The sequence below is a fragment of the Dermacentor variabilis genome, chromosome 10 (assembly GCF_050947875.1).
Source record: "Dermacentor variabilis isolate Ectoservices chromosome 10, ASM5094787v1, whole genome shotgun sequence".
NCBI classification, from domain to species: Eukaryota; Metazoa; Arthropoda; class Arachnida; order Ixodida; family Ixodidae; genus Dermacentor; species Dermacentor variabilis.
This window is the reverse complement of record NC_134577.1, coordinates 87,706,281-87,834,795: the sequence shown is the minus strand read 5'-3', so window position 1 is coordinate 87,834,795 and position 128,515 is coordinate 87,706,281. Positions and strand designations below refer to the sequence as shown.

The 128,515-nt window shown below is 48.4% G+C and overlaps 3 protein-coding genes and 1 pseudogene across 5 annotated transcripts; 2 read left to right on the top strand and 2 right to left on the bottom strand.

The window, feature by feature from the left end:
• Window positions 1-8,382: 8,382 nt before the first annotated feature.
• Window positions 8,383-24,196, bottom strand: LOC142559643 (tetraspanin-33-like). Its single transcript, XM_075671211.1, has 3 exons — window positions 23,632-24,196; window positions 16,620-16,819; window positions 8,383-8,751 (listed from the first exon to the last, which is right to left on the bottom strand). Exons 1-3 carry the CDS (start codon window positions 24,193-24,195, stop codon window positions 8,598-8,600), a joined length of 918 nt encoding a protein of 305 aa, XP_075527326.1. The 5' UTR covers window position 24,196; the 3' UTR covers window positions 8,383-8,597.
• Window positions 23,904-64,664, top strand: LOC142559644 (ATP-binding cassette sub-family A member 17-like). Of its 2 annotated transcripts, none has more exons than XM_075671212.1 (3): window positions 23,904-24,424; window positions 55,177-55,389; window positions 64,367-64,664. In XM_075671212.1, exons 1-3 carry the CDS (start codon window positions 24,380-24,382, stop codon window positions 64,547-64,549), a joined length of 441 nt encoding a protein of 146 aa, XP_075527327.1. In that variant the 5' UTR covers window positions 23,904-24,379; the 3' UTR covers window positions 64,550-64,664. The 2 variants fall into 2 exon arrangements, with proteins under 2 accessions (XP_075527327.1, XP_075527328.1); XM_075671213.1 differs by lacking the exon at window positions 23,904-24,424 and adding an exon at window positions 41,409-41,522.
• Window positions 34,715-35,278, top strand: LOC142559642 (succinate dehydrogenase cytochrome b560 subunit, mitochondrial-like; annotated as a pseudogene).
• Window positions 64,665-77,746: 13,082 nt separating the features above from the next.
• LOC142560768 (phospholipid-transporting ATPase ABCA3-like) lies at window positions 77,747-118,790 on the bottom strand. 2 transcript variants are annotated; one of them, XM_075673097.1, is made up of 5 exons: window positions 118,603-118,790; window positions 118,202-118,389; window positions 114,466-114,639; window positions 93,636-93,849; window positions 77,747-78,075 (listed from the first exon to the last, which is right to left on the bottom strand). In XM_075673097.1, the coding sequence occupies exons 1-5, from the start codon at window positions 118,624-118,626 to the stop codon at window positions 77,893-77,895; spliced, it is 783 nt and encodes a 260-aa protein (XP_075529212.1). In that variant the 5' UTR covers window positions 118,627-118,790; the 3' UTR covers window positions 77,747-77,892. The 2 variants fall into 2 exon arrangements, 1 of the variants encoding a protein (XP_075529212.1); XR_012823426.1 differs by lacking the exons at window positions 93,636-93,849; window positions 114,466-114,639; window positions 118,202-118,389; window positions 118,603-118,790 and adding an exon at window positions 82,933-83,768 and having other exon boundaries at window positions 77,988-78,075.
• Window positions 118,791-128,515: the final 9,725 nt, after the last annotated feature.

Below are 128,515 nucleotides of genomic sequence, written 5' to 3'. Positions count from 1 at the left end.
CGGCATCGCGGCCGTAAACCCCATGAATACTTATGGGAATAGCTTTTTTTAAACTCCCTGATCGCCCTCAGAAACGAGGGTGCACTGAAGATGTCTTTCAGTTTTTCGGACGCGAAGTTCACAACTTCCCTCGTTTCCATGTAATTCACTCGGAAAAACCAGACAAACCAGTGCGAACCATTTCACAGTTCCTTGTTTCCAAGTATTCTACTGAAGTTTTTGGTACAGGATACAAGGCGTCGAGGATGACAAGCGGTAATCTCCTCTTGGAGATCCGCGATCAGAAGCAATATGAGAAACTGCTGAAAGTAGTGTCATTTGGGGAGACCCAAGTAACAGTACTGTGAACACCACCCGCGGCGTTGTGTCGGACGATGACTTGCTGGAGCTCACTGAGACTGAACTCTTGGAGGGCTTCAGTGAACAGAATGTCATAAATGTTAAACGAATTAAAATGAGGCGTGATGGCAAAGAGATCCAGACGAAGCAACTGATACTCACCTTCGGCTCAAGTGTCCTTCCCGAGTCCATCGAGGCCGGTTATAACAAACTCCGTGTTAGGCCACGTGCCCAATCCTCTCAGATGCTTTAAGTGCCAAAGGGTTCGGCCACAGTTCACAGAACTGTTGAGGCCGGCTGACATGTGCCAAAAGTAGTGAGGAGGAGGAGGAGAAACATTTATTAAAAAGAAAGGACAAGCAGGTGTCTTTCTACTTGTGCGGGAGGCGCCCTTAGTCCAGGGCTCCAGCGGCTCTTGCTGTCTCCCGGGCCCGCCGCACCAGTTGCTGCTGGTTACGAGGGTCCGAACTAGTCAGCACGGCCTCCCACTGCTCGGGTGTGGGGTTGGGTATTTGCGGGGCCGCCTTCACGTTGGGGCACGCCCATGTGGTGTGATATAGGGAGGCGTAATCATTACAAAGGGGACATTTGTATGAATATAGTGTAGGGTGTATTGCGTGTAGTCTGCTTAGATGGGGGTATGTGTTGGTTTGTAGTTGTCGCCATATTACGGCGTCTTCACGTGAGAGGGTCTTGTGTGGAGGCGGGTATTGTCGTCTGTTCAATCTGTGGTGTTGTAGAATGGCGTTGTATTGTAAAGGTACGGGCTCCATGGAGGCGGCCGTATCCCTCTCTTGTGGCGCCCGGGAGGCATGAGCTCGGGCTACAGCGTGCGCACGCTGATTTCCACGGAGGGACTCGTGTCCTGGAGTCCACACTATTTCAACGTCCGGCAATTGGGAGGCTTGTTTGAGGAGTCGGTGGGCTATTGAAGATATTCTGCCTCTCGCGTAGCTACGGCAAGCTGCCTGGGAGTCAGTAATGATTGTGACGTACTCGTTGGTCTGACTAGAGGTGATGGCCAAGGCGATGGCTGTCTCCTCCGCTACGAGGGCGCTGGCAGTGCGGACCGTCATCGAGACCACCTCTTGTAGGTTACAGTCGACAACGCTGGCCGTCATGGCTGCCTTTTGGGGGTACTGCGCGGCATCTGTGTATAGTGTGGTGGGGAGACTGCCATATTTTGTCTGTAGAGTTTTTGCGCGAGCTTGGCGACGATCGGCATGATGTTCCGGGTGCATGCTTCTGGGAATAGGGGCTACCTTGATGTGTTCCCGGAAGTTGGGGGCCAGATGAATTGCTTGTTCGTGGCCTTTGCCGTGTGTGGGGTAGCCTAGGCGCGCTAGGACTGTCCTTCCTGTTGGTGTGAGGGCTAGTCGTTCTCGTTGGCTTGTGAGGTGGGCGTCTATAATTTCTCTTATAGTATTATGGACTCCTAGGGCTTCAAGCTTGAGTGTCGCTGTTCCTGGTGGTAGGCCGAGCGCGTGCTTGTAGGCTTTCCGAAGAAGTACGTCTAATTGATCAAGTTCCTTGGGAGTGAGGGGCAAGTACGGGGCAGCGTAGGCAATGCGGCTGATTATCAGGGCCCGGACGAGCTGTATTATGTCGTCTTCTTTCTCCTCTTTCTCCTCGACTTGTGCGATTTATGTCGGTTTTGCTGATTCCGCGAGAATCATCGGTTCAGAACGTTCCGAAGATGATGGCATTGAGGGTGCGGTCATTAGTGTGGAATGCTGAGTGGCAGTACGAGTGGCGTATAGTTCTGCAATCTGCGTGCGAAGTTTGTTGTTTTCTTCATGAAGGCGTTTGTTTTCTTCTCTGATGGCCTTTAGCTCAGCTAGAATTTGCAGTTGAACGTCAGTATTGTTTATGGGTGAAGAATTGTGTAGGGTGGGTGCTGTGTGTAGACGCGATGACAGGGTGTTGTCTTGGTGGGTTGTGTGAGAGGGGAAAAGCCGTGCTGACCAGCTCACCGCTTGTGATCCCGGTACAGCAGTTCCGTTGAGGTTCCGGGTCCCTCCTTGTTGGTTCCGCGAGCAGGAGCGAGACCTGGAGCGGGAACGCCTCCGTTGCTGGTCTGTACGTGACTGAGACTTCGACCTTGAGTAGTCCCGGCGGCTGGTCCTTCGGGATGCTGAAGATGCCTTCTTCAGTCGATCAGGGCACTCCTTGGAAGCCGTAGGATGAGGCCCCTGGCATAAGGCGCACCGGGGGTGACAGGGGTAGTGACAATGAACATTCATCTGAAACGTGCAAGAACACTTCACATTGTGTCATCTGTGATGGCGAGCATGGCGCATACTCGCGGTTCTGCGCGTCTTGGAAAAAGAAAAAGAAATTGTCACAATCAAAGTCAAAGAAAATATATCTTTCAAGAAGACACGTAGGCGGGTGCCTCACCTGCCTAAGAGCAGCTTTGACGACGTGGCGCGTAAGGGGGCAGAGCCACAACGGCCTCCGACCACTGTCCGGCTCCAATGCAGTGAGCCGGAGGTGACGCCATCCGGCCCTCAGGCGGCTACAGCTTGTGCTGTTCCGCCACCCCAGAAGAAGGGACCATCGACCCACGGGCAGGTGGCCTCAAAGGACTCGTCCAACGTGTCGAGACCTTCACGTCAAATACAGCGCTCAGAAGAGCGCGTGTCAAGCGCCTCGCAAGAAGCAATGGACACAACAACCAGCCTGACGGCGCCACTAGCGCCTAAGGAGCGGCGAGGCTATCTCGATCGCTTCAAAAAACACAAAACTCGCGTCATGGCGCCTCCAAAGGGACCGTGAGCCAATTCTCGTCTCTTAAACACAAAACAACTAACACATTTACCATAATGGAGACACAAATACTACAATCAGATGTTAGAGGACTCATTCGCAACCTAGACGACACTACAGAACTTCTACACAAGCATCATCCAAAGCTGCTCTGTGTTCAAGAGACACATCTGAAACCCACACACACAAGCTTTATTTGTCAGTACATAATCTATCGTAAATACCGCAACGAGGCTAATGCCCCCGGCGGTGTTGCAATAGTTGCGGACAAGTCTGTAGATTGTCAACAGATCGCTCTCCAGACGCGCCTTGAGGCAGTGTTAGCTCAGGCAACCCTTTTTAACTGGTGACTGTGTGTTCTATATACATGCCTCCCAACTATCATCTTAGAAAAAACGATTTCTATAGCCCAATTAATCAGCTTACTAACCCGTACATACTCGAGGGTGATTTTAATGCCCACAACACGATGTGGGGAGATTGGCGACGCGACGCGAGGGGTCGACTGATTAAAAATTTTCATCTGACCTCTAGTGCCTGCCTGTTTAAGAAGAAGGAACCGACGTATTATAGTGTCCAACATAACAAGTATTCAGCAATAGATCAAGCAATTGGTTCTTCTCTTCTGCCTCACCTAGAATGGTCCGTCATCAATAAATTGTATGGAAGTGACCACTTTGTTGTAACTTTAAAGCTGATAACTGTGCTTGAGAACCCTCCGCATATTCCTCGATGGAAGTTAGCATCGGCGGATTGGGAGCATTTTAAATAATCCTCTTATTTACCACTAGATTTTATAAATGATTTTCCTGTAGATGATGCTGTTACATATTTCACCGCTTTTATTATTGATGCAGCCGAAAAGTTTACCCCGCAGGCGAATGGTGGTTCGCATAGAAGACGTGTTCCCTGGTGGAATGAAGACTGCAGAGAGGCGCAAAAGAGACAGAACAAGACATGGGGCGTATTGCGCAGATCGCATACTGCCGAAAATCTAATTCAGGTTTAACTAATTAAATCACAGGGAAGGCGGACACGACGTCAGGCAAAGAGCGAAAGCTGGGTGAGCTTCCTCTGTGGCAATAATTCATACACTCAGGAGGCAAAAGTGTGGAATGGCTTAAGAAAGGTAAAAGGGCAACAAATCCATGCGTTGTACATTCTGAACGACAAAGGGAATACCTTGCAAAACCAGGCAGACTCTCTTGAGGAGCACTTTGAGCGTGTGTCGAGCTCAATCCACTATTTTCGATCTTTCCTTAAATACAAAGAAATAGAAGAACTTAAGCCATTCGTACGTAAATGCAGTCACGAGGAAGCGTATAACCGGCCATTCAGTATTGCAGAGTTGAGAGCCGCCTTGATCTCATGCAAGAGCACTGCACCGGGACTTGACCGAGTCATGTATGACATGATCGAAAACTTACATACTGACACACAAGTTACACAACTCGCACTTTTCCACGCTATTTGGGCTGCGTGATACCTTTCATCCACATAGAATGAAGTAGTTGTGGTCCCTGTTTTGAAGCAGGAGAACGACCCTTCCACGGTGGCAAGTTATCGCCCGATAGCTCTTACGAGCTGCCTGTGTAAGCTTTCTGAAAAAAAAAGGTTAATCGCAGACTCATAAATTTCTCTGAACTCAACAATATACTTGATCCCTATCAGTGTGGCTTCACAGAAGGGCGGTCGACAACTGATCACCTTGTGCGCATTGAAGGATATATCCGCGATGCATTTGTGCATAAACAGTTTTTCTTATCGATATCCCTCGATATGGAGAAGGCGTATGACACAACATGGCGTTACGGGACCTTGCGGGACTTGTCGGGAATTGGCATCTGTGGAAATATGCTGTACGTAATTGAAAGCTGTTTGTTGAATCGTCTCTTCCGCGTGAAAATTGGCAACGTATTGTCGCGACCTTTTACAAAAGAAACTGGTGTACGCCCGGGAGACGTGCTTAGTTGCACGCTCTTTATTGTGAAGATGAACATGGTTCGTACTTCATTACCACCTGCCATTTTTTATTCCGTCTACGTGGACGATATTCAAATCGGCTTCAAATTCTAATTCAAATTCAAATTCTTTATTTATTCTTGAAAACACAATAAAGGTGTGTCCAGTACTGTTTGGACTCGTAGCCATAGGCTAGTTATGGGTCCAAGAAATGAAATTGTATAAGGCAGACACTTCTTCACATGCACAATAAAAACTTGGAAGAGCGAAGAGGGGGATGTATACATAATACAAATGACAAAAAGAAAGCAGAACAATTCAAAAACATAATGTTATATTACAATAATAAGTGGGATGGGAACAGCAGATGGATGTTTTTTAACATGTTTAATGCATGCGCTGAAAGAGTTTTTTAGCTGTAAGTGCAAAACTTTGCGCGTATTTTATTTCTTCTGGAAGAGTATTCCATATCTGAACGCCAATGAAAGAGAGCCGTCGTCCTCCGTAAACGTTGTGCGTGGGCGGTGGATTAAAATTGCCTAATAATACATTTCTGGTAGTACGCGATGATGTCGGGAAGAGGGAGATGTGGAAGGGGTGGTTGTTTCTTACGGTATTGTTTACGACAGTTGCTGTTTTTAGGAGGCGTAGTGAATCGTAGGGTAATATCCGTAGGTAGTGGAATAATGGATTATGAATAATGAATAATGAATGAATAATGAATGAATAATAATGAATAATCAGTGATAATGGACGTCGAAGGACCTTGTAGGGTCTGAAATAGCGTCAGACGACCCCGGCGCTAGTTCTCTACAGCCTGCATAGCACGTCACTTCCTGCGACTGGTCATGGCGGCGTTTATTTTTTCGGTTTTGGTATGAAGAACAAATTTTTGCCAGCATGCTGTGAACTGCCCACTCGCATTTCAAGCATAATGTTTTCCACAGAGGCTACTGTATGTCTAGATTATCTGAAACGGGGCTTTGTACGCGGTTTATAATTTCGTTACAGTTGACCTTTAGCGTTATCGCAATTAAAAGCCAACGTACCACAAACACAACGAGTCCAGCGCGACAATACCCATCATCACTGGAAACTTAAACCTATAATATACCGGGTGTCCTACGTAACTTGAGCCATACTTTAAAGATGTGCAATTGCTACGTAGCTGGCCAGAACCAAGGTAACGCTGTTTGCCGTCGCTTGGGCTGGAGACACATTATAGTGAAAATCACCTGCTGCTTACTCGAATTTTATTTTTAAGCAATAACTTTCCGTAAGCGTTCATGCTCGCTTTCATTTAAACCCCAACTGCAATCACTTTATTACCTGAAAAAAAGAATGAAAAGAACTGACACGATGCCAATGAATATTTAGGCGGGAAGTTACTGTATGAGAACATGTTTTGCCTTAGAAATTTTAAAATGCGCTGAGGTCAACGCAGGCAAAAGAGAAAGCTCGACACAGGCGCGCTTTTCCTTCGCACAGGCACTTTGTCTTTCATGACTTGCTCCGCGCGATGAAGTAACGACGCAGAGCTAGCGGTGCTTTCGCGACGTTAGAACGGTGAATATAATTGTTTGAGATAGTTATAGCAAGTTCCATCCGGAAGTCTTCAAAGCCCCGTGCAGATTCTGCAAAAAAAGTAGCGATGCCGGCCTACATGGCGCGTACGTGCGAAGCGACACACGACAGCCCAAACACGACAGAATCCTGAGAGGCCCTACTACGCAACCCGGACAGCAAGACTCGACGAGAAATAATCAGCCAAGCTTTAGCTTTCGCCGAGTCCTTCGGGATCCCCTGCCGATGGATAGAGGCGCTGTGGAGGAAGACCATCTTCTGCGGCGTTAATCGACTGTCGGAGATGAGTGTTTTTTCTCTCTCGAGATAATTGTCTGACCAGATGGTCCAGGTGCCCTTCGACACGCGGCGCTTGCGGCAAAGAATCTCCGCAAAGTTTACGCCCGCCGTCCAGCGTATGCAGAAAAGTGGTGCTTCCACAGAGCAGCGAAACGCAAGAGGGTCGCGCGCAACATCCCCGGCCGCTGGAAGTTTCTTTTTTTTTTCGCTGTAACTGTAGCCACAGAACACCCACGTGGTGTTGAAGTTGCATATGGGTCTGTTAACGTGGTGCCATTATGGCACAGTGCAGGACAGAACTTCTGTGGAATGTCGTCTGCTTCCTGTCTGCTGAATTGTGCACGAGTGATGCATTTCTCAAGTGAACGGTGCTGTGACAAATAACCTGAAAAATACCAAAGCGAAGTCATAAAAATTTGACTTTAACGATGCATACAGGAGCATATGAGCTGGGTTAAAAAGAAAAAAAAAGACTTGACGGGAAAGACGGTACGCTAAGTAATAGGATGACTTAGTTTCCCGCTTTCCACTGCGAACTTACGTGCACAATGCAAGGCCACGATCTTCGAATTTGGACATACATCACCGCACTTACACGCAAAAAAGTATAATTGTATAAAAACTGAAAGTTCTCTAACCTGAGCCTAGGCGAGTTTTTTTTTTTCCAGTTGCATGTGCCGTTGTGATTGCAGATGCTCTCCGATTCCCATGGCGCCCTTGTCATCGTTAAGATTGGTGAACAGCCAAACAAACTTCCAACTAAGTGTTCCCCCCGCTCCCCTTACGTTGGATGACGATTATTGACAATCTGGGAATTCCTTGACCTAATAGCTTGGAAGCTTTCGTTTCCTTCCCATTTCTAGGTCTTTCTTGCACACAAAAGTTTCTCCGACAAGTGCCCTGATTTCGCGAAGTAGACAATAGTATAGGCAGTATTCGCATGAGAGCATTGCACGGCGATGACACACCATAGAATCAGAAGTCTGTGCTGTAAAAAAAAAAAAAAATGAAACAGAAACCTTCTGTGCTGAAGGTGCCGGTAATGGAAGGCAAGGCCACAACAGCACGTCTCATCCCATCCAAGGGGCCCTCTGACTCCGTTTTTCAACTTTTGCGGGCTGGTGCCGCTTCCCTGCTTGAAAAAGTCAATTCCGGTTCTTTTTCCCGGTCGTTGTGGTAAGGATACAACCGAATCGTAAAAAAATTCACCTGTGGATGTTTTTCGGCCTTTGTCCCTTTAAGTCAAAAGCACGGAAACCGAATACCATCACCACAAAGCGGAGACCGAGGAAAATATTTGAATTTTTCGGGAGCATCGCTATAAGAGACGTCGCGCCAAACATATATGGTGCAGCCAACAAACTATCTCGTACCAATAAAAGACGGTGACACCTGTGGAATCGATTTCACGTTTAGCGCATTGGGAGAAGCTTGGAAACAGTGCCAAGTCTCACCGTGGAGCATAGTTTCAAGGAAGTGGCAATCTTGGGCCTTCACAAAAGAAAGTTCTAAAAAAAAAGGCAACCAAAATCAAGCACGTAATAGTACAAGGTACGTCTTCAAGCTGTGCGAAATTCTCCAGTGAAGCTATGCGTGCGTGAATGGGACGCATTCACGGGCCGAGACAATAAGAAAATACAGGGCCCGTCGTCCGTGGTATGACGTCATTTGGCGCCGAATGGCTTCCAGAAGCGCTGCCCGAATCGCTGCCAGAAGGTCCTCGGTAGTTTTTCCGCACGATCCTGGCACCGTTCCCGGGCTTCACGCAGGGCGGATGTGTTACGGGCCACCATGACCTCTTGGCCTTCCTCCAGGTGCCTGCATTGAAAGATGCTGTCAAGCAGCGCACTTCCTGTGCTGCAGGAGAAATTGCTCCCCTGCAATTGAGAACAGCTCGATGGCGCGTAATTTTCGCAAAAACAAGATGAAAACGATCAATCGATGCCTTTCGCGTACATTCGGGCACAATATTCTTTGGACTGCGCTGACGCAGAAAACGCTGCACTTTGCCGCATTCTGCTTTCTCAAACAGGAACTGAGCGGGGCTCTATATGATTGTCGAGCGAGGAGCTTTAGTCGGCCGTTGCCAGTCAGAAGTTGCATGTATAGGCCATGGAGGAAATTAGCGTTTCCTTTGTGGGCACGGTCTGCAAACTTTCGTCTAGTGTTACCCTAGCCAATTTCTCGCCTGATTTAGTGACGTTTCGCTCGGTTTAGCTACTGGCGACTTCTTTCTTTAGCGACATGAGAGAACAAATTGGCGTCGGTTTAGTGACTTTATACTAAAGAAGTTGTTTCAAAAGTGGCTTTCTAGAAAACAACTTTACAATTCAAAAGTTACAAGCAGACGACTAAAATGCACTGTGTGGTGCGTGGGCTCTGTGACCTTGATGAAGCAACGGCGGTTTCCCCTCACGGAGGCTGTACATTGCGGGTAATTGCTCCGATAAAAACAGGCATCACAGTGGCGCTCGCTAAACGCCCACCTTTTTAGAGTGCAGCTCTTATGCGCCCGTTCCTGAGTCGTTGTTGGTGGTGGTAGAAACATGTTATTGAAGAAGTTAAGAGAGTTGCTTGTTGTGCACCTGAGTAACAGCCACTAGTCCGGGACGCCATTAGAGATGGCCGCTGCCTAGTCGCGCGCCACGAAGGAACGTGAAGCTTCCAAGGTGGAGCAGCCGAGCAGGTACTCCTCCCGAACCTCTCTAGTAGGGATGGGGAAAGGGGATGAGAAGGAAAGTAGAGTGGCGAAGCTCGAAGCCACAACGTGAAAGGTATCGGCAAGGACGTGACAGGTCGGGCACGTGCCTGAGAGTCCCGGCGTGAAGTGCCGGGATACCGCTGGACTAAGGAAAGTATTGGCCTGCAGGTGGTGTAGGAGTCGTTCGTCCGCTTTCGCCAAACCGCGTGCCGGGTCAGGGTAGAGTCGGCGCGAAGTGCGACAATAATTCAGAACATCGCTGTAGTGTGTGAGGCTCGAGTTGCCAGGATCCGACTCAGGACATGAAGGTGCAGCGGCCCGGAGGAAAGAAGCGCGGGCAGTGATATTCGCCGCCTGCTTGCCGGGAAGACCTGTGTGGCCTCGGGTCCAGACTCTTCTGATGGAGTGAGGGTTGAAGCGCCAGCAGGCGGCCCGAAAGAGACTAGCCGCCAGCGGGGTGATGGAACCCTGGATATATCGAGAACAGGCTGAGCGCGAATCTGTCAACGTAGTGCGAGTGGTGGGATAGGAGGCGGCCAAAGCGATGGCAACATCCTCTGCATGAGTTACTGTGTCGGCTCTGAACGAGAGGCCATCGACGTGGTGACCCTCGGTGGTCATAGCGGCCGTGAAGTGACCTGATGGGGAAGGGCCCGAGACGTTGAGCGTCGCCGTCCCTCGACGTAACCGCGCGAACGCGCTCATGCCACTGCTCGCGCGTTCCTCGCCGTCTTCTTCCTGAACTGGCTCCGATGTCGCTCATCATGCCAGCGTTCCCATACTGCCCCTACCTAAGCGAAGGCGCTGACGGCATGGGCCCCACTGGCAGGCGAAACAGTGACGACACATACTAGGGCAACGTCGGCGAAGTTGGCTACAGTAGACCCTTCCGGCAATAGTAGTGGCTCAGGCGTAGTGTTACAGGCGGTGAGGCTGGCATAGCCGCGCGAGAACGGGACCAAGCAAGAGGGATGGCGAGTCCTCGAGAAATGCAGCACTGAGAAGGTATATAACCAATGCGTCTAGTAGAGAATGAATTGTTGAGGTAGGTCGGGAGGCAATGTTCGCATAACTGGGTGTGCGAAATGGTCCAGTGGATTTGTCAAGTTCGGCGCTTGTCATCGACGCCAGTTCACCCTTGATGTCATGCAATCCTGAAGGAGCCTGGCGAACGGTTGCAAGTGTCGCAGGTACAGAAAGATGTCCTCGAAATTCCTCCCTGATGAAGGTACGTATCAGCGCTCACAACTCGGCGTCGCCATTGAAACGAGTTTCGCAAGAGGCAGGTGGAAGGGGAATGGACTGGAGCGTGTCAAGACGTAGGCATGCGGTGACAATACCAGGAATGCTGTTTGTGCTCTGAATGACTAGATAATGAGGGAGAATGAGTTGACGCCCTTACGCACGTGGCGAACGCGGTCAGCTTCCGCCATGTCACTCTGTGCGCGGTAGCAGAGAGCGAGGACGTCCTCAGCTGTAGGATGTATAGGATTCGTCCGGTACTTGTATGCGCGTTGCCAGCTTCTGTTTCGCGACCTCAGAGCGTCCAGAAGACATGCCGAATATCTGGCGAAATTGGTGGGTCAATGTTGACCACTCCGAAAAGTCACATTTGTGGTTAAAGAAGCAGGTCTTGGCAACTTTGGTGAGGTAAAAACAACATAGCGTAGTTTGCGCGTGCCGTCTCAGTGGTTGGCGTCACATGTTCTGTTGTAGTGCTCGAGCCAATCTTCCACGTCGTCGGCGCAGAGGTCGGCAAAAACGGGAAGGTCTCGTTGTTTGGCGTTCAATGTCCAGGTAGGCCTAGCTGTCTGGGCAGAGGTGGTCGTAGTACTAGTGGATGGGTTGTTTTCTGTGGTCACTGCGTTTGGCGTGAGCAAACGACGACCCGATCGGAGCTCCAGGGATATCGGAATAGCAAGAGGACGTGGGAATCGAAGCAGCCTACACAACTTGTGAGACGTCGACCAATGCGATGCTTTTATTTCAGAGCAGCCGCCCTAGAGAGCCGAAGCACCATACGAGCCAAAAGAGGATGATGAATAGTAGGTCGTATGTACAGAGGACGACGACGACATGCGCAAATAGCGCTCATGATTATATATATATATATATATATATATATATATATATATATATATATATATATATAGTTATGTGTAGCTGGATCCCAATACTATAAACAATTTATTTACAGGGAAGCTAACGGAAGGCCAAAATGGCGACGCTATATCAAGCGGGGCCCACGTCGTCTTCTTCCTCCTCAGTGCAGTCTCACTGTGGCGGCTGTTCCGTAGCGTCACCTCCGGCTGTAGAAGCACCGTCCCGGTGCTTAATCTACACATCCGCGGTGAAAGGTGTCTGGTATGGCTTTGGTCTCGCCACGTGAACGATGTCACTTGCAGCCGACGATGACGCTGACAGGTCGGCGGGGATGACTTCATACGTGACATCGGTCACTTGTCGCACCACACGGTATGGGCCAGTGTAGCGCGACGGCAGCTTTTCGGAAAGGCCCACACGTTGAATGGGTGACCAGAGAAGCACCAGAGAACCCGGAGTAAAGTGCACGTCGCGATGGTGGCAATCATAGAGGCGTCTCTGATGCCCCTGTGAGGCCTCGAGGCGGGTGCGGGCGTGCGGACGTCGTGAAGTTGTTGGAGGACAGTCGAACGCAGGTGTGATGGAATTACGAGCAGAAGGTCAAGGCCGTGTGGATCGAGATTGCGGTGGAATAATGTCCCCTCCTTAAGGAGAAACATCCGGAGAGAGGCGTCGCCAGGCGTTGACTCCAGATGGTCGATGAGGGCTCGTAATGAAGGATCGCGGCGTCGCTCGTTGCTGATTTCAAGCAACTGGGAGACAGAGAAAACGCAAGCGATGGCGTCCACATCAATCGGTTCGTCGACAGGGTAGCGGGACAAACAATCGGCATCCTGGTGCAAGCGTCCCGTCTTATATACCACGGAGAAGATATATTCTTGCAGGCGTAACGCCCAGCGACCGAGTCGTCCCGTGGGGTCCTTGAGCGAGGATAGCCAGCAGAGCGCGAAGGTGATCAGTGATGACACAGAAGGGGCGTCGGTACAATGACGGATGAAACTTCGCAACAGCCCACACAAGAGCGACGCACTCGCGCTCTGTGATTGAATAATTGCGCTCGGCGGGTGATAGAAGTCGGCTGGCATAGGCTATAACGCGATCATGTCCACGCTGGCCTTGTGCTAACGCTGCTGCTATGCCGTGACCACTGGCATCAATTCGAACTTCCTTTGAGGCAGACGGGTCAAAGTGGGCCAGAATCGGAGGAGTGGTAAGGAGAGTAGTGAGCTGCGAAAAAGATGCAGCATGGTCAGGTCCCCAAGAAAATGGGGCGTCTTTCTTCAAGAGGTCGGTAAGAGGACGTGCGATGGTCGCAAAATCCTTCAAAAAGCGTCTGAAATAAGAGCACAGCCCTACGAAACTACGAATGTCCTTGGTATACTTCGGAACAGGAAAGTTCGTAACGGCGCGAATTTTGTCCGGATCAGGTCGCACGCCTCTGGCGTACACGAGGTGTCCAAGGACGGTGATTTGGCGGCGAGCAAAGTGACATTTTGACGAATTCAACTGGAGACCGGTGCGGCGGAACATGTCAAGAATCGCTGAAAGACGGTCTAGATGCGCGCCAAATGTGGGCGAATAAACGATGACGTCGTCTAGATAGCACAAACAGGTGGACAACTTGAACGCCTGAAGGAAAGAGTCCATCATTCGCGTTACAGAGACCGAAAGGCATCACGTTGAACTGATAAAGGCCGTCAGGGGTAATAAATGCAGTCTTCTCTCGGTCCATGTCGTCGACGGATAGCTGCCAGTAGCCGGACCGTAAGTCGATAGAAGAAAAATAGGTGGCACCGTACAAGCAGTCTAGAGCGTCATCAATACGTGGCAAAGGGTAGACGATCTTCTTTGTGATTTTGTTCAGGTGGCGATAATCTACATAAAAACGCCACGTTCCATCCTTCTTTTTAACAAGTACGACGGGAGAAGCCCTGGGACTACAGGAAGGCTCGATAATGTCCTTTGCAAGCACCTTTCTTTTTGACTTCCTGCTGGATAACAGCTCGTTCGGACGCAGAAACACGATATGGACGTCGGTAAATAGGGTTCGCATCGCCAGTGTTCATGCGATGGGTCATGACGGACGTTTGACCTAAGGGTCGATCGTCAAAGTAAAAAATGTCGCGATAGCCGTCAAGAACGCGGCAAAGGGCTTCAGCTTGAACAGGTGTAAGGTCAGAGGAAACCATCTTCTCAATGTCGACGTCAGTACAGTGCGATGATGTCACTGTATGGGCTGAGCTGTGACGATCTTCCACTGTGACTGGCTCGAGCTCATCATCCTGTAAAGCGCTGATTATAGCCAATGAAATCCCTTGAGGCAGAACTTGCGTGGTTAGCGGGAAATTGACAAGGGGAAGGCAGGTGCGGTTGCCAGTAATTGTCAGCACAGTGGGCGGCACGGTAACACCATGCGTAAGTATAACTGCCGGAATTGGTGCGACCACGTAATTACCGTCAGGTACAGCTGGTGAGGACAAGTCGACGTGCGTTACAGATTGAGGCTGTAGGCGAATAAAATCCATGCAGCTCACGCGGCTTGGAGGCGGGTCCAAGGGTCGGCAAGAAGAGGCAAGCCAAGGCGAAGTGAGCCGGCCAAACAGTCAATGAGGGCCGATTGATTGGCAAGGAAATCCAGACCAAGAATGAGTTCGTGAGGGCAATGCTCGATGACGGTGAAGAGAACGATGGTTTGTCTCTCAGCAATGGTGAGTCGGGCATAGCACATGCCAACAATAGCGACAGTCCCTCCGTCGGCGACTTGTGCAAATCGGTTCGGGGCGGGCGTCAGAACTTTCTTGAGCCGACGGCGAAGAGCAGCACTCATAATGGACACATGCGCCCAGGTGTCAATCAACGCACACACAGGAACATCGTCGACGAGAACGTCCAAAAGATTCTTGTTCGTGGGTAATGTGAAGCGAGGATTTTGAGCCAATGTCGTCTTTGCAGCTTCACCTCCAGAAGCTGCACTGTCTGGTTTTCCGGTCGGGGGTGCGGCGAGTAGGTCGGAGAAGGAGCACGGCGTGACGTGGGCGAACGAGATTGACCATGGGAGGGAGAAGGCGAGCGGGAGTAGCGGGGTAGTGTCAAAGGTGTCGCAGGGTCAGATGATGGAGCGGGCAAAGAAGGGGCGAAGGAAAAGGACGCGCTAGAGGGGCGAGGGTGGTAATCAGCAGAATAGCGTATCGGAGAAGTCCAGCGGCTGTGTAAGTGGCGAGCGACATGTCCAATGCGTCGGCAGTTAAAACAGATCGGCTTGTCGTCCACGGTTCGCCATTCGGACGGGTTGCGCTGTCCGTAAGAGGAGTAAGAAGAACGCGGTGGGAACGTGCGGGAGAAATAGGTTCCGAGCGTATGGAACGAATGGATCGCAGGCCGACGTTGGACAACTCTTGACGGACGACGGCCTGGATCAAGCAGATTGTCACCGGAGAATGATCAGGTGACGTGAATGAAGGGGCCGCCGGTTGTGCCGCTTCGACCTCACGACGAATGATGCGGGTCAAGTTGTCACATCGTGACGGCTGGTGGAAGAGGTCGTCACAGGATGACGTAGCAGCTGTGTTGGGAAGTCGCGTGATGTGCTGGGATACCCGGCGGCTTTTAGCATGCTCGAGACGGCGGCACTCCTTGAGGATCGTATCGATGCTCGTGACGTTCGTAAACACCAGTAAATAGAAGGCGACGTCAGCAATGCCTTTGAGGACGTGGTTAACCTTATCGCCCTCAGACATGGTCGGGTCAGCCTTGGCCCAAAGGGTCAAGACGTCGAGAATGTACGACACGTAGGACTCGGTCGACGTCTGTACACGTATGGCAAGGGCTTTCTTGGCATTGTTTTGGCGACCGAACGTATTGCCAAAAAGGTCGCGGAGCTTCTCTTTGAAGAGATCCCAGCTCGAGATATCCTCTTCGTGAGTCTGGAACCATGCAAGTGGAGCTCCGTCGAGGTAGAAAAGAACGTTCGCAAGCATAATAGTCGGATCCCACCTGTGTCTGGTGCTGACACGTTCGTATAAGCGGAGCCAGTCGTCAACATCAGGACTGCCGACTCCGTTGAAAACACCAGGATCACGAGGGGGGGGGGAGACGGCGACGTAGGTCGGGGCTGCAGGCGGAGGCGGTTGCGTAGATGAAGTGCCGCCGGCCGGAGCCGAAGTTGCACTGTCGCCGTTGCGACCTCTGCGAAGCTCCATGACGGGTACGGGGAATGTCCACCTCCACCAAATTAATGTTGCGTGTAGCTGGAGCCCAATACTGTATACAATTTACTTACAGGGAAGCTAACGGAAGGCCAAAATGGCGACGCTATATCAAGCGGGGCCCACGTCGTCTTCTTCCTCCTCAGTGCAGCCTCACTTTGGCGGCTGTTCCGTAGCAACACACACACACACACACACACACACACACACACACACACACACACACACACACACACACACACACACACACACACACACACACACACACACACACACACACACACACACACACACACACACACACACACACACACACACACACACACACACACACACACACACACACACACAGACACACACACACACATATATATATATATATATATATATATATATATATATGTATATCATGAGCGCTATTTGCGCATGTGCACACACGAGGTTTCACTCTCACAAAGACCTTTAGGGTCCAGCCCTTATAGCAAAACGAAGCTTCACGCCGATGAAAAGTTTTCTATGCCGATCGAATAGGAGAAGACAAGGCTGGTCCCTGTAGGGTAGCGCGCTGTGTCTTTTCTACCGAGGAACGCGAAGCAGCCTGACTTCGATACGCTCCTGAATTGCCGCGCTCGAGCAACGCCACCAAATGACGAACGCAGATCGCTGTGCGCACAGACCTGTAGTAAACGTTGTAGATGGCGGACAGCTCCTGCACTTGGTCTCGCGTGGCGACGGCCAGCGCCACTAAGAGGAGGGTGGCAAGGCACAGTGCCAGCAGCATCATGGCGGCTGGGAAGGCGTGGTCGCGCATCCGGCTGGACAAGGCGTCGGCGCAGCTTCGCGTGTTCACGCGGGCCCAAGCCGCCTGGTCTGACACCTGCAACGCCGTCGGGCCACGTGTGTGGATAACGTGTAGGAGTGCACTCGTTGCCCCGTCGTAAGCAGCGCAAAAGAAGACGATAACCGGCAAGAAGTAGCACAGTACGAGCATTGTCTATGATCTGAAAGTTTCATCAGAAGAAAATTGCATATATATATATATATATATATATATATATATATATATATATATATATATATATATATATATATATATATATATATATATATATATATATATATATATATATATATATATATAGCAGGTAGCGAATCAATAAAAATTCGGCAGGTGTTACACTCATGCAACAAAAGAAGGTTAAAGGCTGCTGCACATTTGGTAATACATGAATTTATACGATAGGGGCTAGACTTCTTGGATCGTTTAACGAGCCGCAACGGGAAGTAAACGCGTGGCACTAAGGCGACCTCCTCACTAATGCGCAAGTGGCGTACTTGCGGGGCCGTCCTCGCGAGCTGCGAGAGCGTGCACGCTCCTCCATCGTTCGCCACCGACAAGCGCCGCCACCGCTCAGACTGTGACGTCAATGCGGCGAGCGCGCCCGCAGGTTTTGTGCGCAACAACACCTATAGCGACAGCAATTACTAAACTTAATACGCGGCAGACACTTGAGGCTGCTTGCGCGCGGGGATGCGAAAGCATTACGCCGATTCTAGATCTCGAAACGCCGTGAACGCGCTCGTTTTATACACTATTGACGTGGCGCCACCTCCTCTCCACCGTCACGTGCGCCGCCCAATGACGCACGCGCTAGTCAGCGAGATGGCTGCGACATGACGTGTACAGTCAGGCACGCACTAGGCACACATTCCGTAAGGCAGAACCGTGGAGCAGCGGTTGCTTCAGGGAAGCGTGCTCGTCTCGCCGCCTCGCAGTGCCGAGTTCCGTCCCCACCGAGACCGAAATGTAACATTCTTTGAAAGCCACTAATTTACTGGGGTTACAGGAGTCTCCATGAGAAATGTGATGCCAATCCGAGCATTTCTTGACGTGGTTTTACTCTTCGCGGCGTTGGCCATCTTTCGTCACGGTGCAGTTTCGCCAAGGTCACCGCCAACGCAGACACCTAAGGCGTTTGCCATAAAAGTTGCTTAATTACACGCGTAAAAAAGTGCCATGAATAACGAACAAAATCGTTTTCGTTCTTTTATTGCGTTAGCATTCTTTGGGTACTTCACGCACTTTTGTGCAGCCATCTATCTACCCATTTTGTATATTTGTGTCTAACCGTTTTCCCGCTTACCTTGGTCGCTGTGTACTCAATGACCCAATGAGTAGCGTATCGAGCTGCTGTGGTGAGGTAACAGGGTTAGAAACTAACCCTTGGACCAACTTGGGTCAATGAGTATGCGGCAATGCGTACATACGTGCCGCTCTTTAACAAGCCTCATTGGCGACGACATCGTTCACTGTAGACGCGGGACAGGTTCGGTACTGCCGTAAGGCGATATCGTTAAGGGCGCCGTGTCGCAGAAAAATCCGATGCCGGTGGCAGCGTCGGCGGAGTTGTCTGTGAGCGAAATTTTTCCTATATATTTTGGTACAGTCTTGGTCAAAAGTTCCGAATCCGCAGCAACCGTGCTTGGAGCAGGCACACTGCGCTATCGCAGCGCTGCCATTAACGGCGCTCGCAGACCCTCGCTGGTTGCAGGGATAAAAGCGAGCGAGAAGGAACACCACTCTCGCTTTATCGCTGTCGTACGCTTAGTGATCGTAAGTGGCCCGCAAGCTAGTGTGGCATAAAGCTGCGTTGTTACGTCAGGGGTAGCACACTCTCAAGTTCAACAAATGGCCACAGAGGGCGAAAAAATCGACCGCGCGCCGCTGCTAACAAAACCAGCGTAGTAGAATCACTTCGGGATACTAACGTTAGTTCCAACATTTCCCGGCAGAGGCGTCGTAGTAAGCGCAATTTTATCTTACAAACTTTCTCTTGCAATTACCGAAGCATTTTTTTTACATTAGAAACATGGCAAAATTATCATTGCTAATTAGATATTGTACTCTTTGCTGGTAAGTTTATTGTTTCTTCGTCATTATAAACGCAAATAGCATTCAGCATCATCGATCTTTCACGTGACCTCTGGCCTGGATTTAAAAATTTTACCGGTATTTTCGAGTGCGCGGCGGCACGGATTCATTCGTTCGTAAACTCAGACTGGTTGCTTCTTTGTTTCTAAAGCTAGTTTCTTGCGCTTCGATGTCTCGCGTTATTTAACTTGGGGTGAAGTTACGTGTTTGCAAGCGGAGATGTAAGCCTAGAAGTTGGGTTTCGCTCGTGAGCCATTCGGAACACGTCTGCATCGAAACGGGAGCTGGATTTTGCTGCGGCTGACAACGGCAATAACGGTGAGTCGTGTAACACCGCTGCTTGAATCGTTATATAATATCCGTCTCATTACCTTCCAGGCGGGCACAAGTTAACGAACTAGATCCTGCATTACATATGGGCAGTCAGGATCTCAGTTGCTGCTTCCTAAATAAACCTTTATTTGCGAGGATGTCGTTTACACACACAACCAGGAAAGAAAGAGCGACATCGGAACGCGCGTCTCATTTTTCATCTTATTGTAGCCGTGGTCGTAGGTGACTGAGTAGCCTTATCAATATACATATTAAACTTTTTTTTTTCGAGTCCGCCGGCAATGTCTTTCGTCCACAAAACCGAATAATCCTTTGGTAAAATGAAGTGAAAGTACAGAATTTAATGTATTAAACAGTTGCAAGCATGAAAATTCACCCATATTTCGTACTTGTTGGTTCCAAATGTTCTTGCTGTTCAGTTTGGTTTACCGTAGGGCATTTATTTTTGCAGTAGTGAAGCGGTGCACCACGTTCGTGCAGAAAAATAATGGATCAGTTCTAATTGCTTCATGACTTTCATGCATTTGTTGTGGAACCAGTAGTGTGATCTCTTCTAGTGTATAAATGAACTCACAAATGTTCTCATTTGTGATCTTAACAATACTTAAGCTGTTGACATGCATTGTAGTTAGGCAGACATCAATCTCATGGACAATAGCAATATTTATCTAACATGCTGCTTAAGCACCCTAGAACAGACAGTGCACATTTGCATGTGTTCTGTAGTCGCAAATCATAACATATTTGTCAGACCTTTATGCATTTCATATTGCAAAACTTTGCTTTTTCAATTTCTGATTCAGTCAAAATTTCTGTTCCAGACATACAGTAATGAGGACGGCACCAGTATAAAAGCAACACACTCCACGCACTAAACAGAAGCTGCTGCCTGCTACAACAAGGTCATTGTGTGGACGTTGGCTACTACTACAAGGTAAACAACACATGGTTCAGAAATAAATATGTTTGATATATGCTGTATTGTCTTGCTGTTTGCAGCAGATATGAATGTTTGTTCATATTTATGCTTCAGTATGATTGGTTCAAACATAAAAGAAAACACACATAAGTTTGGCTAATCCGTGCTGTATCTCATGTGTCACCGTTTTGCCCCAACAGAGTCTACGCCAAGCACATATTGGTCATCACAGGAGCTCCTATCTGCGCCAACAGGAAGGGGCTGGAGCCGAATTTGCAAGGCTTTTACACCAAGAACAAAGAAGCGCATGCAGAAGAATATGGATGGGATATAAAGTCTGCAGAGGACTGTGTCAAGACTGAAAGGAGCTTCAGCCACCATTCCACCAGCACGGACATTTGGCTGAGTCATCCAGGTAACTCAAAAAGGACTTTCTAGAAATTCTTAGTCTTCAGATGCACCTGCAACATCTGACCAAGCACGGACGACGCTGGCCAAAAGATTGAGTTCCGTCAGTTTGCCCTTAACCAGCTTCCTAGCCATGTCAATTCCGTTTGTGCCAAGTGTAATTTTTCTTCTATAAATGCAAGCTTTCTCATTGCCCATTTTTGTTAGAGATCATTCATCCTCATCCAAACATAAAGGTCAACCGATTCTTCGCTGATACTTAATATCAGTCACCGTCTAGTAGCCTGACATATCTGTAGCAGTATCTTCTAGTGTATGTTGTCATGCGCAATTCGTCTCCTGAAATAGATAATGCAGCATTGGCACGTGTCTTGCATTAACCTATGCACATGTGCTGTGCACCATTTTACTTTTCTTGATGTTTTTAGCCTTCAGCGATTGCAGAGCAGAGTGGCTTCTCTCTTGAATGCAAGCTTTCTCATTTTCCATATTCCTAGTCTCGTTGATGATTGCTCCTCTTCCTTGATAGCCTGGGTCTTTGTGCAAGCTACACTGAAGTGATTGGCTGCAGAATCTGGTTTTGCTGCCCCACTTGGTTGTGGTAACTGTGTTACGTTCCTCGGATGTGGGGGCCTGGTCAGTTGCATCGGTAAGCAGTCCCTCGAGGTAAGCATTTGCTCTTGCAGTCCGCTAAGCGACATAGACTCCCAGTATACACACACCGCAACTGGTGCGCCCCGTTCGTTCTGGCCTGCTGCAGCCATGGGCAAATTGTGCTTGTGGCATACCTCGGCCATGATTTGCTCAAAACGGAGACCAGCATATGTGCTTACATGGTTCGAAGTGTACGAAGTTGATAGCCGTATGGGTGGAAAGGCCCGCAAGAATGGCTGCAGAAGGTGATGTCCACAAAAGTGACTTGTCCACGTTGCGACAAAGTGGGACACAAAGTGTGAGCCACACATAGCGGCCCTCAAAAGAAAATAAATGTGCAGGTTGGAAAGGAGTTAACGCTAAAATTCCGGGTAGTCCATGTCGCTGTGTTGGTTGCGGCAGCAGATGCCTGCGTCACCTGATTGCTTCGCAATGGAAGTTGCTCATCTTCAACGGCAACTGTTGGTTCAAACAGGTGCGAGGCTCTGTCCAATCTGTTTGTACCGCTGGTTGTCGCTCTTTACCAGACCACCACATGCAACAAGGACAAGCATTATGCCTGTAAGATGGTTCGTAGCCAATGTATAATGTATTGTCTGAACCTCATGCGGTGACTGATTGCTGTTTAATTTTGCTGTTATGTCACTTGGTTACGGTTGCAGTGTTATGTTTTTCGAATATTGCGGCCTGGTCGGTTGCACTGGGAAGCAGTCTCTCGAAGTACGCATTTGCTCCTGCAGTCTGCACAGCGACATAGACTCCCAATTTACACACACCGTGATTCGTGCTCCTCGTTCACCCTTTCCTGCTGCAGCCATGAGCAAATTGTGCCTCTGGCCTTTCTCGGCCGCGATTAGGCATGAACGGAGACCAGCATACGTGCTTACATGGTCGGACGTGTATGAAGTTGTGGGTGGAAAGGCCCGCAAAAGTGGCTTGTGAAGGTGATGCCCACGAAAGCGACTTGTCCATATTGAGACAATGTGAGACACCAAGTGTGAGCCACACATTAGCGGCCCCCGAAAGAAAAGAAACGTGCAGGTTGGAAAGGAGTGAGTTGCTAAAATCCGGGGTAGCCCATGTCGCTGTGTAGGCTGCGGCAGCAGATGCCTGCGTCACCCGATTGCTTCGCAATGCAATTTGGGCATTTTTAACGGCGACTGCCGCTGCAAACAGGCGGGACACTCTGTCTAATCTGCTTCCGCCGCTGGTTGTCGCTCGTTACTATAGACCACCACGTGCGACGACGACGGTGAGCCGTTTACGAGCTCGCGTCAATGATTCCAGCGTATCTCGACATGCAAATTTTATTTCTGCTATTGCACGAGAATGTACACTCCTTGTCTTCTGCTAATAAAGTTGCGCGTTCTGTTCACTCACTTGTGGCTTGTTTGTATGGGTGTCAGTATAGGATCTTGGCAATTAGAACGCACCAGCTACGCGGCCGCGAAGGCATTGAGGCATGCCGCATAGCCTACAGCGCAAGCACGGCGCGTACCAGCGTACGCGACCGGCAAAAAGCGGCCATATTGGATCTTGCTCTAAAAAAAATGTGCACTTCCGCTTCCGGATTGAGCAACGTCATCTGGCGTCCACCTAAGTAAGTTCCATGCGCTGCCGCTGCTTATTTTCGAACCACTGCGGACGGTACAGTTTCCCTTCTCTAAGTTGGTTCTTTATTCTATGGTTACGTTTCGTGCTTTCGCCGCGCGAATGGGCTGCGTACAAGAGCTGCCGCCAAGGCGATGACGCGATGCTCCGTAGCCTACCCTTTGGTTGCGCGAAGCTTAACCGCACGACCGGGTTTTTCTGGCGAGATAAAGTCTCGGGTTTAAAACGCGATAGCAGTTTTGTAATGGGAACCAGCCTCAGCGCTTCCCCAACCACAGAGCAAAGATTTTGAAGTCAATATAGCTGCATGTTATGATGTAGCTCTTCGATTTTTCGAGCTTTTTAAAAAACATTGTATGCATAAAAGCCAAACCCAAGACGTGTGCTTGGCGAGACGGCACAACTGGTGCGGAAAAACTTGGGAGCGCTCCGTCGGGAGCACAAAAGTATCGAGGAAACGCTCCTGGCGAAGCGCCACATCCCCAGACGAGACGTTCATTTGAGGGATCGCCAGCGCGAGTAAGAGCGGGCGCGAGAGAGAAAATCTGGGGGCTTTTGCTTCTTGAATATATGACTCTGCCTAGGCACCACGGAGGGGGTTTCTTAGCGCGCGTTGCAGGCGTTTGTCCCTAGGCGTGCTGTCAAATGCGCACGCACACACTCATCCACCAAGAAGTCTTATAATTGTCGACAGCTTTCCGCTTCTACAGCCAGATCAGCTGCTGCATAGTTTAGCTGGTGTCCGAGCGACAGTCGATGGGAACTTGCTCGAAAGGGCCAATAATATCGATAGCATCTCGAAGTACAACGAGCGCCATCGCTGCCACCTCACCTGCAACACGTTCTGTCCGCACTTGATGTCCGGCGGCCGGATGGCGGACGTCTCATTTCTGCGGCAGCACGACGCCGGCACGTAGCATCGCTCGCGGCTCGGGTTGCTCAAGTTGCAGGCGAAATACGGGTTGTGGTTCCAGTCGCGGAACCCCTCGGACGAGACGCCGCAGCAGCGGTACTCCAGCTGCATCCAGTCGACGAATCCCTGCAGCTCGGCGCTGTCGCGGTACGCGGCGATCATGTCACGTGACACCGAGCGTTCGGCGTAGCTACGCGCCGCGGACGGCAGGAAGAACACAAGCACCGCGAATAGAACGAGAAGCGCGGCCAGTGTGGTCAGCATGTGAACGTAAACGGTGAGCAGGGTGACGTTCTCGCGCAGGGCACCGAGGAAGCCGAACGAGGCGGTCACGAGCGCCACACTGGACAGGAACAGCGCGGGAATCTCGGGCCGCTCGAAGAGCACCACGACAAAGTTCCGAGCCGGCGCGCCGGGAGGCGCGGAGGAGTGCGTCAGCAGCGTGTACAGGGAGCTCCAGAAGCCGAGCAGGCTGAGCAGCATGACCACCATGTTGACGAAGACTAGGGGCAGGCGGACGTAGCCTCTCACGTCCTCAACGACGGTGGAGGAGAGCGACTCAGCGTCGACGACTTTCCCGCCTGACACTTGGTCGCACGACAGCGGTGCGTCGCCCATCTGCGGCTCCATAGCGGCGCCGGCTGGCGGGCCAGGTCCCAGTTTTGCCATGTTTGTTTCTTCTTTGTCTTCAACTTCGGCTGCTTCCTCTACGGTGAGTCGCTCAGGGATGGTGACGTCGACACTGTCAGGTTGCATCATATCACCGGGTTCGCCGTCTTCTCAGTAATGACTGGCTCCCAGGGCAGCTACACCCTTTCTTGTTGGCTGAAAATACTAACACGGAAGAATTTTAGTATTCCTACATAGCATCCCAGGTGTGTCTGAAATTGAGTGTTGCAAAGGGGCCTGACCACGAGAAAGAAAAGAAATCCAATAGAAAGGTAAACGCAGTTCAATAACTATTGCTCGTTGACAAAAAACACAGCAAAGCGATGAATAAACTGAAACTAGAAATTTTACCCATGGAGAGAGAGACACATAGAAATATTGAAAGAAGGTTTAATTGTGTTACGCAAAAAACCGCCGGGATGAGCTAACTGTAACTACTTTAGAAGAAAAAAAGCGCCAACTAACTAAACGCGATATCTCAAGTTGTTCCTGTGCCTTACAATTCTTTGGATAGTCTATTAAAGTTTATAGAAATGTGTCTACAAAGTGCATAGACTTATTGTAGACTGCTTCTCGACTAGGTTATAAACAGTCTATGAACTTAGTGCCTTACACATTTTAGATGACTTTGCAAAATGTCTATGTGTATATACTGTCTATAGGTCGTCTACAGAGATGGTAATTCAAACTTTCAGTGGGCTACTACCCGAAAAATGTCTATAGGCTGGTTATAGATTATTTCTATAGACTATGGAATGTTTCTACTCTATAGAATGTTTATGGAGTTATGACTTTACACTTGTGCAGCCTATGGTCTATAGGCTGACTATAGATATTTCTTGTAAACCACTCTGTAGATATTCTACAGTCTATGAACCGATAACCTTACATCTTTTGTCAACTATTGTGTATTACCAAGCTTGTAAGGAAGTTTATTGGGCGAGTCCAACAAACGGGCGGTAGCTCGGAACAGTGAGCAGGGAGAACAAGATGGTGGTGTTCGCGTGCCGGTCTCGTGCCCTCCACTCTTGATGATGATCGGTATGTCATTCTCTTCCTTTCTTCATTACAATTGCCCCCGTCGAGAAAGGTGGAGCCATCCTGGCGATCTAACAGATGGGGACAGAGGGTCGAAGTACGGCTTGAAGCGGTATACGTGAACAACATCACGTCCACGTCCACGACGGTCGCCTTGCAGCGAAAGAGGTTCAATGACATAGTTTACGGGGGAAGTACGCTCGACGATGCGGTAGGGACCATGATAATTTGGGAGCAGTTTGGACGACAAGCCAGGGTTGCAGGGTGGTACAAGCAGCCAGACAAGTGCTCCAGGAGCGAATGTTGCGGCAGGAGAGTGATCATCGCGGGCGTTTTTCTGGCGTTGTTGGTCGGCTGTAATAAAGCGCTTGGCTAGTTGTCGGCAATCTTCAGCGTAACGGGCCGCTGCTGACACGGGCGTGCACTCTGAGGCATCTGGTGCGTATGGCAGCAACGTGTCGATAGTGTGCGTCGGCTGGCGACCGTACAAAAGGAAGAAGGGGGAAAACCCGGTTGTCACTTGCGTAGCGGTGTTATACGCGTATGTCGCAAATGGAAGAACCAGATCCCAGTTTGATTGATCAGATGCAACATGTGTCGCAAGCATGTCGCCCAGAGTCCGATTAAACCGCTCAGTGAGACCGTTAGTCTGCGGGTGGTAGGCAGTACACGTCCGATGTACAATGTTGCACTGGTGTAGAAGTGCTTGAATTACATCGGAGAGAAATACGCGGCCACGGTCACTGAGGAGTTCGCGAGGAGGACCGTGCCGAAGCACAAAACGCTTGAGGATGAAAGAGGCGACGTTGTGTGCTGTCGCCGTGGGAAGAGCAGTGGTTTCGGCGTATCGTGTAAGGTGGTCGACAGCAATGATAGCCCATCGGTTTCCCGCCGCGGTCAAAGGTAAAGGTTCATAAAGGTCAATTCCAACGCGGTCGAATGGGCGGTCTGGGCACGGGAGGGGCTGCAATGAACCTGCGGCGGGATGCGGTGGTTTTTTTCGTCGCTGACACTCGTGGCAGCCGCGAATGAACTTGCGGACAAAGCGAAGCATTCCGCGCCAGTAGTACCTTTTCCGTAAGCGTTCATAGGTCTTGAAGGCACCGCCGTGGGCACACTGCGGGTCGGAGTGAAAGGAAGCGCAGATTGTAGAGCGCAGCGTTCGGGGGATAACTAGGAGCCACTTCCTACCGAAGGTACGGGGATCGATACCCCGCACCTCCGCCAAATGTAAGGAAGCTTATTGGGCGAGTCCAACAAACGGGCGGTAGCTCGGAACAGTGAGCAGGGAGAACAAGATGGTGGTGTTCGAGCGCCGGTCTCGTGCCCTCCGCTCTTGATGATGATCGGTATGTCATTCTCTTCCTTTCTTCATTACAAGCTATACAAAATTTGTAAGTACTGGTCAATGGACATTCCTTAGACTTGTGGTCTTTCACATCATGCAAGCTATCTGGGTAGATATACCGGTTATACGAACACTCGCTGCTGGAGGTTTAAATAAAATATACATTTTTTGTATGTTTCGTCTTCATGCTATATACAGCTATAACTACGAATAGCATATAGGAACTGGACACATAAAAGCACCCAATGCAGACGGAAGCCGTCAAAACATGTAAAATGCATGAAATCAGGGAATTCCATCATAAATTCCATAAAGAAATGAAGCATAACGACGTCGCCTTGATGTTCCATATAAATTGCAAGTGTGATAAGATCGTGGTCGCGCGTAGTATGATGGAGGTGCGAGCGAGACCTACCGAGGTTGAGCCATGAAGGATAGGAACTTGATGTGGTGATTTCTTCTCGTGCTCGCAAGGGAGGAGGGAGAGGAGGGTGGGCGCCGTCTTCTTACGCATGCAGAGGGGAGATGTGCGCGCGCTAGGAATGGGAAGAAAATGGGGCAGGTTAGTGCGTACCTTCTCTTCTGCTCCAGCTGCGGCGGCTCAGCGCGGCCACGCGCATCCTATCTTGGAGGCAATCTGCGCAGAGTTGGAAGTCTAGTGAACCTGAGATAGCTGACGGCTTCGTGTACGCTGTGTTCTTGAGCGCCTAGTTCGCGTGGAAGTGATAGGTAGAACAAACGGGAATTGGCTCGCCGCTTGCGCTGCTCTTCATCACGCCAGCTTTCTGTCAGCGAGTCTCTGCGGTCATCGATCGAGATCTCTTCGTATTTTTCTGCGCGCGCGTGACAACGTGCTTGTTAATCCAGTTAGAAAGGAATGCACACAGCAGTTTGTACAGCAGATAAAAGAACCGACGTTACTTCGTATAGCTGTCTAATAAGTTGCTCCCCGCAGGCCCCTCTGCATCAGCAGCGTTTGATATGTTGCGACACGTACCTGAGTACACGCGAGCGGTGGACCCTACCGCGTGTAGCCGTGCGTAGCTTAGCCGTGTCTGGGGAAAGGAGGTTCCTGGGGGTATAGCCGATGCCGGTTGTGCGGACCGTTAAGGCCCGCCGGCGGAGGCAACACACCTCTTTGGCTTCTGCTTCACCTAAAGATTGGCCCTCCTGGAGAAAATCGGCAGTCGCCTTTTCCTATACTCCTCTGTAATCTTCGGCTTGCTTCCTCGCGTTTTCATCTTTCCTGTCTTCTTCTCACTTCTTCTCACTTTCATATTGTTACCGTTCCTCGTATCCCTAGCAAACACGATTGGACCTGGCTACGAAGCCTCAAAGATGGCAAGCGAAGAGCTCCTCCTCGAACTGACAAAGAAAGATCAAGTCGAAAAGCTCGCTGGACTAATCAATATCGGTGATATTACCGTGACGATTTCTCCACATCGCTCGCTCAACGCAATCATAGGAGTAATATCAGAAGACTTCCTTTACCTCAGTGACGAAGAGCCCCTTGAATGATTTTAGCAACAAAACGTAATTAAGGTGCAAACAATCACACTACGACGAAGTGACCAACAGATTCCCACGAAAGATGTTAATACTGACATTTGGTACCAGTACTGTGCCCACTTCACTTGACGCTGGATATCTGAAAATCAGCATCAGACTATAGTAACCGAACCCTAGGCGTGGCTTCAAGTGCCGGTGGTTTGGGCATGCATCACAATCATGCAGGGGAAAAGAAACATGTGCGTAGAGTAGTGCCAACGACCAACCATCTGACAATTGCAATGCTCCTGCACAATGTGTTAATTGCAAGGGTGATCATCCAGCTTAGTCACGGAGCTGCCCTTGTTGGAAAAGAGAAAAAGAAATAATCGCAATCACTGTAAAGGAAAAGAGCTCATTCTATTGAGTGAGGAAAAGCCTAGGGCACTTAGCTCAAGTAAGCTGTGCGGCGCGACAGGGGGCCGCGCCACACCGGTTTAAGTAGTCCGCAGGGTCAACGTCTGGTATTCTTGTAGAAACTTTATCCGCCCTCTAGGTGGCTGCAGCCAGTGCTGCTCCATGGTCATCGAAGACGGGAAGACCGCAGTGCCGCACTTCTTGTAAGGGCACCGAAAAATGGTTACCACCCTTTATTAGAGTAGTGATTCTTTCATTGCATTTCGCCTATCACTATGGAGCTCACACACACATAAGTGAAGTTTTCATCATCCATTGGAATGGCAAAGACCTGATCCATAATCTAGGTGGCATCGAAGACATAATAATTTCTCGCCAGTGGTCTTCTCTCTTCAAGAAACGAACCTAGGTAGGGCCAAAGAAAAGTCAAATTCCTAAAGGTTTTACCGTTGTCCGAAGGGACCGCGAACACTCTAGCCGTTCGTCAGGAGGAGTCGCCATATAGTCATGAGCGGTGGAGCAGAGCGGGACGCACCTCACATCGGCTCCGTAAATGCTTCACCGAGATGGCGGATATTTCACCGTAAATGGCTTGAAACCGGTCCCCAAAGGTCAGTGAAGGTGCCCGGCAACCGTCCTCACCTTTTTTCGGAACTGTCCCGCGGGATCTCGTGCGCGAGAAGCGCTTTTCTATCGGATGCGGCGGCTGCCGCGCTATAGGCCTACTTTACGCCTAAGGCAACGAGCGTCTCGCCACGACAGCCGGTTAGGTCTTGGCCTACCGGCGTCTGTTCCGACCCCGTTCAGCGTCCTGGAGCCGTCCTTGGAGATGGCTTACTGTGTCGAGGGAGAAAATATCACACCAGAAGAGTTCGCAAGTGACCCAAGGTGGCAGAGGGCCTTTGAAGCCCAGAAGGTTGCCTACCCGAAGCTCCAACACATTGTGCCGAGACCGCTCCTGGCGCCATCGGCCGGCTCTACCAGCAGTGCTTCTAGTTCAACCACCCCACCGACCGCTCAGCTGACTTCCGGCAACCCAAAAAGGCACGCTCCTCGACCTAAGCTACCCAAAACGGACCTCAATACCATTATCTGACCCGGCGGTGGACTGTGCGTACGACAGTGCAACGGCGGAGTGCTTCTCCCACTCGTGTGCGTGACCGCCCGCATTGACTATAACGCAGCCCGGCAGCGGGACAAACTTCGCCTGAACGCATTCAACAACTCATTCATGGTCAGTACCTCTGCCGAGGACCAAGCGAAGAGGTATGTGGCTCTGGACTGTTTGATACTAGACACCGTGCGATGTCCGCTCCGCGCTTACGTGGCCGCCCCTGACGACGCGTTACGTGGCATCATTTACAATGCGCTGTAGAATTAAACTCCAGAAGAAATCCTCCAAGATTTGGTAGCCATGAATAAGAGTTTTCTTGATCTCCCTGTGGACAGATAGGAAAGGTTACGGGTGGTGGAAGGCATATGTCCGACCGAGAACGGATCTGGTATACCAAAGGTCGTTGAGACGATGATCGTCTATCATCCAGTGGCGTTATACGGTAGCTAAAGAGCAGTTTAGCCAATCTCTCAGACAAGTCACCTGACCTAACCTTCTGGAGGCCATCTTTCAGCATCCGCAAGGCGCGTTCAGCAAGCCCGTTCGATTGGGGGTGATATGGTGCCGTACGAAAGTGCTTTATGTTATTTCCCGTAAGAAACTTCGTGAAAGTCTCTGACGTGAACTGAGTTCCGTTGTCTGTCACAAGGATTTTTGGTATGCCCAGCCTGCTGAAGATTTCACGCAAGGGTGTAACTGTCCATTGTGCTGTGGCATGGCGCACTGGAATTGCTTCGATCCATTTTGAATGTAAATCTATGGCCACTAGGATCATGGTGTTATTCACTGGACCAGCATAATCCAAATGGACACGTGACCAAATCTCGTGCGTTAGTGGCCAGCATACTGGTATTTTCGCCGGTGGCATTGCACTTCCTAGTATGCATGTAGTACAATTCCGGATCCGGATCATGAGACTGAAATAATCAGAAGATTAAGAATGGGCTGGGGTGCTTTGGCAGGCATTCTCAGATCATGAACAGCAGGTTGCCATTATCTCTCAAGAGAAAAGTATATAACAGCTGTGTCTTACCAGTACTCACGTACGGGGCAGAAACCTGGAGGCTTACGAAAAGGGTTCTACTTAAATTGAGGATGACGCAACGAGCTATGGAAAGAAGAATGATAGGTGTAACGTTAAGGGATAAGAAAAGAGCAGATTGGGTGAGGGAACAAACGCGAGTTATCGATATCTTAGTTGAAATCAAGAAAAAGAAATCGGCATGGGCTGGACATGTAATGAGGAGGGAAGATAACCGATGGTCATTAAGGGTTACGGACTGGATTCCAAGGGAAGGGAAGCGTAGCAGAGGGCGGCAGAAAGTTAGGTGGGCGGATGAGATTAAGAAGTATGAAGGGACAACATGGCCACAATTAGTACATGACCGGGGTAGTTGGAGAAGTATCGGAGAGGCCTTTGCCCTGCAGTGGGCGTAATCAGGCTGATTATGATGATGATGAATCTCTTTCCTCACACAATGATTAGCTTCCGCGGGCATCTATCCACGCAAGACGTCATTCTTCAGCTCCCTGAAGAAGCCCTGCACCCCCGGCATGCCAAACGCACAAGAGCCATACTAGCACTCGACCTCACCAAGGCCTTTAACAATGAGGAACATACCGCAGTGCTGAACGCCTTATCCGATCTACACCCAGGCGCGAGAACTCATGCCTATGTCAAAGCTTTCGTACAGGGCAGGAGTGTGGTCCTTACTGTGGGAGAACTGACAACAAACAAGCTACCACTGGGTAGCAGAGGTACACCGCAAGGGTCAGTGCTCTCGCCACTCCTCTTCAACCTTACTCTCATTCCTATGGCCATACACCTGGCAAATATTCCCAACCTCGCGCACTCCCTGTATGCAGATGATGTTACCTTGTGGACCACTACAGGCAGCATAGGCGACATGGAGGCGACCTTACAAGCAGGGGCCGATGCAGCAGGGTGGAGCGGGCTACGGAAATATGCCTCGCGTGCTCCCCCACCAAGTCGGAACTTCTTGTTCTCCACCCCTCTAGCATCCGTATCCACATGAAGACGTACTCCATTCCAGAGGTCATACAGCTACGAGTGATTGGAATAGTCATGCAGAACAACGGGAGACGCACGCGACCATGAACAAACTCCCCACCACAGTACGCCACACTATGCACCTGATTAAGCGGATAGCCAATAGACACTATGGGATGAGAGAGCATGACTTGAGAAAGTTAGTGCAGGCCTTTGTCATGAGCAGAACAGTACACTCGCTTCCATACCTACATCTCAACCGGGCGGAAACGGAAAAAGTGGATGCCCTTATACGTCAAGCGTATAAGACAGCACTTAACCTTCCCAGGCACACGCCAAATGAGCGTCTCCTTCGCATGGGGGTACATGAAACACTTGATGAGTTCACGGAAGCCCATAGCACAGCCCAAATTGAGCAGCTGTCCTCTCCCACCACAGGTCGGCACATTCTGGGCAAACTAGGAGTAATCCCGCCTTCCAAAGCCAATCAGATATGCCCCTTACCATCAGACATACCAAACTGCATCACTATTCTCCCCCTGCTTAAAAACATGCACCCCGTGCAACACAAGGCGCGCAGGCAGGCCAGGGCAAAAGCCCTCTACAAACAACACCAGCACGACCACGTTACTGTGTGTGTCGACGCCGCTAGCTACCCACAGAAACCGGCCTATTCCGTAAGCCTAGCGTCGCATCAACTTGGTTACACCACAGCTGCCACAATACAGGCGCGGCTTCCTAGAGGTGGAGGAGGCTGCCATAGCCCTGGCCATCTCAACAACCGCTGCCGAGGTTCTTCTTAGCGACTATAAAACTGCAATCCGCAACTACTCTAAAGGCTGAGTCCGGGAACCGGCACGGAAAATTCTCAATCATCAGACCCCCTTCAGACAAATTAAGCTCATCCGAGTGCCCGCGCACGCAGGCCATCCAGGCAACGAGATGGCCCATTCTATCACTCGAGTGGCCGTCATCTAGCCACGCCGTCCGATGACCTGGATAACGCCAGAGACCGATTGGTAGAATATCATGAGAACACCCTCCACTACCGCGAAATGCGGTTGAGATATCCTCCCCCACATAAATCCTTAACGAAATTCCAGCAAACTACCTGGCACATCTTAAGGCACAAACCTTCTTTTCTCCAGCTTTTCTCGCCCTGGTTCATCCAGGCCTATATCGACAGCAATGTACGCTCTGCGGCGCGCCTAGAGCCAACTTCCATCACATAATGTTCTTATGGCTCGAGCTCTAGCCATCCTCTGATTGGCAATTCACCGACGTCGAGGGATGGGAGACTAGTGTCTAGCGCCAACCCAGCCGACCAAACACGGCTGGTGGACTGGGCTTTGAGGGTCGTCGAGGGTCACAAAGTCCCGGACACCCTACATGCTCCTGAGCCCCCTCACAAATAATGTTGTAAAAAGGCTCAAGTAATAAATGTTTACCACCACCACCACCACCCATAGCCATTGAGTGCGACACTCCTACCTAAAATGTTCAGTTGAATACTTCTTTAGAGGCAGTTGCCGTCTCACGTTCTATCGCATAAAACCATCACCATTTGTTCACTGTACATCCCATCCTATACTTATTTTACTACTATACACCTGGACAATCTAAAGCACCAGTTGCCGGAGCCTGTTCTCGCAGATTTTATTGCCCATTGTACCATTTGGGGAAGCGATGGAACCGACCAAAGAGGGCAAGTCATTGAAGGTTTTATTTTGTCAACCACCCTATTTCATTTAACTCAGGTTCGCCAACGTATTTTTCACCAAGCTCACGGAAATCTAGTTGTCTCGGTTTAGCCTTCTGTTCACCATCTGTTCTTGCCGATTTTAAGTGGGAAGTCCTCGACGCTTCATGTGGAAGTGATCACTTGCCGGCAGTCATCAAACTACCATCCACAGTACCTACCATGAACTCTAAGCCGCGCCGCTGGCTTTTATTAATGGCGATCACAAAACTCGAAGGTCTCCTTTCACCAGAACTCAACATGGATGAAATGAATGAAAAAAAAAACTCACAGCAGTTCAATAGCAGCAGCAAAAAAGGCAATACTCCAATTATCGATCATTGTGCGAAAAAAGCTAAACCCGTGGTGGACACTAGAGCGTACAAAAAAAAAAAACAGAGCAAGATAAGGCTTGGGGTAATCATAGCAGGTATCCCACTTATAAAAACCTTATAAATTTCATACAGGCTATAGCGAAAGCGCGATATGTGCGGAGGTATGCGGAAAAATCATGTACTTGAGGGCTAATTGATCCATACTTGAAGGAAGGCTAAAACTGGGCAAAAAAAAAACGAGGACATTCGTAAGGAACACACAAAACACCACGAGCGCAAAACGTCATCATCGAAAAGTCATCATGGCAATAATATGTGCCTTGAAATAATAGTTAAGTCACATGCAGAAAGTTGTGGGATCAGCTCAGGAAGTTCAGGGCAGACAATTCATCATGTAAAATATTTTTACTCACAGCTCCAGGCATTCAGACAACATTGCGAGAACAAGACGACATACTGGGTGAACAATTTTTTACTGTTTATAACTCAGCGAACTACTTTGATGCATTCCTAAAGTACAAACAGTCTGCAGAGAAACAGAGATTGCACATTACATGGACATGAAAGTAGTAGTAGCCATCGTGGCTACCGTGGATGAGTAGTTCAGCCAGCTCAGCCACGAGTTCGATGGTTCAAAGCGGGACAAAAAGCGCCTCTAGTGAATGCGGTGTTGCCTTAGAAACGTGCCGTAGAAGGTTATGTTGCGGTGTATATCGGTAATTATGAGCTCGTAACTCGTTACATGTATTCTACGGGAGCCAGCCGTTTGGTTTCTCGCGCCCTCGCCTCTCTTCAAGGGTACACCTTTGATACTTCATTTATTTCTGATCTGTGTCGTTTCATTATGGCGTACGCAATGAGATTTGCCAACAGGGCAGGTGCTCTGTCGCTTCTGAGACCAGTGACAGCCTCACCCGCTGCATGCTTTGCACCATTGTGACAGGACACTTCTTGAAAAAGAACAAGTCACTCAAGAGGCCTTTGTCACCTCACCTGAGCATTTATGCCTGGATATCTTCCCCCGGCCTGCTTTCCTCCTCTGACCTTGCTTTCGAAAGACAACTGCAAATGACATCAATGCTTTCACTGACACACAGGGCAACTGGCTGTGGCATGGCAGTGTGCCTATATAGAATGGGTTGATGCCATTTGTGTGCTCGCACCAGCTCCCGCACTATGTGGAGGCCTTGCAGGCCATGCAAATCTCACCCATCCTCACTTTCTCAGTGAAGCTTGGCCTGACCTTTGCTCTCTACTAACCCACTTTCAATGGCATGCGCCACCTGGCCTGGGATTTGGGCCTTGGCTGTGGCCTCACGGAACTCTACACGACAGGCTTTTTTGTTCTTGGTCTCAGTGTTGTGTCGGCATCAGTGTTGGCCTTCAAATAGACCACCCTATACCTTGCCTGCAGTGCCCCAGGTCAAGGTGGCAAGCCTGCCCTCTGACATGCAGAGTCCCTTCTTTAGGGGTTTGCATAGACAGGAAAAAAAGGTACAACACTCTCTTGATATGCTGAGTCAGGGTATCTGTGATTGTTAATAAAAAATATCTGCGACAGCTGTGCATCTAAAAAAAACACTCGTGGCTGAGTGGTAGCGTTTCCGTCTCACACTCCGGAGACCCTGGACACCGGCTTTTCTGCGACACGAGCTTCTTAATGCTGTCGCGTTAAAAGATAGAGATAGCTGCGTTCGCTTGCCGCATAGTTGTGCGCATGCGACAAAGCGGCCGATACGACAAACGATAAGATCGCTCGTCTGTTGCTTCCAAGAAACAGCGGCGAAGGAAAGACATTGCTTGTCATTGCCCCCTTTTAGAAGCCATCGTTTCGATGTTTAAACCAAATTGTAAGCACATGTTTACAAAAATATTGCGAGAACTAACGAAAACAAAGAAACAAACAACTAACCAACCAAACACGCAAGCAAAGAAAGGAAGAAAGAAAGAGAAAGAATCAAACAAAGATTCACCGACGATTACGACACTCCCTAACGCGAAATTCAAGCGCTGCTCTGTACGTGCTTTCATTTCGCGTTTCAATATTTTGTATTATGATTATATAGGGGCAGGGTTTATATTAGGAAGAAAACACTGTGAGTGGGTAGCTGGCGCATTGCAAACGAAGGGAAATGTGGCGCGACTGCATCGCTAATCAGGAGATCGCGAGAGGCAGCCCATGGGTGAAGCATTGGCGCGATTCACAGCAGCTACCGCAGACTTCCACTCATGCAGGACTTTGTTTCCATACTGACGACGCACTCTAATTTGGCGCCTTATCGTAGTCGTGGTCGCCGCCCAGCCCGTCTTGCGCGCCACTACGCTTTTCTTCTCATGATTTCGTTCCACTAACGACAACAGCGGCCCTTCGCCACAGGAAAATCGTACCACCACTGTCAGCGGCGACAACACCCAAGAGAGCGTATCATCGAGCCTCACTTGTAGCCGCTCACCATCTCCCCTTGCAGGGGCATTGACAACGGTCACACATGCTGGTACCGTGGGCTGACCTGAGCAGCTGACGCCGCGGACGACCGTAGCCCTCCTCACATCACGCCACCCTGGCTTCCTCTTGGAAGCGCAGATGAGATCGCTGATGCGGTTGCGGATGCCGTACCCACTTGCGAATGAGCGCTTGCGCAGGCCGTTTCCCCTCATCTCCTCCTCCGCCTCACGCTCTCAGCGCAGCCTCCTCCTTTACTTCCTTCCTCGCGCTCTTCTCTTCCATCTCCCGCAGCGCTTCTCGTTCGTTTTCATCTTTCGCTGTGCTCGTTCGCTCGGTTACGAGGTACGACGCCGAGGCACGCGGAAGCTCAGCGCAGGAACGAGCGACTAATAGCTGCGCTCCAAATATCTTTATTAGGGTTCGCGTGCGTGCTAAGGCTTCACGCGGACGACGTGAATCAGCTCAGAAGCATACACGGCGTCACTGGGACGGAGGTAGTCCGTCGACGACAACTTGATAAGCTAAAGCACCCAGTCGTCGCGAAACAGTGTATAGTTTGAAGTAGCGCCACTGAGTTTCTCACTCAGGCCTCGTTTCCGGATGGGCGTCGGAGCTCATACGCGGTCGCCAGGCTGCGGCCGCTGGTCACGTCGGCGAAGATTGTAACGTCGAATGTCGGCTCTTTGCTGGTATTTATTACGCAGACGGGCTCATTGCCGGGCTTTTACTCGCTGCAGGTAGAATGCAACGTCTAAGTTTTCTTCGTCAGTCATGTTCGGAAGCATGGCTTCTAGAGTCGTCGCGGGTTCTGTTCCGTAGAGCAACTTGAATGGCGTCACCTGTGTTTCTTGTACTGCGGTATTGTATATGAAAGTCACGTGGAGTAACACGGCGTTCCAAGACTTGGGCTCGATGTCGACTTACACTGACAGTATGTCGGTGATAATTTTATTTACGCGCCCAGTTAGGCCATTTCTCGCGGCATGGGAAGCTGTTTTCTTGCGGTGGCTTGTGTGGCTATAGCGCACGGGTGCTTGCGTCAGGTCAGCCATGTGTGCTGTTGCTGTGTAAGTGATGATCACCTCAGGCGCACCGCCTCGCAGGGCGATAAGCTCAACTACAAACCTTGCGACTTAGGCCGTACTGCCCTTGGGAAGCGCTTTCGTTTCAGCACAAGGAGTGAGGCAATCTGTTCCCATGTCAACCCATTTGTTTCCGACCGTTGACGTTGGAAACCCCGTTAACGTTGGAAACGGCCCCATTAGGTCTATTGCAATCTGCTGGAAGGGCCTTGAGGAAGGCTCGATCACCTTTAACCCAACCGGTCTTAACGGATGCGCTTTGCGTCGTTGACAATCCCTACAGATTTTGACGTACTGCACAGTGTAGGCGGAGAGGCTGGACAAATAGTATTTCTTTTGAATTCTTGCCACCGTGCGGATGAATCCGAGTGACTCGAAGCCCGTTCGTGATGGCCCGCCTGTAAAATTACAGTGGGAAGTCTTGAAGGCACGACGAGCAAGGAGATTCAGAGAGACTTCACAGCGTAAGGTGTGAAGTCGAAACGGCTCATTCCAATAGCCGTTTCGGTTGCCTATGGTATCCGCCGCTGCCGGTGTCCGTCGCAGCTGTCGGGAGGAACGAGAAAAAAAAAAACTTCCCACCGGGCTCGCTTCGCGGGAGTCAGCTATTCTACCACTGAGTCACGCCAGCGCTTTTTTTTTATTGCATGAAATTATGAGTAGTGTCATTGAAAAATTGTTATATTGCATTTGGACACACATGAAAAAACAAATGCCCACCTACTACGCAGTCCAGTGAAAGTTCAAAATTGGGACAAACAAGCACAAGCGTCCAAACGCGAAGCCCGTTGAGGAAAGGGATCAAGGTTGCAACCACACTACACACTTGAGCAGCCTGTCGTCGAAAGACAGACCTTGTCGAGCGGTGTGGCTCGGCATGAATAGAGTCCTAAGAAGATAAACAAATCAGTTGGTTTGTTGCTGACTGTCTTTTTGAAATGAAGAAAGTGTATACCATAAGATATGAGAGCAAGGTATTTTTTTTATAATTCTTTGTAAACAAATAAAGCGATGTTCTATTGTCTATATAGTACATATTCACATATATTCACTACATATAATCCTTTTTCCCGAAGCCATGTTTTAACTGGCAAGGTGGAAGTGGGCAGCTTAGAAATGTTTTCACTGCTGGCGCAATACACATTCTACGGACACTGCAAAGAAGATCTTGACGAAAGACATACAATACGGCTTTCGATACATAGGTTCAAGGAAAAGGTTGTGTATAAGTACTATATTTAGCGACGTTCGATCAACGCTAAACAAATATTATAGAGTGAATCTGGCTTTTAAAAATGAAATAGTGTCGCCAAGTTCTTTTAGGAAGCCCCATAACGGCAGTTCTTGAGCAAAGTTTTTCGTGACGAAAAGAAATGGGAGGTGTGAAGCAAGGCGTGTTCGATTAACTGCGAGAAGGAAAGGTTGACGGACGTTTTTGATGTAAAACTATCGCATGACCAATTGTCGCACATACAAATGCACAAGACTGAGGCCCCCCTTCTCTTGTGGAAGAAAAACCTTCTCATAGCTTCCCTTGATAAACGCCAAAAAGACATGCAGATATTCTATGAAATGCCTGAAAAAGGATACGAGGGCAGTGCAATATCTGCAGAACATAAAGAAGCTTACACAAGCAAGAAATATATTGCATGCCTTAGCTGTCGCATAAATGGAGAGGTCATGTCCCTGCCAGGTTGTCACCTTTCGACAGATAGTACGTGGACGTCTAATGAGGTTCACTTTTACGGTTGTTATCAGAGGCGCGCGAAGATATAGCAGCGGAGACTGATTTCTATGAATATTCTAGAATACAGAGGGAGTTAGCGCCCACATACCTAGCCAAAAACCTCTGCATTTATAAAGATATACACTAGCTCCTGCAGTTTGATAGAAACGCAAGGTATTGTTTATTGCCTCGGTAATACTGGGTCTATTGACGCAATAGAAGGCAGTGTCATCCGCGCAAGCTAGAACTTTAATTTCCTCATCTGCGTACCTGTATCCAATAGTGCTTGAGCTCCAAAGCATGCTTAAGCAAAGTAATTCCAAATACATAGCGAAGAGTAAAGGCGAGAGTGGTCAATCCTGACGGACGGATGACTGTAACTGCATTATATCTGAAAGGTTACGGTTCACAATTAACCTTGTAGGGCAATCTTTATAACAAATTGTTATACCATTGTATAATACATCTCCAATGTGCAACTAAAGAGTAGTTGGAACAAAAAATCGTGCTGAACTTTATCAAAGACTTTGGTGAGGTAAATTTAAAGAGCTACTTGATCCAAACTACCCTCCATGCACTCATGAACTGAGCGTGCGATATGAACATTTGTATGTGTAGAGCGCTTGCTAGCTTGCAGCGGAAACATGCCGTATACAGGCGTCCTAGCACGCGAGGAGACACGCGATGTGAGATGCGCGCCGCCTAGCGCCGATACGTGCACAATTTGCAGTGCAGTTGCGTATTATTACACCAGGTGGCGCACAATGTAGCAGTTGCATAGGTAGGGGGTACAAGGTAGATAGGGCAGGTTTGAGAAAGAAAAAGAAAATCAAAGAGGTGAATGCAAAAATGCTAGAACGAAAAACATGGCGTACCGGATTAAACGAAGCAGGCTAGGTGACTGTTTGTCACAGCCCCGTTTCATAGGGGATATCAGCAGATTAGCAGCGTCATCGTTAGCATCATATGGTGCCACTTGTCACGTGATGTGGCATTTGTGCCGCGTAGCTTCGATACGTGGGAATTTTTACGTCCCGCGTTTCGAAGCGCGTTTCACATTCCAACGAGACAGTTCTCTCAACGAGAAACCGCGATTAACTCTGGAAGTGCGTTGTAGCGCTGTTACGTGAAGAGTGGTGCGCACTCTGAATGTCCTGTATTTTCTCTGCCCATTTGGTATGGTATAAAGAACTTTATTTAGGTCCTGAGGGATCAGTCTGGGACTGATGCGGGCCGTTTCCATAAATTCTCTTAAAATTTGGGGGCTCCAAAGCGCGCATGCCTTGTCTTGTTGTTGCTGTTGCCTCAGTAAATGGGTCATACCCTGTCCTGTATTCTCAAAGCCGCATTGTTGTCTTGTAGCGAACCCTTGCCTATTTTTTCACTCCTTTATTATTTTAATGTTCTTGTGAAGAATAATGTTAAGCCACTCAATATCAAACATTTAGAAGCGCGATTTATTGGAAACATGAAGTGATAAAAGGGAAATAAATTAATAAGGTAATTGGATATTAATTCGCAAAACTTATTTTTTTGCGAGGTGGTTATAGTCCGAGTGCTTTCCGTGCGCATGTGAAAGTGACATGTGAATGCGTAATAAAAATGATTTGCCACTGCCACGTTCTTCAGAGCTCGTAAGCGGTGAAGGAAGTATTTTAGCACCCAGGAACAATGGCTGTATTTTTATGGAGCGCCGCTTTTGGAACTGTTTTTGCTTCAGCACGCGGCGAGGAGTGACCGAAGTGTAAAAGGGCAAAAAAAAAAAGACATGGCAGTGTTATTTTATTAGCTAGTATTTCGATCTCCTTTACTCTGGACGAGGAATTTGTTATGAGCATATTGAAACATGGCCGCGTGAGCTGAATTAGAAACTATAAAGAGGACGAAGACCCCTGGGCTTCTCCCTATGCCGACCCCCACAGTGGGTTGAGCCTTATCCGTAGGCACCGAACCAAACCAAACTCAAAACATCCTCTCCTTTGAGGCTTCTTTATTGGGCTATAGTCACAGGAATATCTGCGTGACCATTTGCGACTATCTCTGTGACAAAACAGGGCTGCCATGTTAATTCTCGAAATCAATAATTGGACAGCTCTATAAATCGCTCATTGGGTATTCCAAGTTATTCTAGTTCCACCAAAAAGATTGCTGTTTACATGTAATTACACTTATTTTTATTTCTGTATCTGTCAGGTAAATCTATTTACTAATTATCATAAACTTTATTAATCACCCCGATTTACTTTTTCATTTAGGTTTTTCTCGCTCCCGCTTCCCTTTAATCTTTCACCGTCGTCTTCTTGGCCAATCCCCCGTAGTGGGTGAGCGCCACAAGTGAGGAAGAGGCAAGCAAACAAGCAAGCAAGCTACTTCGTCACCCTGTAGTCGGAAAAGAGTCGTAAGTTGGCGCATTCAGAATTTATTTAGTCTGAGGGGTTCGTTCTCAGTTGACAAGGGAGGCCTCCACAGATTTGTGTAACGTTCCCATTGACATGCTGAAGCCATAGCCGAAAGATTACCGTAGAGCAAGGCGTATTAGCGCATCTATGTGTAGCTTCCCTACTTGACCACCTTCAGTTGCTGTAGCGCATAACTATTAGATTATGCGTAACATTGCTAGCTTCTGATGATATTGAGCGCATACATGTATTGACTCGATTTCGTAGTTTCGTATTTCAACATTTTCACATTGTCTCTCGGGCACTTCGAAGCTAAGCCTACCAGCAGCACGCCTTCTTCATGTCGGATTACGTGCGAGGCAATAGCGATATTCCTTTTCCTAGCGGTGCACATGTGTGCGCATTGTGTATTGTCGCGATAATCTTATTTTACGGCTCTGTTTTGTTGACGTAATGGAAACACCTCGAAATATTATTATACCTTTATTTGTTGTTCCTTGGAGAATACTTTATTTCTTATGTTTACTAAATCGTCTTAAGAACAGCGTAAGAACGCATGAAAGAGCGAGAAAGGGCCAGCAAGAATGCTAGGATGTCGCACATCGGAGCAGTGCGACATCCTATCTTACCGCACTGTAGGACATGTAGCTGCGAACCCAGTTTTGAGCGAAGCGGCCATCATTCACCGCCGTATTACTCAACTCATAAGGGAAATAGTAGAAGCGTACCATATTTGCTAAGCAAAAGATATGTGCATCAGTTACCATTCAGTGTAATTAACACAAAGTGTATTGAATTTTCTTTAGAGGACTGATATAGATGAGGCATATTCAGGCGCGCATTATGTTGATGTCCCGGCTTATGAGCATGCTCATGATTACATATTGTCACGCGGTGGTGACGTTGAAGAACACAGTAGCAATACTGTGAAAGACAAAACTAACTTTTATTGGGCGAACCTGTACCCACAAAAACAGGATACACTTATAGCACAACGATAGCGGCGAACACGGTCGGCGATAGTCGAAAATCTGATCAGCGGGTCAAGCGTGTCGGCTTTTATAGATCAGTCGTCGAATGTTCCAGAGTAACCGCTGGGACCCGCGTGTCTTCCACAAAGTTCTACACTATTTGCGTCGCGCATACATGCCATCAGTTTACACAAGTTGCGGTGAAAGACAGTGGACGGAACCATCGATAACATTCCAGAAACTTCTTTTACATGCAGGCGCGTCCTGCGCTGTGCGATAACATTTGTTAGGCGGTGAGAAGTGGTCGCCCGATAAAGATAAAGAAGTACACGTGTCAATATGACCGTTCTGTATAGCGTTTTTATAGAGCCCGTGGTATGATAATGAATAAAGAAATTAGGGCTCTGCCATAATCTAGACCAGACGTAAGCATAAAATGGCTACCGGCAAAGCAGGTTGGTTGTAGATTATACTAGCCACAGTCGTAAAATGGATAAAGTCCATATTCGCAATGGCGCACACCACAGCAGCGCACCACAGCACAGGAAGCTGTTTTGAACTGAACGTCATTGCAAGTATCGTCTCGGTCAAAGAGCCATCCGCAGCCCCGAACGCTGCCGGCTTGGTAACGTAATGCGACGCTATCCCTCGAGCCGGCGCAAAATCCGCGCCGCGGAACTCACGGACCGCTGGCGTTGAACAGGTCACCATGTCTCAGCGCCGAAAGATGACGAGTGTACGGGGAACTGTATCTACCTTCTGAACTTCGTCTTTTGGAAATAACAAATGAAGCTTCAGCGTACTAGGAGTTACAGCTTAAATGATATTGCGAACAAAAATTAGGTAGAACTCGCAAGCAATATTGTTGTAACATTTTCGGCAGTAACGAGCGTATGTAATGCGGTCCCGTACAAAAGGTTGGTGGCCGGAGACACCACATTTTGTTAAGTTTTGACTTGTTGCCCGGAGGATCTCATTTTGTTCTCGCAACTTGCCCTGATCTCGTTTGAGCGCCCAGATAAAGGCTTTGGCTTTCTGCTGAAGTTCACTTGAAGGTCGCCGACAACGGAAGTTAAAAGCATTTCGTGCTTAATATTTGTTCTCTTCAATAAACTTCCTAGTTTCAAATCTGCGCCCGTCCGGTTGTCTTCTTCCCTGTCAATGTGTTTTGGCGCTGTTCTTAAGGTTAAGCTTACCTAACTTGTCCAAATGTCTGTTCTCCTGTTTACTAAATTATTCACGGTTTGGTTTTTTCAGTTGGCAGCAGGCTTTTTCTGAGTAAGAATGTGCTGTGCTTTCCGCAGTAGTTTATGCACAGTAACGGCATACTTACCTTAGCTGTTACCTTTGCCCGCTCACAGAAGAGCCTTGCATTCAAATCTGCTGAATCAACCAGCCCTGTACTTGCGAACATAGTCGCTTAAGTTCTATCGCTTGTGAAATCCAAATTACTTGAATCAACCATAAAACTATGAAATTAGTAGAATGTTTACAGGTTTTGCTTTCTTAATGCGTTTGGCATTACTGGCCTTTTTCAGGCGCTTTAAATCCATCCATCCATCCATCGATCCATCCATTCATCCTCTTACATCGACCCAGCGGCTTAAGCTGTCTACAAGCTTGGGCTACTGGTCATGTGGTCGTTGGGCCGTTGTGGTCTTTCCATTTTCGTCATTCCAAGTTCGTCATCTGACTGTTTTCATGACGTCGTCATCACATCTTGCACGCCGAACCAGTGAACCAGTTGTGTGATAGCTTGGGCCGCTAGGTCGTGATGCCATCATGGTCATCGCATCGTCATCATTCCAGCATTGCCATCCGACTGTCGTCACGCCATCGTCGTCGTACAGTCTTCGTAATGGGGTCACCATAAACTCGTCATCATGCCATTGTACTAAACGCCATGCCATCGTCGTTATTGCGTCATCGTCGCATTGACACGTGTGCTTGTTTATCTTCCTCCCGTGGCCGCTGTTCACCGGCTAACAAACTTTAAACGTTATTGCTAACTGCAAGACGCGCGTGCATCATTTGGAACTTGCGCGAATGTTATCGTCCACGCCATCTGTTGTGTATGTCCTCGCCTAACCTTGTATTATCGATTGCATGCGCGACACGAACTGTGTAGTAGTTTCTGGAGACCACGTGGGCACAGCGGTTACAGTATTACCTTCGACGAGTGATGCATAAAGGCCGACGCGCGTGACTCGCTGATAAGATTTTGGACGATGGCCGTCTTTTCTTGCCGCTATTGTTGCGATTCAGTGTTATACTTCTTTTGCTGGGCATAAGTTCGCCCAATAAATAGTTAAATTTGTAACTCCCACTCTTAACTCGGCATCAGCATTCATCGTCAGTACTACTACGTGACATCTGATGGAGGTACTTGAGCATTCATGTACCGCATGCACCAGCAAGGCCGTGAACCAAGCCCGGAACGAGAGGACAACGCCAACGTCATCAAGGACCAGCGAGCTATCCGTAGGCAACAAAGACTGCTATGTAATACGGGCCTCTTCCCGAGAAGACGACATGGATCAACGCCAGACCAACGACCCCAATAACTGCCCCAGTATCGCCATCCTGCTGCAACAACTCAGGAGTCACCGAACTTTCGTGGATTATCAGCTGAAGACGTTGAAACCTGGCTGGAGACATATACGAAATGACCGCGGCGTTCAATTGGAGTGGCGACGACAAGTTCCGCAATGTATATTTTTCGTTGGGTGAGGCCGCTTGGACCTGGGACGTGGGACCTATTTCGTGAGAACTTCGTGAAGACCTTCATGAGTGTCGTACGAAAGGAAAGGGCTGAAGTTCGCTTAGAAACCAGAGTGCAAGTGCCGGGCGAGAACGTCGCGATCTTCACGGAAGAGATGATTCGCATCTTCCTCCACGCCGACCCCAACACCTCTAAAGAAAAGAAAGTTCGGTTCTTGATGGGGGTTGTGAAATAACAACTATTCGCCTGATTGATACGCCACCCACCCAAGACTGTCACTGAATTTGTTCCAGAGGCCACAATGATCGAGAAGACGCTTGAAATGCGCACCACGCACTACAACCGCAGTGCGCTGACAACGAACTGCGCCGACGCTCACGCGCCAGGCGCCGGTGACCTGCGTGAGAGGACCAGAGCGGTCGTATGCGAAGAACTGCACCAGATGCGCGCAACGTCACAGCCAGAGGTGGCCTCGATCGTTGAAACAGTTAACGAAGAGCTTCAGCGGTCACTGAAAGTACCAGAAGTTCCGGCATCGCTGCAACGCCAGCCGGAAGCGATGACCTACACCCCCTTCGCCCGCCGTCGCCAGGGCCCCGTAACGTCGCAATTCCATCGTTTACTGCCGCCGCCGCTAGCACGCCCGCACGTCGTCCTGCGCAGCTACCCGAGAAGGACGGACATATTGCGCGCCACGGGCCAACACCCGCTCTGATGTAACTGCGGTGAAGCTAGCCACATCTACCGCCGATGCCCATACTGCGACGTGGGACTGTGAGGGTTCACCGTCAATGCACCCCGCCCACAGCAAGGTGAACGACCACGTGATATCGCCGACTACCTCGCCGCCACTCAGTGGAGCCTTCGACAACCGTCCTGTTCGCCATCACCAGGCCACTAACTGACGCCGCAGCAACGACCATGCACTGGCCAATCCCGTGGTCGGTCCGTCAGCCCATAACCGGGAAACTAAAATCAGCAACCGATGGAGGTTCGGTCACTGTTCGTCGAACTGACAACCCTCCGCCGCCGACATAGACGCCGAAAAAACTATCTCGACGACATATCAACGAGACACCGCTATCGCGACGTATCTTGGAAGCAAAAAATATGCCCACAAAACAAGACCTGACGACGCGACGTTTCAGTCACAGGCCAACAGGATCCAGCCGTGACCCAATGCATAGACCAAACTGCAACGTAAGACAGAGAACCACCGAGCTCGACGTGCTTCTCGACGGCCACGCAACCATCGCTTTAGTGGATACAGGAGCCGACTACTCCGTCATGAGTGGACCCATCGCCGCCTAGCAGAAAGAAATTAGGACTACATGAGAAATCTCTCAAATATATACCCCATGAAGACACTTGGTGAAACCGACTGGTATCTGCACAGCAAGAATTACCGCTCATGACCGGACCTACCCTGCCACCTTTGTTATCGTCCAACAGTGTACACGAGACGTCATTCTCGGCATAGACTTTCTGAACCAACACTGCGCAATCGTCGACATGAAGCTGAAATCGATAACACTTCTCGAAGGTCAAGCAATACCGCCGGAACGCTCTCGCAGTCACCATGCCTTGAGCGTGCTCGAAAATCAAGTCAGCATCCCGCCTCTCTCCAGCATTGTCATGTCCGTCGACACCGAAACACCCGCAGACGTAGAAGGCGTCATCGAGGGTGACCAACGTCTACTGCTCGACCGTGAAATTTACATCACAAGAGGGCTCGCTTGACTACACTGAAGAAAAGCGAAAGTGATGGTGACAAACTTCAGCGAGGAGTTCAAGCACATCAACAAGGGCACGACGATCGCATACATCGAGCAAATTACCGTCACCAGCAATGCATTTGCCCTCTCAGATTGCTCAGATCATTTGCCCTCTCTTGACGACCGTAGTTCCCGAACCAAACTTCGGCATAAATCCAGGCATGCCCATGAACAAGCAGTAATAGCTCAAAACTCTCCTTCGACGGTACAAAGACTGCTTTTCGACATCATCGAGGATTCCACAAACACCAGTTGCAAATCATCATATTGTCACGGGTATAAACTATTTACACGATGTATTTACGCGATGCGTATATATATAGCGGCACAGAATCACGAGAGGCTGTTGGCCCTTTGTAGTCTTCACCGTCGACCACCTTGTCCTCTTTTCCACCGTAACACGAGCCCCGACAGAAAATTCACCGTCCCGGTGCTTCAGACGTGACCATTGGTAAGGGCATAGTAAGGCTTAAGCCGAGAGACGCGTACGACGTCAGGTGATGTGGAACCGGGTGGCATGACGGAGGTCACGGGGATTATCTCGTAAGTGACAATGGTCACTTGACGTACAACACGGCAACGGCCTTTGTAGCGCGGAAGGAGTTTCTCAGAGAGCCCTACTCGGCGGCAAGGGGACCAAAGTAGCACGAGAGAGCCTGATGAAAAATATATGTCACGATGGCGGCGATTGTAAGCGTGCTGTTGAGATTCCTGCGATGCCGACACACGAGTACGGGCAAGCTGGCGCGCATGGTCAGCGTGGGCGATGATTTCGCGACCATACTCGAAACAGAACAGCGCGGTTTTCACGGGGACAAGCAGGAAGAAACGACATGGACGAGCGCTGCCTATGCAGCGCTCGTCTATGTCGTTTCTCCCTGCTTGTCCCTGTGAAAACCGCGCTCTTCTGTTTCAAATATGGCTTACCAACTTGCCCAAACGTTTGTTTTAACGAGCATACTCGTTCGTCGACTCCTGTACCAAGGGGAGTGAAGTGTCCAATGGTAATGCAGGGTCACGACCGAAGGGTAAGTAAACGGGGGAATACCCAGCAGTATCGTGGCGTGAAGAATTATAGGCGAACGTGATATAAGGGAGAGCCACATCCCAGTCCTTGTGGTCGGGGTAAACGTATTTCGATAGCATGTCAGTAATCGATTAAGCCGCTCAGTAAGGCCGTTCGTCTGAGGATGATATGAGGTAGCCAGTTTGTGCTTGGTAGAACATGAGCGTAGGATATCGGCGACGACTTGGGAGAGGAAAGTGCGGCCGCGGTCAGTAAGGAGCTGTCGCGGCGCGCTATGTACTAAAATGATATCCCGGAGTAGGAAATCGGCGACGTCAGTTGCGCAGCTCGTGGGAAGTGCCCGAGTGATGGCACAGCGCACGACGTAATCAGTAGTGACAACGATCCACCTGTTGCCGGAGCGGGACTCGGGGAAAGGGCCAAGGAGATCCAAACCCACGCGAAAGAATGGCTCAGGTGGAATGTCGATCAGCTGTAGGTACCCGGCAGGAAGCGTTGCTGGCGTTTTGCGATGTTGACAGGGCTTGCAAGTAGCTACATAGCGCCGTACGGAGCGTGCGAGGCCGGGCCAGTAGAAGCGGCGGCGCACGTGGCCGTAAGTGCGAGCAAACCGAAGGTGTCCGGCAGTTGGGGCGTCATGAAGCTCCTAAAGCACGGTTGAGCGGAGGTGTTGAGGAACGACAAGGAGAAGGGGAGGACCGTGAGGATGAAAACTGCGTCGGTACAATATCCCGTCGTTGAGGACGAACCACCGTAACGATGGATCAGCAGGAGCAAATTCCATTCGGTCAATGAGGGAATATATATATATATATATATATATATATATATATATATATATATATATATATATATATATATATATATATATATATATATATATATATATATATATATATATATATATCTATTGCTACGAAACAGTATTTGCTATGACAAAGAGGTGAGCAGGGTGAAGACGACGACGACGATTAGAGGCTAGCGCCTGCCGTTGCCTCTTGGCCAAGTGCGGCGTATTGCCTTGTAAATATACTTGTATACAGCTTTTCGTTGGTGTCTTCCTACGTAGCATATCTGGTGGAGGTGGACGTTCCCTGTACCTCGTCACGGAGCTTCGCAGTGGACGGTACGTAGAGCCTCCCTTCATGGCTCCCGGCGACGACAACTCGACTGCGCCGGCTCCGACACCTGCTGCCACTTCGACGACCTACATCACTCTCCACGCTCCCCGTGATCCTGGCGTGTTCTCGGACAAAGATGCGGATGACGTCGAGGACTGGATCAGTCTGTACGAACATGTCAGCCGCAATAAACGGTGGGACCCTACTATCATGCTCGCCAACGTAGTCTTTTACCGCGGTGGCATAGCTCGAGTTTGGTTTCGGACGCACGAAGATGAGCTCACCAGTCGGGATTCGCTTAAGCGAAAGCTCCGAGACTTGTTCGGTAACCCCTACGGTCACCGACTTGCAGCGCAGAAGGCGCTTTCCGGCAGTGTGCACACGTCAACGGAGCCCTACGTCACGTGCGTTCAGGACGTCTTGGCTCTGTGCCGCAATGTTGACAGACACATGACTGAGTCAGATAAGGTTTCCCACATCCTCAAAGGCATTGCCGATGACGCCTTCAACTTGCTCGTTTTCAACAATGTGGCGACGGTAGATGCAGTTATAAAAGAGTGCCGCCATCCGGAACTCGCTAAAAGCCGTCGTATCGACCAGCAGTTTGCCCGTCTGCCCTACACCCCAGCGACACCTTCTTCTGCCGACGCTCCTAGTCTAAACAACACTGGCGAAGTTACCAGAATCGTCCGGCGTGAGATCGAGGCCGCCTATACGGCTGCCTTCGACTCCAGCCCCTCCAACGCACCTGCAGTTACGGTTTCCCTGATCCAGGCAGTTGTCCTCCAGGAGTTCGCAAACATGGGTCTTCACACCATCTGCTCGGCCCAACGCCCTGACCGCCCCGTCCCGCATCTTCTTACCCACGACGTTTCCGCAACCCGTCTGAATGGCGGACTGCTTACGACATGCCCATTTGTTTTCACTGCTATCGAATCGGGCACATTTCTCGGCACTGTCGCAGTCGCTGTAGTTCCTCGAACCGATCTACTTATACTGGCTACTCTCGCGCCCCAATGTGGCCCGTCTCGTCCCTATGCTGGTCCCTCTGATAATGCCGCCACTGATTCTCCTGCGCCGAACCGCCCCTATTCTAGTTCGCCTTCGCCCCAACGATGACAATCTCGCTCCCACCAGCCCCGTCGCGCCTATTCGCCGACTCACTTCGGACGCCGCTCCCAGCTGGAAAACTAGATGATGCAGCGCCTCGAGGTGACGCTGTATTGCTCCATACGCCGCCAAATCCTCCACTGACGTTGCCCACTCATCTGAACCTTCTTGACGTGCAAGTCGACGGTGTTTCTGTATCTGCTCTCATAGACATTGGGGCGCATTTGTCGGTAATGAGCGCTGACCTTTGTAACCGGCTGAGGAAAATAATCATGCCCGCCGCGACGCCTGTTGTCCGTGTCGCCGATGGTGGAACAGCCCCTGTAATTAGTATGTGTGCTGCCCGCGTCTCCTTCGCCGATCGCTCCACTATCGTGCTATTCACAGTCATCGCCCACTGTCTCCACGACATCATCCTCGGCTTAGACTTCCTCTCCGCAGATTCTGCTCTCATCGATTGTTCCACCAGTACTCTCCGCTTTGACCTGCCTGTTCTGGATCCCGCTGAACCACACCCCGGTCGCCTCAGTTCCGTCGACTTCGTTCACTTGCCCCCTTCGGCACTGACTTATGTTGACTTCGTGTCATCCCCACCAGTCCCCGACGGTCACTACATCGCGGCTCCTATGCAAGACGTCCTCCTTACACACGGGATCACAGTACCTCATACAGTTTTATCTATTACGGTGGATTGCGTCTGCCTGCCAGTGGTCAATATCAGCTTGACGACACAAGTGCTGCCACGCGGGATGTCCCTGGCCCAGCTTTCCTCATTCGAGGAACACTCAGTATCGTCTACTGTAGTAGACGACAATTCAGCCGATCCTCCTCTCCCATCGCAGTCGGCAACTTGTACCATCGCGGACTTACGGAAAATGATTGCACCCGACATGCCGTCCGAACACGCTCGTACGCTCTACCGCGTTCTGATTTCCTACCAAGATATTTTTGACTTTAACGATCGTCCTTTGGCCCAAACAACAGCTGTTAAACATCGCATTATTACCGGCGATGCCCCTCCTATTCATCGCCGCCCGTATCGAGTATCACCGGCTGAGCGTCAAGTTATTCACACCAAAGTTCGCAAAATGCTTGCCAAGAACATTATTGAACCGTCATGCAGACCGTGGGCGTCATCTGTGGTGCTGGTAAAAAAGAAGGATGGCTCATGGCGCTTTTGCGTGGATTATCGGCACCTTAACAGGGTTACCAAAAAATACCTGTATCCCCTACCTCGGATTGATGACGGCCTTGACTGCCTCCACGGTGCTCGCTATTTCTCATCTATTCACCTTCGCTCCGGCTATTGGCAGATTGCCGTGGACGATCTCGACCGTGAGAAGACAGCCTTTGTAACACCCGACGGTCTTTATCAATTCAAAGTGATGCCGTTTGGTCTCTGTAACGCTCCTGCCACTTTCGAATGCCTGATGGAGTCCCTTCTTCACGGTTTCAGATGGTCCACGTGCCTGTGCTACTTGGACGACGTTATATTATTCTCCACAACGTTCGCTGCGCACCTCGAGCGCCTCTCAGCCGTCCTGGACGTTTTTTGTCGAGCCGGTCTACAACTCAACGCATCGAAGTGCGAATTCGGCCGTCGCCAGATTATCGTCCTTGGACATCTAGTTGACGCGAACGGAGTGCAACCAGACCCAGACAAGATCCGTGCTGTTACGCACTTCCCTGTTCCAAAGTGTTTCAAGGATGTGCGCAGCTTCATCGGCCTTTGCTCGTACTTCCGCCGTTTCGTGAAAAATTTCGCGGCCATAGCACGACCACTAACCGAGGTTTTTAAGAAAGACGCCCCTTTCCAGGGGGGCGATAACGAGGCCTCTGCATTCTCGCTTCTAATCGACCTTCTCACAACACCTCCCATTGTGGCCCATTTCGATCCTTCTGCGCCTACCAAAGTCCGTACTGATGCCAGTGGTCATGGAATTGGCGCAGTACTGGCCATGAGCTTGTTATCGCTTACGCCAGCAGGCTCCTCTCGCCCGCGGAGCGCAACTATTCCGTCACTGAGCGTAAGTGTCTGGCGCTAGTTTAGGCGGTCTACAGAAGACTTGGATCCTACAGGAAGACTTGGTCGCTGGGCCTTACGCCTCCAAGAATATTCGTACTCTGTCACCTACAAATTTGGCTGTCTACACAATGACGAGGACTGCCTGTCTCGCTACCCGGTAGACGAGCCTGACGACGCCGACAGTAGTACCGCCAACGGCATTTTCTTTGTGTCTGCCTTCGCTAACATCGCCGATGAGCAGTACCGAGACCTATCGTTGCGAGTACTCATCGAGCGTCTGCGCTCTGCACCTACCGACGCATCCGTTCGCCGATATGTCCTCCAGTGCGGCATTCTGTACCGAAGGAACTTCCTCCCTGACGGCTCTGATCTTCTTGTCGTGCCAAAACATCTACGACAGACTATGCTCTTTCAGATGCATGACGCACCCACTGCAGGACATCTTGGGGTAACACGCACGTACGACTGCGTCCGCCGCCGCTTCTATTAGCCTGGTCTCGCTCGCTCCGTCCGACGCAATGTTGCTGCCTGTGATCCCTGCCAGCGTCGGAAAACAGCTCAGGTGCTACCTGCCGGTCATCTCCAGCCGATCACCGTCACTGTGGAACCGTTCTTTCGTGTTGGATTAGACCTCCTCGGTCCCTTTGCCACGTCATCCTCTGGAAACAAATGGGTAGCCGTCGCAACTGATTACTCCACCCGATATGCTATCACGCGGGCTCTTCCTACCAGTTGCGCCACTGACGTCGCGGACTTTCTCTTGTGTGATATTATCTTACTTCATGGCACCCCGGGACATTTGCTTACTGACCGTGGTCGTAACTTCCTCTCGAAAGTTATCGCCGACATTCTGCGTTCCTGCTCCATCCAACACAAGCTGACTACCTCATACCGTCCTCAAACCAATGGCCTGACCAGAGCGGTTAAACCGTACTCTTACCAATATGCTGTCCAAGTACGTTTCCAAGGACCACCACGACTGGGACGTTGCCCTTCCTTACGTAATATTTGCGTACAATTCTTCCCGGCTTTCTCACACCAGATTTTCTCCATTTTATCTATTGTACGGTCGCGAACCAACCTTGCCCCTAGACACCGCACTTCCTCCTGCTGCGATCTCAACAAGCGAGTATGCGGGCGACGCCATCGCCCTCGCCGACCATGCACGCCAACTTGCCCGTACTCGACTGACGGACACGGAAACCACTCAGCAGCGTCAGTATAACGCCCGCCACCGTGACGTACAGTGTTCGCCTGGTGCGCTCGTGCTCCTTTGGCGCCCTCTGGTCACGTCGGACTTTCAGAGAAGCTCCTTTCGCTATACACAGGGCCCTACCGCGTCCTGCGCCAGGTGGCGCCTGTGACGTACGAAATTGCTCCTGTGAGTTCAACCTCATCCTCTACTCTTACATCTTGTGATGTCGTGCACGTTCAGTAGGCTCAAGGCCTACTACACTGCTTCCTAGTCCGGCGTTTAGTCGCTCCGCGACGGAGCTTTTGCGACCGGGGGTAGTGCTACGGAACAGTATTTGCGATGACAAAGAGGCGAGCAGGGTGAAGACGACGATGACGATTAGAGGCTAGTGCGGGCTGTCGCCTCTTGGCCAAATGCGGCGCATTGCCTTGTAAATATACTTGTATATAGCTTTTCGTTGGCGTCTTCCTACATAACAATATATATATATATATATATATATATATATATATATATATATATATATATATATATATATATATATCACTGCAACGCCAACGTGAAACTGGGACTAAACAGCCGCGCTAAACGTAGCAGCATCCTTCCTCAATGCATAAAAACTGTACGGAGACTTCAACTGGCCGGCTATTACTTGTGCCTCAGGCGCTGGTGTGTAGTGGTCACAAAGGACCAATTAATACAATGTAAGGAGTAATAGCGTAGCTTTGATGTTTCAGGACAAGATCATCTGAAACAGGACTCCTACGTAATTTGGCAGTATCCCGATATGACATTTTCGTAGATTTGTTACATAGCTGCCGCGTAGGTCGATAACCAAAGGTCTTAACACTGAATGGGTGCCGAGGGAAGGGAAGCACAGTCGCTGACAACCGATAACTACAGATGGTTTGCATCGACGTTATTCTGGCCCATATTTTGGGTATTAGACGTGGAGAAGCTGCGCAAACAAGAAACGTGACAGCACAACAGCGCGAAGAGGGCGTCTTGCGGCGATCGAGAAAACGATAAAAATGAGTCAGTGATAAAAGGTCACCGTCAAAAAGCAAGGCAATGTGTCGGTGGTGATGTAGTTACGTCGTCGTGGTCGCCATATTTGGCCACTATAATGGGGAAAAATGGCGTTTCTGACTTCACGTGAGTGCCATCTATAGGTTGTATTATGATGAAATAAGGACATCTGAAAGCACACTATGCTGCCAGCTGACACAAGACAGAGACAACTGAAGATCGCCGGGAGATCTTCAAGTGGTACGAGCAAATGGGCTCATACCACGATTTATCGCTGTCGTTCCATATCAACAACGTGACAATATCAACCTTGTCCGCTTGAAATGATATATCCTGTGCAGTTTACAGAATGGTGATGTAATTTCATCCGCCACAGTTAAGGATGACATAAGTTTCATGCATGTAGTTTTTAATTTACTAATTCTTGGCAATTCTTTCTAAAAAGGGTTAGAAGCTCTAAAATAAAATTTGACTAGCAGCAGTCAGCAGAGATGAGCTTCCTCTCTCCAACACCGTTCATTTCATCAAATCGCATAAAACCATAAAATAATTTTGCTTCGTGTATGTGTATGTGAAAAGAGAACATTGGAGTAAGCCCCAAGCTGAAGCTTCCTCTCAATTCTAGCACATACCTTTAGTATAATACAGTGCTTCTCACGACTCTCGCCAATCTGCAGTATGGACGAATGCGAGTTTTCATGCGACCGGATCACCATCATGGTCAACGGCCAAGCGACGTGTCTGGGCACGCTGCAGCGCTTGCGCGAAAGTCCGGCCAGGGCTACCGACTCGAGTTCCTGCTCAAGCACACGGAGGCGGCAGACGCGCCCAATCTAAAGAAAGCTGTGGCCGAAGTCTTCCCCAATGTCCAGCTCAAGGACGACAACAAGGTATCCTGGTTTAAACGCTATTACGGTTGTTTTGGAACTCCATCCAATTTGCGCTGTCTCATGTATCCGTATATCATAGTACGTATTTCCGCTACCTTTAATGCGTCAACGCTCTGAAGAGTAATTCACGTACTTATGTACTTTTCGTAATCTATCTATCTATCTATCTATCTATCTATCTATCTATCTATCTATCTATCTATCTATCTATCTATCTATCTATCTATCTATCTATCTATCTATCTATCTATCTATCTATCTATCTATCTATCTATCTATCTATCTATCTATCTATCTATCTATCTATCTATCTATCTATCTATCTATCTATCTATCTATCTATCTATCTATCTATCTATCTATCTATCTATCTATCTATCTATCCGACCGACCGACCGACCGACCGACCGACCGACCGACCGACCGACCGACCGACCGACCGACCGACCGACCGACCGATTTTCCTGGCTACCTGAGACATTGGGTAGTCCGTTGTTGAATGGACAGCGCTTTGGGCAGCTATACTGATGGAATGGCGTTCGAAAGCAACCGTCGGATAAACTTGCGTCACTGAGTACGTTGTAATGTTCACATGCCATTCTTCAACGAACCTCTTTCACGCCGTCATGGGTCCCTGTAAATGCGGGACTGGGTATGTACCGACGTTCAATGAAGTTCTCTGCTGCCAACTTGGAGCGCTGGGCATATGCATGTAGGTATGTGCCGCTCCTGGTCTACCCAGTGGCATAGATAGCGTGGAAACAGCAGCACAGATAGATAGATAGATAGATAGATAGATAGATAGATAGATAGATAGATAGATAGATAGATAGATAGATAGATAGATAGATAGATAGATAGATAGATAGATAGTATGGTAAAGAAGTCCGACACGGTTGTGGACGACACGAAGGACGCGGACAAGACGGAACAGCGTAGGCTTAGCCAGTCAAAACCAGGAACAGCGTCTAGCCCGAGCCCCACTTCAGTAGCGCTGGCGATCCGGCTGCGGAGCTCGGCACGGCGCACTTCTTCTTCCTTACAATAGATAGATAGATAGATAGATAGATAGATAGATAGATAGATAGATAGATAGATAGATAGATAGATAGATAGATAGATAGATAGATAGATAGATAGATAGATAGATAGATAGATTGTTATGGTCAGTGGTGCACGCAAAGTAACGTTCAACATAAACTCACTACTCTCCTATTGTAGAAAACGCTGAAGAAATGAAACATTCGCAGTCACAACCACCATAAATATCCTCAATATAAGCAAACTGCACAACGAGGTTCGCTTACATCGATTCCCACTGTGCGTGGAATCTGCATAATCTTCTACACTGGGAAGTTATATGCTTAAGGATTGCGCTCATTAATGCAATAGTTATATTCGAAGTGGGAAAAAGCGGTTGTGAACGGTAAATTTCATTCAATGCCTTCAATCCAATGGCTGTTGCCTGATTGCTGACTTCCTTGGGAATGTAGTCGTCAAAATGGCTTTACTTCATAGTGAATTCAAGAAGTTGATGAACGGCAAAAATACAGAAGCTTGCAGAGGGCCTCAAAAATGAAATGTCCTTAAAAAGTTAAATTATGGGGTTTTACGTGCCGAAACCACTTCCTGATTATGAGGCACGCCGAAGTGGATGACTTCGGAAATTTGAACCACCTGGGGTTCTTTAACGGGCACCTAAATTTAAGTACCACGGGTGTTTTCGCCCCCATCGACATGCGGCCGCCGTGACCGGGATTTGATCCCACGACCTCGTGCTCAGCAGCCTAACACCATAGCCACTGAGCAACCACGGCGGGTAAAATGACTTTTTGAGCATGGTAAGAGGGCCATGCTATTGTTTCAGCGTCTATCGAAAATTCCTCTAAAATGTGAACAGAGGCCGACAGAAATGCGGGCACCTTCGGAAAGGTGAAACCGATGGAAATTTCAGGGCAGCACTAACTGAAACCTAACGATAACTTGAAGTAAAAAAAGAGATAACATACGTTGGCCCTGTGGCAAAATTTTGGGACAAATTGCTCTTGAAAGAGTTCAACTGAAACCCGATGGTACGAAATAAGGTGAGAAAGTCGGCAAGTGTTGGAGACAGGTGCAATAGGTCCTATGCCCGACGCTAGCACCCGGCAATTCTCAGGCGACTTCACATAAAAGTGAGATGTTTAATTGTCAGTCTTACAGGTTGACGCATGGGTCTGAAATTTGCGACGTGGACTCCAGCAAATTATTTGCAATGCACTCTACGGTGTCGTTTTTCCAAGTCTGATACCGATTATCGCGCAATGAGGACGCATGTGCCGACTGTCCCCTTCCTCGAACTGCCAAAATTCCTTAATGGTGTCCTCGACAGTCGCACAACTCGTGAATGAAAGTAAGAGTGAGGAGTTGTGCGCGATGCTTTTGAGTAAGCGAGCAGCCTTTTTGGCGTTCGATATGTGCTGGTCTGCAATGCGGCTATATTATAAAAGCAGAACTTCCACATGCTAGACAGTATGAAGAAGAGACAAATACTGCATGTATTACGGCACAATAGTCGTAAACAGTGGTCATCGTTCAAACACGGGAATAAACGTGACGGCACAGTGCTTTGACAACTAAATGACATATACATTACTATGTCATGCCCAAAGGTGTACCTCGCCCAACGACCAGTAAATTCGACGTGATATTGTAAGAAGTTCCGGCCATAACATGCTAACGGACGACGACACAGAAACAGTTCGCCCAATTATTCTGTCATACCTTTTGCCCCAAGGTGCAAAACCAAGTTGTTATGCGACCATCTTAATACCTAAGAAGATATCTTCTCGATTTGCAGCTGCTACGGTAGCCCCTCAATGTGGAAAGCAAAATTGCTATGAAAATAACACGCGGTATCTCAACGAAACTTATAGGTGAAAATGAAAAGCCGTGCACGACGGCGTCTCTCGTAGCCATTGCACGACGTTGAGAAATCTTTAGCTCGGGCCTCCTATGTAAATACATGGAAATTGAGAAACAGTTTTGGTCGGCAAACACAGCACCAAATTCGATGAGGTTTGTCGCATCTAAAGTGAAGATATATAATATAGTTACTATTTGTTGTATATTCTTTATTCATATCGTCGCATTTTTGTAAAATTTGGTAAATATCTCATGTTTTCAGAAAACTACACTATCTATACCCCAGCAATCAAAAAGGATCTCACAATTTCTTCAATTGCTCCTGAAAGTACATCTGAAGCAGACAAAAATTGGTATATTGTATATGTCTCTCAGATATACCACTAATTGGTGAAAAGAACTTTTGCGAAACCCTTGTAAACAATGTAACAAACTCACCAAAGATATAAATCTACATATCAACTTTGCCAGCTTTCGATGCTCTCATGGGTGCAGTTTACCGAACTGGGATATCCATTCTGGGTGCTGAGGGGCGAATTTATAAGCTTCGTGGTGCGATTTTTTTTTTGAATCGCCCCAATTTTTTAAAATTCTTTTTGACATGCAGAACTAATTCAAAAAATGCCGCTTCCAACATTCACTAGAGTTTAACAGCCTCTTTCTAATGCAATAAATATAATTAAAGTCGGCCCAGCGGTTATTTCGGAAAAGCGTTTGTGTGTTTTACCAGTATTTGAATGGGCGACATCGGAGTTAGGCCCGAGCTAAAGCTGCTGCGAAGTGCTTCCGACGATTATCCGAGCCCAGTTCACTCCGCAGCATTTAAAAAAAAGAAAAAAAGAAGTAACAACCGTGGCTGCCTTTTAGGAAGCGTCTGAAAAGCCCGGCATCAACCACCGCTGAGTTTGCCTCGTTGCGAGTAAACGTTCGAAGCATGATAAGTCATTTTCAGCCGACGAGCGGCTACGCTTTATCAAGAACACTGATAACGCTGGCGGGACAAGCTCTGTGAGGAAGTTAAGTGCGCAGGGATATCTTTTAATTCTTTGATTTTTGTTCTATTGACGTCATCGTACGTCACCGCGGGAAGTTTCAAAGTTTAAGGTCACTACACCACGTTGTGACAATCACGCGAACTAAACCTTGAAGTTTGGAAAAGCTAGATACGAGGACAGGCAGGACGATAAGATCGCTCGTTTGGCTACAGGTTTACAGAAGAGTAACGAGGCGGATATGCAGCAGTACGGTAGTAACTAGGCTCCTGGAGGAAGTTACGTTGCATTCGTAATGGTTACTTCAAGTGTTAGTGTTCCACACCTGTTCCTGCAATGGCAGAGGAGCACGTGTTGGACGGTAAAGCTGGTGAGCGTCCCAGAAACATATGTGGTTGGTCATTTGTACGCGTCGACTCTGCTCCCCCGCATGGCCTGCCTGATAGTCGACGCGAGATCGAGTGATGCGCAGTACCCTATGCTGGCAACAGCTGTATCCTTTGGCAGCGGGCGAAACTGATCGGATGCTTCGCGACTTGAGGGGCTCGAAAGTACGTCAGCGGTGTATCACGTCGGCGACTGAGTTGAGGGTTTTCGTGCTGATGAGTAAATTGCAAACATCTTTGGTGATTACTTTCAACAGGTGGCCAACTTTGTCCTTCTCTGATATGGGAGGATTGCGAGTTTTGCAGGGATTCAGTAGGACTTCTATATACATGGTGCACCTGTCGCCTGCAACTTGCGCTCTTTGATGGAGCGTCTGCTCTGTTTTCTTTTTCATGACGGAATCCCTCAAACCCTCCTTATTTTGGACAGAAAGCAATCCCATGTTTTAAGCGTATATTCGTGGTAAAGGAACCTCATGAGTGCCATGACCCCTAAAACAACGTTTGATAGGGGATTTAATCCGTCCCAGTGGTAGTAGTTGCTCAACCGTTTGTAGTGGTTGAGACACTCGTCCACATCCTTTCCGGACTTTGCTCCGAAAGTGAAGGCCACGATCAGGTGCTGGCTTTGCCTTGAAGAAGGTGCCGCTGAAAACGGTAACGAAGGGTCCACTAGAGCTCTTAGCATGCGGGTTCTGTCTTCGCCGCGTCCTATATCAACCACCAGCGGTAATGCAGGTAGTCCAGCAAGGCGGTGGCTTCGGCGAAGATCAGGTGGATGCTGAGCCGTGCAGTGTGATTAGGTTATACAACTGCCACCAAAACGGTGGTGGATTCTGCGTGGTAGTTTACAGATGAAGGTTGGTAAGGTTGATATATCGGATAGATAGCCGTTGAAATCCAGTCGCTCGCCTCAGAGACAATCGTCGTTTTCTTGGTCAACCTTTTTTTTCTCGCAGCATTACAATACTATCATACTATGAAAAACACAAGTTCGAAGCAATTTATCAGTGTTTAGTTGCATTTTTAGTATATTCCTGGACGCACAAAACGGGTCTTCCTTTCCATTTTAACAAAAGCTGCGACAAAGCGAAATTTTATCTTTTTTCCGGTATAGTACGAAATTTAGTGACCACTACCATTTGTGACTGCAGAAGATATTTGTTGGGAATCGTGTTGTCTGGAGTCCATATCCTATTCGGGCTAATTTAGTGCAGCAAGCGAAAATAGAAGACCTCATTTGCCTTAATGCAAATCATATGACTATATAGCGGATGCGTGGAAAAATATTTTCGTCTGCAATAATAACCATGCATGTAGGTGCCTTAAAGCTCTCTCGTGGAGAATGAGCAGTTTCTGTTGTTAGTTAGTTGTGGTGGTTTCCCCAATAACATGCCATAAGGCAATGTATTTAAGGGCATAATACATCTGCAACATCACTCCCACTGGTGCCAGATTGGCTACCTTGCAGAGACAGCCAAAGCTTTTATCAGATACAGAGGCAAATCTTTTTATGCGTGTGTTCCAGTAAAGGCATTGGTCGTACCAAATAAGAAAAATATAAATCAAGGCAACCATGTACTTTTAGAGCTCTGGACGTGATTACCAATAGCACACAAATCAATGGTATTGTTGTACCTAAAATAACGTACCTAATTTGTTTTCGATAAAGTAAAGAAAGATGTATTTTATTGGAACGTGAATGCCAAATTACCTAAGTACTTTTTTACCACAGCCTCTGCTTTCAAGAACCATTGCTGACAAAAATATGTTTGCTTCGTCAGCATACTTAACTAGGCACGTGTGATGTTCGGTGTACCTGGCTAACGGTCAGATACCACGAGGTATATTCATCATTTTCACTCTAAGCATATATGGTTATCAGAGACGTATGTGTCCGTACGGCAACGTACGATGCACCAGATAGTGGCCCGGTATCCCCGCTTTATTCTTCAATAGATAATTCGTCACTGGTATGCTAAGCTAGCATTAGGTGCTTGAGCGGTTATGTTCTATATCCCAGGTAACAGACCAAGTACCCTGTTTTTATTATAAAATCTATCCCTCAGAACCGCCAAGCTTATCTGGCGCGCATCTATTCGGTCAGTAATGTCCAGATGGCAAGGATGATAGTCTTTGTGTACTTCTTCCTACAATTTACGCCAATGAGAGAAATCTTCTCTTAAAGGAACAGTGGGGCCTCCACGTCGCATCCCCTCAACTTTATCCCACACAGCGCTTTTCTGAACTCACTTTAGGCCAAGCCGCCATACATCGCGTTAGTCGCACATCGGGAATGGTAAATTTGAAAAGTGGCACACGTCTGACATGATTGCACATTACCGAACTGAATACGCGTTTGTCATAAAATCAAGGACATTTTCTGTAAATTAATCCGCTAGGCCGTAATGCGGCTCAAGCCTCTTACAATACACAGAGTCCTTAATATGTAGGTAGCCAGTTTTTCATTTCACTTTGGGCATTTTTCATGTACCAATTCGCCTTTTTTTCTGTAAGCCATTACCATTTGCAATGCTAAATTGTTGCAAGTGTTCCTGCAAAGCGCCCAAGTCGTGCTTTCCTATTAGAACATTCTTACGCAGTAATTCTATTCGGAGGCGCTGATAGCACGACATCGTGATGTTGGACCCTACATAAGCAGAAGGTATTCGGCTGATGGTAATAGCCTATGAAGAAAAAAACTTTGTGAATTTGGCCCCGGCTGCGGAAAGCCTGCGTGGCAGCATATATGCATGCTGGACAGGTCGCAAATGAGGTTTAACCTATTTCCACATAAACATCTTAAATTTCTGTTTGATAGCTTTTAACTGCCACTTTATTCCTCGTGATAACCGTTGGTTTATATGTGCAGAAGTTCAAATATATCTCTACCTCTACAAAAATGAGTAACTATGTTTCAGGATATGTCTATCTCGAGTCAGAATGCTATGGGATTACATGTCAGGGAAACATATGAAAATTCAGTGCCATATACAAGCTTATCAGAAAAAAATCCATGTCGACACTGATATCCCGAGGCTCCCAGAGCAAATGCTACCTTATTTTATGTCTCATGGCTTTTTATACATGACGTACCAAGTGTACAGAGAGATGATTTCTGCTACACAGGTAAAAAAAGCGCACATTGTTTGGAGTATTGCTGAAAACTGCCAGTAATTTTCCATTTCTGACATCTCGTTAGGTGCTTAAATATGATTGCCGATCTTTCCAGTTCCTGTCATAATTAAAGAACCTGAAGTGCGGGAGTGTAGGGCTGCGTAATGGCCGTCGAAACAAGGCGAAATAAGGGGTCGAGCACGGCAATGATAACAGCACTCTTGTTGTATCCAAGGTGCGCCAGCAACTCCCAGCGATTATCGTGTATCAACATCACACAAATGCACTAAACTCACTTTCCTGAGCGGCGACCTTTTAAGGATTCGCTTGTTTTCCTGTTCAGACTGTTTTATGGTCTGAGATCAATTGCTCCCTTTCGTGATCAGGCTGTTTGATTACCGGCAATGAATCGCTAGATTTCCTGTTCAGAGTGTTTGATGCGGATAGCTTGATTTCCTTTTCAGACTGTTTGATGGCCTGCGATCAATCATTTTCATTCTTAATCACGCGGTTTCGTGGTCTGATATGAATCACTTGCTTTCCTATTCAGGTTCTTTGATGGCCTTAGATGAATTGTTTGCTTTCCTGTTTAGGCTGTCTGATGGCCTGAGATGAATCACTTGATATTCTATCCAGACTGTTTGATGACGTGAGATGAATCGCTTGCTTTTCTATTCAGAATCTTTGATGGCCTGAGGTGAATCCTTCACTTTCCAATTCAAACGGTTTGATAGCGCAATGACTGTGGATAACTTGCTGTAGGCTTGTAGCGAAAGATATGAGCGCAGATGGTCTCCACATCTGTTACTGTGCCAAGCAGTCGGACCGCGTCAGACAGCCTCCTTGGTTTCTTGGAGCAGATACGGAAATGGGTTGTAGAATCACGTGTAGTGGGTTCGCAATTACAAAGACAAGGAAGACAAAAGCAGAAAATATTTCATAATTAGCACTCAGTGGTACGTTATGTATTATTTTCCTGTTGAAATCAACGTGTTTAGGTGTTGTCTTCTCAGGCTTAAGCTAACGCATGTGAATAGGTGAAATTATTTAGACGCGCTCCCTTTTTTGCGCGCTCCGTAGCTTTCTGCAAATTGTCACAGAAAGCTGCCCACGAATGAAAAATCCCGTGCGCGCGGTTACGTGTTGTTTTTTGTGTGTAGTGGGCATGTGTACCTTGCCGAAAACGCACCATTTTAACGTTTCTAGTGATTAGCTGCAACTGGTCGATTGGCGTCTTGACAACTTGAACAGCAGGTAGTGAGTATGGTGCCTAATTTTAATTACTGCATTGACTGTGACCTACTAAACAACGTCAACTGGTGGGTTTTCATCAAAATTTTGATGAACATTCACTTGGTAGTATTCGTGTAGAATAATCGCCTTTATCTTTTTTTTATAAACATTGTGCTGTATAACACCGGCACCTTCTATGGTATCACGCAGGTGCCTTACGAAATTATCGCACATCGGGGTTAAGAGTCTATCGTTTTTCTCACGATGGCAATGGTAACATTTCTGTTTCATTTTTGTGCGTGGTGCCTGCACGTGGTACGTGAACGCCTTTTTTTTGCCGTCCAGAATCTTCTTGGCTACCACCTGATGGAGCGAATACCTTGGAGCGAGCTGTTCACCAAGGTGGGGCAACTCCAACAAAATTTCCCCCTTGAACACGTCCTGGTCGGGGAGAACACCCTCGAAGACATCTTCTTGAACTTTGCCAGAATGCAGGGATCGTCCTCGCTTCCTGGCGGTTTCGCTTAACTAGACTTTGGTAAGAGAGTGTTGAGCAGCAGGGCCACGTCCAGCTTTTAGACACAACTCCTGCTGCTGCAAGTTGCTTCGCGAGGCAAGCAATAAAGGCCTTTTTACCATGGAACGCTTGGAGTTCGATAATTTTTTTGCACTGCTTATGAACACTGGTCATTAAAGGCTGATCGAAACATAGAACGATAAAATAACGAATAAAAGAGTGAAAAGAGTAAGGATTAAAGGACGCGAAGAAAAAAATAATTTGGGACGCGTTAGTGTATTACCTTTCCGCAATAACATACTGCTCATGCTTAACACGAGAAGATGTAGCATGAAGGAAGCAAGGACGAAACTCTGGTGGTGACGCCGCCTTGAAACTCTGGCACCAGCACGCCGTGACGTCACAGATTTGTCCGTTGCGCATGTCCGTTGTGGCCTAGTAAAACTTGCATCGGTCAGAATGGACTGCGTCATATTCTTAAAATTCCGAACAGTTGCAGGAACGTGCACAAATTTCAAGAATGCGTAAAAAGATTCAAGAACGTACACTGAACCGCTACGGCCGAAATGAAAAAAAGGATTCTTCGCAATCCGCGATTTCACGCTGAGGTATCGGCCCTAAGGTTCAGGCTCGAAATTCAAAAATAAAAGTTTAGCCGTTATTGTTTTCTTTTAATTATCGGCGAAATACCGTCAAATGAGCGATACTAGGGTTCTTCGAAAATACTTTATCAATCGGAACTGGTCCACAGTTTGCCTTTACTGGCCCTTTATGTTTGTCGCCATTACATGAGCCGCATCTAGTGCAAAATCAACATGCACTAAATTTGGTGGTACAGATTGGTGACAGGATATATGAGGACTAGTTATATGTCGTCTAAGGTGTTGCAACGTGCCTCAGGCGAAGATCTTTACTACTGGGCTACTGGAGGCCTGCTGCAATGGGGGTCATTTTCGTACAATAGAAACATTTGTATTCTGCAGAAAACAATAGGAACGGGTCAAGTTTCGTCCACTTGTCGTTGACGCTTACATAAAAAAAAAACTTCTTGCAAGTATATTGTATAAGTAACAAGTTACATGTGATTCATTGCAGTTAGGGTAATTTTTGTCAAAAGGAACCCTGAAACGGTTTCTGCTCTACTGAATACAGCCTAGATACAGGGAGTGCCACTCAGAGAATGATTTCCAACACGAAAACAATGTTAGCGTGATCTATTAAAAGAGTTGCAGGTGAATAAACATTACTGCTTTCTCAAACCTAAAACCTCAACTTTCTATTTGTGCGGTCATGGCAACGTCACGCCTTCTTCGTGCAAATGGTCGTGAGGTGACGCGAGTGTTTCATACTTACGATGTATTCGAACCGAGTGTGTTCCGACGTCTCTTTCAAACACAGTTCTTCTCATCGTATGACATCGTATGAACTAACATCGTACGAACGCACCGCTCCGATCTCGGATGCCATGTTGAGGTGATAGCGACCTCAAATTAATGTTTACGCGGAGCGCTCGCATTTTTGACAGCTTGCAATCGCTACAGTTTACGGCGAGTTCCATCGGACCGCTGCAGTCGTAGCTCCAGCGCCGATTAGTCATCTCTAGCGGTGGCGCGAACATGTTTACAGGCAGCAACTGCAGCAGCGGCGCTAGCTGCCAGCATCATTATAGGTAAAACGGATAGATAACACGTCGGTTTGCTTTATTCTGGAATACTCATATTGCGACAGAGAGCTGAGGTTCTCGACCTTAGCCGCTGTGGGTGCGTGTGCAAATCGCAAAACTTGGGAGTGCCGTCTAGCGCAGCAGTGTTTGCAGCAATGCTGCTATCCGAGGTTGCAGCCGACTTTATTCGAAGAGCCGGCGTGGTTCAGAGTTCCGGCCGTTGCTTATATGATACGTCGGAGAAGCATTGTCCCGAACTCTGGACCCAGTAGGTTTGTCGAAGACCGCGATATGCTGGCTTTTCATGCAACATTGCAGCGGAACGCTAACTGTATGGAAATGTGCAGCGGCAGGCAGTCATTTTCGCGACCAATAAATTATTTTCGAAAGATTTTCACGACTATCAAGGGTACAGTTTGGTAAAGATAAGTCCACAGGAGCACAAAGTGCTTTCTTTGCCAAACTGTGTGTAATATCTTATCAGGCAAATTGCCTACACTGTTGAAGTACTCACAATAACCCAATCTATAACCCAACCGGCCAATAACCAACCGGCCGACAATAACCCAACCGGCCCTTTGAGGAGCTCACTTACATACCTCTTGCCGGTCAGAGTGTTGTTAAAAATACTGGGCCAATGATTCTGCTGTGATATATTGCGCACCAATCTTTTAAAGGCCACTGATATTGGTGTTGGGATCTTCCTAGCCATTGGGGATTTTACTCACTCCAATAGTGTGCGTTGTGGATATTTACTTGGCACTTTCAGGGAAAGTTCGCCTCGTCAGCCCAGAGTACCTTGGTGAGAAAGTGAGAATCCTGCTCATTCCGAATCAAAATCCAATTCGCAAAGTCGAATCTCTTTTGGAGGTACTTGGCCTCCAGGCATTGATGCAACCGCAGATGATAGGGGTGCAGTTCAGCTGTTTTCAAAGTCCTCCGGGCAGTTGGCTTGGACCCACCGAGCTGTGCGCTCACAAGACGCGCGCTAGCGTGCGGATTAGCCGCCATTCAAGGCAAAACGTTATAGCGAATCTCATTATTTATGACTGAAGCTCTCTGCCTCTTTCTTGTGAAGCTGCGGTTTGCTTCAGCCACTCGTAGGGATTGTACGTTGTAATCGGTGTCGGTGGCGTGCACGGGTCCCAGCTTCGAAATATTCTTGCAGCGTGCCGCCTCTGTCCGCCTGCAACTCCTACGGCAAGGAGCATGTCTGCTTTTTCCTCGTTAGAAAAAAAGGCATCAGGAAATTGCTCGCGCTTGAACAGCCGATGCACGATAGTGTGTTTATCGTGGTCTGGAACTACAACCAACCCCCGTAAGGCAAATGCTAGTTTCGGTTTCAAGGAACATGTGCGCTTCAAGCGGTCGCCGGATATCCTAACATTTTTTATTCCTCTTTTTGTGAATTTTTAATCGCCCGAAGCGCGGAAAGTCGTTGTCTTCGTGAATCCGTCGAGCTCACCTCCGCTAACCCTTGCCACTCGCTCAGCGACATAAAAAGTCGGATCGCACTTCGTTATCTGCTTCGGTTGTCGTCCGAAGTATGAAGATGGGAAAGGTAAGACAGAGAGGCTCGATCAGGCGGGAACGAACGCAAGACGCAGGGAACCAGGGCCGCTATCTTGTACACGTTCGAAAAGCCGACGTTCGATTTCGCCTCACGCGATTGGAGTAGATTGGCCTAGGCCGCGGTACAGCCTGCACAATCGCGCGAGGCGAAATCGAACGTCGGCTTTTCGAACGTGTACAAGATAGCGGTCCTGGTCAGCCAAGCATTTAGAGCATTAGACAAGGATGGCTAAATCGAGGCATCGCACGTGTTGCCCGGCTGTGTGGTATTCTAACACCGGGAATACCAGTTCTGCGTTGTTATTCAGATTTATTAATGACAGCCGGTAAGCACAAGTATTTGACTTTATTTTTCGAGCAGGTATCCATTTTGCACGGGTAGTACAGCTCTGTGCAAGCCTCAGTGGGCTGACATAGAAGCAGTTTCGCTCTTTCCATTCGCAATGACGGCAGCCCATCTGCATGCTGTCGGTAAAATACTTGTACTGAAGGGCTTGAGGGCGTGTTTAAATTAAATTATGGGGTGTTACGTGCCAAAACCACTTTGATTATGAGGCACGCCGTAGTGGAAGACTGCGGAAATTTCCACCACCTGGGGTTCTTTAACGTGCACCTAAGTACACGGGTGTTTTCGCATTTCGCCCCCATTGAAATGCGGCCGCCGTGGCCGGAATTCGATCCCGCGACCTCGTGCTCAGCAGCCTAACACCATAGCCACTGAGCAACCATGGCGCGTTGGGCGTGTTTGTTGGGCTATACATTTTGTGCACTCTTTGTCGACGCATACAACCAAGGCCTAAGTAAAAAAAAAAAACGCCTGTGATATTTTGTCAAATTTCAAGAGAAATGACGGCAAAATGATGGATGCATGTAGTTTCTTATTGCGTTTTGATGCACCGTTATGAAGATATCGTGCCGAAGAAGGTTGAAGCTCTCTATTTCAACTGAATTTTGGAGCGTAGACGCTACCTTATGCTCTGTTACCTTGTTGCTTTAGGTACAGCTTGGCTGTGTGCAAGTTTTCGAGCACCTATATTACAGACGAGATGCAATAGTATATGTTTTGCCGGCAAAAATGTATTTAATAATGTCAGTAATACAAGTATAGAGTGTTTAATGCTCATTAAGTGCGAAGTGGTAATACCCTTTCAACGTAGAGTTCTATTAAGTTTCTTTTAGGAAATTCTTGGTTCCTTGTGTTGCAGCTCTGTCAAAATAATGTGCTAATACTCGCCGTGCTTTTATGTATATATGAATATCACGCAAAGTATAACGACAGGGAGATTATATTCCCTTCTAAGAGCTATGGAAATATGCTCCCTCATTCAGCATGTAGTTCAATAATGAGAGCAATTATAGGCTACTTTCTGTTAGTGCAGATGCATGTAGCCAGTTTAAAATTATGTGGGTCAATACGTGTGATACTGGCAATGAAATACATGTATCATACTTTACCTTCTTTCTGTAAGCCACAAAGTGTGCCGGGAGCCATGCCTGGTGGAGAGGAATAGACAATGACATTGCCAACAGTGTGAAAAGCTGCTCCACGTGCCATGATCAACAACGGGCTGCGCAGCCGTTCCCATAGACGCCATGGCCGTTTCCGCACCGACCCTCGTCACTGCTTCACATTAATTTTGAGGGACCATTTCTAGGAGACGCGTTCTTAGTCATCGTGGATACTTTCTCGAAGTGGCTAGAAGTTCTCCCCGTGTCATCCACATCTGCAGAAGGTACCATTTCTGCCTTGATAATTGCATTCGCTCAGCACGGCCTCCCTCACGTAATAGTTTCTGACAATGGCCCTCCGTTTACCAGTGCACAGTACCTTAAGTTCCAAACTCGAAACGGAATACGCCGCATGCTTATATATCTCACATTGATTGGCTTAATCTTTTTGTACTCAAAAATATTAAACTTATACAGGAATGCCAAAAAAGAGGAGATAGCTCGCTGCAAGACAAGGCGTCTTGCGGAATACCAGGCAGGGCATGAGCCATGCATTGACGCAGCAGCAACAACAATGCAATACACGTACGTTCTGGAGCCATAAATTTTAAGAGAATATACCTACGGGTAGAAAAAAAAAATAGAGGATATTCTGAATGTGCACCACTCATGACGGCACAGCGTAACTACGCACTTCCAGAGCTAATCGCAGTTTCTCGTTGAGGGAAATCTCTCGTTGGAATGTCAGATGAGCCTTCAAAATGTCGCACTAAACTAACTTTCAATTAAGACTTTGCAACGTTCTCGCAAAACGTACATCCATCGCAGAAGCACACTAACTCCAGTACTCTCAAAGAAGTCCTCCCCATCTACTCAACGGAGCTGAGTTCAGCGCTGCCCCTTGACTGCTACAGACGCTAAGGTTCTCAAGCATTTCCGTGGAGCGTCTATAATGAAACGTGACCACTCCTGTCGAGGGGTGCCTCTGCCTGAAAAATATTGCAAATCAAGCTACAATATGTCAGCAGAGGCAGGAAGAGGCCTGGACAGTAGGAGGGAGTGAAAAGGTGATAATCACTCTAGACTGAAATCTGGCTAGGTGCTCAGAGGCCATTGTGTAGCGGGTGAGAGACGACAAAAAGTTCCGGTAGGGACATTTCCTGAGTAGTCATTGGGCTCTGTCACCGAGCAAGTTAGAAAAAATCTCACGCATAGTGCACAGGAACGCAACCATGCAGTAGTAGCAGGTGGGCTAAATGAAGACGTGCTAAACATAAAAATGGTCGGGAATAGTTCAGCGTTTGACGAAGGGTGTAGGTTTGCGTGAGATGTCCCGTAGAGTGGTGATTAGCACACAGCACAGTGCCAGAGGTACCTTTACCTGACGCTAACGTACATATAGCGAGTGCGTCCGCCAATGAGCCTAATGGCGTAACAGCAGAGGGAACGATATCGAAGTTGTGGAAGTAAATAGGGAAGTGAGATGGTGTGGTGTTTTCAACGAGACAGAATACAATTCAATTGCAGGCTTGGAGTGAACTGGGCTGGCGACTTGCTGGTAGTGCAATTGCTTTTCTGCGGTGCCAGGGGGCGCTTGCGAGGCCAGGATAAACAGTAATGAAGAAAGCACGCAGGGGAACGTCAGAATGACGTAACCGTGAATAACAGAAACGGGAAAAAAAGAAGAAAGAAGAGAGCTCACCGAGCATTAGGCTGACATAGGTGACATTGGCCAAAGCGCGGAGAACCCGCTGATGTATGCCATTCTTACGAAACGCTTTTTTTGTGTGATGTTTATCTTGGAAGCTTCTGTTTATCTTTTAAAGCCCTGGGGTAGCGCTCGTACATACCAGTGCCAAGCCAGTATAATGAAAAATATTTATTTAGCAAGCCGTCGTTAAGTACCAATATTCGCGGGCAATAGATCACATTTCGTCATTTCGTTAAACTAGTCGCTTTGAAATTCCTAACACGTGGTTAAATTCAGGGCTACAGTTCAACTAGCCCACAGATATAGGGAGGGGGGACCGTATGAAGAAAATATCTTCCTGGCGCCATCAATCCTAAATTTTGTTCTCGTGTTGGGAAGTGCATCAACTAAAGCTGGCCGATTTCTCAGTCGCCCAAAACTCAACACAAGTAAAAGTTTAACGTTATTGTTTTTATTCACATATTCCGTACTGGAAAAAGGCTCAACTACGCACCGTGCGAAATCATCAGTCTGCAGAAGCAATTTTCATTCACAACTGAAACTTGTACATAATCAGCGAACATCGATTCCAGAAGATCGAAACCAATGCGAAAATTAACCAATACGGGCTGGACACACGGAACTTGACTATCACATACGTTATGACGGCGACACATTTTGTGGCGTACAGAAACAAGGTAAAGTACGATACATGTATTTCATTGACAGTATCATACGTACAGACCCACATAATTTTAAACTGGCTACATGCATCTCCATGAATAGGAAATAGCCTAAAGTGCTCTCATTTTTTGAACTACATGCTGAATGAGAGAGCATATTTCTATAGCGCTTAGAATGGAATGTAATCTCCGTGTCGTTATACATTGCGTCACATTCGTATATACAGAAAAGCACGGCGAGTATTAGCACATTATTTTGACAGAACTGCAACGCAAGGAACCAACAATTCAGAAAAAGGAACCTAATAAAACTCTACGTTGAAAGGGGTATTACCACTTCGCACTTAATGAGCATGAAATACACTATACTTGTATTACTGATATCATTAAATACATTTTTGCTGGCAAAACATATACCATTGCATCTCGTCTGCAATATTGGTGCTCGAAAACTTGCACACAGCCAAGCTGTACCTAAAGCAACAAGGCAACAGAGCATAAGGTACCGTCTACGCTCCAAAATTCCGATAAAATAGAGAGCTTTAACCTTCTTCGGCACGATATCTCAATAACGCTGCATCAAAACGCAACAAGAAACTACATGCGTCCATCATTTTGCCGTCATTGCCCTTAAAATTTGATATATTATCACAGCTGTCTTTTCTTTCATTACTCAGGCCTTGGTTGTATGTATCGACAAAGAGTGCACGAAATGTATAGCCGAATAAACACACCCTCAAGCCCTTCAGTACAAGTATTTTACTGACAGCACGCAGATGGGCTGTCGTCATGACGACACTGCTCCTATGTCAGTCCACTGAGGCTTGCACAGAACTGGTCTGTTCGTGCAATATGTATACCTGCTCAAAAATAGTGAAATACTTGTGCTTACCAGCTGTCATTAATAAATCTGAAAAACTTCGCACAACTGCAATTCCCGGTGTTAGAATACCACACAGCCGCGCAACACGTGCGATTCCTCGATTTAGCTATCCTTGTCTAATGCTTGGCTGACCTGGTTCCCTGCGTCTTCCATTCGTTGCCCGCCTGATCGAGCCTCTCTCTCTCTTATCTTTCCCATCTTCATAATTGGGACGACAACCAAAGCCAATGACGAAGTGTGATCCGACTTTTTATATCGCTGAGCGATATAAAAAATTATATTAAGGTATTCATTCTTTTTCGACCCACTGCCGCCCGATTCATGGCCAATCCCCCGTAGTGGGTTGTGCTATAGCTACAGGCACCAAACCATACCAAATAAACCAAGCGAGTGGCAAGGGTGAGCGGGGGTGAAGTCGACGGACGCACGAAGACAACGTCTTCCCGCGCTTCGCGCGATTCAAAATTCACAAATAGAGGAATAAAAAATGTTAGGATGTCCGGCGACCGCTTGAAGTGCGCATGTTTCTTCAAACCGAAACTAGCATTTGCCTTACGGGGTTGGTGGTAGTTCCAGACCACGATAAACAGACTATCGTGCATCGGCTGTTAAAACGCGAGCAATTTCGTGATGCCTTTTTTCCAACGAGGAAAAACAACACATGATCCTTGCCGTAGGAGTTGCGGGCGTACAGAGACGGCACGCTGCAAGAATATTTCGAAGCTGGCACCCGGGCACGCGAACGACACCGATGACAACGTACAATAGATACAAGTGGTTGAAGCAAACCGCAGCTTCACAGGAAAGAGGCAGAGAGCTTCAGTCGTAAATGGTGAGGTTCGCTATAACATTTTGTCTTGAATGGCGGCTAATCCGCACGCTAGCACGCGTAGTGTGAGCGCACAGCTCGATGTGTCCAACACAACAGCCTGGAGGATGTTGAAAACAGCTGGACTGCACCGCTATCATCTGCGGTTGCATCAATGCCTCGAGTCCAGGTGCCTCCAAAAGAGATTCGACTTTGCGAATTGGATTTTAATTCGGGAGGAGCAGGATTATTACTTTCTCACCAAGGTACTCTGAACTGACGAGGCGAACTTTTCCCGAAAGTGCCAAGTAAATATCCACAACGCACACTATTGGAGTGAGTAAAATTCCCACTGGCTAGGAAGATCCCACCACCAATATCAGTGGTCTTTAAAACATTGGTGCGGAATATATCACAGCACAATCATTGGCCGAGTATTTTTTAACAACACTCTGACCGGCAAGAGGTATCTAAGTGAGTTCCCCAAAGGGCCGGTTGAAGACTTCTGTTGCAAAATGCCACTAGCCCAGATTGACGCAATGTCGCAACCTTTCCAAGACAAAGGATAGGGAAGCACTGACCTGTCATGTGGCCTGCAAGGTCACCCGACGTCAACCTTGTTGACTTTTTCTGGTGGGGCTTTATTACACATCACCTCTGCACGAAAGAAACGACAACTACAAAAGTGTTACAGGAGAAGATAGCTGAAGCCTGCCGCAGCGTTTACCCGACGTTGCTCAAGGTAGCGACAGCAAGCCTTCTCAGAAGATCCCAGTGTTGTATCGCTGCAGAAGGTGAGCTATATATACGGTTAGGGGAACAATATACGGTTAGCTAAGCGAGGCATGAAAGTTGCGACGGTCCCTAATTTTTATGTCGCTTGAAAATACGCGTTATTTGCTCAATACCAATCCCTGCACTTTTTCATTCCACGTTATGTCAAATAGATTGGGTTCTTGTGAGTAATTCAACCGCGTGAGCAATTTGCTTAATAAGATATTACACATAGTTTGACAAGGAAAGCACTTTGTCCCCCTGTAGGCTTGTTTTTACGAAACTGTACCCTGGTGGTCGTGAAAATCTTTCGAAAACAATTTATTCATCGCGAAAATGACTGCCTGCGGCTGCACATTTGCGTACATTCAGCGTTCCGCTGCAATGTTGCATGAAAAGCCAGCATATCGCGGTCTTGGACAAACCTACTGGGTCCAGAGTTCGGGACAATGCTTCTCCGACATATCATAAAAGCAACGGCCAGAACTCTGAACCACGCCGGCTCTACGAATAAAGTCGGCTACAGCCTCGGATAGCAGCATTGCTGTAAACACTGCTGCACTAGACGGCACTCCCAAGTTTTGCGATTTGCACACGCACCCACAGTGGCTGAGGTCGTGAACCTCAGCTCTCTGTCGCAATATGGGTATTCCAGAATAAAGCAAACCGACGTGTTATCTATCCGTTTTACCTATAATGATGCTGGCATTGCCGCTGCTGCAGTTGCTGCCTGTAAACATGTTCGCGCCACCGCTAGAGATGACTAATCGGCGCTGGAGCTACGACTGCAGCGGTCCGATGGAACTCGCCGTAAACTGTAGCGATTACAAAGTGTCCAAAATGCGAGCTCTAAGCGTAAACATTAATTTGAGGTCACTATAACCACAACGTGGTATCCGAGATCGGAGCGGTGCGTTCATACGATGTTGCCAAACCACAGTAACAAGAAACACTGTGCCTGAAAGAGACGTCGGAACACACTTGGTTCAAATACATCGGAAGTAAAAAACACTCGCGTCACCTCACGACATTTTGCACAAAGGGGCGTGACGTAGCCATCACCGCACAAAATGAAAGTTGAGGTTCCAGAGGTTGGAGAGAGCAGTAAAGGTCCTTCACCTGCAACTTTTTAATAGATCACGCCAACATTATTTTCTTGTTCGAAATCATTCTCTGAGTGACACTCCCTATATCTAGGCTGTATTCATTAGGGCAAAAACCGTTTCAGGGCTCCTTTTGACAAAAATTAACCTAACTGCAATGAATGATATGTAACTGGTTACTTTTAGAATATACTTGGAAGAAGTTTTTTTTATCTAAGAATCTACGACAAGTGGGGGAAACATGACTCGTTGCTATTTTTTTCTGCAGGATATAAATGTTTTTATTGTACGAAAATGACCCAGATTGCAGCAGGCCTCCAGTAGCCCAGCAATAAAGCTCTTCGCCTGAGGCACGTTGCAACACTTTAGACGACATATAACTAGTCCTCATATATCCTGTCCCCAATCTGTGCCACCAAATTTAGTGCAGCATGTTGATTTCGCACTGGATGTGGTTCATGTATTGGCGACAACCATAAAGGGTCAGTAAAGGCAAACTGTGGACCAGTTTCGATTGATAAAGTATTTTCTGTAATGGGTGCACTGAACAGTTCCGAGAGTAACGCCTCTTCGTAACCGAGGAGGCAGGTGACGCAGAGCAGGAACAGCTGGTTGCCCGAACGGCTCACACTCGTGCCAAGCACTGGCGATCCGGCTGGCCCACTGGTTGCACAGCAGGCATGGAAGAGAGGATCTGGCTGGCCTTGTTCTTGTGCTGTACAAACTCATCAGAGTGCAGCATGCGGCGGCGGCAGAGTCCTGCAACGTGGCCGGGAATACCGCAGGCATAACAAATGGGCCTGTTGTCTTGCGTGCGCCAAGGATTCGTAAAGGCAGGAGCAGGTCGATGAACGGGACTATGAACGGGTGGTGGCGGCCCAGGATGTAGCGCAACGAGTGGTTGACGAGGGGGCTGCGCGGTGACGGATGCGTATGTAAGTGGCGCGGCGGCAGGGTACTGCTGATGCTGCATTGGTAGAGCCTCAGCAACTTGACCTTCAATAACCCGCCAGAGCGTAGGAGCGAGCTGTGTAGGAAGCTGTTGCGGCAGCGGCTGTTGTAGCTCAGCGAAGGGTAGCAGAGAAAGCTGACGTGCAACTACCACCCGCACGAAAGCTTGGATTTGTGTGAGCAAGGAGGAACGATCAGAGAAGGCTGTCATGGATGAGAGGGCCTCGTCAGCAACTGAGGGGCGCCTGGTCAACTCGCGCTGCCTCCTCAACTCGTCGTAGCTTTGGCAGTAGTTTATGAGCTCTGCTACGGTGCGCGAGCTCTTGGCGATCAACATTTGGAAAATGTCATCGGCGATGCCCTTAAAAATGTGCTTCAATTTGTCATTTTCTGGCATAGACGCATCCACACGTTTGCATAGGTCGAGAACCTCTTCAATATAACAGGTGCATGTTTCACCGGGTTGTTGCGCTCGCTCTCGTAACCGCTGCTCGGCGCGCAACTTGTGGACGGCAGGGCGACCGAAAACTGCAGCGAAACTGGTCTTGAACGCGGACTAGGACTGAAAGTCGGCTTCTCGATTTTTAAACCACAGGTGAGCGACTCCCGCAAGGTAGAATATGACGGCATTTGACTTGGCGGTATCATCCCATCGATTGTGCAAGCTCACCCGTTCGAACGTAGCCAACCAGTCATTGACGTCCTGTTCATCCGTACCGCTGAAAACCGCTGGAGGGCGTTGCGGGACAGCTCCAGAGCAGGCAACGGGGGGTGGCGTCGGCGTCGGCTGGGGAGAGTCAGGCATGACGGGAGGTAGAGTCCGAGACCGGAGTTCCAGGGTGTAGACGTTCTTGAGTACCCCGCACCTCCACCAATTGTAATGGGTGCACTGAACAGTTCCGAGAGTAACGTCTCTTCGTAACCGAGGAGGCAGGTGACGCAGAGCAGGAACAGCTGGTTGCCTGAACGGCTCACACTCGTGCAAAGTATTGGCGATCCGGCTGGCCCACTGGTTGCACAGCAGGCATGGAAGAGACAATGTGGCTGGCCTTGTTCTTGTGCTTTTCTTCATTACATTTCGAAGAACCCTAGTATCGCTCATTTGGCGGTATTTCCTCGATAATTAAAGGAAAGAATAACGGCTAAACCTTTATTTTTGAATTTCGAGCCAGAACCCTAGGGCCGATACGTCATCGTGAAATCGCGGATTGCGAAAAATCCTTTTTTCCATTTCGGCCGTCGCGGTTCAGTGTACGTTCTTGAATCTTTTTACGCGTTTTTGAAATTTGTGCACGTTCCTGCAACTGTTCGGCATTTTTAGAATATGACGCAGTCTATTCTGACCGATGCAAGTTTTACTAGGCCGCAACGGACATCCGCAACGGACAAATCTGTGACGTCACGGCGTGCTGGTGCCAGAGTTTCAAGGCGGCGTCACCACCAGAGTTTCGTCCTTGCTTCCTTCCTGCTGCATCTTCTCATGTTAAGCATGAGCAGTATGTTATTGCGGAAAGGTAATACACTAACGCATCCCAAATTATTTTTTTTCTTCGCGTCCTTTAATGCCTAGACTCCTTTCACTCTTTTATTCGTTATTTTGTCGTTCTATGTTTCGATCAGTCTTTGATGACCAGTGTTCATAAGCAGTGCAAAAAAATTATCGAACTCCAAGCGTTCCATGTTAAAAAGGCCTTTATTGCTTGCCTCGCGAAGCAACTTGCAGCAGCAGGAGTTGTGTCTAAACGCTGGACGTGGCCCGGCTCCTTACCAACGTCTAGTTAAGCGAAACCGCCCGGAAGAGAGGGAGATCCCTGCAATCTGGCAAAGTTCAAGAAGATGTCTTCGAGGGTGTTCTCCCCGACCAGGACGTGTTCAAGGGGGAAATTTTGCTGGAGTTGCCCCACCTTGGTGAACAGCTTGCTCCAAGGTATTCGCTCCATCAGGTGGTAGCCAAGAAGATTCTGGACGGCAAAAAACAGGCGTTCACGTACCACGTGCAGGCACCGCGCACAAAAATGAAACAGAAATGTTATCGTTGCCGTCGTAAGAAAAATGATAGGCTCTTAACCCCGATGTGCGATAATTTCGTAAGGCACCTACGTCATCCCATAGAAGGTGTCGGTGTTATGCAGCACAATGTTCAAATAAAGATAAAGACGATTATTCCACGCGAACATTACCAAGTGAATGTTCGTCAACATTTTGATGAAAACCCACCAGTTGACGTTGTTTAGTCGGTCACAGTCAAAAAATAATTAAAATTAGGCACCCTACTCATTAGCTGTTGCTCTAGTTGTCAAGACGTCAATCGAATAGTTGCAGCTAATCGCTAGAAAGGTTAAAATAGTGCGTTTTCAGCAAGGTACACATGCCCTACACACAAAAAATTGCACGTGGCCGCGCGCACGGGATTTTTCATTCGCGGGCAGCTTTCTGTGACATTTTGCAGAAAGCTACGAACGCCCACAAAAGAGAGCGCTTCTAAAGAATTCCACCTATTCACATGTGTTAGCATAAGCCGGAGAACAGAAAACCTAAACACGTTGTTTTCAGCAGGAAAATAATACATAACGTGCCACTGAGTGCTTATGATGACTTATTTACTGCTTTTGTCTTCCTCGTGCGTGCAAATGTGAACCTATTACACGTGATTCTACAACCCATTCCAGTATCTGCTCCAAGAAACCAAGGAGACTGTCAAACGCGGTCCGACGGCTTGGCTCACTAACGGATGTGGAGAACATCTACGTTCATATCTTTCGCTTCTAGCCTACAGCAACTTATGCGTGGTCATTGCGCTCTCAAACAGTTTGAGTTGGAAAGAAAGGATTCACCTCAAGCCATCAAAGATTCGGAATAGAAAAGCAAGCAATTCATCTCACGTTATCAAACAGTCTGGATAGGATATCAAGCGATTCATCTCAGGCCATCAGACAGCCTAAACAGGAAAGCAAACAATTCATCTCAGGCCATCAAGAACTTGAATAGGATAGCAAGCGATTCATATGAGGCCACGAAACCGCGTGATTAAGAATGAAAATAATTGATCGCAGGCGATCAAACAGTCTGAAATGGAAAGCAAGCTTTTCACATCCGGCGATCAAACACTGTGATCAGGAAATCTAGCGACTCATTCCCGGTAAACAAACATCCTGATAAGGAAAGGGAGCGATTGATCTCAGACCATAAAACAGTCTGAACAGGAAAACAAGCGAATCCTTTAAAGCTCGCCGCTCAGGAAAGTGAGTTTGTTACATTTGTTTGATGTTGATACACGATAATAGCTGGGAGTTGCTGGCGCACCTTTGATACAAGAAGAGTGCTTTTATCATTGCCGGGCTCGACCCCTCATTTCGCCATGTTTCGACGGCCATTACGCAGCTCTACACGGCCGCGTTTGATGTCCTTTAATTATGACAGGAACTGGAAAGACCCGTAATCATATTTAAGCACCTAACTAGATGTCACAATTGGAAAATTACTGGCGGTTTTCAGCAATACTGCAAAAAACGGGCGCTTTTTTTTTACATGCGTAGCAGAAATCACCTGTCTGTACACTTGGTACATCATGTATAAAAAGCCATGAGACATAACATAAGGTACCATTTGCACTGGGAGCCTCGCGATATCAGTGTCCACATTATTTTTTTCTGATAAGCGTGTATATGGCACTGAACTTTCTTATGTTTGCCCTGACATGTAATCCCACAGCATTATGCCTCGAGATAGACATATCCTCAAACATAGTTACTCATTTTTGTAGAGGTAGTAATATATTTGTACTTCTGCACATACCAACCAACGGTTATCACGAGGTATAAAGTGGCAGTTAAAAGCTATCAAATAGGAATCTACAACTTTTATGAGAAAATAGGTTAAACCACATTTGCTACCTGTCAAGCATGCAAACTTGCTGCCACGCAGGCTTTTCGCAGCCGGGGCCGAATTCACAAAGCTTTTTTGTTGGTAGTGCTAATACCATCAGCCGAATGCCTTGTGCTTATGTAGTGTGCAACATCACAATGTCGTGCTTTCTGCGCCTACAAATAGAATTACTGCGTAATAATTCATGCGACGACTAGGGCGCTTTGCAGGAATACTTGCAAGAATTTGCCATTACAAGTGGTAAGGGCTTACAGAGAAAAAGGCAAATTGGTGCATGAAAAATGCCCAAAGTGAAATGAAAAACTGGCTACCTACATAATAAGGACTCTGCCTATTGAAAGAGGCTTGAGTGACATTACGGCCTAGAGGAATAATTTACAGAAAATGTCCTTGATTTTACGACAAACGCGTATTTCGTTCGGTAATGCGCAATCATGTCAGACGCATGCCACTTTTCAGATTCATTATTCCCTATGTGCGACTCTTGCGATGCATGGCTGCTTGGTCTAAAGTGAGTTCAAAACTAGGCTGTGTGCGATAAAGTCGAGGGGACGCGACGTGCAGGTAGCACAGTTGCCTTAAGAGAAGATTTCTGTCATGGTATAAATTGTTTTAGAAAGAGGCACACAAAGACTATCATCCTTGCCATCGTGGTATGTGGCTCTTATCAGGTACTCTAAACATTACTGACCGAACAGATACGCGCCAGGTAGGCATGGCGGTTCTGCAAGATTTTATAATAAAACCAGGGTTCTTGGCCTGTTACCCGGGATATAGAACATAACCGCTCAAGCATATAATGCCAGCTTAGCATACCAGTGACGAATTATCTATTAAAGAATAAAGCGGGGATACCGGACCACTATCTGGTGCATCGTACGTTGCCATACGGACACATACGTCTCAGAAAACCATATATGGTGCGAGTGAAAATGATGAAGAAAACTCGTGGTAAGGCACCGTTAACCAGGTACACCGAACATCAAACATACCTAGTTAAGTATGCTGACGAAGCGAACATATTTTTGACAGCAATGGTTCTAATGAAAGCAGAGGCTGTGGTAACAAATACTTCGGTAATTTGGCATTCACGTTCCAATAAAATACATTTTGTTTACTTTTTCGAAAACAAATTAGGTACGTTATTTCTAGGTACAACAATACTATTGATTTGTGTGCTATTGGTAATTACTTCCAGAGCTCTAAGAGTACATGGTTGTCGTTATTGATATTTTTCGTATTTGGTACCACCGAAGCCTTTACTGGAACACACACACATAAAAAGATTTGCCTCTCTATCCGATAAAAGCTTTGGCTGTCTCTGCAAGGTAGCCAATCTGGCACCAGCGGAAGTGCTGTTGCAGATCTATTATGCCCTTAATTACATTATTTATCTTATAGCATGTTATTGGGGAAACCACCACTAACAACAGAAACTGCTCATTCTCCACGAGAGAGCTTTAAGGCACCCTCATGCCTAGTTATTATTGTAGACGAAAATATTTTTCCACGCAGGCGCTATATAGCTCGTATCAGTTGCATTAAGCGAATCAGGTCGCCTATTTTTCGCTTGCTGCACTAAGTTAGCCCCGATATGGTATAGACTCAAGACCACACGATTCCTAACAAACATCATCTCCGGTCACAAATGCTAGTGCTCACTAAATTTCGTACTATAGCAGGGAAAAGAGAAAATTTCGCTTGGTCACAACTTTTATTAAAGCGGAAAGGAAGAGTTTCCTGCGTCCTGGAGTATATGAAATGCAGCTAAACACTAATAAATTGCTTCAAATTAGTGTTTTTCATAGTACGATAGTACTGTAATGCTGCGAAAAAAATATTGAACAAGAAAACGACGATTGTCTCTGAGGCGAGCGACTGGATTTCAACGGCTATCGACCCGATATATCAACCTTGCTAACCTTCATCTGTAAACTACAACGCGCAATCCACCACCGCTTTGGTGGCGGCTGGATAACTTGATCACACTGCACGGCTCAGCATCCATCTGATCTTCGCCGAAGCCACCGCCTTTCTGGACTACCTGCATTGCCGCTGGTGGTTGATATGGGACGCGGTGAAGACAGAACCCACACGGTAAGAGCTCTAGTGGACTCTTCGTTACCATTTTCAGCTTCAAGGCAAAGCCAGCACCTGATCGAGGCCTTCACTTTCGGACTAAAATCCGCAAAGGATGTGGACGAGTGTCACAACTACTACAAACGGGTGAGCAACTACTACCATTGGGAAGGAGTATATCCGCTATCAAACGTTGTTTTTCTGAAGGGCCGCGGCACTCATGAGGTTCCATTACCACGAATATACGCTGCTTAAAACGTGGGATTGCTTCGCGTCCAAAATAAGTAGCGTTTAGGAGGATTCCGCCACGAAGACGAAAACAGAGCAGACGCTCCATCAAAGAGCGCAAGTTGCAGGCGACATGTGCACCATGTATATAGAAGTCATACTGAATCCCTGCCAACATACATCAGAGAAGAAGAAAGTTGGCCACGTGTTGAAAGTAATCGCCGAAGAAATTTGCAATTTACTCATCAGCAAGGAGAACCTCAACTCAGTCGCCGACCTAATACGCTGTGATGACCCTAATATGGGGCAAAGGTTCGTGTACTCAATGGTTCGGTTGGTTCTCTTAGGCGGAGCCTCCGAGAACCCAATTGAGGACAAATGCGTTGGTTTCAACATACACACAAAGATTTTTATCAAACTAAATAGAGGCATAAAGTAAATAGAACGAAATAGAAAGCATGCCTAAAATAAACACTCAAGCAGACATTGCGGCAGGGAACACATATAGGGCTTGCATGAGGTTAACGGGTGCGCGAGTCCGGGCTTGCCACGAGTGCAGGGACGCGTAACAGTCTCGACGCGGCGACGCGGCGACAAGCTGGCGAAAGGAGTGGCGCCGGTCTCACCATAGGTCGCGGCGTAAGCTTACGGACCGGGCGACTGGAGCGCGCCAGCTCTGTCTAGGCGAGGTAAAGCAGGCGGCTTGGTGGCAGGAGTAGACGGCGGCGGCGTTCTGGCCGGGCAGCTGGGTGTAGAGCTCGGGCCCGTAGCCCGACTGCTCTTGCCCTGCCCACGGGCACAGAAGCTCGAACGTCGGCCTCGGGCAGCAGGCGGCACGACAGACGGGGGTGGCGTTCTGGCCGGGCAGCTGGCTTAGAACTCGGGCCCGGAGCCCGACTGTTCTCGTCCTGCCCACTGGCGCAGAAGCTCACCGGCCTTGAGCAGCTGGCGGCCCGTTCAGGTAGACGGGCGACGCACAGGAACAGGTTGGCAGGAGGCCCCGGTCGGGTTAAGTCCTGGTGGGCTCGGGTCGGGAACACGACGGCCCGTCTTCAACGCCCGCTCCGGTGGTTGACCTCCTCCTGCCGTTGCTTCCTGGAACTCCCCTGGCGTCTCCCCTGCGTCTCCTTGCGTGTCCTCTCTTTCTACCAGCGCACCACGCTTTTTCTTCTGGTCTGGCCGATTTGGCATTCTCGGATTGGCTGCCTTACGCCCCGTGGTCTTTCCTAATTGGTTGCTTTTCTTCTTTTTGTTGTTTTTCATGCGCCGCGCGTTCTCGTGCCGGACGCTCTTCGGCGTCGTTGTTTTCCTTCTTCCACCTCGGCGCGTGTGCACTCAGTGTCGTCTGCTCCTGACCATCCCGATCACCGCACCATGTCGCGCACCACACATCACATACGCCAATGACGCACTTTCGAGCCCCTCAAGTCGCGAAGCATCAGATCAGAATTTCGCCCGCTTCCAAACGATACAACTGTTGCCAGCGTAGGGCATTGCCCATCACTCGATGTCGCGTCGACTATCAGGCAGACCATGCGGGGGGAGCAGAGTCGACGCGTACAAATGACCAACGACATATGCTTCTGGGACGCTCAGCAGTTTTACCGTCTCACACGTGCTCATCTGCCCATTGTTACTACCATACTGCTGCATATCCGCTTCGTTACTCTTCTGTAAACCTACAGCCAAACGAGCGATTTTATTGTCCTGACTGTCCTCGTATCCAGCTTTTCCAAACTTCAAGGTTTAGTCCGCGTGATTGCCACAAGGTGGCGCAGTGACCTTAAAATTTTCATACTTCCCGCGGTGACGTACGATGACATCAACAGAAGAAAAATCAAAGAAGTAAAAGCTATCTTTGCGCACTGAACTTCTTCACAAAGCTTGTCCCGCCAGCGTTATCAGTGTTCTTGATAAAGCGTAGCCACTCGTCTGCTGCAAATGACTTATCATGCTGCGAACGTTTCCTCGCGACGAAGATAAACTCCGCGGTGATTGATCCCGGGCTTTTCAGACGCTTCCTGCAAGGCAGCCACGGTTGTTTCTTCTTTTTTTCTTTGTTTCTAATGCTGTGGAGTGAACTGGCTCGGATAATCGCCGGAAGCACTTCGCAGCACCTTTAGCTCGGGCCTAACTCCGATGTCGCCCATTCAAATACAGGTAAAACGAAGAAACGCTTTTGTGAAATAACCACTGGGCCGGCTTTAATGAAATTTGTTGCATTTGAAAGAGCATGTTAAACTCTAGTGACAGTTGGAAGCGGCATTTTTTAATTAGTTCTGCATGTTTCAAAAGGAATTTTTAAAAATTGGGACGATTGAAAAAAAATCGAACCACGAAGCTTATAAATTCGTACCTCTGCACCCAGAAAGGATATGCCAGTTCGGTAAGCTGCATCCATGAGAGCATCGAAAGCTGGCAAAGTTGATATGTAGATTTATATCTTTGGTGAGTTTGTTACGTTGTTTACAAGGGTTTCGCAAAATTTATTTTCAGAAATTAGTGGTATTTCTGAGAGACATGTACAATGTACCAATTTCCGTCCGCTTCTGATGTACTTTTAGGTGCAATTGAAGAAATTGTGAGAGCTTTTTTGATTGCTGAGTGACAGATAGTGCCGTTTTCTGAAAATATGAGATTTTTACCAATTTTTACAGAAAATGTGATGATGCGAAAAAGAATTTACAACGAATAGTAACTATATTTTAAATCTTTATTTTAAATGCGACAAACCTCATCGAATTTGGTGCTGTGCTTGCCGAGCAAAACGATTTCTCAACTTCCATGTATTTAGATGGGAGGCCCGAGCTAAAGATTTCTCAACATCGCGCAACGTCTACGAGAGACGCCGTCGTGCACTGCTTTTCATTTTGACCAATAGGTTTCGATAAGATACCCCGTATTATTTCCATAGGAGTTTTGCTTTCCGCACTGATGGGCTACCGTAGCAGCTGCAAGTTGAGAAAATATCTGCTTAGGTATTAAGATGGACGCATAACAACTTGGTTTTGCACCTTGGGGCAAAACGTGTGACAGAATAATTGTGCGAACTGTTTCTGTGTCGTCGTCCATTAGCATGCCGTGACCGGAGGTGCTCACAATATCACGTCACATTTACTGGTCATCGGGCCAGGTGCACCTTTGGACATGACATATACATTACTTTGGTTGTCAAAGCAGTGTGCCGTCACGGTTATCCCCGTTTGTGAGAGATGACCATTGTTTATGACTATTGTGCAGTAATACATGCAGTATTAGTATGTTCTTCATATTGTCTAGCATGTGGCCGTTCTGCTTTTATAATATAGCGGCATTGCAGACTAGCAGATATGCAACGCCAAAAAGGCTGCTCACGTACTCAAAAGCATCGCGCACATCTCCTCACTCTTACTTTCATTCAAGAGTTGTGCGACTGTCAAGGACACCATTAAGGAATTTTGGCAGTTCGAGGAAGGGGACAGTCGGCACATGCATCCTTATTGCGCGAAAATCGGTATCAGCCTTCGAATAATGACACCCTTGAGTGCATCGCAAATAATGTGATGGGGTCCGCGTCGCAAATTTCATACCCATGCCTCAAACTAAACATCTCACTTTTGTTTGAAGTCGCCTGGGAGTTGCCGGGCGCTAGCATCGGCCATAGGACCTATTGCCATCACCATCATCAGCCAGGTTAAGCCCACTGCATGGCAAAGGCGTCTCCATTATTTCTTCAACTACCTCGGTCATGTACCAATTGTGGCCTTGTTCCTGCAATCCCATCCGTCCAGCCCACCTAACTTTCTGCCGCCCTCTGCTACGCTTCCCTTCCCTTGGAATCCAGTCCGTAACCCTTAATGAGCATCGGTTATCTTCCCGCCTCATTACATGTCCTGCCCATGCCCATTTCTTTTTCTTGATTTCAACTAAGATTTCATTACCACGCCTTTGTCCCCCCCCCCCCCCCAATCTGCTCTTTCTTATCCCTTAACGTTACACCCATCGTTCTTCTTTCCGTAGCTGGTTGCGTCGTCTTAAATTTAAGTAGAACCCTTTTCGTAAACCTCCGGGTTTCTGCCCCGTAAGTGAGTACTTGTAAGACACAGCTGTTATACACTTTTCTCTTGATGGATAATGGCAACCTGCTGTTCATGATCTGAGAATGCCTGCCAAATGGACCCCATACCATTCTTATGCTTCTGAATATTTCAGTCTCATGATCCGCATCCGCGGTCACTACCTGTCCCAAGTAGATGTATTCCCTAACCACTTCAAGTGCATCGCTACCTATCGTAAATTGCTGTTCTCTTCCGAGACTGGTAAACATTACTTTAGTTTTCTGCAGATTAATTCTTTACCCACCCTTCTGCTTTGCCTCTCCAGGTCAGTGAGCCTTCATTGCAATTGGTAAATTGGTAACCTGAGTTACTAAGCAAAGCAATATCATCAGCGAATCGCAAGTTACTAAGGTATTCTACATTGACTCTTATCCCCAAGTCTTGCTAATCCAGGTCTCTGAATGCCTCCTGTAAACGCTCTGTGAATAGCAATGGAGAGATCGTGTCTCCCTGCCTGACGCCTTTCTTTATTGGGATTTTGTTGCTTGATTTATGGAGCACAACGGTCACTGTGGAGCCGCTACAGATATCTTTCAGTATTTTTAGGACCTATCGCACCTCTCTTCATTCTCGCCTTATTTCGTACAATCGGGTTTCAGTTGAACTCTTTCAAGAGCATATTTATGTGTCCCAAAATTTGGCCACAGGGCCAACGTATGTTATGTCTTTTCTTAGTTCAAGTTATCTTTATGTTTATGTTAGTGCTGTCCTGAGATTTCCATCGGTTTCACCTTTCCGGAGGTGCCCTCATTTCTGTCGGCCTCTGCTCAAATTTTAGAGAGATTTTTGATAGACGTTGAAACCATAGCACGGCCCCCTTACCATGCTGCTCAAAAATTTTGTATTGTTAGGCCATCTGCAAGCCTCTGTATTTTTGCCGTTCATCAACTTCCTGAATTCACTATGAATTAAAGCCATTTTCACGACTACATTCTCAACGAAGTCAGCAATCAGGCAACGGCCATTGGATTGAAGCCATTGAATCAAACTTACCGTTGACAACCGCTTTTTCCCACTTCGACTATAACTTTTGCATTAATGAGCGCAATCCTTAAGCATATGACTTCCCAGTGTCGAAGAATACGCGGATTCCACGCACTGTGGCAATTGATGTAAGCGAAGCTCGTTCTGCAGTTTCTTATATTGAGGATATTTAGCGGTAATGGTGACTGCGAATGCTTCATTTCTTCAACGTTTTCTACAATAGCACAGTAGTGAGTTTATGTTAAGCGTTACTTTGCTTGCACCACTGATGTTTGTGTACTACACAGAATATACCGCGAGACGTGTTTGCGTGAGGCGTTGTTGCGCACCTTTGTTTATAACCTATTAGAAGGTTGAGCATTGGCATTGCCTCACAGCGCACATCGCATCACGGCTGAAGTGTTGTGCAGAATTATGGTGTTGTACGTGCTAAAGCCACAATAGGATCATGAGGCACGCCGTAGTAGCGGACTCCAGAAATTTGGACTACCGGGGGTTCTTTAACATGCACCTAAATCTAAGTTCACGGGCGTTTTTGCATTTCGCCCCCATCGAAACGCGGCCGCCGTGGCCGGGATGCGTTCCCGCGACCGCGTGCTAATGACGCTCTTCACGCAGCACTTTTGTCTAAGGCGTCGTTGTGAACTGTAGTGAAGGGCACGAGGGTAACACGCTTGCCCGAAATAAATCATTCACTATAAAATACGTTGGTGGGCTAGTTGGTTTGAATTCTTGATGTACTGTGTAACCCGCCGTGGTTGCTCAGTGGCTATGGTGTTGGGCTGCTGAGCACGAGGTCGCGGGATCGAATCCCGGCCACGGCGGCCGCATTTCGATGGGGGCGAAATGCGAAAACACCCGTGTGCTTAGATTTAGGTGCACGTTAAAGAACCCCAGGTGGTCAAAATTTCCGGAGTCCTCCACTACGGCGTGCCTCATAATCAGAAAGTGGTTTTGGCACGTAAAACCCCAAATATTATTATTATGATATACTGTGTAAATGCGACTGAACGGTGACGTAGAAAGAAACAGATACGCCGATCATGGATTCAAAACCACCAACGTGTTTTAACTATGTTAGCACTGTCTCTGGGTGTCTGTTTCATTCTACGTCCTCGTTTAATCACGCTTGCACATTCTTCTTGGAATAACCCTTCGTTCGACGGTTGGACATATGTCAAAGGCCCACAATACGAACCACCTTCAAGTCGGTATCAGCCTGCCAAGGGGGGAATTTAGATGAAACGTTTTCAAGTGGATAGGCTTTTAATTATAATAAGGATATCTTTATTTGAAATTTCCTTCCTTTCCATGAGGTGAAAGCCGACTAATAAGCATTTAAATTCTATGGATTATTAAGGCCTCCTGCTATTATAAAGTTCCTGTCTTTTCCAAAGTCCTAAAATAATATTTAAGTTATGAATTATAAATTATTGCGTTAAGTGTGTAAACACGTCACACGCAAAAGAAAGACCTAGTCCAGTTCCCAGTATTGACTCAATGAAAATGTAGCACGCCTATACTGTCACGTTGTAGTGATGCTAAAAACAAGGCAGTTCCAAAAGAGTGAGTTACGAATCTAACTCATTATAAGGCGAGCTTGCACTGAAAGAAAATAACGCACAGTAAAGTGAACAGCCCTCAGGCATTGGCACTCTGACTCTTGCAAGTCTGAACATGCCCTAACCCTGTACTGTTAGACCGGATCTATCCCGAAATTCAAACGTCACACACTTGCGCACTTTGCTCAGACTTTGGCAATTTACAACACACGCACTGGCGGTGCCCCGGGTTACGCTGCGATGAATGTGCTACGTAGTGCAAGTGGGAGACTGCCCTACGCGGTCCCAATTTGGAAGCCCAGCTATGCGCAGTCCAATGGGCCTGCCACGTGGTGGAGAAGCTGGGCCTTGCTGTCCCAATGTGTGTGCGGCCCCCCACATGCTATTGCACGGGCCGATGTCCCTCAATAAAGTTTTACCATCCATCCATCGTTTCATCATTCGAGTGTTCAGATTCGTAACCCCTAGATACGGAGTAGGTTGAGAAGTTATGTGCGTAATGAACGAAGCTACGTTAATTAACATTTCAATTATTCATCTGAGGTGGCTAAAGCTAGTGAGTAGTTCGGAGCCCGCCCTCGAGTTTATCTAGCTGAGCAAAAATATTTTTGATTGAAGATTTTTCTGTAAGTGCTATCCGAGCAAATATTTTGCAATTAAATGCTCTCTGAAAGTGTAACTGATGCAGAAAAAGTGCTTCTGTAAACTCACAGAAATAACAGCGCTTCAGGAAGGGACACGAAAGAGGAACCACACATACACTGCGCTAAGAACTTGAAGCGTTGTTCTTGCAATGATAATGAACCAACAGTCAGCCAATCCTTGTAAACCAGTAAGGTCAACCTGATCGCACCTAGGCTTTTTTGATGCCATCAAAAGTGTGGCTCTATGAGAATGTTCCTTGTGGCGTGCCGGCTTGCGATTTTTATTGACGCTCTTCTTCAAAGGCAAGGAGTTGAAAGCTTTAGTGTCAATACAGCAGCGAGCGTGTGCCGCCGAAAGCTTGCTTGGTCGCCGAAGCGATGCATGACGCAATAATGGTGCAGATTTAGCGCGTCGCTGGAATCAAGACAATGTGCTTCCGCCGAGGCAAGAAACATGACGAAATTGAACAGCTCGGCAGCTGCCCAGGGAGCCGTGCTAACGATGACGGTGCCATCGTGACAAAATCTGCGGCAGCGACATTGACAGCTCGGGCTTTTTTTGCGTTCATTTCGATTTCAGAAAAATATAATACTACAAATACAATGTGATTAGTTCTTGTCTCGTAGATTTACATATTTAAATTAACTCTATATGCTATTCATTCCCTAGAGTAGCTATAAGCAGGTAAAGCTCGCTCCCTCGCTGGCTAGCGCATACTCACAAACAGGGGCACGTGTATACAGAGAGAGAGAGAGAGAGAGAGAGAGATACGACACATATTCGCCCGCTAATACATTTGCATGCGCCCACGCATGCGCATACGCACAAAAATGTACGCACGTATGTACACGGAACTGCACACACACACAAAGGCACGTATGCTCACACACGTACACAAGCACTAGTGCGCGCGCAGATTCAAATACGCAGACACAAACAAGCGTGCTCACGCAAATAAAGTGCACGCGCATGTAGACTACGTCTCCTTCCCTGCTGCCTCAAAAAAAAAAAAAACATGCGCGTGCAAACATACCGAATGACACTCGCTCTGCGGTTACCGTTCAAATTCCAGTTATAATAAATCGCTTTACGGTTTAAATTTGGCGCTTCAACTAAATGTGCCCACTGCCCAGAGGATGCAAAGCCATTAGCTCTGGTGGTACGAAACAACCACCCATTCCAGACCGAAACACTGCTTTAACGTACCATCAATGTTCCGACTAAGTGCGATAAATGCACATGTTCTTAGAGGGTACTATCCGCTCGGCGCAGACATTGAAGCTTGTTGATACTCGGCCGATATATTGAAATAGAATTTTCCTAAATTGTGCCCATTCAGTTACGCATGTGCATTGTCGTGAAGTTCTATGGAAGGGTGGAGGTGCAAGATCCAGAATTCCTGAGTATGTCCATGCTACGAAGCCGGATAGCTTTACTTTAACCTAATGGATACGCATGCTTGTTGTCATGTTGCCCAAGGAATAAAGTCTGATAATAAAAGTGGTGACTTAACAAACGAGCAACCCATTGCTACGTTTAAAAAAAAAATGTTTCCAAGAGCACTCCTGGAAAAAGCAAACCTGAATGTTCAGTCTTGGGTTTCGGCCATCTGAGGTGAAACTATCGAACTCAGTCCTACGTGCCGCTAAAATGAAAACGTCGGGCAGCACGACACCGAATCACTTCTAGCATGAAGCGGAATGATAGGTGCTGGTGATTAAATCACTCAACCAGGGGTCCCAACAGTACCGCAATGAGACGCTCGGGTTGTTATAGATACCATGTGAATTTGCACGACTGTGTTTCAAAAATTGCCTGTGGGAACCGTGTTACGCCCAGTGTAGAGAGTCGAGATGGACACTAAGCGGAAGCTGAGTTTCCGGACAACATACCCTGTAGCGGCTGTTACAGTAGCAGCCATGCTTTTATCACAGCTGCCGTTTTTGTCTAAAAAATTGAGTACAATTTTTCGTCGTTTCCATAAGCTTCCATTGCTGAATCTTTAACCCCTCGGAGAACCAAATTCTTGCTTTCCACAGTGTGATTACGGCATTTGCCTTGTGTGGATTTTCGTCTAGAACATGTCTGTCACCTGCCTCTTTCAGGGATCGACCTGCAGCTTTAATTATTCACGAAAAACCCACTCGTTTTAGTGAAAACGCACTAGCTTCGTGCTGCGGCCGCTTGGGACGTTAGTTAGTATGCGTCCAAAAATAAATTAATTATGAAGAGCAACTGAGGAATATGGAAGAAATTAATTGGGCTGGGAGAGTGTTGAGGTATTTGTACCAAAAAACATTCATTCACACTGGAGGAAAAGAACTGGAAAGCTTACGAGCAAGTATGCGGCTGGTACGGTGAGCAGCACAGCAACAAACAACTTATATCGGAAAGTCAGAGAGGCTGAAATAATCTCATGGGTGGCGGAAATGGAAAAGAAACCTGCCGTGAGTAACTACTTAGGAGGCAAAAAGGAAATCAGGAGATAAACAATTTATAATGACTCAAAGGGAAACCTGCCGCAATTATCCAACGAATATGTAGGACGAATATGTTGCCATGTTACTGCCTGTTCACGGGGAGGCGGGACTACTGAAGCTACCGTTATGCAGCTTTTATCCTGTAATCCCCACCGCTTACGTGTGTCAGTGTACTTATGAGGTAAAAAAAAAAACTTCAATATGTATCATCTCTGCCAGCCTTCATCTGTAAACTAAACGAGCATCATCAGTATGTTTGTTCTGATACCTTCCGTTTGTAAGGTGCTCCTAAACCCTTGTTAATTTTATGTTTGTCATTTATCTTATCACGGTAACTTTTGTTGTGATCTATGGTCCTAAATTGTGAAGGAGAGCCGACACATCCGTCAGGCCTTTCAGTCCTTAGCCCCGACTCCCTCCTTTGTAACAAAAGGCAATGAAGCTTCTCTGCATTCACGTCTGAGTGGTATAGCCACCAGCTAAGCATATCTGTTTCGTGCGAAAGATCAAAAAACGATAATTGGCGGTGCATCCATACTTTGAAAAAGATTCACGATATATTTAGTTTTTCATTGGCATTGTTATGGTGTTCACAAAATTTCAGTGCACTATCTATCTATCTATCTATCTATCTATCTATCTATCTATCTATCTATCTATCTATCTATCTATCTATCTATCTATCTATCTATCTATCTATCTATCTATCTATCTATCTATCTATCTATCTATCTATCTATCTATCTATCTATCTATCTATCTATCTATCTATCTATCTATCTATCTATCTATCTATCTATCTATCTATCTATCTATCTATCTATCTATCTATCTATCTATCTATCTATCTATCTATCTATCTATCTATCTATCTATCTATCTATCTATCTATCTATCTATCTATCTATCTATCTATCTATCTATCTATCTATCTATCTATCTGTGCTGCTGTTTCCACGCTATCTATGCCCCTGGGTAGACCAGGAGCGGCGCATACCTACAGGCATAAGCCCAGCGCTCCAAGCTGGCAGCAAAGAACTTCAGTGAACGTCGGTACATACCCAGTCCCGCATCTACAGGAACCCATGTTGGCGTGAAAGAGGTTCGTTGTGAAGATTGGCATGTGCACATTACAGCGTACTCAGTGACGCAAGTATGTCCGACGGTTGCTTTCGAACCCTATAGCTGCCCAAAGCGCTGTCTATTCAACAAGGGACTGCCCAATGTCTCAGGTATCCAGGAAAGTAGGTCGGTCGGTCGGTCGGTCGGATAGATAGATAGACAGACAGACAGACAGACAGACAGACAGACAGACAGACAGACAGACAGACAGACAGGCAGACAGACAGACAGACAGACAGACAGACAGACAGACAGACAGACAGACAGACAGACAGACAGACAGACAGAATGCGAAAAGTACGTAAGTAAGTGAGTTACTCTTAAGAACGTTAACGCATTAAAAGTAGCGGAAATACGTACAATGATATACGAATACATACAGACAGCGCAAATTGGATGGAGTTCCAAAACAACCGTAATAGCGTTTAAACCAGGATACCTTGTTGTCGTCCTTGAGCTGGGCTGTGGGGAACACTTCTGCCACAGCTTTCTTGAGCTTGGGCGCGTCTGCCGCAGCCGTATGCTTGAGCAGGAACTCGAGTCGGTAGCCCTGGCCGAACTTCTGGCGCAGGCGCTGCAGCGTGCCCAGACACATCGCTTGGCCGTTGACCATGATGGTGATCCGGTCGCATGAAAACTCGCATTCGTCCATACTGCAGATTGGCGAGAGTCGTGAGAAGCACCGTATTATACTAAACGTATGCGCTAGAATTGAGAGGAAGCTTGAGCTTGGGGCATACTCCAATGTTCTCTTTTCATATACACGTACGAGGCAAAATGATTTTATGGTTTTATGCGATTTGATGAAATGAACGGTGTTGGAGAGAGGAAGCTCATCTCTGCTGACTGCTGCTAGTCAAATTTTATTTTAGAGCTTATAATTTTTTTTAAGAAGAATTGCCAAGAATTAGTAAACTAAAACTACATGCATGAAACAAAGTTTGTAAACAGGGATAATGTGCCTCAGAAAGACTGGCCAACGTTTCGATAGGAGGACCTATCTTCGTCAGAGGCGGCCTCGTCATCCTCGGCATGTTAGTTTTAAGGGTTAGTGCAGTGACGTCACGTGCGGGCGTTGTCGCTGGCGGCTGGTTTTAAAGGGAGAGATTTCACAGGTAACAAGCGCTGTCGTCCGACGTCTGTGAGCTTCGTTCTCAAGACGAGGGGACAATAGCGGGAAAGTGGGAACGCGAGGAGAAAAGAAAAGCAGAAAAAAAGAACACGAAAGAGAAATAACATTTTAAGAAAAACGGGGGCCAGGGGGTGCGTTGGGGAGGCGAGAGGTTAGGAGGCATTCAGGGCTGTCATTGGTGGCATGTTCTTGTGGCATTAGAAGAGCCGGTCAGGCGGTCAGTTCATGAGTAACACTAAATAAAAAAAAAACATGAGTTGAAAGAGTGACTTGAGTAGCATAGCAGCAATACGTCGAGTAATATTGAAGTAGTTAAGATGGCGACGAAGAGTCTGCGGTGCTATGTGTGGGGTGACTGAAAGGCAGCGGCATGGTCTTGCAAGGGCCATTGTCCCAGTCGCTCCACGTAGGTGTCGTTACGGCGGCATCCAGAAATGTCGATACCCTGGGTTGAGGTGCCAAAAAGGCATATTGACTTCGGAATGTGTTGGTGAGGATGTTTCAAAAATATATACAAAAAAGGGAGAAAAGAAGAGGGGGGAAGCGAAACCGGAATAACAAATAGGAGGGTGACGTGCGCAGAAGCAAGCGAGGGCAAGTGTACATGTACACTTGCCCATGTACACTGGCACGGAGCTTGATGTAGGGACAAACTGGTTACAGCCTGTAAATACTTATTCCAGCCCGATTAACAGACATAAGCACAATGCGTTGGCGGGCTAGTTGGTGCGAATCCATGAATACTTTGTTAAGCGCAAAAAGACAGACACAAGAAAGACGACAGGACAAGGCGCCTTGTCCTGTCGTCTTTCTTGTGTCTGTCTTTTTGCGCTTAACAAAGTATTCATGGATTAACAGACATAAAAAATCAAGTTAAGCTTAATTTATTCTAACTGCTATTCGCGCTTACAGTTGCTTGATTATCCATGCCCTTCAGCCGCCGAAGCGCTGTCGAGACGTTGGGAAGGCGCTGTTTAAGCTGCATCGTCATGAGCCTCAAGAACTGGAAAATCGCAGTGCCCTGATCCTCACGCACAGTTAAACCCAATCTTCTTGCTCACAAAGCCTTCCACATCCGCTGCCTCTCCGTGCAGTTCCTCTGACTTCATAATTACAAAGTCTAGCGATAATAGATAAGTCCCCTAAATAAATATACTTAAAAAATTCATGGCCCCAACACGATGGTTTCTCAAGTGCGATCCTATAGGGGAGAAAATGACTTCATGTGCATATTATTTCACATACGTTCTGCAACTACCACGATAGTAAAGGTGGAAAAGAATGGGTAAACTTTATGCCTGCCAATAATCTGTCTTGAAACTAATAATGAAGGATTGCTAGGAAATGCGCCAAAATGAAAGTCAAAAGTAGCCAGAAAGTAGCAGAGCGCCAACCCCTTCTTTCTGCCACCAGGCAGTCTCCTAAAGTAGCAATCTGGAGCAATGTAGCCACCAACGGCAACATTCTCCAGGATAGTGCGCGGCGCTCGTAAGTTGGTGCATACTCAACAGATGGAGATAGTAGTCAAGTATAGCCATGGAGGAAGCAAACATTCACGCAGGAACTACTCTGAGAGTTGTCTAATTATGCAGAAGTATTGCGCCACTTCCTCATCTCCACGTATACAGGTGTTATTATCAATGCCATCAAACTTGATTCGACCACAATAAACCATTATAAACCCTTATCGGTTTTTGTCAACCTTACTGGATTGGACTAGACCCGACTTTTATTAGCTTTTATCGCTTGTTATCAGCCTTATCTCACTCAATCCGACTTTTCTCCCTATTATCTGTCTTTATCGACCCCGTCGGACACGATCCTACCCTTACAAGCTCTTATAGGTCCTTATCAACATTATCGGACTTGATCTGGATTTTAAAACCCTTATCGGTACTAGTTATTAACTTTATCTGAATCAGTCCTATCATCCTAAACCCTTACCGAAATTTAGCGCCTTACGCTCCCACGTCAAACCATTATTGAGCGTCATAAGACGTATATAACCCGCCCCCCCCCCTTCACTTCTTGTCTTCGTTATCAACTGATTTACTGCTTATCTGTCTGTCTTGCGCGACATGAAGCGCGTGAGCCCTTAGAAATTGGTAGCATTAAGGTCTGTATAGGAACGCCCCGACGAAAGGCCGTTCCCGCGACCACCGAGACGCGCCAGGAATTTGGCGTGTTTGACATTCAATATTGGCAACATCCCAATTTTCCTGCTGTCTACAATGCTCCAAGTCAGCTCTATATGTAATCCCAGAGTTGGCTTTAATTACACGCTTACCAAGGTTTTCAAGACAGCCTTCGCAGAAACTGTGGTCTTTTTCTTTTACATTCGTTTTAAAGCGAGAGTTTTCATGCCCCCCTTACTCAGAAAAGCCAGGGTCGTTGCCGTTGCTCGTGCGTTAACCATGTTTTGATGGTGGGCGAAAATGTTCCACCAATCACAGCGGGACGCGCACGCCCTGTACGCCATCCGGTTCCTTGCAGCGCCACCAGGTCACACTGGCTTCCGCACATCCGCGGAGGCGACCTCGCAGGCGAGCAGCGTGCGCGTGCGGGAGACCACTCAAGGTAGACGAGGGGAAGGATTAGAATGGAAAGGAAATCGAGTAGTTCGACAGACACTGTAATGTAGGTGCTAACGATAATGGAGGATGTCCAAGGCGAGTTTCGTAAACGGATCAAAGAGCTAGAAAATTAGCTCAACATGGAGTGAGACCCACCGAAGGCAGTACAAGAAAGACTTCGAACAGTCGACGAAAAACTGAACAGGGCCGACATCAGGAACAGAAATGGTAGGGACGATGGAACGCCGCCTCCCGGCGTGACGGAACGGGATTGCGAACAATGCACGTGGAAAGCGCGGAACGTACGGTGGCAGCAGCTAGAGAGAGCCTCACCTACCTTGAAGCGGCCACAAAAGAACAAGAGGAACGAACGGGGTCCGTGCCCCATGTCAAACCTGAGTCATGAGAAAAAGATGCAAAGCGATGAAAGAGACCTCCGTAGCAGGAAGGAGTGAAAATGTGATAACACCCGGTGACTCAAATCTGACTAGGTGCTCAGAGGCAATTGTGGAGACAGTGAAATGAGACAGTGAAGTAGCGGTACGGATGTTTCCGGGGCGGACAGTGCCTTTGTCATTGAGCGAGCAAAACAAAGCCTCGCAGAAATGCACATGGACGCAACCTCGTAATAGTAGCGGCTGGGCTAAATGACGCCCAAAAAATGGACAGGACTGGCGCAGTGCTTGGCGAAGGAAGTAGACGACTTGCGCTGTTGTTCCCTTAGGTGCAGATTGTGGTGTGTACGGAGCTACGTGACCGTAACACGCATAGAGCGACTGCAGTCACTAATGAGGCGATATGGAGAGTGAGCCAAAAAAAAAGATTTCGAGGTTGTGAAAGCCAACAGGGAAGTGAGAAGGTATGATGGCTTTCAATGAGACGGAATCCACTTCAATCACAGGCCTGAGCAAGTAGTGGGCTGGCGACTTGCTGGTCGCGCAATTGCTTTTTTTTTGTGGGTCCGACGGGCATTCAGGAGGCCAGGACAAGAAGTAAGGAAGAAGGTTCCCTAGGGTAACCTCAGACTAGCATGACCGCAAATAATAGAAAGGGGAGGAAAAGAAGATAGAAGAAAGCTCGCCGTGCTATAGGACTCGTAAACATGCAGGGCGGGAGAAGAAAGAAAATGTGATTAGAGATTCAGGAGCAGTTATATAGACAACAAATAGTCGTGCGTGCGATAGCCAAAGTGCATCTGGGAGAATAAGAAAGGCCACTATTCATTGAGAATTATATTTCGGGAAGGTTAGACGGAACTAAATTGAAAAAAAAAAAAGAATGGAGTGTCCGAATGGTCATGCATTTGGGAGCCAAAGGGGAAAGAGTAAATTTAAACTGTCTAGAGCATATCAGGTTGTAAGCACAAATATTGGCAAGAATGCTTCGCTGGGCGTAACGTATTTATGGAAGTGAAAGATCGCTAAGAGAAGAACCAAGGGTTAGCTGGAACGCCTAAATGCCTGACGAGGAAGCAGCACAGAGAGTGACCACAAACATATCATTTTGAAATTGGGGCTAAGTATTAAAGAGAGCAACGAGCGTAGTGTTAATTTTAATGCTAAACAAGTAACCAATATAATGAGAAGAATCGAGAAAGAACGTGGACAATGGCCAACCATAAAGCCGAAAAATAGTGAAATACTAAGTGTAATGACGACAGAAATACGGAAAGAGAAGCAACAGGCTTGTTGGAAAGGAAAAATGAAAGCGAGAAGCTTGTAGAACCGTGAGATACGAGAAGCGATTGATGAATGACAGAATGAATCACGAGAGCACAGGCAGGCAAAAAGCGCTGTTGCCGCTGGATGACATGGACAAAAATGGGAAATATACTGGAAGAGAAAAGATCCATGGTTCCAATACTGGTTCAAGCAGAGGTACAATGCTAAAGTCAACGGTGCTTGTCAGAACTGCATAAGGAAAAGGCCGCACCTAAAATATATCGGAACCCAATAAACTTATTGGGCACTAATTCTGGAACACTGCAACGACATATCCTAGACGAAGGCGGAAACCAACTGGAAGGGTTGCTGAATTAAATAACACCCTAAACAAAGCAGCCGATTCATTCCAAAGTAATGACTAGGTGGCTTTAAGAAAGTAGAGCATGAACGAGAATCAAAGGGAAGAAGAGCTCGTGCTGAAGAACTTAAACTGGACGAAAGCCGAATAGAAAAGGCAAGGCTCCGCTAAGTTGAATGACGACATGGTACGAACATGCGAAGAATGCCTGTTAATACTACTTGATAAAAACATAAAAAATGTGAGTGAGCAAGTCGCAGCGGCTTCCCCAGGTGACGGCGTTTGCTAAGAAAGGCAGTAGGAGCACGTTAGCCGCGTCCCCGTTCTGCTGCAGCATCTGCTGCCTTGCTGACCATGGCGCTCGCCGCTGTCCTCAGCGACGTTATACCTGCTGCCTTGAATCCCTGCGACGCGGATACGGTGACTCATGATCATGACTCTCGGTCCCGCATCGCTCCAGGAATGTGGCTTCCCCATGCTCACACCGCGTTCGCACCTTTGTCAGCCGCGAGGTTCAACACGAGAAACCAGTCTTTCTTGTTGCTGCCGCATTCCCGCGGCGACCAACAAGGAACCCTATAGGGCTCCTTTTTGTCAACCATGTCAACCCTGTGTGTTGTGAACCCTGTTGTGAACCTTGTGAACCCGATGAGAGCGGCGAACGTGCGATCCTGCTCCGGTCCCCATGAGAATGACGTGTTCTTCTTTAGAAGATCTGTCAAAGGCCGAGCAACGTTGGTGAAGCTTTTTACGAAATGGTGAAAGTAAGAACACAGGCCAACGAAGCAGCGCATGTCAGAGGCAGAACGTGGCACAGGTAAACTGCGTATGGCGCGAATTTTTTCCGGACCTGGTCGGACACCGGATGCGTCCACGATGTGTCCCAACACGGTGATGTGACGGCGCCCAAATTGACGGTTCGGGGTGTTCAGTTGAAGGCCGGCTATTCGGAAGACTGCGAGAATAGCAGTGAGTCGGGTAAGGTGGCTGCCGAACGTGGGAGAAAAAACTATAACGTCGCCAAAGTAACAAAGACAGATGGTCCATTTGTAGCCTCGCAGAAGAGAGTCCATCATACGGTGAAATGTCGTAAGGGCATTGCAAAGGACAAAGGGCAAGATTTTGAACTGATGTAAGCCATCCGGCGTGATGAAGGCCGTCTTCTCGCAGCCCATTTCATCAACTGAAATCTGCCAGTAGCCGGATCGAAGATCGATGGACGAGAAGTATTTAGCTCCGCGCAAGTAGTCCAAGGCGTCATCAATGCGTGGTAGTAGGTAGACGTTTTTCGCATGATGTTGTTTAAGTGGCAATAATTGACGCCAAAACGCCAGGCACCATCTTTCTTTTTCACAAGGAAGACATGCAAAGCCCAAGGGCTGACTGATGGCTCGATGACGATTTTGTCCACTTCTAATTGGATGATTCGACGTTCAGCATGCGATACACGATAGGGATGCCGACGAATAGGATTCGTACGTCCCGTGTTTATACGGTGGTGAACAAGAGATGTTTGGACTAATGACCTGTCGCTAAAATCAAAGATGTCACTGTACGATTCAAGAAGGAGTCGTATGTCCGTGGCCTGTGCAGAGGTGAGGGCAAGTGCAATCATTTTCGCGAAGTCATCTGTTAAGGAACCACAGCTGTGAGCTGCAATTGGCGCTAATAAGCCACTCTCGTCATTCGGAGTCTCAATGTCAAATCCACAAGTACTAGAAACGCTGGCCAAGAACATTCCGGCCGGATGCACTTGAGGGCACAGGCTGAAATTAAGAAGCAGTAGAACGACATGGTTATTAGTAACCGTGCCCACGTATGCGAAAATGCTACGTTCCGGTTCGAAAGCACGTCAATTATGGGGTGCAGCACATATTCACCGTCAGGAACCTGTGCCTGGCTGATCAAAGTGACGTAAATACCTCGGGTGACAGACGCACATCTTGAAGCAAGCACAATTAAGCACGGTAAGGCGGTACTCGAAGCTCCGGCGAGTTGAGGCAGTTCAAACTGAAGAACACCGGTCGGGTAGCCGATGAGCAGAATGAGTGGATAAAAAGTCAAATCCAAGGATGACGTCGTGAGGGAAGTTGTCGATCACAGCAAAGAGAACAGAAGTAGGGCGGCTGGCTATAATTAAACGCGTAGTACACATTCCAAGAACAACCAACACGCCGCCGTTGGCCACACGAAGCATTCGCGCAGCTGCTGGGGTGAGGACCTTCTTTAAACGTCTACCTAGGCTAGCACTCATCACATATACGTGGGCTTCAGTGTCGACGAGTGTTTGGACAGGTACGCCGTCTATGTTGACGTGAATTACACTTCTTGTGGGCACAGACAGGATTTGCTGCAGTAATCGGCAATGCAGCACCGCCTCCGAGGGCCGCATTTCCTAGTTTTCCGAAAGGGTGCGGCCTAAACCCACAGGGGACGAAAGGCGACGTGGCTTCGATGAACGGGATGATGGGCGACGTGTTTGCGGTGAACGAGACTAGTGTCCGCACGGCGATGGTGAGCGGCTGTACCACGGGTTCCGAGCACTGCTGGCGGCGCTGTTAGACTCGGCGGTTGGAGAAACATTGTCAGTATTTCCATCAAAACGGCTCAAGTTGGTTGGCGTGCGAGGTGTTGAGGGCCACGAGTTGCGACAGTGTCGGGTGACCGGACCATTGCGGTGACAGGTGAAACATATCGGCTGGTCGTCCGTAGTTCTCCGCTCAGTCGGGTTGCGACAACGTGGAAGGAAGCGTCGGAGTGGAGCGAAAACAGTACAAGGGCGTTCGTTAGCTCTGGGATTGGCGACAGCACACACAGACTTTCAAGGTCCTGGCAAACGATGGCTTGTACGAGGGGAACTGAAAATGTGGTAGCATCAGGGCTAAGCGAACAGAAAGCTGCGGGCGCCATCGCATCCCGTTTACGTATAACGACTTGCACCACGTCCTCTGATGGCGACGCATGCTGCTGTGCGGGTTGATCTTCACACGTCAACGTTGTGGCACTATTGTGAAGTCTGGCGAATGGCTGCAAGGCGCGTCGGCTTTTGGCCTGCTCGAATTGTCGGCCCTCTTTAATGATTACGTCAACTGTAGAGCAGCTCTTGCACATGATCAGCAATGCCCTTGAGCACGTGATCGGGATCGGCTTTACGAGGAAGTGCCAGCACGTCCTGGATGTAGGAGACATAGTTCTGCGTGGGGGATTGGGCACGGGAGGCCAGCTCCTGCTTAACGGCAATTTTACGGCCGGCTGGTCTGCCAAACAACTCTGTCAATTTCTCTTTACGTTGGTCCCAGCTGGTTAGCTCCTCTTCATGGTTTTCGTACCACACCTTTGCCGTGCCTCTTAGGTACAACAACAGGTTAGTTAGCATAAGCGCAGGGTCCCATCTGTTAATTATACTGACGCGTTCGCACATGGCCACCCACCCTTCAACGTCAGCGCCACCGGTCCCGCAGGAAGTTCCAGGATCCTTGGGTTGCACAACGACAACCGAAGATGACAGCGACGTAGCTGGCGACAGTGACGTTGGAGGCGGCAACGACGTTGATCCCGCGTGCTCACCATCATTCATGGTGCGGACGGCGATGCGCGACGTCCACATCGGAGCTCCGTTTCCAGCCGTGGTACCCCACACCTCTCACCAATATGTTGCGGGGATCTTGCGATAATATAAAAACTATATTTACAATATATATACAGGATGAGTCAGAATAGTTAATATGGCTGACCACCAACAACACGCAGCAGCCTGCGTCTCCAATCTTCTTCTTTCTCTCTCTTCTCTCATCCTTCCGTAAGACTATTGCTGGCGTGGCACTCTTCCGGCCTGCCCTAGGGAGCGCGTCCTTTTGCCGCACCTCCTGTCTCAAGATTGCCCAGTTGCTTTCTGCCCTTCCTGGTGTGGTGGAGGTGCGGGCGGACAAGCTCCTGGACATCGTAGCCGTGTATGCGCATTATTCCGGGTGCATGCAAAACCTGCTTGTTACGACGGAGCAGCCAGAAAGTGCAGTTCTCGCTCCCCTCTTCGCCCTTCGACCGTTCCCAGTGCACGAGCTTTGCACACTGGGTCGACAGGAACGTTTCCGTTAGGCGTAGCAGGGGCAAAGTGATATTTCGCGTGGCGGCGAAAGCCTTACTGATGCCGATATTCGCCTGTACTAGATGCCGTTTGTTGCGAAGCCGTTTCGACCACACTCACTTCAGTGCGTACACTGCGGATGCTATGGTCACACTGCTATGGCCTGTGCTTTCCCGCAAAGGATCCTGCGCTGCGGCGGGCAACATTGCGCAAACTCCTGGGAGCAGCGATAGCCTCGATGTTTTCGCTGCGGCGGACCTCAACCCGCAAACGCAACGCGTTGTGCGCGCGGTCAGGTGGAAATATTGGAGGACACTAAAGCTTCGCCTTCAAGAGTGGAACGCGATAGCGTTATCGCACGCCGTCCGCGCCGCCCGCTCATTCGCTCGGCATGCTCTTGAGTCAAACAAAGACGAAACGTGCGCCTGAGCAAGCGGAACGAACCAAAGAGCTCGGTGTGTCGGAGGGAGAAACTATCTGCGCGAACCAAACGTCGTGATCGGCACTGACAGCCGGGCCGCGACGCGCCATGAAGGCGGACGAGATCGTGGGGCTGACGCCTCGATGGGATCGTCCTCTATCTCGCTTGGGAGCACCACACAGACGCATGACTCTTCGCCAGCAGTACGGCACACGTTGCAGGGGATGCTGTCCCATCAGACGTGCTACGGCGCAGCGATCACGCCAGAGGCGTCCCGCCTCAGACGCTGCACCTAGGAATCGCACTGTGAGCTGAAAGAGGCGGCGCGTTACGCGGGCTAGTGGCGATCCGTATATTCGCGCTCATTGATCCGATCCGATCCGATCCACGCCGTACATTGCGAGGAGGGGGTCTTCTGTGTTTGCCGCATGCGGGCTCATCGTGCGCGCCAAGCGCAGGAGAAATGTAGCGGAAACGTACTTCGCTACGCGTTTCACTGCGACTTCTGCAATTTACATGCTCGTAGTTACGATATGCACCGCAGTATAACTTTCTACGGCACGTTTCTAAGGCAACACCGCATTCACTAGAGGCACTTTTGTCCCGCTTTGAAGCATCGAACTCGTGGCTCAATGGTAGCGTCTCCTCTCCCACTCCGGAGACCGTGGTTGGATTCCCACCGAGCCCATCTTTGAAATCGTTTATATTTCTGAATTGCCTTCCGCTATTGTTACTCACGGCCAAGGCCGCCGACGCCGACGACACCTGCGTTTCCGCGAGACGAGTTCCTTAACGCTATCGCGTTAAAAGCGGGTGTCTGCAGGCCCTGGTCATCTACTTTGACGAGCCCATAGTTCGGCTTGCGCCTTCTGAGACTAAGGCTATCAGTTGCGCTGTTCTGCATTCCTACCCTACCCAAGCGTGACGGATAGCCATTGTCACTTGCGGGTCATCGGCTTGAGGATCCGAATTTTTCATCAAGCAATAAATAACCATAGGATCACTGGATCTGCTGCCGCCCCATCTCGCAACGTGAGCTATCCGAGAATCAGAAGAAATAGGAAGGCTTACATCAAGCTGTCTTATGCCTCAGTGTCTGCGGCGTAAACCAAGGATGCCTCTACTCCGGCACGTAGACCTACTGCCTGTCCTCAGAATCGGACAGCAGTCTAGACCGTGCCTTCCATTCTGGCAGCGACGACTCCACATGCTGCCGTGAACAATTCGCCGGCAGATGCGGCAGTTCTAACGCCATCCCTTCAGGGAGAGATTCATAGCTTGAAGCTGCTCCTGCATTATGCAACTGCCCTCCTACCGGAGGACAACGCCCTACGTGTCTCCTACTTTGCGACAGGTGGTCCAGCCAAACAGAGTGGTCACCATGGCTGTCCACCGGGGGAACTGCCGCCGCCAGCTGAAGGCGATGCAGCGCACTCGTTGCGGCGGCAGCAATCTGGCAACTTGGAGCTTTTCCTGCGGGGCGATTACGATCTACTTTCCCTGCAGGAAGTTATTGTGCCGGCTGAGGCGGTTTGACTCCCCAGCTATATCGGGTACTCCAGTGTCAAGATGTGCTCCTTGGTCTCCTGCTCTGTAACCCTCTGCCTGGAAGCCGGCCATCCACAAGCTTCCCCACGCTCAGCGGTCTACGTGCGCTGCTCTATTTGTCATGCCGAGATCCCTGTTGCTGACGTGATAGCGGAGCAATGGTGTGCTGTGCGATGACTGTGCGGCTTGAATCTACGGACACTACTTCGGCGAGCAGTCATATGCACCCCTGGAGCCATTGGCACGCTCGCTGCCTGTTGCGACTGTCTGTCCATCTGAGACAAGAACACGTGCTCTACGAAGACTGCAATACACGTCATGCAGCCTGCGGTAACCGCAGCTACAACACCCGTGGCAACAGTGTGGTAGATGGTACACTTCAGGCCGACCATGTCACCATAAACACCGAAGAAGATAATTGTGCAGGAGTACCAGCAGCTTCAGCTTAAGAACTGTCGTCTACCTAGGCATTACAGCAGAATGCTGTTGGCACATTTTGGCCATGGCTCCTGACATCTGGGGGTCCGAGCACCTTCCAATCCTGCTTGCGCCCTCTTCCGCCCAATCCTACATGTCAAAGTCCTGTACATTGATCCACGGGGATACCTTCCAGCAGGTCTTCGCCAACAATTCCAGCGGAGAATTTCTGCGGGCTGTCCGAGACAGTAGAGCAGCGGCCACTATGTGGGCGACTATACAGCCGTCACATCCTCTACCAGCCCTGCCGCTGCTTAGTCTGTGGGCCGCACGACGCCAAGCAGAGCGCCGCGCACTCCAGACCAACCGCCCTGAGCGCTGGACTGCCTTCTGGCGGATAGACGCCGCCATTCAACGTGATGCCTACCTGAGGCGTCGACAGAGTTGGCAGAGTGTCTGCTCAACCATCCCAGGTGCTAGTCACAGTTCCAAGGAGCGGTAACTTCTACGCTCGCTCCTGCAAGGTCCGACGATGCATCAACCAATTCAGTTCGTCGTGATCACCTTGATGACTGGCTAGATGAACCTGGCAGAACGACTATAGGACCACTTCAGATACCTGTCTTGGCGACTCTTGTTCCACCGGTGGACCGGGGCAGTCTCGAAACCAGAGCTTCCTGCTCCCTGCTGAGCCACCACCATCCTGGACAAAGGAGCAGATTGCAGTCCTCTCTGCCAAGGTGACCACCTCCCAAAGGCCCGTCTCCCTCACCTCAGCAGCCTGCAAGGTATTGGAGTCTGTAGTATTGGTGCGCCTCGAGTGGATCTCGCGAGCTCTCGGCTTCCCCCGGGAATAGCAGACTGCGTTCCGTCGTGACACTGCACTGCTGACTCCATCGCGGACGTCGTATAATCCTTGCGGGATGTCAGACGTTCTGGCGAAGTGACACCATGGTGCTTCTTGATGTGGAAAGCACTTTTCATGACTTGCCCTACACGGTCATTGCGAGCTCTCTACATATCTTTGCGTTACTGGAAGTCCCCGACGTTTCGTCACGGCCTTTCTCACAAGGATGGAGAAGGCTGTGAGCTCCCAACGGGCAGTTGTTCCCGGAGTGCCATAGAGATCTGTCCTGAGTCCCTTCCTTTTCAGCTTGTCCTTGCGATCTCGCCCTTCCGCCGTCCCAGCAGACTTCAGGAATCGCGTTTCATCTCCGTGTATGTCGATTATGCAGCTCTGTGGACGCAGGGTACCACTAGAAGCTCTCCAGCCAGTCGATTCGGTTCTGCCGGCAGCGAATCCTGGAGGAAGTTGTTTCTGTTTTCTACTTCTATACAGAGGGCGTATCCGTATCGCTAACGAAGACGAAGGTAATCCTCGTCTACCCCAGCGTGGTCATACGCCTCCGAGCAATCGAGCAGTCCGGCTGGTTCTTGGTGGCAGCCACATATGATGGAAACGGGCAGTCATCTGCTTGGGCCTGCAGTTAGACCACCTATTCTGATTGAGTGCCAGTGGGCCAGGCGTTCTTCACCAAATGCTAAAAGTGCAAAAAGCGGTTCGCCATCTCCCGTTCCGCTGCACAGCATGCACGCAACACTAGGGTATCCATCTGTACGCAGCAATCGCTATGTCCAGGCTTGTTTAGCGCTCCGCTCGTGGTCCCACCACGCGCTATCGTTCACCGCCTGCAGCTCCAGCACCGGAAAGCCATCCGGATAATTCTTTGCTCCCCAAGGACCTCGCGCATCGCTGCCATGCTGCCATCCTAGCCGAGGCAAACACTTGGTAGCTGTCCCTGTTGCTGCTACAGTGTAGCCTCCAGTACATTCTTAGGCTACATCGTGCCCCCATTGGCACGGTTTTGCTCTCAAGGTTGCGATGCCGACGTCTCTCACGCATGGACAGTTGTTGAGAATTGTACGAGGACGTTGTCGGCCGTCATCCTACGCTAGCTATCCGGCTACCTCCTCGGCACCATCAGCCACTGTAGGTTTCTACTATTCTGGAGGCCCTCTCGAAAAGGTTGTTCCCATCCAGTGCCTTGTACAAGGCTTCGATGATTCTGATGAAGGACCAGCTCGACGAACATCTACACAGCCGGCTTCGCCCTTGCAGACTCCGGTCCATGCAGCCTCCTGCGTAATACCTTCTCTTCGGCGCTCGGGAGTGTGCCGGCTGCCTTTCGCGGCAAGCTCCACTGCTGCTGAGGCTGCAGGCTTCCTACTGGCTGCAAACCTGCTAGTACAGGACCCCCCAGATTCTCCGGTTTTGATCACCTTCGACTCACAAACGGCGCTCCGGGCTCTTTATCAACCGAACACCGCCGACCTTGGCATTGCCCTCCTGGCGGAAAAGCTTCGCACCCTTATTTCCGGTGCCTTGAAAGTGTCGCTAGAGTGGGTGCCCTCTCACGTCGGCGTCCAAAACAACGAAGAGGCTGACACGCTGGAAAAGGCAGCACACCATGCCACTGTTCCAGTCGGCCCCGCTGTAGCTACTTTCGATTATGCAAGGTACACGTTGCAGCGGTACCTTACGGCGCTCCACACTGATTGGCGAGCCGCCAGCAGTCGCCCTTCCCGTCCACTTGCTGTTCGCGGCCTCGCAAGGCAGGAGCGGTCTCTCCTGCTGCGCCTACGGATCGGCCCCTCCTGAACGGCATCCTGGAGGTAAAGGAAATGCCTTACTCCATCCCCGGCTTGCTACAAGCGCGGTGAGGGCGAAACCATTGACTACCTACTTCGTTTCTGCCGCACATTCCCTAAAGAGAGGGCGTACACTCTACGTGTCATTCCAGGGCCTAAGGCTCCCTGCGGTCTCGGCATCGCAGCGGCTGTTTCCCAGCCGGCCCCACGGTTCCGCCTCCAGGCACCTTGTCACGTTTCTGGAGGAAACGGGGCTGGCGTGCAAATTGGGAATGCGCCGCCTGGCTAACGCTGACAGCCAAGGGCTGTGTAATCGCCTGGACCTTCCCTTTTCTTTCTTCTTCGTAGCCCCCTCCCCTTCCCAAATGCGCTGAGTCACGCTCTCTAAAGGCACTGAGCACGTGCTGGTGGGCTAGTTGGTTATACATGATTACTACGAAGGCGCAAAATAAATCAACTACCTGGCGCCTACGTGGTTGTCTCGTGTCTCCAACCTTCGTCTGTTCCTTTACTTGGCGCCTTCTTTGTAAACTCTCTAAAGGGCTGCCGAAAATAGCGCCCCTTCCTCTTCACAACGACATTCTCTCTCTAATACGCGTGTCACCGCGAGGGAAAAAGCGCCGGAAGAGGAAGGCGCCTAGTGGCGAAGAAAAAAATAGCCATGCTCTCTGTGATATACCAGGCATCACGCCGTCGAGATCAATGTAACATCCACGACTGCGTTCGCGCCATTTCCGTTTGTGTTTCGACGCCACGGTGCTCGCTGTGCATGTTCGTGGCGTCCATATTAAAACATTCTTTGCGCAATGCAGAAAATGGGAATAGCACCTATACGCTTGCGCGTATCCGGTGTTCACGAAGTCAAATGTCAATGTAAGGTTTTTGTACTCCCGGTACAAGAAAATCATACGGTTCAGACATATTCCCCTAGTGCAAGTGCGGGGGTTTAGCCCAGTCGTCAAGGTATCCGTCTTCTGGGCGTCGCGTCGTGAATTTGAAACTCACTACTTCCAACCTCTGTCCTTTGGAATTTACTTCGTTTTACACCTTCCTTTCATCATATCGACTCACGTTACGTGAGAAACGGGCGGACAGGTTGTCTCGTTGGGTAGGCGAAGAAATGCTTACGAATTCAAAATCGGAGCAGACAGCCTACCCTCTTCGCGAAGTAGGAGAAGCGTGTGAAGGAAGTCACGTTGTATTTTTTACTGTAGCAACCACGCTTTCAGGGCACAATGGCGGTTTTATGTTTTTTCTGTATGCTCATGCGTGCGCTGCCCCGTAGGTCTCGTACCGTAGTAAAGGAGGGGTCTCTGCAGGATTGCGTTTGCCTCCGTGTTTTTTTCGGCTGTGTTGTCGCCGGATGGGACTGCAAAATGTAAAAAGCTTGAAAACAGCGTGCATACAACGCCGTAGACCACGCACTACGCTACGGACGAAGGACGATTTGGGAATCGATTTGCAATCTTCGGGGGATTCATGCTAAAGTGCCGTCACAGACTGATACTGGTGTTCGTCAGAATACGCACGACAAACGCCTTGCAAATCAGTGACAACTGGATAATGTTCCTGCTTTCGACAGCTGTCGATGCACTTGTGGCACGTAAAACAGCCCGCTGAATAGGCGGTAAATAAGCGGCTGCTGTGAGTAATTAAGGGACGAACCTTTCTTACCTGGATATCAGTGTTTTCGTGGGACACAGGGAAGTGATGGTTAGCGGATGCCGTGCAAGAGTGAACAAGGTCGCACGAAGGCCCGGTCAACGCGCTAGGCGCACGCATATGCGCCTACAGTTCGGTAACGTGCGGAGCTTACCCCAGAACTCTGTTTCCATTGAAGCTTCACTTACCGTGAAAACAATACACCTCAAGCTGCTGTCACTGGGTTTAAACGCCTAACGATGTTCTCTGCTGGCCTCTTCAGCAGCACGCTGCCACTCGTCACCTCTCCGTGGTGCGGGCCGCCAAAAACACATTCAATAAAGCAAAACATTTCCAATAACGTCACTACTAGCATGCGTGTTTGTTCTCATAAAAGGCAAGAGGGCTAGTCAAACCTCGCGATGTGCGTAAAGTCTTCTGCCGCGCATCCCCTGTGCATTCTCGCAGCGAAATGAGAGTGCACATATTTATCTTCAGAGAAGCTGGCAGAAGTAGCGGGGGCGAAGGGGGGGAGGCCTCACAGTCAAACATGCGGAGTTGTCTATGAACTCCATTCAACGCTAGAGGCCGGTACTACGGCGGCATAAGTTAGGCAATGGTATCATGATTGGATCTGTTGGTCGGATCACTACGGCGCGCATATCCGCGCAGTGCGGCGTGGTTGTGCGCCGAAAGCGAAAAATGTAAACAAGAGAGCAGAATCTGCGCCGACAAGAAGGCGGAGTAGCGCCAGCTTCCGGCGTCACTGAGTTTCACAAACAATGACATCAGGGGTTTTCCGCATTTTTTCCTTCCTCTATGGTAATCCCGCAAGTTCGCTTTACTCCGCCATTTTGTTGGGGTAGTTTCTCTCCTCTTATTTACATTTTTCGCATTTGCCATGGATCTGCTTCAGGCTCCCCGGACGTGCGCGCCACGTGGCGATTCCATCAATGAATCCAATCACGATGAACCATGGTCATGTCGGCAGAGCATTGTGCTTTAGCGTTGGAAGAAGTTGACAGCGAACTTCGCAATTAAGACCATGTGGCCGGTCCCTGCCGCTATTGGTGCATTTTGTGAAAATGAATCTGCGCACTCTCCCTAGCTGCGCTACGAGAATACGCAGACGATGACCGGCAGCACACTTTACGCACGTACATCATGATCCATCGACCTATGGCTAGCCCATCAGTAGTTTAGGTTAACAAGCACGCGTGTGAGTCGTGCCTTGAGGCATTGTTTCGGATTATTGAACAAGTTCCAGGTGGTCTTACAACGCAGCGATATAACGAGCTACAGCGCTCGCCGACGAGAGAACGCGGTTAGATGCATGACTGCGTCTTGAGGCGCATTCTTCTCACGGTAAGTGAAGCTTCACGAAACAAAAAAGACGCAGTTTCGCTCAAAAGGCGAAGCATCGATTACGATAGCAAATTAGTAGACAGCTGTACGAAATAAGGATACTAGTCTATAAACTCGTTCTCCTAAAATCTTGGAAACATTATCTCATTAACTGAATTAACAAGCGTGGTGTCAGCGCGCACAAGCAAACATGAACACATTCCATTAGATGAGTGCGGACACTCCTTGTTAAAGCGCTGTTCCGAGGAAGCGCGGCAGCAGCAGCGAGCGAAGTGACTTTCGTGTGGTTTATCGCTTCAACGCAAGAGCGGCGAGAAAACAGCGTGCACAAAGGTGTGAGCCGTCTGCAGATCACCTTCAAGACACGACGCACGCGACCGCGCGAGAAGAACAACTTTATTGAATCATAAATCTGAGTGGTGCCGTTCAAAGTGCGCACTTGTTGGCAGAGCGAAAGCCGCGTTGTCTCCCCGTTTTCCTCCATATATCGTGCGGGAGGGAGCCCCAATCCTCAGTTCTCCTTGCGCCCGGCCGCGAAATGCGCAGTTGTTGCCGGACCACCGCGCCGCCCCCCCCGCTCCCTTCCACCTCCCCACAGCCGTTCACGCGACAGAAGACAGTGCGTTTTATCATCATCAGCCTGGTTACGCCCACTGCAGGGAAAAGACCTCTCCTCTACTTCTCCAACTACCCCGGTCATGTACTAATCGTGGCCATGTTGTCCCTGCAAACTTAATCTCTTCCGCCCTCCTAACTTTCTGCCGCCCCCTGTTACGCTTCCCTTCCCTTGGAATCCAGTCCGTAACACTTAATGACCATCGTTTATCTTCCCTCATCATTACATGTCCTGCCCAACCCCATTTCTTTTTCTTGATTTCGACTAAGATGTCACTAACTCGCGTTTGTTTCCTCACCCAATCTGCTCTTTTCTTATCCCTTAACATTACACCCATCATTATTCTTTACGTAGCTCGTTGCGTCGTCCTCAATTTAAGTAGAACCCTTTTCGTAAGCCTCCAGGTTTCTGACCTGTACGTGACTACTGGTAAGATACAGCTCTTATACACTTTTCTCTGGAGGGACAATGGCAACCTGCTGTTCATGATCTGAGGATGCCTGCCAAACGCACCCCAGCCCATTCTTATTCTTCTGATTATTTCAGTCCCATGATCCGGATCCGCGGTCACTACCGGCCCTAAGTAGATGTATTCCCTTACCACTTCCAGTGCCTCGCTACCTATTGTAAATTGCTGTTCTCTGCCGAGACTGTTAAACATTACTTTAGTTTTCTGCAGATTAATTTTTAGACCCCCTCTTCTGCTTTGCCTCTCCAGGTCAGTGAGCATGCATTGGAATTGGTCTCCTGAGTTACTAAGCAAGGCAATATCATCAGCGAATCGCAAGTTACTAAGGTATTCTCCATTAACTTGTATCCCCAATTCTTCCCAATCCAGGGCTCTGAATACCTCCTGTAAACACGCTGTGAATAGCATGTTTACAGGAGGTACTCAGAGCAGACAGTGCGTTTGCGCTCCGCTTTCTTCCTTTGCGCGCTCCAGATTTAGCCGAGATCATCGGCTTCCTTCGCGTGGTTTGACTCCTACATACAGCATATGGCGCGTGGCGACAGCGTCATCGCTCTTGGACTTAATGTGCAGAATCAGGGCTACGGCGACGGCAAAAATTCGCCTGGAGTGTCCATATAATTGCTATCCTGATAAAATCTGTTGTAGCTCACGCGCAGTGGCCAAGCGTATATACACGTACTACATGCCGAAGACAGCAAGAATGCTCCCAGATCGTCCTTCGACAGTAGTGCGGTACGTGGTGTACAGCGTTGTATACGCGCTCGTTTCACGCTCTTTGCTTTTTCAAATGTCACCTGGCCAGAACAACAGCCGGTAAACCACGGTCTAGCTAACACGGCGGCACAAGACACGGGGACTAGCCCAAACTTAGATATAGGGCGACTTTAGCACTGTACGAGATCTACGGAGAAGCACACACATGAGTCTAAGCCATCGTAACAAAAACGCCATTGTGGCCCGCAAGATGGCCGCTACAAGAGAAAATACCACGTGACCTTCTCCACACTACTCTTCTAGTGCGGAGACTTGGTAGGGCCTCTCCTCAGTTCCGTCCTCCGTGAGTCTCGCGCACCCTTGGTTGTTTCTTTCGAGGGATCTAGCGAGCTCTGTCGACGCGGCAGGCAAGCAACATGAACGACCCGGCATTTCGGCAGCAGGAGCTTTCAGGTCGTTCAATACGCCGAACGCTCCAGTGTGAACGTGCACAGAAAGCGAGTGCACTCAGAGTTAACGGCAGCAAAATTGGCATGTTAATTTTTAAAAAAAATTGTTAGAGGCGGGGGGCCGCAGTGCAACGATGTCTCGACTGATAACTCTTAGCTATGATTACAAGTTGTTGCACAGCAGAATGGTGAGTGCTAGGTATCGCATACATTCCTATATTGTGACTATGTGAGGGCCGTACTAGTTACTGTCAATTGAAGCTTATTTTCTTCATTAGTTTATGCATACTGGGTGCGTGAACAAATAAAAGTGAAGTCAGTTTTCAAGTCCCTCTGTCGGTGTCATTCAAACCCACCCCAATCGTTCACGTTCTTAATAGATGTGACTGCCGTCATTAAAAGCCTAGTTATGTTGCCCTTAGGACACAAAGTCTTTATATGTTTCAAAGCGCACTTGCACGTAAGGTGAAATAAGCTCCAACATCAAACAAGCTAAATAACTGTTCGCGTAGCAGCTGAAGTGGTGAACCCTATATGAATTTAAAGATTTGCCCCAAGCAGCTTATAATCACGATACCGCTTGCACTTCAAAGTTTGACGTCATACTTGATTCTGTGTTATCTCGTTGACAAAAGCTAACCAGCAAACTGAACCCTCCCAGCAAACCGATGGCTACCGGTGTGACAGGCCGACATTTTCTGAACATGTAGGCTTCTATGAAAGTTTCCCTACCAATTTACAGATACCTTGATTTATATACATTGAGCAGCACGCTCCAAAAACCGAGTGCAGTTTCCAAACGTCAGTATGATGCGACAATGAACACTTGTGAAATTTCAGGAAGAGTCATATTAACCTCCCACATAAATGTAAACGAATAAATTATGAAATCTAAATTGTTGACACTCACACTTATGAAAAACAGGATTTTTTTCTCTCAATGTCGCATATCTCGTGCTAGGCATTATGATGGTTGCAGAAATCACTCGATCAGAAGAGGTTCGAAAAACAGTTTCCTCTGTGCTCACACCTCAGCTTCATTCTACACTGACCTCGTTTGCCTGCGACTAACAAATCGAGCACTCGGTTGCTCCTCGCTCGAATACAGTCATTTTCCCATTGGCTGCGTTGCGTGATAACTTTGTCTGCGCTTTGGCAGCACTCACTTGTGTGACGTAAGTACGAAGGTAGTCTGCGTGCGTTTCTTGATCTCCGCGATGGCTCTGAAGATCTTGTTTCTGGACACGACATCCACCCCCGCGTATGGCTCGTCCAGAAACACGAACGGCTGCAGTCCCAGCAGAGCGGCACCGATGGACAACTTTCGGCGGTTTCCTCCGCTGGGGAATGGCGAAAAAAATTAAGTTAAATTATGAGGTTTTACGTTCGAGAACCACTTTCTGATTATAAGGCACGCCGTAGTGGGGGGCTACGGAAATTTGTACCACCTGGGGTTCTTGAACGTGCACCTAAAGCTAAGTACAGGGGTGTTTTCGCATTTCACCTCTAGCGAAATTGCGGCCGCCGTGGCCGGGATTCGATCCCGCGACCACGTGCATTAGCAACCCAACACCATAGACACTAAGCAACCACAACGGGTTGGGAATGGAGAGAAATCGCATTGTTACATTTGGAATGTTGCCGATTGCAAGACGGCCATTAAGTAGAGCGGCACCAACCACTATGCATTACTGAAGAAGTGTAGAGGTGATGGTGGGGGCTCCTTTAATGGGCACCGGGTTAACTCGCTTATGTACAGAGGGGGCGATGTGCTCACCTACCTCAGAATCAGTGTGCGTGTTCCTAGCCAAGCTGGGTATCGCTAAAATGTTTATTGTTTATTCTGAGCTAACGAGCGAGTTTTCCTACTTCTGCTTAACAATTTCGATTAAGTCAATAAGGATGCCTTGACATTCGACAGATTACAGATTTTTTTTTGTCAACTTCAGCGACGGAACTAATTATTCGGGCAATGTCACTGTGTTTGCATCCGCTTGAAACGATTTACAATACTGCCGTATTGTACTGAACCTTGTGGCTAAAGGCGGGATCCGCGCCCCAAATAACAGGTGAGCCACTGCGCCGTCTTTATGCCTCTTCAACTGCCTCCTTGTAACTTACATGGGTTATGATTTGAGCTAGTTGGTTTTTCATTTTACATTGTGTGGTACAGCGTGAATTAGGGACAAAGGAAGGAAGAAAGCGCATGTCCTCGCTTTTCTTGTGCCCCTTGGCCCTGATTCGCGCTGTACGACACAATCTAAAATGTCTCCTCGTATCGCGATGCTGCCCCTATTTATCAGTGTTCTGGCAGAACCACCATGAGTTCCCAAACTTTTTGTGATGTTTCTAATTTACAGGCTCCCCAATCGGCCCAAAGTTTATTTGAACGCGGCACCGCCTCCATCAAATATTTTAAACAAGCTTTTATGGCTAATAACAAACAGGGTACAGAATGTGAAGACGAAGGAAGGCGTCCACACAAACACAAGCGCTGTGTGCACCTTACTTGCCTTCGTCTTCCCGCGAGAGCGTTAAGGGGCTCGTGCCCGACAAAAGGCGCTGTCGTCGGCGTTGGTGTCGGTGGCGTTGGCCGTGAGGGAAAAATCCCGGAGAGCAATCCATAAATAAAAACAACTTGCAAGATGGGCTGGGTGCGAATAGAACCAGGGTCTTCAAAGTGTGAGATGGAAACGCTACCACCCAGCCATGAGTTCGTTGGTTCAAAGCGGGACAAAAGCGCTTCTAGTTAATGCGGTGTTGCCTTAAAAACGTGCGGTAGAATGTTATACTGCGGCGTATATCGGTATGAGCACGTAAATTACAGGAGTCGCAGTTAAACGCGTAGCGAAGTACGTTTCCGCTACATTTCTTCTGCGCATGCCGCACACGCAGAGCCCTCTTGCGGCAAACACAGAAGGCCCCCTCCTCGCGATGTACGGCGCTGCGCCGACAGGTGGCGCGCCACTCGCCCGTTTCTCGTCTTCGTCTCGTTTCAGCATATTGGGGCCGTGCGGGGACCGGTGCGAGGCGCGTCGCGGCCCGGCTGTCCGTGCCGATCACGACGTTTGACTAGCGTAGATCATTTCTCCCTCCGAGACACCGAGTTCTTTGGTTCGTTCCGCTTGCTCAGGCACACGTTTCACTGCCGTGCCGAATGCTGCGTTGCTCGGCGCTCACCGCGTGATTGGTGGGTGCAAAGTCCGATTCGGGGCGCCACGTAAGTGATCGCTGCACCGTAGCGCATTGTCTTACACCCTTTGGCGGGCCGACGGGGACGCTGTCGCGTTCCACTCTTGAAGGCGAAGCCTAAGCGTCCTCGAATTTTTTCAGTGCATTGTTTGTTATTAGTCGCGAAACGACACAAGCTTGCCTGGTTTTCTAATCCGCACGCTTACGCTTTATTTTTACACGCAAGCATAACTGGCCAGCTCTTCAAATCGACGGTGTTTTTCTGAGACAACTAAGGAAACGAATGGTGAAAGTACTAGGAAGTCAAGAAAATCGCGCGCCTTGGTAGTACAAAGGAGCGCGCTAAGCTCGCGGTAAAGTACCGCCGCCTAGAGAAACGCGCAGGTAACGTTCAGCGAAGTACAGATGGAGAAACGAGGTCAAGTGGAAGGTAGGCGATGCGCGCTGGGTAGACCTCCTCTGGCAGTTCTACTGGTTTTCTTTGCGATGCATACGTGGTGGGTTTGTCTCGTGGTAACGTCGTCCTCGCGCGCCGTGCACTGTGTGTTTGAGTGAAAGCGTGCGATGGTGAGGCGAAGGTGGCGGCTCAATCTCGCGTGCGCCCGGGGAGGAAGTGCGCCGTATTCCGTCGCGAGCATTGCGCCGTGACACCGGGTTGAAGGGACCGGGGCGTTGTACTTCGGCCATGCGCGGTCGCTGGCGCTTTATGTTGAAAACCATCTGCTTTGGAAGCACATGTCTACGGCCCGTAGCTTTGCGTGTGCGGTGTTCTCACCGATGAGTTTGCGTTTAAGCGATAGAAGCACGAAGGTCACTTCGCTCGCTGCTGCTGCCGCGATTCCACAATGCCAGCGTTTTGACGGCCGGTGTCCGCGGTGAATGTTTACAGCGGGGGCGTTCTACTGCGGCGGCTGATGCGTCTGGCACGGCTGCGCCAGTCCTGTATTGAACACGATTTGTGATGCTGACAGTATAGGCGTCAAGGCGCACCAGTGACCGATAGCGTCGTGTGCGCCACAGGACCCATACGCTTGGGCGTCACCCGCGTTCGCGAAGTGAAACATCACTTCTGGCGATAAGGCAGAACACAACCACTGTCTCGCACTTGGTTTTTAAAATAGAAAATATTTACTGCTCTTTCACGAATTTTGCTATCCGATCGTTCATAATAATAGGACGCAACAAATTGTCAATGTCAGTGCCAATAGTCCGAACTATTGAAGAAATCAAATGTGCCCTACTTGTCAATAGTCAATAGTCGCTATTCTAAATAACACTATTTTTCGAGTAGTTTTCGATTTCAAAACGCCAACTTCCTACAACAAAAGGGAATATTGGCGCAGAAATACGATATAATTTATTCACACGGGCATGCTACGTGCCTAAAAAGTGCCAAGTTATGTCTTTCGCGATCTGCGAAAATTGTCTTCTACGCGAACAAACTGTCATTTTATCCTAGTGTTCTACCCGCGTATTAAATAAAGCTTCGTAACAGAAACACGCTAATCTAGCGAATACTAGGACGTGAGTATCGTTCTATATTTATTGGACGAACCGTCTTCTACTATCACAAAACAGTTCGACCAGTATTCGATTCCACTCGTCTCGGCCCCATTCGATGCACATTCAATTCGTTCTTTGAAGATTAGTACTCGCACACGCCTGATTGTAAGAATGCTAGCTACATAAATTAAATCGGCGCGCGCGAACCTGTACACGCCGCACTCCTTCGAGGCATGCTCGTCGAGGTCAACGACCGATATGATGCTGTTCACCATGGGCTTCAATTCGCATTCAGGGATGCCTCGTAGTCGGCCGACCAGGTACAGGTACTCGTACGCGTTCAGCCTGTCCAGTAGGCCTCCGAGCTGGAAGCAGTAGCTGACCTGCGACTGCCACTGCGTGGCAAGGAGACAAGGAAAATTAGATTTATTTCCTCCTCAACGCCATACAAATTAGATGGGTGAGTAGACAAAAAAAGAATACAAAGCATTTTAAACAGACCAAAATACGTCGTAAACGAGTTCTAATCTGACACCTGATGTGTAAGCGTCCCCAAGACAGCGAAGTTGTGTAGACAGCTCCTACGTGACGCCACGAGTACAACTTACCATACTGTGCTGTTCCTGCAGCATGGCGGCTGGAATGATGTCAGTTTATTATATACACTCCCAATATTAATTTGGGGAGGGGGGGAGGTATTCTGTAAGAGTGCACCTAGTGGACTGTCCATTTAGGCCGCTGCTGATTGGACGCAGCTGTACGAGAGAGGAGGAGACGAGCGGCCCTAGGCAATCAGCAGCGGTCCAAGTGGACAGTCCACTAGGTGGACTCTTATAGAATACCCCCGCCCCTTGCTTCAATGTCACAGAGACGCTCTCAGAATGCTGGCGTCTGTGCCAGATACACGGCCGAATCGGCAGAACGACCGCAGTAGACGCTAACAGACGCAGCTTCCCACCGTGCTGGTGGGAACAACATGGCGGCTAGGATGACGTCAGCGCAAACCATGGAGGTCTGGTGCTCATAGGACGTAAAAGATTTGTTTTCTCACTCACGGTCTCGCTAGATCCAATCACGCCATGATCGCGCTTGATCGCAGCAGCATGCGTTCGAGCGCGGTCATGGCGTGCTGATCTCCGTGACGGCTCACACGAAGAATACGTTGCAGGAACACAGGTAACAAAGGTGACAACGTGGCGAATACTCGGAGTCATCATAAATCACGACATCAATGCAAACTCTAGCTTTAGAGAATATAAAACAATTGCCGAAATTTCACGTACCTAATACGACGCATCATTAGCAAAAAAGAACGGACGTAGACAAGGGAAAGAATCACAACACGTGACTGCGCTCGTGTTATAGTTAGGCTCTCTACACCACCCCGTTCCTAATGCTAGCATAAACGCAAATTAGAAAACTCTAATCTTCACTCAACATCCTTCACAAGGCCGTTCTAGGTCTACCAACAAGCACCTCAAATCAGCGTCTTCAACACACGGACGGGCCCCTTTCACACTCTCGCCGAACTAACAAAACAATACCGAGACAGACAAGTAGCGCGCTTGTCTTCTAAGGAACAAGGATGCAGCATCCTGATTCCAGTAGGGATAGCCTTCGTCCGTCCAGCTGACACAAGTTAATCAAAGCCCTCAGCCACAACGCAACATTGCATTTCCACACATACCGACCAATATGGCGCCACACCTACATGTCTGGTTGACGTCAAGCACAAACAAAACTTCATCACAGAGACCAGAAATGTATCACGATATAGACGGACACCACACGCTCTAAAATGGGGTCGTGCGCATATTCAATAAATTATTACGATCAAGAAGTTGGTCGGTGCCCTTGGCACGTGCGAGTGTCAGCCTGACTGGGACCTGCCTCTACCTTACATTACCTTTGCATACAACTCTTCCCGTCTCGAAACTGCTGGCTTTTCCCCGTTTTACCTCTTGTATGGCCGCGAACCGACGCTACCACTGGGCACAGTGCTTCCGTCCGCCACAGCTTCAACTAGCGATTATGCCCGTGATGCAATCGCCCACGCTGACCACGCTCGCCAACTTGCGCGCGCTCGTCTACAAGTGTCTCAAGACAAGCAGAAACAACGCTACGACCTCCGTCACCGTGATGTCCATTTTGTGCCCGGCGCCCTCGTGTTGCTTTGGTCACCATCGCGTAAAGTGGGCCTTTGTGAAAAACTGCTTTCCTGTTACACATGCCCATATCGCGTGATACGCAAAGTGACCTAATGCCACGTATGAAATCGTTCTAGCCACGCCCACTACGTCCTCCGCTGTGACAACCAGTGACATTGTCCCCGTTGCCCGACTCAAGCCCTACAACTCTCCATGCACCTTGGATATTTAACAGCACCGTGACGGTGCTTTTGCCGCCGGGTGGTAATATCAGGCTATCATTGAGCGATGCTCAAGATACAAGCCGCCGCGAGGACGACGAAGAAGTTGGTCGGTAACCTTGGCACGAGCGAGTGTCAGCCTGGCTGCCAGGCTCCATTGTAAATAGCATGTAAATAGCATCTTTCGTCTGTGTCTTTCCACACGTAACAATATAAACCCTGGCAGACAGCACCGATCGCCCGAACAGCTGGGGCGCTTCCAACAGTCCCAACGCAGCGACTCTAAAAATTCAGGCGATATGTCATACAAGAAGCTTCTCTACTCACTAAGCTCCAGTCTAACACCAACATATATACCGGCTCCAGCCTAGTCATTTCCAACATGCAATGCCGACTACTGGAAACCCACATACATACCATTCTAATAGAGTCCTGCAACCGCAAGCAGAACATTACAATGACACTGAGCTGGGTACCTGGTCATGCTGGGATCGAGATAAATGAGTTGCTTCACCAACGTGCCCGCGAAGTTAACCACAGTGCGCCCACGGTTCCCTGGCCAATACAACGACAGCGGAAGACTCCACCATGTCCAAAGAGCAAATATCTGAACATCACAAGAACGTCAGCGAAAACTGCGTTATTTTATCCCAACCATACCCTTCACTGAACACGGAACAAGCACATCTCCTTCGCAAAGTTCACCCTAATCCTCTTCTCACCCCCTAAAGCTCAGCAACTTCGCATGGATAGCCACGCTGCCACGCTGCCTAGCCACGCTGCCTCGCATAGCCACCCAGCACACTGCCCCAAAAGTCCGCGAATATCAGATACAGAACACAATCTGCACTTATATAACACTGCCATTACCTTTACCTATTTCCCTTAGCCCCCCCCCCCCCTCCTTTCTAGAGTGATTGGCTTCCAATCGAGCTCGGCGGATAAACGCGGGCTTCAGCGGCGCATCCACTCTTTTTTACTGTCCCTTAGTGGTGGCTTTAAATAAAGCTTTTTTCATTCCTTCCTTCCTTTCTTTCAGCACCACGGTGCCAGCTTTCACCCTGACCTGTTAAAGGCGCCCTGCTCTCGGCAGTACCCTCGACCATCGCTTCGAGATCAGTGCCGCTTGTTGCCACCTGGTAGTCCCCCTCAGGAATGCTCCGCACTAAAGTCACGCTAACATGGTAGCAAACCAAGTGGATGGCGATGGCCAGCAGCGCCTCTCTGTTCGTAACGGCTATTTCTTGACTACACGGCGCGGATATTTTTTTCCTATGTGCAAATGGAACAAAAGGCGAACTGCTCAAGCAGGAGGTCAGGATTGTGACGTAAAAAAAAGGCTCGGTGTACTGTGGTCTACTACACACTATGGAATATCGCCCCCACAAGGGTGTTTTTTCGCGTCTGTAACAGACCCCTTTACACCCATAAGAAAATGTGTTCGGTCGAACTAGCCCACCCATTTGAAGGATTTTTTTTTAAATTGCACCCTTTGCCTCGGTGCTTGTGTTGCCTTATGCTCTCTGAGGCTCACGTGCTCTCTGAGGCTCAGAAAATGAAATGTACCTCGACGCGTTGATCTTATAGTTATTCTTTAGTAGCTGATAAAACAAATTCAGGCGAGCATGTATTGCTCTAGCAGATAGCGTTCATATTCCAGACGGCGTTAGAAGATTAGTCGCAGAGTCTGCGCATTTACATTTATCTTGGATGAACCTCATAGCCTTTCTTTGGATTTACATTAATTTTTTATGTTAGTCATAGAATGAGGAAGGCAGTCTGTGTTTGCGTATTCGAGAATTGGCCTTACGAACGTTTTGTAGGCTAGTAGTAGGCTAGTAGCTGGACTGATGCGTTGGAGAGCGCAAGGATTCTCTTGAGGAAGGCTAATTTGCGTAGTGCTCCTGCGGTGATATTTGTAATATGTTTATCCCACCTGAGGACTGAAGGAAATATTAGCCCTAGATATTTATCTTATTCAATTTCAGTTAGCAGTGTGCGATTAATTTCATAAGTAAAGTTTTGACGGTCTTGTTTTCCTTGTTACGCCGCGGTCACAAAGGTTTTTACGTTTTCATTTTATTTGATTTAGTGTGTGGAAGTTCTCAAGAACAGCTATACGCTTTACCATTGGTACACTTGTATTACACGAAGGACATAAAACAGAAAACAGAACAGAAAATCTCAAACAACAGTACTACACCGCGCCACAAAAAAAAGTTGAAATAGTCAACGACAGAAATCTTACAATGAGGAAATAGTAGAGCTAATATATCAAGATCATGACGTAAGGCATTGTCTTGTGTTACAAGTCGTGATATAGCGTTAGAGGTGCAAGAGGAATTCACGTAGAAAATGTTAGGATTAGGAAAATGTTAGATGTTAGGATAGAATGTCACAGCCGACAGTAGCGTACATTCACATCTGAAAATTACGGTAACAAATCGCTAGAGTGTTGAGGGGCGTATTAAATGCGATGTGGTCGCTATTATGAGTAATTTCGCTATAAATATCGCAGTCACCAGCGAACAGTATTGCAAGCAATTTTTGCTCTGATGATGAACTCAGGAAGCAACTGCAACCATGTTAGCATTTTTTTCGCAGAATACAAATTGCGAAAGATTGGTTAGAAGTTATTTAATTCAAGCTGAAAGGGGCCCTTTTGCAACAACACTTTCGACTTCAGCAATTAATTTGCCATAGACAATCAAATGACTCAGATAGAGAAAAATAACATCAGTCTGGCCACGGTGACTGATTGCAAACGCAACATCGTGGACTAGTTCTGTCAGATGGGTTACTGTTGATAAGCCACTGTGAAAGCAAAGTTGGTTGGCAGGCACGAAGCCAATGTTCATTAGAAGAACCGTTATCTGGTTTAAGATTACGTGCTCTAGAACCTTACAGGACGTACTAGTTTAGGAAATTTGTAAAAATTTGAAATTTCGGTGATGTCCCCTCATTTACGAACCGGCAATATGTTTGCAATTTTCAAATTGTTTGGTGTCTCTGCATTCGCAATTTGCGAAAAAATATGCAAATTACGTCTACTGCACTATTTCATATACTTCTTCAGAATGTCCTCAGGTATGTTGTCCAGACTGTCGCATTTTTGACGGTCAAGTCTATGTAGAAGATGAAGTATTCCGCTGTCTGTGATGTCTAATTCGGCAATGTTTACACCATGTATAGTTCAAATATGCGAATATATGTTAATGTCTAGAGTAAATATTGATAGATGAACATTATATGCATTGACCTTAGCAGTTTCTTCGACTGGCAGGTGGTGACACGCTTCTCCATAATTGGCGCGAAAGTGACTCTAGAACCTTCCGAGATTATTAATAAGAAAGCTAAGTAATTCTACACTAAAGCGTACCTCAAACACTTTTTATTGATGTAGAGAAAGCCGTTAGAAGTGAAAACGGGCTCTTTCAAAAATACTGTGCCACAAAGAAGTGCTTCAATGCGCTCAGCAGCCGCGGAGTTATCGGCAATCAAACAAGGCCTCTTCTCTTCCCTGCTCCCGTTCCTTCTTCAATGCTTTGCACTGCGAAAACTACGCCGTAGTGGAACGGGCGTACAACGCTCCGCCTTCTAAATGTCACCGTAGTGTGCCGTTCGAACCTTTTGGGTATTAACGTAAACGCCACGGATTCCGATTTTGGTGCCTACAACACGCTAAACATTAGCCAAACGCGGTTGTCCTCAGAGAGCCACAATGCTATTACCCAGTGGACTGTTGGCGGCACCCCGCATCGGCCGTGGTATATACGCTACGTAGCCGACCAGAGCTAGCAAGAGCAGCCGCGGATTGTATTCCGCTTTATTACGAAATAAAGCGTGCAGAAAACAATTAGAAGGCAGGCTGCTGTTGACAGGACGGCGTTTGAGAGAAAGGTGATTTCGCGGTCCGCTTGCGAGCTCCACGAAGTGCGTAGGACAGCAAAACTGGGCTTAGATGTTCCCAGAAGCGTATGCTACCGGAGAATATAGTCAATTCACCAAGAACGACGGGTGGTTCGGTGCCGCTTTAAAGTAATATTATTCTGCCCGTGTGGCTTCGAGCTTGAATTCCACGATGGCATTGGGCAGTTTCGTCACTCTGAATTACGTCTCGGGTGATCCAGGGATTATTTTACAGCGCAGCTCTTAGAGGCTTGTTCCTGTCTTGAGCAACTGCGTCCCTCGGCGTACCTTGATGTCCCTCAACGTAACCGAGTCAATGAGCACAGAGAAGGATGAAACAGTGAACGTGGAGCGCTGCGCGGATGAAAGATGGCGATAGTGAAGAAAGCGCGAGGGCGAAATCGGAGGAGGACGGCATGGCGAAAGCATGATAAAACAAGCGTAGTGCTGCGCAAGGCGTGTTCTACGGCTACACTCACTACGAGATGGAGCCAGAGCAAAAGGGTGTCGTCGGTTCACCGATGACGCCATCGATCACGCATGCGGCGAGCGCGTCTACCGATACCATATATAGAAACGAAGCATTGCATGAGCAGAAGTCTGTCTGCGGCGGTGGCTTTAAACCGCGCCCACGTGTCACCAACGTGCTGCCTCTTGCGGTTTCCCGATTAGCGAACCAGTCCCGCCGCACATCGCTCCGTGCGCAACGTGCCCCATGAGACAGATTCCCCACGCCAGCCAATGTATCGCGAGATGGAAACATGTATAGACCTGCACTCAAAGTGGCGGCTGCTTGGTTTTAGTCGACGCGTAGTTCGTGAGGCCGCAAAGGACGATATATTTTACCATACGCCAAAGGGAATTTACTTCGGCAGAGACCTAGGAACCCATAAGGAAAAGGAAATAGGAAAATGAGCAGTAATACCATCAAGTGGTAGCACGCATACTGGTACGTCATGGTCAGGTATGCCACGAATGACGCCAGTTCGTGCATGATTACTTAGGAATGATAGCTGGCTAGTATTAGGGCAAGACTGCTTTCAGTAGTTGCCTGCGAGCGGCTTGGACGTGGAAGAACCTGATAAAGATTGAGAAGTTAACATGAAATCAAATAGTGGATCCGAGGCTGTTGCCGAGTAGTACATACCATTCCATTTATTCGCACGAAAATTCAAATCACCCATAATGGCGACGCGTGAACTTCGCACGTGGCGTTGCGTGTAGTCGTGAGTGGCTCTTATACAGCATGCCAATTTGCAAAATACCGCCTTAACGGCTTTTATCACAGGGAGAGTGGCAACAGCGAAACATTTTTTTACTCATGACGCCACTCCACCACTACGTGTAGGAGGATCTTTCCGAATGATGGAGTAACTTGTTGCGGCGAACTCATGATCAAGGATGACGAGCGTGAGCCCCGTTTCTGTTATAGATGCTGCATCAAATTCGATATCAGTTATGAAGTTTTCAAGAGCTTGGGTTTTATTGTCCAAGCTCCAGCATTTATGCATGACAGCCATGTTGTAACGGCGGCAGTGTGATGAGGACGGCATGAACGCATGGGGATCACGACCAATGTATGACGCGACGATGATGGCGCGACAACCATATATCGACAACCGCATGGTTGTCGATATATGAAGGCCGCTATGCAATCATGAAGGCCGCTATCGTGACGACGACATCAAAAACCACGGAAAGGCGTTTTTGAAGTGACGACTACGGTGAAATTACTGTGTGGTGACGGCGGCGTGGGTCAACTTCATGAAGACGACCACGTGACGACGGCACGATGACAGTGGGAGACCGAAATTACAGCGACCAAGATGGAATGACCGCGACGCATCCCCACGACCATATGACAACGAATGCATGACGACCACTTTATCAAGGCAATGACGTCGACGAGGACGACGATGACCACGACATGAGAACTGTGTGACGACAGTTGGGTGGACGAGTGCGTGGCGGTGACGGCACGATAACTGCACGATGACGATGAGAGGGATAACGACGCGTGTACAAAAATGGTGGCGTAACGACTATGGCACGACGACAACCGGGTAACAGACCTGGAATTCCGACGACCACAATGACATGACAACGACGGTAGTGTGACGGATGCGTAACAGCGTCTGTTTGAGAAAGACGCATTGACGACGATGGCTTGGCGATGGCGCAGCAGTTACGATTGAATGGCGAGTGTGTGGTGATAATAAAATGACGAACAAATGATGTCGACAGAACGATGAAGGCTGTACGACGAAGTAGGAGTGACGACTATGGTATTAATTGATACTGAAGGGCTAGGTGGCGCTCCATGATATTGAAGAAGCGCACTTCATTCTGGCGCATTACGCACACATAAAAACGACATATATGCAGGCGCTGGACTTCGACTACAGCTTTCTCTGACAAAGCACGCCGCCATTATTCCTAGAGCGGAAATCCAAGAAATGTCATTCTTGTTTTTACGTTGAGTTTTCTTCATGCTTCACTGCCGTCAGGGCACGTGTGCTTATTAATGGACACTACAAAAGGAGGGTCTTTGAGCAATAGAGCAGTAGTTTCAGTCCAGCGCCCATGTATATCCTTTTTATGTGCGCGCTACGTGTAAGATTTCAGTGCGCTGCTTCAATATCATAACCATGGGATGGTTATTCTGGTGTAACGACGATGCTAAAAGGACTGCATGACGGCGACGTTATGAAGACAGTGGAGTAACGACGGCAGCAGTGATGACAAAGGCACGATGACAGTCGGATGACGAAGTTAGGAGGACGGCGACGAAACGACCACGAGGCACCCTCGCGACTGTATGGCAACGAATCCCTGATGACTGTACGACGGCGAAAGTGGAATGACAACAAGGAAACAAACAAGATCAAGATACCACCACGTCGACGAGCGTATACGTAGTGGCCCGTGCAGACAGGTTTAGTTTAGCGTATCCAACCTATAGCGTATGCTATACGGTATAGTGTAGCTTACGCTAAGCGGCGCACGTTTTCTACAATTTTAGTTGGCCGGCGATATCTTCGGATCTCAGAGGCCATATCCCGTCGTTGCGGCTATTTCCCGACTGTAGGGATAGGTGGCGGTAACATCATCAGTGGCGTAGAGTTACTGTATATGCTACCACAGGTAGCAGAGTTGCGCGTCTGTTTTATCACGCCACTAGCGCCTCTATTGGCAGAGCGTCATCACGTGGTAGTCCAGCAACCGTGCATTGCGGAGAAGCAGATGCTCGGGCCAATTTTTGAATTTCCCAACGCCGCCGCTGCAGCGAACTGGATTGACACAAGTGATCGCCAGTCAAATTCAAAGCGAATCCGGCCGACCTTGGAGTTCGCTGTTCGCGTGCAGGCTAGCTGCGGAGAGCTAGCTATATAGCTATGTCAGTGTAGCTATGTCAATCCTGTGAGAGAAAAACCTTCACTACACTCCCACAGAAGGTTACTTTTGGAATCCCTGCAGTGAAAAGGCACATAATGAAGTGGTACTTACAGGTGTGGCTGATATCCAGTGTGGCTGATATCCAGTGCCTGCTAGTAGGTGGTTACGTTTCTACAGCAAGTCTAATGGGGTACCAGTGTCGAAATACTAATGGTTGGTCATTGATTCACCAGTAATGTTTTAGACTCCCTACATGTTGAGAGCTTTGGCACATAAGCAGGTGTCTCTAATGCATAACCGAGTACCCATTATCAAGTGTTCAGTGCAGCGCCGGATTATGGGCCCAGTGCCGCGCGCTGGATGCTGGGCAGGGCGGCGTACTCAGAGGCACTGGGTACTGGTGCGAAAAATAACTCTAGCGCGTGAAATACGCGGTGCATATTTTGTTGGAATACAAAAAGCAACCGAGAGCGATTTGGTGCAATAAAAAATAAAAAAAAATAGGAAAAAGCTCCAGACAGATCTCGATCGTCGGACCTACAGATCCCAAGCCCGGTACCTTACCACTGCGCCACGCCAGGAGGAGATCACGTGTGGATAATATGCCATGTCAAGGATTGAGAAGCAGTTTTAGTTTCAGAGATGTCTCGCTCAGTCATGGTAGATGCGCTATCGCCCTGCATATAAAACTCACGCCTGTACCACAAAAAAGATTTTGCTGTCCGTATTCAGTAGCATGCTCGGAAGTGCCACAACATCGATTTTCACTTGCGACTGGCATTTTAATTTTGAAAAAAGTCCTAAATGAACCGCCGACTCGGGACGCTGTATGGGCTGTTACTACTGAT

Excerpts from the sequence above, each read along its gene's own strand:
- LOC142559643 (XM_075671211.1), bottom strand. The coding sequence starts at position 24,195 with ATGCTGCTCAGCCTGCTCGGCTTCTGGAGCTCCCTGTACACGCTGCTG. Across the intron at positions 16,820-23,631 it reads GCGGACAGAACGTGTTGCAG|GTGTCAGACCAGGCGGCTTG; the intron begins GTGAGGTGGCAG and ends ACGGCGTTGCAG. Across the intron at positions 8,752-16,619 it reads ATCTACAACGTTTACTACAG|GCACCTGGAGGAAGGCCAAG; the intron begins GTCTGTGCGCAC and ends CTTTCAATGCAG.
- LOC142559644 (XM_075671212.1), top strand. The coding sequence starts at position 24,380 with ATGTTTGTTTCTTCTTTGTCTTCAACTTCGGCTGCTTCCTCTACG. Across the intron at positions 24,425-55,176 it reads CTTCGGCTGCTTCCTCTACG|TATGGACGAATGCGAGTTTT; the intron begins GTGAGTCGCTCA and ends GCCAATCTGCAG. Across the intron at positions 55,390-64,366 it reads AGCTCAAGGACGACAACAAG|AATCTTCTTGGCTACCACCT; the intron begins GTATCCTGGTTT and ends TTTGCCGTCCAG.
- LOC142560768 (XM_075673097.1), bottom strand. The coding sequence starts at position 118,626 with ATGCTGCAGGAACAGCACAGTATG. Across the intron at positions 118,390-118,602 it reads TGCAGGAACAGCACAGTATG|TGGCAGTCGCAGGTCAGCTA; the intron begins GTAAGTTGTACT and ends CTTGCCACGCAG. Across the intron at positions 78,076-93,635 it reads AGCTCAAGGACGACAACAAG|AATCTTCTTGGCTACCACCT; the intron begins GTATCCTGGTTT and ends TTTGCCGTCCAG.